Source organism: Mercenaria mercenaria, chromosome 2 (assembly GCF_021730395.1).
Source record: "Mercenaria mercenaria strain notata chromosome 2, MADL_Memer_1, whole genome shotgun sequence".
NCBI lineage: Eukaryota > Metazoa > Mollusca > Bivalvia > Venerida > Veneridae > Mercenaria > Mercenaria mercenaria.
Genome location: NC_069362.1, coordinates 65602062 through 65726434, shown reverse-complemented (window position 1 = coordinate 65726434; position 124373 = coordinate 65602062). Strand labels below are relative to the sequence as shown.

The 124373-nt window shown below is 37.1% G+C and overlaps 3 protein-coding genes across 5 annotated transcripts; all 3 read right to left on the bottom strand.

The window, feature by feature from the left end:
* Positions 1-63105: 63105 nt before the first annotated feature.
* LOC128555190 (uncharacterized) lies at positions 63106-104930 on the bottom strand. 3 transcript variants are annotated; one of them, XM_053536793.1, is made up of 11 exons: positions 104837-104930; positions 94495-94589; positions 93271-93323; positions 91867-91997; positions 90512-91326; positions 85486-85630; positions 83427-83544; positions 78878-78979; positions 76661-76765; positions 72217-72382; positions 63106-66229 (listed from the first exon to the last, which is right to left on the bottom strand). In XM_053536793.1, exons 2-11 carry the CDS (start codon positions 94587-94589, stop codon positions 66109-66111), a joined length of 1851 nt encoding a protein of 616 aa, XP_053392768.1. In that variant the 5' UTR covers positions 104837-104930; the 3' UTR covers positions 63106-66108. The 3 variants fall into 3 exon arrangements, with proteins under 3 accessions (XP_053392768.1, XP_053392769.1, XP_053392770.1); XM_053536794.1 differs by having other exon boundaries at positions 91867-91994; XM_053536795.1 differs by having other exon boundaries at positions 91867-91991.
* Positions 104931-115939: 11009 nt separating this feature from the next.
* On the bottom strand, positions 115940-117235 carry LOC128549498 (uncharacterized). Its single transcript, XM_053526223.1, has one exon. The coding sequence runs from the start codon at positions 117233-117235 to the stop codon at positions 115940-115942; it is 1296 nt and encodes a 431-aa protein (XP_053382198.1).
* Positions 117236-117522: 287 nt separating this feature from the next.
* LOC128549495 (uncharacterized) lies at positions 117523-118254 on the bottom strand. Its single transcript, XM_053526217.1, has one exon. The coding sequence runs from the start codon at positions 118252-118254 to the stop codon at positions 117523-117525; it is 732 nt and encodes a 243-aa protein (XP_053382192.1).
* Between the last annotated feature and the right edge of the window lie 6119 nt (positions 118255-124373).

Genomic DNA, 124373 nt, shown 5'->3' with positions numbered 1-124373 from the left:
AATCTATATGGTAGTCATACTGAAAGAGTAAAATGTGCCACAAAGACAGCAATGTGTTAATTAATAAAACCTGTTCTAAAACTTCAATATAATTACAAAAATGTTAGCAAGTAAAATAACTCAATATTGCAGACAGGGAAATTTTCATGCAAGCTTATTCACATTGTCAAGGTGTTTGTGTTTCAAGACTATATGAAAATTAATATTTACAAACTCTACATTGACCCTTATCATGCTGGACACGACTGATTCTGCCTTTGCAGCCAGTGTAGATCATGGCCAGCCTGCACATCCATGCAGATTGCACGGATGTGCAGGCTGATAATGATCTACACTGTTCGCCATTCAGTCAGTATTTTTTGGTAAGCACCCCTTTTAACAGTTAATGGCACTGTCCGAATTGAAAGTTGGAAAAGTTCATTATAGAAACACTATTTGTGAATATCAGCAGATATTAACCATGGCAAACATTACCCAGTCTATAGCAGTATCATAAAACTGGCTTAGAATTTGGGAAATCTTACCTGACTGACCTTGACGTTTGAGGTACTTGACCCTAAACTAGAAGATGTCTGCCCCCTCACTAAGGTATATTCTTACATGAAGTTTAATAATTACAGTGGCAATAGTTAAGGAGATATACTGACATTGAGAAACTTGTCATAACACTTTGACCTGCAAGATTAGAATATATTTGACCCCACTGACCTTGACCTTTGACATACCCAAACCTAAACCACGAACCAACACAAACCCTTATGTAAAGTCTGTTGATGACACATGGGCAGTAGAATAACAAGAAGACATAGTGAAACTGAGACGCTTGTCATAATGCTTTGACCTGACAGCAAAGCATACTTTGTTACAATACCTCTCCTTATACTGTCAATAGTGGAGCTAAAATAGGTAAACTGAAATTGTCAACAAAATTGTTTTGTTTTTTTTTCATTATGAAAAGTAAGTATTTCAAAATAGTTTGGCAAAACATCAAGCACACTATGATACATTTCTATTGACATAATTACATGGTAGCATGTATCTGCATATGAATTATATACAAATACAAATTGTTTATTAAAACTAAACTGATACATAGAACAGTGTTTTCCAGGGCATATACTGAGCAAACAGCATTAGCATATCATTAACATTATATGATTAACGAGCACATACAAAAATAAAAAAAGCCAAAAATAATGAACAATTACTGTCAATACTAGTAATGATATACTACATAAATAAATACTCAAGTATCTAAATCATAGGAACATATTTTTTCTGTCTTTACTTTGTCACGAGGATTGCAAATGTTGATAATTATCTCTTGATTTTTGGACTGTATGTCAATGATTATGAAATTTAACTAATCAAATAACTCTTCTCTGTAATTAACTCTCCTGCAATCAAGTAAAAAATGCATTTATAAATTTTTAAAGATTGTTTTTTTTTTAAAGTTGCAAAATTTTTCGTGAAAAATATTACCTGATCATTGAGAAAAATGTCAAAACAGTGCCGTTAACTGCACAATGATAACCTGATAACTTCTTTGCTAAATTTTTGAATTTTTCCTGAAAACCTACGGTTTAGTTTAGGAACAGTTTCACAAAAATAAAATTAAGAAATTAAGAACTTTTCTCGTAATATTTAAATCTTCCTGAAAACTAAGAAAAAAAACCCCAAATTTCCCCCCCCCAAAAAATTCATTTTTCATGAAAAGAAAGGAATGGTTTCGTAAATATAATTTGTTATCATATGCAGTACTTGGTACTACCTGATAGTGAGACTATAACATTTTTTCTATTTGGTTTAGAATCACACAGACACAGTTGAGTTTCTAAACTGTTTCCAGCTGTAGATGGTGGAGGAAAATACCAGGAACCCATCCATGCCATTATGTTTTAGGCACAAGTGGCCATCTGGGTAGAATCACCAATCTTCCATAATTAAGGCTTACTCAGATCCTTAAGCACAGTTTTAAATCACAAAAGTTAATGCAAGCAAAATAAAACATTATCACAGTAATATAAATAAACACAAATAAAAAGAAGCATATAAAACATAAAACTATCACTTGTTTTCAACTTAACAGTAAAATGAAGGAGAATGACTAATTTAAAACATACTAACAATTAAGTGCAAACATCTCAAAATTTTAGATATTGAAAGTCACAAAATATATGGAGCAATAGTCACTGGACAATATTCTAGTTACAGGTTTACAAAATAATCACATAAATGAGGTCAATGCTTTCTAAAAATTTCCTAGCTTTAACCCCATTAGTATATACCTTCTATGTAACTATGATAAGGTCCGGATTAAGAAATGAAGGTTCTCAATCATAATGAAAAATAGCATTTTTGATAAATCAAAGGCACATAACTCCAGATTTAATACACAAATCTGGCCTATTATAAATCACCAGTTCACCCAGACACATCTGTTTCAATTGAACTACATGCCATTGCCTGAAAAGCCACCAAGGAGGATATACAAGCTGCCATAGAAGCAACATAGAAAGAAAAAGCCCCAACTCTTAAAACAATGAAGGCAAATCTTACAACAAACTGTGTAACATTTCGTAAAAATATTTTTTGAGTTCCTCAAGATTTCACTAACCAGGATATTTTGAGACGACTACAACCAACCCCATCTGCTATGAATGTTCATGGTGCCTAAAATTCCACAAAACTATAAACTACTTGAAACAACATGCCACAAGGTTGCTGCATACTCAACAGGGAAACAATATAATAATCTGTCACTATGTGAATATCCTGCTCTCTGGTAACTGTTTTGGCAGTGACTCGACAGTAATATGATGTTTGAAGGTAACTGTTTTGGCAGTAACACGACAGTAATATGATGTTTGAAGGTAACTGTTTTGGCAGTAACCAGACAGTAATATGATGTTTGAAGGTAACTGTTTTGGCAGTAACACGACTGTAGTATGATGTTTGAAGTTAACTGTTTTGGCAGTAACTCTACTGTAATATGAGGTTTGAAGGTAACTGTTTTGGCAGTAACACGACTGTAATATGATGTTTGAAGTTAACTGTTTTGGCAGTAACTCGAGTGTTATATGAGGTCTGAAGGCAACTGTTTTGGCAGTAACACGACTGTATTATGATGTTTGAAGTTAACTGTTTTGGCAGTAACTCGACAATAATATGAGGTTTGAAGGTAACTGTTTTGGCAGTGACTCGACAGTAATATGAGGTTTGAAGGTAACTGTTTTGGCAGTAACTCTACTGTAATATGATGTTTGAAGTTAACTGTTTTGGCAGTAACTTGACTGTTATATGAGGTCTGAAGGCAACTGTTTTGGCAGTGACTCGACAGTAATATGAGGTTTGAAGGTAACTGTTTTGGCAGTAACACGACTGTAATATGAGGTTTGAAGGCAACTGTTTTGGCAGTTACTCGACAGTAATATGAGGTTTGAAGGTAACTGTTTTGGCATATTTGAAGGCAACTGTTTTGGCAGTGACACGACTGTAATATGAGGTTTGAAGGCAACTGTTTTGGCAGTGACTTGACTGTAATATGAGGTTTGAAGGCAACTGTTTTGGCAGTAACTCGACTGTAATATGAGGTTTGAAGGCAACTGTTTTGGCAGTGACTCGACAGTAATATGAGAACAATTAGAACAACAATAGGTGATATGATATGATAATAACAATATTATAATTATTATTACTATTATCAAAACGTTTTGTCTGAGTATTTTTTAAGGAAAGGAAATATGGGCTTTCACAGAGCAGAGCTCATTTTTTAAACTTCTACTACTGAACTGTTGCTGTGCATACAGATCATGCCACACAAAAGTAAAGACATCAAATGCCAGTACAACAAAAAAGATCTTGATAAAGCCGTCAGTTTGGTCAAATCAAAACAACTAAGTATAAGGCAGGCTGCAAAGGATTTTTCTATTCCCAAAATCAACAACAGCCGACAGATTTCAGGGAAAGAACCTGAAGGCAGCACTCCCGGAAAACAGCCTGTCCTTCCACTAGAAGCAGAAAATGAAATAGCAGAAAAAATCAAATCTGCAGCACAGCAAGGCTTTGGTATCACACGAGCCCATCTTTGCATGAAAGTATCACGTCTGGCTGAGACTAGCTATGAAAATTAAAGATGACGTTCAAAAACGGTGTTCCGGATAAAGCTGGGTAGAAGGCTTCAAGAAACGCTATCCAGACTTATCACTCAGATCCCCAGTCCCCTTAAACTGATGTTAAATCCACTAATAACAAAAATTATTTCTTCGAGTTAGCGATGGTTCTGAATAATCTTGGTCTACATCTGCTCCCCAGACCAATGTTATACCAACACATAAACCAGCTAGAGTTCTGGCCCAAACCGGTCATAAAATGTCCCTGGTTGTGTAGGGAACTGTTGAGATGGTGTGACAGAACTCACATGCATTAATGCTGTGGGTAGAGACATTCATCCTCATGTTAATGTAAAGGTCCAAACTGAGAAAGCTGTACGAGTGTACAACGAAAAAGATGGTCCTTTGGGGACAAAATACACATCAGAAAAAGACCTGGATGGAAGATATCCTTGGAGTCATGTGGTTCAATAAACGTTCTGTTAAACATTGTGGTCCTGACAGCCCCAACTTACACTTCTTGATAGCCACATGAGACTAGATCTGATAGATTTAGCCAGAAACCACAACAGTTGTGACAAATAGCGACTCTAATAATCTAGTTGAATCACTTAATCATTGTTTCTATTATTCGGTAAATATTTCTTTATTTTTATTCTCAAATTATATGACAAAAATGTTATTAACATTGTTATATTATCCCAAAAAATCTGAATAACAAGAGCTAACCATAAGACTGCCAATGCTTGACTATTTGAATTATTAATTGTCCCAGAAGCAAGAAAGTATTATCCTAAATGTTACAATATCTATAGAGTTTAAATCCAGTATCTGCATTAGGTGTGGAGATAGTAATTTGCATGTAAAACTTTAACCAGAAGTTTTAAGTTCAAAAGGGGACATAAGTTGACCAAAATGCATGTCAGAGTTATGGGACTTGATGCAATCAACTAGTTTTATAACTCCGAAGGCACATGTGAAGTTTCAATTTACAGTAATATCTGCATTAAATTTTGTTCTGCAGATAGTTACTTGCATGCAAAACTTTAACAAGAATTTTCTAAGTCCAAAAGGGGGCATAATTTGCCCAAAATACATGTCAGAGTTATGGGACTTGACCCAGTGAGGTTGGTAATTGATCTAGAAAAATAGAAAATAAGTTTCAAATCTATATGCCCTTATGTAATAGCTGTATGTACTTGCACGCTAAACTTTAACCAGGATTAAAACCAAGTCCAAAAGGGGGCATATTTTGCCCAAAATACATGTCAGAGTTATGGGACTTGACCTAGTGAGGTTGGTAATTATCTAGAAAAATAGAAAATAAGTTTCAAATCTGTGAGATTGGTAACTGATCTAGAAAAATAGAAAGTAAGTTTCAAACCAGGACTTTCTAAGTCCAAAAGGGGGCATAATTTGCCCAAATACATGTCAGAGCTATGAGACTTGACCCAGTGAGGTTGGTAATTGACCTATGAAAAGAAAAGATAAGCGTCAAAGCTATATGCCTTTACATACACAGCCGCAGTGCTGTTCTATATACAATGATGCTGTTCTATATACAATGATCCGTCCCAAAGTTACGAAAAAGCTATGGAGAGTTCAACAACATAGTTTATGAAAAAGTTTTTTTTTTATTTGTCTGTGTTATGTGGTACTGTTCACAAGTACTTTGCTGTAAATAATGTAACATAAAAAAGGTCATTGTCATCAAATGACATTACAGCATTTAAGGTAGCCACAACGTATTTTTAAGCAATTCAATGAAACTTTCACAATAATTGCTTTCCATGAAAAAAAACCCAATAAATTATTTAAAAAAAAACAAGAGCTGTCCGTAAGACAGTGTGCTCCACAATTCGGGGATTTGACAGTAAAATGAATATATGTCTAAATAAGAGACCTCTACTATAAAAGGAAGATATACCAAGGGGCATAACTCCATCAAATACACAAATTTGAGTTATTAGAATTGTTACAACACATGCAGATGATGTTGATAAAGATATATTTTGAGTTTCAAGTCATTATCTTATATAGTACCAAAGTTATATCCAGAAAACAAAGTTTCTAAAAACTTTAAGTATAAAAGGGGCATAATTCGGTCAAAAATACATATCAGAGTTATGGGGATTGTTACCACACATGCAGATGATGATGATAAAGATACATTTTAAGTTTCAAGTCTTTATCATATATTGCATTAAAGTTGTATCCAGAAAGCAAAGATTGCAAAAAAAGTTTAAGTACAAAAGGGGCCTAATTCTGTCAATAACACAATTAGAGTTATGGGGTATGTAGCCACACATGCAGATGATTATAAACAAATACTTTTAATTTCAAGTTATTATCTTTTAAAGTACCAAAGATATGTCTATAAACGAAGCTTTCGAAAAAATTTAACATGAAAATAATTCTAAGTATAACTCCTTGGTGACCTTGACCTTGGGTATAATGAGCCCAGCCCCTAAACATACTTTGTTTGTATGCTGGACAATGTTTATGTGAATTTACAGTATGATATAAGCAAAAGTAACAAAGATATGACAGAAAAACAAAGGTTGCCAAAAAACTTTAACCTTAAAAATAACCTAAGTATAAGACCATGGTGACCTTGACCTTGGGTATAATGGACCCAGTCCCTACACATACTTTGTTTGCATGCTGGACAATGTTTATGTAAAGTTACAGTAAGATATAAGCAATAGTAACAAAGATATGACAGAAAAACAAAGGTTGCCTAAAAACTTTAACCTTAAAATAACCTAAGTATAACAGCTTGGTGACCTTGACCTTGGGTATAATGGGCTCAGCCCCTACACATACTTTGTTTGTATACTGGACAATGTTTATGTGAAGTTACAGTAAGATATAAGCAATAGTAACAAAGATATGACAGAAAAACAAAGGTTGCCGAAAAACTTTAACCAAGAAGGGTCAATCCCGCCCGCTTAGCTCAGTAGGTAAGAGCGTTGGTCTACGGACCTCTGGGTCGCGAGTTCGATCCTCGGGCGAGGCGTATGTTCTCCGTGACTATTTGATAAACGACATTGTGTCTGAAATCATTAGTCCTCCACCTCTGATAATTCATGTGGGGAAGTTGGCAGTTACTTGCGGAGAACAGGTTTGTACTGGTACAGAATCCAGGAACACTGGTTAGGTTAACTGCCCGCCGTTACATGACTGAAATACTGTTGAAAAACGGCGTTAAACCCAAAACAAACAAACAAACCAAGAAGGGTCACGCTGACGCCGACGCGAGTAGTATAGCCCCCCTATTCTCCGAATAGTGGAGCTAAAAAAGCATATGGAAATTACTTTATTTGATGATTATCGTTACAGGTCAGCTACCTTAAACAAGCCATAAAGCATTTTTATCATTAATTAACAAGTTTAAAGACTGTAAAGATGATTGCCAGCCCGATTAACATCAAGGTGGTAGAGATAAAACAAGAGGACCATGATGGTCCTGAATCGCTCACCTCTTCCCACATGACCCAGTTTTGAGTACGACGTCGTTTTTTCTATTATTTGACATAGTGACCTAGTTTTTGAGCTCATGTGACCCAGTTTTGAACTTGACCTAGATATTATCAAGATAAAAATTCTGACCAATTTTCATGAAGATCCATTGAAAAATATGGTCTCTAGAGAGGTCACAAGGTTTTTCTATTATTTGACCTATTGACCTAGTTTTCGAAGGTACGTGACCCTGTTTTAAACTTTACCTAGATATCATCAAGGTGAACATTCTCACTAATTTTCATGAATATCTCATGAAAAATATGGCCTCTAGAGGTCACAAGATTTTTCTATTTTTATACCTACTGGCCTAGTTTTTGACCGCATGTGACTCAGTTTCAAAATCAACCTAGATATCATCAAGGTGAACATTCAAATCAATTTTCATGAAGATCCATAAAAAAATATGACCTCTAGAGAGGTCAAAAGATTTTAATAATTTTAGATCTACTGACCTAGTTTTTGACAGCAGTTGACCCAGTGTCAAACTTGACCTAGATATCATCAAGATGAACATTCAGACCAACTTTCATACAGATCCCATGAAAAGTATGGCCTCTAGAGAGGTCACAAGGTTTTTTTATGATTTGCTCTACTGACCTAGTTTTTTAAGGCACGTGACCCAGTTTCAAACCTGACCTAGATATCATCAAGGTGAACATTCTGACTAATTTTTGTGGAGATCCATTCACAAGTATGGCCTCTGGAGAGGTCACAAGGTTTTTCTATTTTTAGACCTACTGACCTAGTTTTTGACCGCAGATGACCCTGTTTCAAACTTGACCTAGATATCATCAAGATGAACATTCAGACCAACTTTCATACAGATCCCATGAAAAATATGGCCTTTAGAGCGGTCACAAGGTTTTTCTATTATTTGACCTACTGACCTAGTTTTTGAAGGCACGTGACCCACTTTCAAACTTGACCTAGATATCATCAAGATGAACATTCAGACCAACTTTCATACAGATCCCATGAAAAATATGGCCTCTAGAGAGGTCACAAGGTTTTTCTATTATTTGACCTACTGACCTAGATTTTGAAGGCATGTAACCCAGTTTCAAATATGACCTAGATATCATCAAGGTGAACGTTCTGACCAATTTTCATGAAGATCTTGTGAAATATATGGCCTCTAGAGAGGTCACAAGGTTTTTCTATTTTTAGACCTACTGACCTAGTTTTTGACCGCAAGTGATCCAGTTTCGAACTTGACCTAGATATCATCAAGTTGAACATTCAGACCAATTTTCATACAGATCCCATGAAAAATATGGCCTTTAGAGAGGTCACAAGGTTTTTCTATTATTTGACCTACTGACCTAGATTTTGATGGCACGTGACCCAGTTTCGAACTTGGCCTAGATATCATCAAGGTGAACGTTCTGACCAACTATCATGAAATTCTTGTGAAATATATGGCCTCTAGAGAGGTCACAAGGTTTTTCTATTTTTAGACTTACTGACCTAGTTTTTGAAGGCACGTGGCCATGTTTCGAACTTGACCTAGATATCATCAAGATGAACATTCTGACCAACTTTCATTAAGATCCCATGAAAAATGTGATCTCTAGAGTGGTCACAAGCAAAAGTTTATGGACGGACGCACGGACGGACGACGGACACCGCGCGATCACAAAAGCTGACCTTGTCACTTTGTGACAGGTGAGCTAAAAAGTTGGAGTTCGAACTGATGACCGCTAAGATGAATAGGTAAAAAAAATTATAATGTTCATGTGCTGTATCTGACTTCAACACACACTGCATTCTCATTATCAGTCCAGTCTGTCAGCTCTCAACAAACTACAAGCAAATTTTCATATATCTAATTCACCAAGAGAAATGCCATCTATGAGGTAATCTTGAGGATGTATTTTACCAATTGTGTTTGTTGCAGTTGTGCTTTATGCTATTTTAAACTGAATATCTTTGAGTGACTTTTTACACTTACACTTTCTATTTTTTTCTCCTAACTTGAGGAGATTGCTTTAAGGTGCTACAGTACAAAAACATACCTGTAGCAAAGAAATTGAGAGACCATTCTGTTGTTTAAGATGTAAATTTATTCAACAAGCCAAGATGGCAACCTGCTTAATTTGTGGAGAGAAGACATTTTTTAAATGTAAAGGCTGTGAGTCTATAATGGACTATGAACTGTCCGGAAAATTGCGAAGAAGCATTTACATCCATTTGTGACAAATGCTAATGAAATGAAACTGGTCAATTACGATGAGTTGACCATAGTTATATTGTATGAAGCTTTTTTATGTTACTGAATGAGGAGTGGGAAAGGGGCATGACATCATCAGGAAAAGCATGTGAAGAGAGGATAAAAAATTGTGTGGAGAGGTTGCATACAACTGTAGAGAGAATTCAAATGTGGATTGGGAACAAGAGGGGGAAGGGGGTGAGCAGTGTGCCCAAAAAGACCAAATCATATACGAGTGGACCAAATGCGTTCAGCTTATTTTTAAGCAAGATGAAATGCCCAAAAAACACATGCTATGTTCATTTCACCTTCAAATCATACATATAATAATATAACCCATTCCGAAAATTTAAGTATTGATCTCCATGACAAAACTATTATACAGTTTTCAAGCACTGAAAAGCTTTTAGGCGTTCATGTTGACCATACACTAAATTGGAAAACCCAAGTACAAATGACTCTTAATAAATGCAACTCCTTGCTCTACTTACTTATGAGAATCAAACAGTTTTTAAATCTGCATTCAAGAAAAATGGGGTGTCTCTATGTTAAGTACAAGGACATAACAAAAACGAGAGTACAGTTCGATATGAATTACTCTACATGGATATATATGCTCCGACAATATATGAGTAAATACCATCTGAAAATAGAACTTCAGTGGTGCGAACATAGTTTGCAACCAAATTCCTATTGCGCGTGTAACATCAGGACGGAACCCGAAGGACCCGAAAATATTTAGGTAGATATACTATATATATAGCTTTGTTGTGTGATCACCATATTTGCAGAAACTGGTAGACAACTGTTGATGTAATTCTGCGAGAGACACTTATTGAGAAGCACGATATCACTTTGTTGATGGAATAAAATATAATAAAATAAAATTAGGAGAAATTAATGCATAAAGCTACCTACATGCTGGGTCTACTTCAGCTTACTTAAGTTGGCAAGAAGAATGAAACAAACTTTCTAGTACTTTTAAATAAGTTGGCACGTAATCTTATTCAGTGTCTGGAAAGAATGAAAGAAACTTTTTTTAAGCACTCAATCTGACATTTGTCATTTAGCATGTAGCATTTGGTATGTTGTTGATTATAGTGCCTAAGCAATGAATGACAGATGATGTAAATGAGTAACCTTGTTATGCTATTTTGGTCCCCGTTAGAAACAAACAGCAATCTGTGTGAAAAAGGCGTATACTTGAAACTCTGCTTTTGAAAAAGCAAATCAAAGCCTACAAACAAGTGCGTGAAAAGAGTGTAAAATAACCACTTGAAACTCCGCCTTTGAAAATCAAAGCTTTGAGGCACAGGCTACACTGTAATCAAAGGAATTTTCCAAGTGATGTCCAGACAAAAATTGCTCTTATTGATAAGTTTGAGTGACCTAAGGAACAGTTATTCATAATGTTAAGATGTTATTATCTGATTAATGCATTTTGTATTCATTTGTATCTCTTTTTTTGTGTTATCATCTCAGGACATAAACACTGACAATGCTGTCTTCGTCAAGAGGGGCAAGTTTCCGGCTGTTGACCAGTGTTTAGTGACAAGAAGGAGCCTTCTAACACCCTTTGGGTGCGTGTCTAATAAACCAACCAGATTAAGAGGCAGAGCCAGAAAACTGATACATGTACCAGTGAAAGTAATTCACAACTCTGCAAAGGGAGATGTTATCAAAATTTTGTAAAAGCTTTTAGAACAAGAGCACCGCCTTGCGGGTGCTGACGCTCATCTGATTTTTTTGTATAATAGAAATATTGTCCTTCCCATGATTTTCTAAGTCTAAAAAGGGCCATCATTCTTGCAAAAAGCAGGATAGAGTTATGTTTCTTGATGTACAGCGCTTATGATGGTGTAAAAATGTTGGAAGTTTTAAAGCAATAGCTTTGATAGTTTATGAGAAAAGCTGACTTAAGGCCATACCAAATTGATTTGTCGTTCGTCAGAACTACCGCATCAATGATTTCATTCCCGAGAAAAAGAAAAAAAAATTCACCCGCCCGCACGTACATAAAAATCGCCGAATTTTTTTTTTGTTTTCTGATTACGCGGTCCAGAATGATAACGGTAAACAGGTTTTATCGCTGTTTTAATGCGTCAAAGTGATATTGATCGGAATCCATGCGTTCGTAATAGTAACATGTAGCTGATGACACAAACTCAACAAGAGGACCAATCCTGAATTGCTCACCTTTTCCCACATGACCCAGTTTTGAGTATGACGTCGTTTTTTCTATTATTTGACACAGTGACCTAGTTTTTGAGCTCATGTGACCCAGTTTTGAACTTGACCTAGATATTATCAAGATAAAAATTCTGACCAATTTTCATGAAGATCCATTGAAAAATATGGTCTCTAGAGAGGTCACAAGGTTTTTCTATTATTTGACCTTTTGACCTAGTTTTCGAAGGTACGTGACCCTGTTTTGAACTTTACCTAGATATCATCAAGGTGAAAATTCTCACTAGTTTTCATGAAGATCTCATGAAAAATATGGCCTCTAGAGAGGTCACAAGGTTTTTCTATTTTTAGACCTACTGGCCTAGTTTTTGACCGCACGTGACCCAGTTTCGAAACTGACCTAGGTATCATCAAGGTGAACATTCAGATCAATTTTCATGAAGATCCATAAAAAAATATGGCCTCTAGACAGATAAAAAGATTTTAATAATTTTAGACCTTCTGACCTAGTTTTTGATCGCAGTTGACCCAGTTTCAAACTTAACCTAGATATCATCAAGATGAACATTCAGACCAACTTCCATACAGATCCCATGAAAAGTATGGCCTCTAGAGAGGTCACCAGGTTTTTTGTATTATTTGACCTACTGACCTAGTTTTTTATGGCACGTGACCCAGTTTCAAACTTGACCTAGATATCATCAAGATGAACATTCTGATTAATTTTTATGGAGATCCATTCACAAGTATGGCCTCTACAGAGGTCACAAGGTTTTTCTATTTTTAGACCTACTGACCTAGTTTTTGATTGCACATGACCCTGTTTCGAACTTGACCTAGATATCATCAAGATGAACATTCAGACCAATTTTCATACAGATCCCATGAAAAATATGGCCTTTAGAGAGGTCACAAGGTTTTTCCATTATTTGACCTACTGACCTAGTTTTTGACAGCACCTGACCCAGTTTCGAACTTGACCTAGATATCATCAAGATGAACGTTCTGACCAACTTTCATACAGATCCCATGAAAAATATGGCCTCTAGAGAGGTCACATGGTTTTTCTATTATTTGATCTACTGACCTAGTTTTTGAAGGCACGTGACCCACCTTCGAACTTGACCTAGATATCATCAAGATGAACATTCTGACCAATTTTCATGAAGATCTCATGAAATATATGGCCTCTGGAGAGGTCACAAGGTTTTTCTATTTTTAGACCTACTGACCTAGTTCTTGACCGCACGTGACCCAGTTTCGAACCTGACCTAGATATCATCAAGGTGAACATTCAGACCAACTTTCATACAGATCCCATGAAAAATATGGCCTTTAGAGAGGTCACAAGGTTTTTCTATTATTTGACCTACTGACCTAGTTTTTGACGGCACGTTACCCAGTTTCGAACTTGACCTAGATATCATCAAGGTGAACGTTCTGACCAATTTTCATGAAGATCTGTGAAAAATGGCCTCTAGAGAGGTCACAAGGTTTTTCTATTTTTAGACCTACTGACCTAGTTTTTGAAGGCACGTGACCCAGTTTCGAACTGACTAGATATCATCAAGGTGAAATTCTGACCATTTTTCATGAAGATCTGTGAAATGATATGGCCTCATGTGAGGTCACAAGGTTTTTCTATGTTTTAGACCTACTGACCTAGGTTTGACGGCACTGACCCAGTTTCAAATTGACCTAGATATCATCAAGAGAACATTCGACCAACTTTCATAAAGATCCCATGAAAATATGTGACCTCTAGAGGGTCACAAGCAAAGTTTACGGAATACCAGACGCACACGACCTGGCGATCACAAAAGCTCACTTGTCACTTTATGACAGGTGACTAAAAGTCAGGATTAGATGTACGGCTCAGATATTCTATCAAAATGCAGTATTCATTTTTAAAAAATGTTTAGCTTTTCAAATAAGTTGTGTAGATATAAAAAATAATTTCTGTCGTATTGTAACTCCAATTTTCCCTGTTTGTATATTAATTGGCCATAAATTGATTGAAAGAAAGAATCTGAAAAAAACAGACCTTCCCAACTCAAAATTTCTTGGTCAATCAAAGCACAACAAATAACACTTTTAAAGAGTGGCCATATTGGGGTCATTTTTTGTCTGTCTGTTATCATTTTTGACTGAAATGAACCTCTACCACAAAAACTTAAGCTAATCTTATCTGTTAAGAAATTATTCCAATGGATTAGAGCAATGTTGAAGCATTTGTGTGCCCAACTCCGTTTGGTCTCATTGGTCAAGTGATTTATTACTTTCCCCTCACCTCTACCGTTTGGAGTTTCACTAGTTTTTGACGGCACATGACCCAGTTTCGAACTTGACCTAGATATCATCAAGATGAACATTCTGACCAACTTTCATAAAGATCCCATGAAAAATGTGACCTCTAGAGTGGTCACAAGCAAAAGTTTACGGACTGACGCACGCACGCACGACGGACGCTGCGCGATCACAAAAGCTCACCTTGTCACTTTATGACAGGTGAGCTAAAAAGTCAGGAATTATGGTGTTGTTCATCATTTGTTTTAAATCTGGAGTGTCTGTGCTAGTGCCACACATGGCCTTCGATGTGCCGGTAGGTGATGAAGTAGGCACGTTCTACGATTGTTCAAATTATACAGTGAAAAGAACAAAGCCGGACTTGTAAGACGTGCAGGGCCACGGGGATTCAAATTGAAAATATTTGGATTAAACAAAGAAATATTGTTCAGATAAACTTTTCAAACCATTTGTTATCAGTTGTTTAGTTTAATATTTTAGATCTAGAGCCAAAGCCAGTGCTTTCTTGAAAAAAAAGTTTGTTCACAGATCCTGACTGATCCATCACTTTAATTGTCTCAGGCCCAAATCGTTTTGAACGTAACTTCTTTAGTACGGCAGTCAGATATTCTATCAAAATGCATGTATTCATTTTTAAAAAATGTTTAGCTTTTCAAATAAGTTGTGTAGATATAAAAAATAATTTCTGTCGTATTGTAACTCCAATTTTCCCTGTTTGTATATTAATTGGCCATAAATTGATTGAAAGAAAGAATCTGAAAAAAACAGACCTTCCCAACTCAAAATTTCTTGGTCAATCAAAGCACAACAAATAACACTTTTAAAGAGTGGCCATATTGGGGTCATTTTTTGTCTGTCTGTTATCATTTTTGACTGAAATGAACCTCTACCACAAAAACTTAAGCTAATCTTATCTGTTAAGAAATTATTCCAATGGATTAGAGCAATGTTGAAGCATTTGTGTGCCCAACTCCGTTTGGTCTCATTGGTCAAGTGATTTATTACTTTCCCCTCACCTCTACCGTTTGGAGTTTCACTAGGCACAAGTTGTGATGTGTCGAGCACTATGACCTGTTTCAGAATGACTATGTTCATCAAGATGAACATTGTGCCACTGTTTTGTCTTAAAGATCCTCATACACATTGACCTCGTAAATGGGCACGCCATTCAGAATGTATAACAATCCACATGAAATGCGATCACAAAACTCACCTCGTAATTTAATACAAAATAAAAAGCAAGTGATTCATGTGTGTTTTAGCAATTTATTTGCTAAACCTTTCATGTAGTCTGTTAAAACATACAGAAAGCTATCGTACTGTCCTTAGTCCACTGTAATGTTAGTCGGTTATTCTTAAAGAATTGTTAACTTCATTTAGTCAAATGCAAAAAAAAAAAAAAAAAAAATACCGCTCGCTCATGTAAACTCCCGCCTCTGAAAATTCAAAATTGAAAAAAAAAAAAAAAAAATTCGTCGCCGTCCCATTTTTAAATTCAGAAATTAATATTTTCGATAATGCTAAACTAATACTCAACCAGGAAACTGATTTTTAAGTCCAAGGTGGCAATAATTATTGCAAATAGCTATTACGATCTTAAGCCGAAAGGCCAGTGCTTGAGTGAACGTTGCAAAAAAATAAGTTTGAATAAAAAGTCTGACTGAATCCATCAATTTAATTGTCTCAGGCACAAATCGTTTTTTAACGTAAAGGCATACTTATAGCAGGATGGAATTAATGTTAGCTATTCATAGGTATTATATGTCGTTTGAACAATTTTGCAGTTGTATAATTGCTATTGATTGAGAAAATGCTGAAAATAAAGACGAACTATTTTCATAAATCAAGGGCAATTCGTTGAAATAGAAATGACCTAAAAAAACTTGCTAACTTATCTGTAAGAATGTATCCAATGGTTAGCAATGTTGAACTTTGCCAAACTTGGCATGAATAATTCTTCCCTCGACTATAGTTTGATTGAATACTAGTGCACATATTTTGTATTCTAAAAAGTCTAACTCGAGAAATGCTAAAACAACAAATACACTTGACGCGCGCATCATCCAATACTTTCATTTGTAGTGTCTAAGTCAGAATAGTTCAACATGTATAATCTGAGCTTGCTTGCACAGGACGTGTGAGGAGCACGTTACGTGACGAGCATTTCAATCCGATTTTATCAGGCCGGATTAAATGCAGTGATACTTCATGTTTCTTGCTGTAATTAGACAAGCCTAGATGCTGAAAAAAAGTTTTTCAAGAATTGACTTCATCACTGTTAAGAGAAATTTGCCTAACATGAAATTAACAATGATGATCATTTTGTTTAGCTCAAATAGTTGTGTGTCATAAAATCAATCTGTCGATGTTATGTTTTATTTATGGCCTCAGTTAGATCTGAAAAACAGCTCTTTCTGCAAGTTTCCACTAAGCACTTAAAGTGCTAGGCATTTTCGTTTTCATTGACGAATGAACCCTCCACAACTAAGCTAATCTTACGTTAGAATATTCCAAGGAAGAGCTTGATGTTTTGTGCCCAACCCGTTGGCCATGGTCAAGTGTTTTTACTTCCCTCCCTCTACTAGTCACTAGGCCAAAGTTGCGTGTTGACCATCACGGTTCAGATGTTTTCACTGTGCTTTTGCTCCCGTTAAATGGGCACGCCTTCAGATTAATGTATAACAATCAAAATTAAAAATAAGACACTCATCCCTCAGTAATTATAAATACAAAATAAAAACAAAGTGATTCAGTGAGTTTTAGCAAGAATTTATTTGCAAAACCTTTCATGTAGTCTTTAAAACATACAGAAAAGCTATCTACTGTCTTAGTCACACTGTAAATGTTTAAGTTCTGTGTTATTCTTAAAGAAATGTTAACTTCATGTATAGTCATAACTGCAAAAAAAAAAAAAAAAAAAAAATACCCGCTCGCTCCATGTAAAAGCTACCCGCCTCTGAAAAAATCAAAATTGAGAAAAAAAAAAAAAAAAAATTTCGCTCGCCCGCTCCCATTTTTTTGAAAATTTTCCAAGAACTATTAATCAATTTGGTATGGCCTAAACATAATACTCAACCAAGGAAACTGATTTTTTAAGTCCAAAAGGGGCAATAATTATTGCAACAAGCAAATTCGATGAATTGGAATCCCCCGCCGAAAGGGTCAGAGTTGAGGAACGGCAAAAAAATATAATGTTCATGGAAAAGAATGAAAGAAGTTTAATGAAATTCTTCCAATTGGTTGGTTTGTTATGTACAGATCTGTGGATTTTTAAACAATTAAAGGGCAATAACTATATGGAAAATTGACCAATCGAAAAAAACCTTGAAGGGCATCGTCACAGTATCTTGGTTCATGTCTGTTTCAAGTTTGATGAAATTCTACCTGCTAGTTACTGAGAAATGGCTGCAGACGGACATTTTTCATTAAATCAAGGGCAATAACTCTGACGGAAATTGACCTATCAAAAAAAAAACTTGACGGGCATCAGCACAGTATCTTGGTTCATGTCTACTTCAAATTTGATGAAATTCTACCTGTTAGTTACTGAGAAATAGCTGCAGACGGACATTTTTTATTAAATCAAGGGCAATAACTCTGAGGGAAATTGACCAATAAAAAAAAAAACTTGACGGGCATCATCGCAGTATGTTGGTTCATGTTTATTTCAAGTTTCATGAAATTCTACCAAGTAGTTACTGAGAAATGGCTGCGGACGGACGGACGGACGGACGGACGGACAACGCCATTTCAATACCCCCCTCCCGATTTCATCGGCGGGGGATAAAAAGCAGGATGGACTTCGTTTCTTGCTGTACAGGGTCAGCTTATGATGGTGAACAAGAGTTGCAAGTTTCAAAGCAATAGCTTTGATAGTTTAAGAGAAAAAGTTGACCTAAACATAAAACTTAACCAAGAAATCTGATATTTTCTAAGTCCAAAAGGGGCCATAAATCTTGCAAAAAGCAGGATGGAGTTATGTTTCTAGCTGTATAGGGTCAGCTTATGATGGTGAACAAGTGTTGCAAGTTTTAAAGCAATAGCTCTGATAGTTTAGGAGAAAAGCTGACCTAAACATAAAGCTTAACCAAGAAAACTGATTTTCTAAGTCCAAAAGGGGCAATGTTTCTTGCAAAAAGCAGGATGAAGTTATGTTTCTTGCTGTACAGGGTCAGCTTATGATGGTGAATAAGTGTTCCAAGTTTCAAAGCAATAGCTTTGATAGTTTAGGAGAAAAGCTGACCTAAACATAAAATTAACCAGGCAATGCCGACGCCGACACCTATCAAGTGATGACAATAACTCATCATTTTTCTCCTCAAAAAATCAGATGAGCTAAAAACAGTATCATGAGGATATTTGTAGTGTTTACATATACTTGTGACGTAGGTGCTATATCATGTTACACTGCCTGCCTGCTGTTTAGCCTCTTTGATACTTTTTAGTAGTTGCCTAGCTCTCATAGTAATAAAAGCGTAAAAACAATATAGTGTTGTTACTGATCACTTGTGTGAAGTTTCATTACATTGTGTCAAGGGGATGAGGAGAGATGGTGTCCAATAAATGCTGGACCTACTTTATTAAATTATAGAATTGATTGATTAGCGTCTTGTCAGTGAAGCTTTGACGCATGATTCAAAATTTGAGTTTTTTCCCTAATTGTGGAGAAAGCATATAAAAACTGCATACTAACGGCTCTTCCTCAATCCTTTTTTTATTTCTAGGTTCATGGAAGGGTCAAACAACCTAATATCCAGAATTCAGCTCTGTGATTTGCCACATTTAGTCCACTGTTCATATTCTGAAGTTTACAAAACTACAAGAACTTCTGCTTAATGTTTCTGAAGTGAACAAAAGATTTTACAACTTGATAAATGAAACTTCTTAACATTTATCATGCTAGACATGACGGGTTCTGCCTCTGTGACCAGCGCAGATCATGATCTGCCTGCAAATTCGTGCAATCTAATCATGACCTGCACTGTTCGACATTAAGCCAGTATCTTTTTGGTATGAACCCCTTTTAACAGTTAATGGTACCGTCCAAACTGAATATTTATTTATTTATTTGGGTTTTACGGCGCACCAACACAGTATAGGTTATATGGCACCGAACAGGACTACAAAAAGATGGACAAGTTCATTTTGGAAATTTAGCAGGGTAAGGGTTAATAATGGAAGAATTTTGAATTTGAGTTCCCTTTGGAGCTTCATAAGGAAAATCTCGAAAACATGTTGAAGCATTCCATAGGAATACAAATATTTCATATTCCCTGCACAACTTTACATGTCTCATCAAACGAACTAGACTATTTATTTACAACACAGTTGAGTAGGGCAAACCTGTATTCCCTAGACATTACTGGTTGTAGATTATCTACACTGTTTCTTAAAGTGTTTCAAAAATTTACAAGACCTGATGTTTTGCTGGGTAGTATGTCAATAACTTTGTTGACCAAGACAGTGGTGCAAAACAAGAGGAAGCTCAAGTTCAATGTTTGGATCCAAGTGTTGGCTTAAATTAGTATAAAACGGACATAATACATCGAAAAATTCTTCAAAAGTAATGCACTGTGTGTCATACCATGTGGCTAATAATGTGGAACAACTTCTTAAAGTTTGAAGCAAATCCTGTAGTAATAACTGACATAGAACAAAAGCACATCACAACTTGATCCTCAAATTCTAGTGCAAAGGGGGCATAACTCACAGCATGTTGGTGCCAGCATTATGAACCATGTGTCATATGATGCGGGTGAAAAGGTGTAACAATTGCATTAGGTTTGAATCAAATCCATTTAGCAACAACAGAGATATGGTGAAAATAGCATCAAAATTAAACTGAAATTTTGTGTAAAAAGGGGACTTAATTCACAAAATATTTATGCAAATTTATTATATTATTCATGAAATATTTGTTAAAAAAAGACTTTTAACCAAGGTGTGGACGCAGAAGGATGCTGGCACAGATGCCAGGGCGAGTTGGATAGCTCCCCATATACTTCGTATGGTTGAGCTAAAAACTCCCAATTAATGTTGTGCCTCTTCCATTGAGTTTGTAGTGAACAAAGATTTTCAAATATGTGTATAGACCTCTGAAAGTCAAAGTCTGTCAATTTTTTATACACCATAATGCACATCAAGGACTACAAACAAATCAGTTTTGAATATATTACAGTACTAATGATTGCTTTAAATATTATAGTACTACTTGCCTACACCATTTGAGGGAGAAAAAGAGAAGAGAAGAGATAAGAGATATCCTTGCTGTCAGCCATACATACTATTTGAGTGTTTCAGAATTTAGCTGGTAATGTTTGTCTGGGACGTTTTCAAAGAAAAAAACACTAGCCTGTACCCGTGTAATTATGTCCAAACCCAAAACCAAACCTGAAGATGATTTGTTATGTCTCTTCTTTTGTGCATATGAGCAAAGGTGGTGTCCCACTGTTACTCCTACACATGTCTCATTATGCAAATATTGTTTTCAGTCTTGGTTGCAACTGTCATGGTCTTAAAGTTCTAACTATTCTTACTATTATACTGGAGCAGAACATCTCTTCCGGGTTTTACACCAGTTATTTCTAATTCTATCTCACTGTCACTATTCGGGTCACTTTGAAACGTTCAATCATGCCATTAATCCATGTACATTACCACGCTCACATAATTGCTTCTGACTTTTTTTTATCAAGAACTCCTTTAACAGCTGATATTTCAAAGGAAGGTCGACGAGCTAATAATAAGTATATCTATGCTAAAATGTACTCCTTTCAGCCGTTTATATAGTGCGTAACCTTAATACATGAAAATTATAATTTCGGCCTCAAAACATCGCCCTGCTGCACGCCAAACTTCTCTTAAAAAACAAAATGAACACAGTGGACACCGCCTTGGAAAAGCCAGTTACTGGGCACAGTTATGTCTCTTCTATTGTGCATGTGAACCAAGGCGGTGTCCCACTGTGTTTACTCCTAAACATGTCTCATGTACAGTTGTCATACTTTATTATGAGCACAGTTTTATTGTAATCTTTTGCAAACTTTTCGATGTGATCTAAGTAGATTTTCCAATTCCCTCCAGCTAATCTGCATCCGATATTTTCTGGAAAGGCAATAGTTTGTAAATCATCTCGTTTTCCTAGTTTGGCTAGGCATTCCTGGAATCATTCCGACCTTTTCTGTGGTGTAGTGTAATACTGTGATATTTGTTTTCTGCGAGACTGAAAGCATTTGCCGTATTCCCACTGGACTAACAAACAAACAACGTGGAAGCCTGAATTGTCTCCGTACATAGCAACATCGCCTGGCGTTCCTCTCGTTTTAGCCGTGGCTAGATTTCTATTTCCTAACGATGTTCTTTTGGCATAGATGTCTGTCTGTTTTGGGTTTAACGCCGTTTTTCAACAGTATTTCAGTCATGTAACGGCGGGCAGTTAACCTAATCAGTGTTCCTGGATTCTGTACCAGTACAAACCTGTTCTCCGCAAGTAACTGCCAACTTCCCCACATGAATTATCAGAGGTGGAGGACTAATGATCGCCTCAAGAATATTTCTTAGCTATTTGTGATGAAAGGCCATGAGCTTTCACTGTCAAGCAGTTCACCTGATGACAAATAGCATCCACATCTCTTATACTCATAATATCACCGTGTTGATAGGAAACTGAACCCATGTTGTTTGATCTCAACGAAGGCAATACACTGTTTTTTATACTTGCGATAAGTCAATTTATACAAATATTATTTTTTGTCTTGGTTGCAGCTGTAGTGGCTGTCTTACTCTGTTTTATTATAGTGTTTAATGTCCCGCACACACTAAATCAACAAAGACATGAACCTGTGTTCTACATCACAAATGTTCACAATGCTTCAGATCATCCTGCAAAATGCATGTGCGTTGAAACTGGCACTGTTCAGACTGTGTATTAGGCTAAAATTGAAAATAACCAATTCAAAGATCAAACAAACCCTGATTGGTCTGTTGTACATCGCGCTGTAGCATCACTATGTGCCCACTTATCATTCCAAACATCGATTCTATGCGTTCACTGAATTTAAGGTCTGGAGTCTTCAGCCGTTCTAAAACTGGATGAAGTTCTAACTCTTTAATACCATTTATAACATCTTCTATTCTCAATGGCTCACTTCGAGAATACTTATGGTAGACAGTCCTGATAACATTGCTGAGATCTTCAAAATCTTCGTCATCTACTGAGGTGTCTCCGCCTTTCTTCTGAAATTCCGAGATGTAATCTGCTTACATTTGCTTCATTAATCGATACCTTGTGATGTATTGGACACGCCTGGTTCAGTTCAGCACTAAAGGAATTCGCCATTGTGTTGAATACTGCCGAGCTATCTTCCATATTGAACATTAGAATGTAATCTTTCACACGTTTATATTGTGCCTCAACTCAAAAAATAGAAAAAGATATAAATCTGGTCTTGAAACATCGCCTTGCAGCATGCCATACACTCTTTAAAATGAATACAGTGGGGCACCCGGCCATCGAACTCAGTAACAAGTTTCCTTCACTAGTCTTTTTTCATTGTTCCCACACAAACATCCTGTTCAATTCAGCTTTTTTTCAAAGCTCATTTTGGTAGATAATATACTGGTACTAGTCATATACTTGTTTTAAATGAAATGATTCATGTTTTATTTCACAGAGTTCCAAAAATGGGTGATGATGCTGCTCCTTGATATCAGAATGATTTATTAATCCGTATAAAGACAAAACTGGGGATTCTGAAGTATCTTCAGAATGGTTTGTTGATACAAAGTCACATGCAAGACAAGAGGAAGGTAACAACTGTGGTGCTTACTGTTTGCTGCTATGTTGCTTGTTGTTTTCAAGTATGAAGTTTATGTCATAAAAAACAGTTATGTGACTGATGATATTCTATTAAATTTTATGCAAGCATATGGCATCATGCTGACTGACCTATGTCAATACACCAAATCAGATTGTTTTGTTCATTATATATGAAGACTATGAAGACAATGGTTTTGCATTAGTGACACACTAATCTCCATGGTCTCGGGACACATTAAAATATACATGTGGATCTCAAGACACATAAATAGAAAATTGCTATTAAAAATACTTTTGCTTTCGAACCAGTGCTGTTCTATGTTGTCATGGAAGGTACATTTAGCGGCCATGTACCTAAGGTGGGTATTATTAGTGGTGTGATACCCACTTCCGGAAGGTGATAGAGGGCGGATTCTCCAAAATGAAGAGCAGACTTTACAGTGTCACCACAGAGAACAGTCGTATGTAATTTCATCTTAATATTTACATCTCCATGGGTAAGTCCCCGTCCTCTCCATGGTATAAGGTATATCTGACTGTGGCTTAATTCAATGATGTTACAATATATATTTCAATTTGCAGAGTTGTTTGGTTTCGATGAACAGAATCATGGATGTCAAGAAAGTATTCTTGTTATTTTGTTGAAGATCACTCATGTTTTCAGAGTAAAAAATAAGTTCAGTAGTTGTATTTCGGATGGCTATTGTTTATTAAACAAGAGCACCGCCTTGCGGGTGCTGACGCTCATCTGATTTTTTTTGTGTAATAGAAATATTGTCCTACCCATGATTTTCTAAGTCTAAAAAGGGCCATCATTCTTGCAAAAAGCAGGATAGAGTTATGTTTCTTGATGTACAGTGTCCACTTATGATGGTGAAAAACTGTTGCAAGTTTTAAAGCAATAGCTTTGATAGTTTATGAGAAAAGTTGACTTAAACATAATACTCAACCAAGAAAATGATTTTCTAAGTCCAAAAGGGCAATAATTATTGCAAAATCAGGATGGAGTTACGCTGCTTGCTGTACAGGGTCAGCTTATGATGGTGAACAAGTGTTGCAAGTTTCAAAGCAATAGCTTTGATAGTTTAAGAGAAAAAGTTGACCTAAACATAAAACTTAACCAAGAAATCTGATATTTTCTAAGTCCAAAAGGGCCATAAATCTTGCAAAAAGCAGGATGGAGTTATGTTTCTTGCTGTACAGGGTCAACTTATAATGGTGAACAAGTGTTGCAAGTTTTAAAGCAATAGCTTTGATAGTTTAGGATAAAAGCTGACCTAAACATAAAACTTAACCAAGAAAACTGATTTTCTAAGTCCAAAAGGGGCAATAAATCTTGCAAAAAGCAAGATGGAGTTATGTTTCTTGCTGTACAGGGTCAGCTTATGATGGTGAACAAGTATTCCAAGTTTCAAAGCAATAGCTTTGACAGTTTGGGAGAAAAGTTGACCTAAACATAAAACTTAACCAAGAAATCTGATATTTTCTAAGTACAAAAGGGGCCATAAATCTTGCAAAAAGCAAGATGGAGTTATGTTTCTTGCTATACAGGGTCAGCTTATGATGGTGAACAAGTATTCCAAGTTTCAAAGCAATAGCTTTGATAGTTTAGGAGAAAAGCTGACCTAAACATAAAACTTAACCAGGCAACGCCGACGCCGACGCCGACAACCGCTCAAGTGATAACAATAACTCATCATTTTTTTTCAAAAAATCAGATGAGCTAAAAATTATGAGGAATGTTTCACACAACCATGAAATATAACTTTCAGTTTGCAGAAAAGCACTTGCACTCCACATCCATGCTTGACACAAGTGAAGATCAGTTGTAAGGAATGAGAAAACAATGTTATTTGAAAGTAATGCTTCTGGTTTTAAATAGACTGGTTTTCAAAAGAGTAAAGTACTGGAAAGAACTTGAGTAGTTTTAAGCATTCATCAAGTGTAACAGTGCTGAAAAAGTTGAGGCTCATCTGGAATTTGAAATTAAGCAGTCTTATCACTAAGCATTGGGTGCCAAATGTAACAGGTGTTGAAAAATCATGGCTTGATTGGCACTCCAACACAGGGCTTCCTGCTGTCAGGGTGAAAATGGAAAATGGATGAAAAAAGATTAACAGCAGCAATTGCCATATACAACAAAGAAGAGAAGAAACTTGTATCACAGCCTATTCTACTAGAATTCTGTTAAAGAGTTAATACAATGTGAATTTGTTCTGAGTTTTGTGAAATTCTCATATAATCTCTGTACTATATTGAGTATTGTTACGTTATTGGTATTCCCCCATAACATATGTCTGTGTTGTGTGACCCCCATTTCCTATTTCTTTTGTAATACATGTATACATGATTTATCTTATGTTTTCATGAACAAAGATGGTGCTATGCCTTTAGAAGAGATACTGACATTGTTACTGGAACAACAAATGGGGTGGAAGCACAACACATGATCTTCAAGATAAATTTCTTGCACAAACCTCTGCTGATTATGCTTCAGATTTTCATCAAAGACTTCTTGCCATGGTTAGGTTTAACCTACAATAAATTCTGTTCCCTATACTCATGTTTATTTTCTCTGTTAAGCACAAACATTATTTATCAACAGGTAACAGTTAAGGGCCACATGCCACACTTTAGCATGCAAAGACACAGGTATTTTATATAGAATTTTATATAAAACAGACTCTATTTTGTCAGGTGTCACAGTGTTCATAGTCAGGAATTTCATGCTTTTTCAGTGACAATTTAAGGTTAAAAGGTAGGACTGGAGCAGGTCTTTAAGTTTGCGTAAGTATTTACATTTTAAAGCAAAATTGAATATACACATAAACATTTAATAGAGGGAATTTTTTGCTGCCTTCAATATGTAATGTTACTCCATATATAGTTCCGTCACTGCTAGTTATTTTTAGATGCGGTTTTTGGCACATTATAGAGCAATTTATTGGGAACACAATGCTATATATAATTTATATAAATCGGCAGGTTCAAAGTAAAAAATATAATCATTTGAGTGAGGTGTACTCCAATATACTGGACAATAATTATAATTAAGGTTTGTCCTGGGTATCAATAATCTCAGAAAAATAGAATCACTTGTAAAATCACAAAATTCTATCATTTTTCTACGAGGTAAAGCAATTTGTGATGAGTCTGCGTTTGTTTTGAAATATTCATTGCATTTTTAATTTTACAACACAACTAAACATCTAAACTCGAGGTTGATTCCATCTGGAATATGTGTTGAGAGCGATTAATCTAAGTTGTAAGAACTAGTTTCGCAATAGAGAATTAAGATACTAGTATCAACTTAAAATACAATAAATTTTTAAACGATGATTATCAAGCCTGACAAAATTGCAGAGACTTACTGTACTCACCTAATCATTTTTCGAGTAAAAATATACACACTCAATTTAAAACTGTTATAAACTTTTTTATTTTAGTTTTCATATGTGTTTGTGAAGATCATGATTTGTTTTATCTGTTTAAACTGAAAATTGAACTATAGTTCTAGTTGTTGAATAGTACAATCAAGGAACTGCATGTTACAATCTCAATATTTTGGACATAAAATTGTCCAGTATACCCGAGTACACCTCACTCAAATGATTATATTTTTACTTTGAATCTAGTACCGATTTTTAAAATTTATACAGCATTGTGTTCCCAATAAATTGTTCTTTAATGTGCCGAAAACTGCATCTAAAAATAACAAGCGGTTACGGAACTACATGCAGAGTAACATTACATATTGAACGCCCCTCGTAAAGTAGGAAAATTACTGTGATGGAATCAGATTTAGGGTACAAAGATTTGAAAGTAGCTTGGATAGGGATAAATGTTTGCTTTTAAGGTTTGAGGTCACTATAACAATAACTTATTCACTCATAGGAATGGTAATGTATTTTCAGGCAACTGTTTTCGTGTACCACTGAGCTTTTAAGGCAGCTGTGCATTTACACTACTGTTTTCATAGGACTTAACAGCTATGTTTTTTGTTCAGTGTACCTGACAGACTGTTGGCTAAAATGTGGCTTTGATGTGCAGAATGATGAAAAGGTAAGACTGGACTTGGCAGCTTCTAACTTTCAGGAATGTTGATATACGAGTACATTGCTCTCCAAATGTCCAGTGACAAAATTGAAAAGTGAGAAGAAAAAAGGACAATTGGAAAGAAATTTCTTTATAATTGAGGAAACACCCTGAATGGGAAGGAAGGTGGAAAACTTTGGTAAGAGGATTGAAGACTGTGACAGACCATTATAACCAAAGTCCGAAAATAACAGGAAGACCGATCTGATGAAGAAACCTTGGAATTCATTGGGGAAACAGCCAAATATGCAGCCAAAATATCTTTTAGACAGCAGTGGTAGCTCAAATGATTGAAGTGTTGAAGCCGAAGGTATTTTTAACCTTAATTAGCCTGCTGGCGGCAAAAGATTCTGTCTTTGTGACCAGTGCAGACGAAGATCAGCCTGTACATCTGTGCAAGCTGATCATGGTCTGCACTGTCTGCTATCCAGTCAGTAATTTTTCAGAAAGCACCCCTTTGGATAATAAGTGGTACTGCCCAAACTGAATGATGGACTAGACCATTTTAGAAATTTAGCAGGTTTAAGGTTAATAACATATTATTATATTACAAAGTCTCAATTGGATAATGTGTTGTCTGCATCAGCTAAATCTTAGCCAACAGGTTTGAAGGTCCAGTCCCCATAGAGAAAACAAGGTTAATTTCTATGGCATGAATGATTACAGAAAGCATGCCTCATTTCACCTAAATATGAAAGGGAATGGTGATGAAAAGTGTTCAAACGTTCAAATAATATAATATATATATATTTTTTTTTTTGGTACATGTATATCTGTAATATAAATTTAGTATGGCCATGAAACATGGATTGTCTTTGGAACCAAGTGCTAATAAAGCGGACATGCAACAAATGAAGTTTAAGGCTTGTGACCTTTGACTAACAATCTGTAAAGACAATCCCTGTATTTGAGCAAGTGGTGATTTGGAAGTAGAGTGCTTGTGTTGTGGAAAAGGTCTCTGTGAAATTAAGTTAAAGACTCTATTCCCTTAGACCAAAATCTGTCATACCTCGTCAAAGAAAACAATGACCACACATTGAATAAGTCCTATCGGTACTACTTTCAGATTCAGGGGCAAATGGGGATATTAGGTAGTCTAGGAGAATATTGTGATTTATTTGTTTTAACATTCCATAGACACATATTGTTAAGAGTCATCTTTGATCAGGCATTCTGGGAGACACTGACATTGTTTTTTTTCCATTTATTAAGTCCATAAGCACCATTTGAAAATTTCAGCACATGTCAGAGCCATATCGTTGCTGTTTACTTGCTATACAGGAACTACAACTCCTTCCGGCTTACCGACCAGCAAATGCTTAATGCGAAACTGTCAATGCATGTATGTGCCCCTAACTCCGGAGCCCCCGGTACTTATGCCACTAGCCTCAACAGAACTACATGAGCTTCATGAATCCAGATTCATATAGATGCATATTCCGCACCATCAGGCAGAGAAGGTAACGCAATGGTTTAACTCTGCATGCAACAAAAGTGGTTCTGTATTGTTGTTAAGTAAACATGAGAAAAGGTCGTGCTCCTCAGAAAGAACATAGAAGTACCATGTATCACTGACTGGGGGAAAAACTGGGCTGTTACAATGGGATAAGATAGGCTAAATTTACTTTCATACACAGTCGACCAAATCGTTTTTATATAGTCCATCCTGAACTAAAGGTCACCTCCAATCAGTGGTCACCTCCATTCAAGGATCATTTTGTGACTCCCCTGCCCCATTTTCCTCTATTTCATCACTTTATTCAGTGACCACCTCCCATCTACGGTCAGCAGCCATCGGAAGTGCCTCCCAACCGCCGTATTTGACCCCTTTCAGTATCCATGTTACTTCCAAAAATCAATTTTTTAAGTGAGAATCACCGAAGATACCTGTGTTTTGAGAAACACGTGATTGCTAAGTTTCGCGTGACTTCCCCACAAGAACAACAAAATGACATGAGTGCAGTGGTTTGCGAGTGAAGTGCCTTCATGCAAAAAGTTAACATTACCCTTACAGAAGCAAGCCTCTGTGGCGTACATGCTGCGTATTTGCTGTGTATATGCCGCGAACACAGTAGTACGCCAGAGGAGTACATTTTACATACACCGCACGCCGCGTACTATTTCGACGAGTACACAGCATGTACGCAGGAGGTCACTAGTAGGTCACTTGATGCAGTTACGCCATTTTCTTCAGATGTTTACCAAATTACATGCTACAAAAATTGATTTATTTCATTGAAAAGTGGATGAAGAAAAGCATACTAATTTATTTGATAACTTCAATCTACATTATTTTGGTAAGGGTAAATACTTATTGATGCATGTCACTTATCTTTTTTCTGTTTTTTTTCTGTCCAAATGATCAGCATTTGCATAAGAAAGTTGGTGGGGTAAGGAATTTACATTATCACAGCAGTTTCGCCACAAGAGTACACAGCATGTATGCAGCAGGAGTACACAGCATGTACGCCGCAGGACTCGGGCCAGGAGTACACAGAATGTACGCCGCAGGAGTACACAGCATGTACGCCGCAGGAGTACACAGCATGTACGCCGCAAGGATAGTACACTGCAGGCTCATTTGCATGTAAAAAGTGTATGTGCCGCGTACATGCTGCGTACTATTTCCCGCATACTAAACTCCTCCAGCGTACATCCTGTGCACTATGTAGTCCACAGCATGTACGCAGCAAGTAGTACGCGGTAGAGCTCATTTGCATGTCAAAAGTGTACTACAAACGTACTATCGGTGTATGTGCGGTGTATATCCTGCGTACTATTTAAAGCCCTTGATTTCAGTACACATCATGTACGCATCATATACGCTGTATGTACACAGCAAAAGTACGCAGCAGGCCTTTTTCTTCTGTAAGGGTAGTGTGACAAAGTAACGGACATTGGTGTGACGAACGGACGGACAGTTGAAAACTAATATGCCTCCCTTCGGGAGTATAAAAATAACGAAAAACACTTAAAATGGTATCAGAAACCAAACAAATAATGAGAAGCTCAAAAACACTGCTAAGAGACAGCACCAACAACCACCAAAGAAGCCCGTTCCCCCAATGAAACTCGGCGTGAATGACTATGTGGCAGTCGTATACCAACATGACTTCATGTCCCAATGTAGTAAGAAAGGATACTTCCTATGGCCAAGTCACCGAGTAGTTGAGAAGCAATTTGTATTATGCTAAGACTTTGAACCAGATTGCATTGGCTCTGGTCGACAATGGTTTGTAAGAGAACACAAATCAGTCAGTGCAGCCTATGCAAAACACCATTTGATGTTTTTCTAACTAGAAATGTGTCACAGACACGGATGCCCCCGCAACATGAGAAATGTCACATGCATTGTACTGCTCACAAATTAAAAGAAGGACCCGTCTATGCATGTCAAAAGTATGAGCCTAACAAATATACCATTCATCCAAAAATTTACAAATTCAACCAAGGTCTGTGATCTTGACCTTTGAGCAGCATGATATGTCATTAATTCATGCTGATCATTTGTGCCAAATTATTTCAAAATCTGACTATGCATGTCAAAGTTATGGACCATACAGGAAGACCTTATTACCAGTATATATGTAGTGAAAATTGGCTTAAGAGTTCAACCAAGGACTGTGACTTTAACCTAGTTAAACGGTTGTTGCGCATGACACATCATCTATCCATGCTTATCATTGTCAAATTATTCTGAAATTGGACCATGCTTGTCAAAGTTATGGCCCGGACACGAACACCACCCTTTCCAGTTCATACATGGACAATTAAACACGGACAGTGGTAACACTTTATGCACCCCCACCCCCCCACCCCATTTTATGACTGGGGCATAATTAAAAACACGAGCACTGCAATGTGGAGCAATATACATATAATATATATTTAAGCATTCAAGACCAGGGCATCATGCAGAATTGATTACACTTAAAGCATTCAGGGAAAATAAAAATCTGTGAATTATTCACATACTGAAAAAATATTTAGATGGCACAAAATGTCTGAGAATGGGAGACAAGTACAGTAAAATCTCATAAAACAGTATCACGTATTATCTAGATGGATAAAATTTGTACTAATAAAAGCAGGTACAGGTTGTTAATTTGCAAAGCGAGTGGGCAGCTGCCAAGTAAAAAGCAAAATTACATGGTGTCCCTCTTGAAACTATTATTAGAACAGCAAGGTGGACAAATGCAAGAACATTTGCTCAATATTATGACAAGCCTATAGTTAACAACTTGTCCTTCCAAGCGGAAATATTATATTTTTGAAAGATTTAGAAGTACATATCCTTTCCGCAGCCTTAACGTACTAAAACGTATTAGCGTCTGATGGCCCTTTCACGCTTCCGTAGAAACAACATTTAATACACGAAACTTATTTTGAAAATATTTCTGAAATGTCTAGGTCTGCAGCTCTCAAATACGGTTATATCTTACATCTGAGGCATATACTGACACTCTCAGACAACATCAAAAATGACATTTTGAGCGATTTGATGAAGTTCCAAAATTATCAATGTACTCTTGGTCCGTTACGGACCCCTGTGGGATTTCTGTTTATCCAGAGCTCAAATACTTCTTCATAGATTAAAAGCTGACATGCTGTACTGAAGCCCAGGTAATTTCAATTCATAATAAAGTGCTGAAAATAGTCCACGCGCATACATTTAGACGGGGTGACCCCTGCGCGTGACCCCTGACTATCTACTAATCAAAATGCAGCTTTTGTTTTCAAGTTTAGCATTTCTACTTTCATTTTATTTACTTCCGGAAATAGCTGAAGGTCGAGTGACGTCATTTTCTGTGTTGTCAAAAACATACATATACCTGGCGAGGTTGCATGAATATGTGCTGGCCGTCCTAAGGTTATAGTATAAGATTTGTGGTGATCCCACCAACAATTCAGATCAAAGTTGGTTAGTGCATTCATCCAGTCTGCAGAAAATGCTCCACGGCCAAAGGAATGTCTTGGTAGGAAACCATCTAAGCCAAAGGACAGACTAAAAGGATCCCACCTACCTATGTACATCCCTGCTAAAGAAGGGGCCAAAAGGAAACATCCTCAGACTGTGCAGTGTGCAATCCTGGGGTAAAAAATCGCAATGGATTCAAAAGGAAGCAAGCATTTTTTATGTGTGTAAAATGCAAAGAGCGGGCTCAGAGCGAAACTAGTCTATCTGCTTCTTACACTAGTTTCGCTCTGAGACCTCGAAAGTTCCTTTATGCATTCCTGACTGCTTTAGGATCTATCACACACGTTAACACTATACGAGAATTTTACAAGGGAATAATGGATCAACTGCTAGCTCTAGTAGTGACAAAGAGTCGGATGTGTGGTGATTATATTTAGAAATAAACAGCTTGGTTACCATGATAACCACAAATAAATATCAGTTTTAATTGTGTATAGATATCAACAAAAGAAAACAAGCACAATTTTGCAAACAGATTAATTTTATTGTATGAAATAAATCATTGTTTCAATGATAGAACTCAAATAAGAACTATAATAGTCACAGAATTAGACATGTATTTGAACAAACAGGTATTGCCGTAAAATCTTATAACCATCTAATGCTCCTATTTGTTAAGAACTACCATATATTGTATAAGTCCTTATGTTACAAATGTTATTGAACTCATAATGAAAGTATATGACATTTGAAAGCATTCCTATTGTGAAATATGTATATTTTACCTGATACCTGTAATTAACACATGTTTTAGAGCGAAGCTGCACATGTATATGAATTCCCCAAGCATTTCAGTTATGTTAGATAACAACAGGCAGTCCTTTAAAATTCAGACTTGTGTAACAATGTTTTCAACAAAGAACAAGAGGGTCATGATGACCCTGAATCACTCACCTGAGTAATATGAGCTACATGCATGTTTCAAATGTCAAACTGATGATAAAATATTAAGAAAGTCAGTAGGTCACATTCATGGTCAATGAAATTCAGTTTTACGCTTGGTGTGCAAAACTGTTTATGTCATCAAAATTTCAAGACTGTATCTTAAAAAACAAGAAAGTAGGTCAGTAGGTCAAGGTCACAGTCAAGTGACAACATATTACTTGGGGTTATCAGGTAATTATAATTAAACAGTCTTGGAAATAGGATCAGATGATTGTTAGTATTTTTTCCTCTATAACTCACATAATAAATAAGTGACCCTAGGACGGGACCTCTTTTAACCCCAGGAGCATAATTTGAACAATTTTGGTAGAGGACTACTAGACAATGCACCATACCAAATATCAAAAGCCTAGGTTGTATGGTTTCAGACAAGAAGATTTTTAAAGTTTTTCCTATACAAGTCTATGTAAAACTTGGGACCTCCAGGGCAGGGCCTCTTTTCACCCCAGGGGTACAATTTGAATAATTTTGGTTCAGGACCATAAGACAATGCTACAAACCAAATATCAAAGGTCTAAGTGTTGTGGTTTCAGACAAGAAGATTTTTAAACTTTTTTTCCTATTTAAGTCTATGTTAAACTTGGGACCCCCAGGGCGGGGCCATATTTGACCCTAGGGGGATAATTTGAACAATCTTGGTAGAGGACCACTAGATGATGCAAGTTTTTGTCCCCGAATGACCCAATATCGTTACAACACACAGCAAGGGTTGTCTTCCTTGATCAGTCAATATCAGCAATTGAAGAAAGTGTTGTAAATTTAGCAGCTAGTCTTATTAAAGTTGATTTATTAATTGATTCTACTGATGTGAAACTTTGGCCTCTGCTACTAGAGATGTCATTCACCAGTTACCCCATAAATTGTTTGGGACTGGAGTGTGTATCATTTTGTATCATTTTATCAGGGTATGTTGTCATCATGTACCATCGTAAACAGTGGCTTGAAGAAAACAGACGACTCCTGAGAGATAAGGTAGCTGGGAATTCACCAAGTGTGCAGAATTATTGGCTAAATTATGACCTGTTAACTCATATTGATGGAGTATTATTTAAAAAGTACATTGTCAGTGCAAAGAATCATCGGCTTTTGTTGATAGTGCCTAGAGTACTTTATAAGGAACTTTTGATATCCTGTCATGATTCAATTACTGGAGCACATTTAGGAATTTCAAAGACATATTCAAAATTACATCTCAAATATCACTGGTATAAAATGAAGGAATACGTCCAGTTGCATATCAAAAGTTGTGAAAAGTGTGCATTCCGAAAAAGGCCGAAAAACATACCGAGGGCACCATTAACAGAGTACACAGTTGGCCATCCTATGGATCGTATACAAACTGACATAATGGGGCCACTTAATGAGACAGAATCCGGAAATCAGTACAGAATAGTGCATCATGACAGACTGAAACCGTTTCATGGAAATAAAATGACCCATTGGCAATCAAACATGGTTAAGTCTGAGGAAAATAATCATAGAGCAAAAATGAAAGGGTACCAGCAAACTTCCAAATCCTGGCTGGACAGTACCAGTCAACAAGTGAGGAGAAGTTCAAGGAACAGGACCCAATACAGACCATATCAACATGGTACACAATAGTTATAAATATTAAAAGTGTTTATTTTTTGGATTAAGTTCATATTCCTTCTGGATTTAAAGTGTTAACTAATATTCATCCTGGATTATAAGTGTGTACTTATTTATTTCATTATTCTTTGTATGGATTTAATGAGTGGCTGCATTGGTAATAATAATCCCATTCAGCACAAGTGTATTCAAATGGATTAATTAGTGGCTGCATTGGTAATAATAATACCATTCAGCCTTGGTGTATTCAAATGGATTTATTTGTGGGTTTCATTTTCAGATATTAAAATTTGTGCCATTTAAAATCATTTGTTGTACAATTAGATATTCTTGGCACACAGGACTTAAAACTTTGGTAGAGACGACTAAAATTACGACTCAAATTAATTTAAATAAATTAAAGGCACCAGGACTTACATTAGTAAATGGTAAAGACGACTACCATATCAATGAAATTAATCAAAATTGTGCCTATTTCTATCATCATACTGTGTTAATATTAAAATAAATAAAGGCACCAGGACTTAGTGTGAGTGAAATAAACATTGTGTGAATGTACTTACATATATATATTCACCTTATTAGATGAACTGAATTCAACACTGGATTTTATTTTACATGTGTTTTACTAGGACAGTTGGTGATTTTGTTTACACTTTTAATGTTTCATACACATTGATAATACTCATTTTACATGTATACTACCTTGAGAAGTATTTAGTCACATAATTCTTCCGAACTGTAATCCTGAGTTTTATTAAAACATAGAGTATAGCATGTTTGATACTATTCATAACACTTAATCATTTATATTGAGAAGCAATTTCAATGATACAGTAGTTTAGGTATTCATATTCTTATGTATCTTCTTCATAGTATTTGAGAGCAAGAGTCTGGCTCAGTAGTCACTTATATTTTAATGTTTAAACTTAATTGGGGACAATTAAGAAGCTAAGGGTGGGGGAGTGTTGTAAATTTAGCAGCTAGTCTTATTAAAGTTGATTTATTAATTGATTCTACTGATGTGAAACTTTGGCCTCTGCTACTAGAGATGTCATTCACCAGTTACCCCCATAAATTGTTTGGGACTGGAGTGTGTATCATTTTGTATCATTTTATCAGGGTATGTTGTCATCATGTACCATCGTAAACATGTCTGGTTTGTTAGAGTTAGAGGTGGCTCCATATTTGGGATGGTACCATCAGTCAACGGTTATCCTCATAAATATTAGGGGTAATCTTTGTCTTTCTTCACTATGATACACTCCAAATATGGGAGGGTACCTGCTTTTGTATATAAACCTAGGCCAGAACTAGGGAGGGGATTCTTTACTTTTGGTTCGGACTTTGAAAATGACAGATCATAGAAACAAGAAATGAAATATTTTACAGTTATAAATTTAAGTGACTTTAGACCAGAGGAATGAGAGAATTATAATTATGACAACTTTATTTCCATCTTAGACAAAATCTCATTATAAACTAACATTGAAAACTGGATTTGAAGTGTATTTTATCAATGGAGTATAAACCCCCACACCCGAATTAACGTTTTTCAACAAAATCTAGTGCATTAACATTGAGAAATTGGACAATGTATTCATTTTCTGATCCAGACCTGCATGACACAGGACTAAATTCATCTGTTGTGGATCCATTAGGCATGCAACTTTTCACCTCTTGTTTAAGAACACAACCGCCAGTGGCACCACCAACAACTGTTCCATCAACCGCAACCAGCAAAGTACCTGGTCCAACTTACCTTTTACCAAATTATTCAGTTAATTTTTCGAATAAGATAGTTTCCAAATCTCTGGATATGCACGAGAATTTGTTGAAATTCATTTGTGTTAGTCAGTCTCAGATTTCCAGTACTGGTAGTGCTAGTGGTGTTCGACAATCGCGCAGGCAGCCTCTTACATGCTACAACTGTGGTAGTCGTAATCATCTTAAAAGATCGTGTAACTGGATGGGATCTAGTACCAAAAGTCCTTCAGTTTAGTGTCAATTGTGAGACCAATTTGGCCATGCTTCCAAATTTTGTTTGCAAAACCCCAGTAATCGTAATATAGCTCCAATGAACACGTGTCAGCTTTGTGGAAATGAAAGCCATATTGCTAAAAACTGTGAACAATTACAGCAACCACAACAGGGTCACCCAAATTAAATTGGCCTGGATCTGGGACAGTGTAGCAGTTTCCGGGCCATAAACAACCAGATATAAAATGTGCATAAAACTTTATGTATTTAAATGTGTTTATAAAACAGAATCAACTTACCGGTACTGCTTTACTGGATTCTGGCAGTAGTCAGGACTATGTCCCAGGAACTGTCGACCCCAAAGAGAAACTTACCCCAGCACAGTACGGGTATGTCATGTTTTGGGTAGGGGATAGAAAGCCAGAGACTTCCAGAAAAGGTACGGCTATGCGTCTTATAGAAGACGGAAGTAGAGCTGACATGTGGAGTCCTCAGTGGAAACCCAGTGGAATCGTTACTGATTTGGAAACCTACTTTGTTGAAAAGATAAAGCTGGCTATTAAAAAGCACAAGAATGCCCTGAAGGCCGGTTTGAAGAGAAGGACTGTTTGAAGTGTGTGCAGATAAAAAGTTATGAACATCCTCAGGGACAAATGTCTTGTGGAAGACCTGGTACATCTCATGTTGGATCTTCATTCTAACACATAAATAACCACTCAAATGTTATATTGTACCAAAATATGATTATCCCAGAAAAAACTCTGTTCTATTCTATTCTATTCAGTCACTAGGAGTGTTCTATTGTACTGAGGTATTTTGGATCTTCATCATAACATATATAAATAACCATTTGAATGTTATATTGTACCAAAGTATGATTATCCCTAGGTTCTCTGCAACCTTTAAGTGCATGCAATTACCTGCTTATGGCCCCAGTCACATACTGTACTCCATGAAATTTTCGTGGATTTCGTAGCTAGGCTAAAAAACTAAAATTTCATGCAATGAAAATTTCATTTCTAACATTTGTCATTCTTGGATAAATAAACTGTATAATGTTTCTGTCAAAACCCATAGTTTTCAGTGTATGTGGACTTGGTCAAGTCCTGATTTCCCAATTTTGAAAGTGTCTTTTTTTTTGTTTCAGGCATTTGCAGTATCTGTCTCTTTTTTTTCTTCTTTTTTAAATATATTAGGAGAGGGGCAAGCAATTTACCCCATCCATTATTTGAAATATATTGACTGAGTTGTGTGAGAATTGTTATTAATTTTGGAAGTGAGTGGGCTTTATAAGGGGTAACGATTCAATTCAATTCAATACTTTATTTCAGACTCATCCATTGTGTTACAAACATACAGAGGTCCATAGCATATAACAAAAAGACTATTGTAAACTAATAAAAAACTACATACAAAACAAGAGCTGTCCGTAAGACAGCATGCTCAACTTTTCTCAGTGCTATACTCTGAATTAGAGCTTTGCCAGTAAAAAAAAATTCTAAGTTAAAAAGGGACATAACTCTGTCAAAATTCAAATCAGAGTTATGGGAATTGTGTCTCCTGATGTAGACTTTGATAGTAAATAACTATTTTGAGTTTCAAGTCAAAAGCTTTAATAGTAACAGAGATATTTGACTTTTAACAAAAAATTCTAAGTTAAAAAGGGGCATAAGTCTGTCAAAATAGTGTAGACTTTGATAGTAAATAACTATTTTAAGTTTCAAGTCAATAGCTTTGATAGTAACAGAGATATCTGGCTTTATCAAAAACTTTAACCAACGGCGACGCCAACGCCGGGGCGAGTACAATAGCTCTACTTTTTCTTCGAAAAGTCAAGCTAAGAATGACTGAGTTATTTAATTTATGGCAAATATCTTTAACTGACTAGTACAATTCTAGGCATGACTTAGGATTCAGAATGTATGTACAACAGCTTGCACAAAGATGACACTTCTTTCTGTTGTGTAAGCATTGTTCCTTATTCTAACAACAAATCTATTTTCCCCTCTGCAAATAAATCAAGACCTTCATTTACAAAGCGGATGGTCAAAAGTACGAGCTGGCCAGCAAATATTTGAAAATATTTTTACAAACCCACTTTACGACCTGTACTGTACTCCATGAAAATCTGGCTGCCTGATATTTTGGTAGTTTGACCACAAAGAGCAATTTGGCTGCATGAAATTTTCGTTTTGGTTTGATCACAAAGAGAAATGTTTTGGTTTGAACACAAAGAGCAATTTGGTTGCATGAAATTTTCGGGGTTTTTTTGGCGAGGTATATCAAAATCCCCTTGATCAAAATCCCCTTCACTTAAAAAAGACAAGATGATACAAAATCCCCTTCATACCTTTTCAAGGGGTATCATAATCCCCTCTGTGAAAATAGCAGGGGTATCATAACCCCTTCAGGAAAATGTAAGGGCTATCATAATCACCTTCATGAAAGTTCCTAAATAGTGGAAAACACTTTTTTTGGCAAAAAACACTTTAAATAGCAAAAAAAGCTAGTTTATCATCATGTTTTTTTTTGTCTTAAATATCGTAAATAATGTCTATAGACTCATATGTACGATACTTGATCATGATATATCGAAAAATGATGAAGATATTACATGTTAACACCAAAAGCACGAACTTTGTAATTTAAAGTGTCAATACATTTGAGAAACCCATAATATTGTCACCGCTTCAGATATTTCTCCACATATATTTTATATGTCTCAATATCCACATATATTTTATATGTCTCCGATTTCTCTCAAAATTGTAAAGTATATATGACAATGTAGCAAAATATCAGAAGTTAAAGGAAAAATCCAAAATTTTGCAAGTCTTAGGTAACAGTAAAATGCCTCAAAGATATTTCATACATTTGAAAATGACTGTTGTAAAAGGGTATGTTTGACACTATTGTTCCTGGGCATGTGATCATGATTTACAATAACTGCAATGGTCAATTTGCAAATTAATTCTTCATAAATATTTATTCAAGCATGTCCAATTTCCGGGCTGATTTTTTTTCTTGTCAGACTAGCTTTCACTTACTATCAAGATAGATCTACATCGCTACTTTGCTACTTCGCTATTTTGGCTATTTCAAGGGCTTTAACTCTGTAATTAGCACTAAGTTTCTCAAGAAGAATGCCAAGTGTGCAAGATCACATCATGATAAAGAATCGAGCAAGGTTTCATGAATTTACATAAAATATTTTTTGAGCTGGGCACATAATTAAGTAAAAATGTTTTTTACAATTTCGGGGGGGGGGGGGGGCATAACTTTAACAAGATCGCTCACCTGACCCATTGACCTAAAGATCATTAAGATTAACATTCTGACCAAGTTTCATTAAGATAGGGTCATAAATGTGGCCTCTAAAGTGTTAACTAGCTATTCCTTTGATTTGACCCCATGACCTAGTTTTTGACCCGACATGACCCAGATTCGAACCTGACCTAAAGATGGGCACATAATTAAGTAAAAATGTTTTTTACAATTTCGGGGGGTGGGGGTGGGATAACTTTAACAAGAGGGCCATGAAGGCCCTGTATCGCTCACCTGACCTATTGACCTAAAGATCATCAAGTTTAACATTCTGACTAAGTTTCATGAAGATACAGTCATAAATGTGGCCTCTAGAGTGTTAACAAGGTTTTCCTTTGATATGACCTAGTGACCTAGTTTTTGACCCCACCTGACCCAGATTTAAACTTGACCTAAAGATCATCAAGATTAACATTCTGACCAAGTTTCATTAAGATAGGGTCATAAATGTGGCCTCTAAAGTGTTAACTAGCTATTCCTTTGGTTTGACCCCGTGACCTAGTTTTTGACCCGACATGACCCAGACTCGAACTTGACCTAAAGATCATCAAGTTTAACATTCTGACTAAGTTTCATGAAGATACAGTCATAAATGTGGCCTCTAGAGTGTTAACAAGGTTTTCCTTTAATATGACCTTGTGACCTAGTTTTTGGCCCCACCTGACCCAGATTTAAACCTGACCTAAAGATCACCAAGCTTAACATTCTTACCAAGTTTCATTAAGATATGGTCATAAATGTGGCCTCTAAAGTGTTAACTAGCTTTTCCTTTGATTTGACCTGGTGACCTAGTTTTTGATCCGACATGACCCAGATTCGAACTTATCCTAAAGATCATCAAGTTTAACATTCTGACTAAGTTTCATGAAGATACAGTTATAAATATGGCCTCTAGAGTGTTAACAAGCTTTTCCTTTGATTTGACCTAGTGACCTAGTTTTTGACCCCACCTGACCCAGATTTAAACTTGACTTAAAGATCATCAAGATTAACATTCTCACCAAGTTTCATTAAAATAAGGTCATAAATGTGGCCTCTACAGTGTAAACTAGCATTTCCTTTGATTCAACCTGGTGACCTAGTTTTTGATCCTACATGACCAAGATTCAAAATGGAACTTAAGATCATCAATATTAACATTCTGACCAAGTTTCATGAAGATACAGTCATAAATGCGGCCTGTACAGTGTTAACAAGCTTTTCCTTTGATTTGACCTGGTGACCTAGTTTTTAACCCAAGATGACCCAATATCGAAATCGTCCAAGACTTTATTGAGGATAACAATCTGATCAAGTTTCATTAAGATTGGGCCAAATTTGTGACCTCTAGAGTGTTAACAAGCTTTTCCTTTGATTTGACCTGGTGACCTAGTTTTTGACCCCAGATGACCCAATATCAAACTCGTCCAAGATTTTATTGAGGGTAACATTCTGACCAAGTTTCATTAAGATTGAGCCAAAATTGTGACCTCTAGAGTGTTAACAAGCTTTTCCTTTGATTTGACCTGGTGACCTAGATTTTGATCCCAGATGACCCAATATCGAACTCGTCCAAGATTTTATTGAGGGTAACATTCTGACCAAGTTTCATTAAGATTGGGCCAAAAATGTGACCTCTAGAGTGTTAACAGTCAAAATGTTGACGACTGACGGACGGACGGACGACGACGGACGACAGACACAGGGCGAACACTAAAGCTCACCTTTGAGCACTTCGTGCTCAGGTGAGCTAAAAATAGGAGGTAGAGCCAACCAAGAAAATAAGAGATATGCAAGTTTATTTCATGATAAAGACTTATGCAAGTTTTCAACCATTTATATTAAATGCTTTTTGAGCTCAAGGTGAAAATGTGCATTTTTGACTATTTCAGTGGCTATAACTCTGAAAATAGGGGGCAGACAAAAATCAAAAATATGAGGTGCACAAGTTTATATCATGATTAAGACCTATGCAAGGTTTCATGAATCTATATCAAATACTTTTTAAGCTAGCCCTGTCACAAGGTGAAAATGTGCATTTTTGACTATTTCAGGGACAATAACTCTAAAAATAGGGGGCGGAGCCAGACGAAAAATAGGAGGTGCGCAAGTTCATATCATGATAAAGACTCATGCAAGGTTTTATCAATTTATATCAAATACTTTTTGAGCTAGGCACGTCACGAACTTTGGACTGACGCACGCACCGATGCATGCATGAACGGACGGATGGACAGTGCGATTTTAATATGCCCACCTTCGGGGGCATAAAAATATCAAAAATTGACCTACTGCATAAATTTTATGCATACATTTTAATTTTTACAGACAGATATTAAGCCAGATGCAGTGCTGTACACTATAGATCTGGGACTTACTATTGCAGACGTCAATGGGTTTTATCCAGATATCAAATCTCTGAAAATGAAGTGTCTTGAACGCAAAGCACCTCAACCAAGTACTTCAAAAGGAATAAATACAAAAACAACAATGAACGCCTTCAATATTCTGTTGTCTGGAGCTGAAGTTCATCTCACCAAGAAGGCCCGGTATTACAATGATTTTAACATTAAAATCAGGATAAACAAGAAATTTGAATTACCATTATTAAAGACCTATTAAATATAGACAAAAAAAACAAAAACAAGAGCTGTCACTAATGGTGACAAATGCCCCCGCAGCGCCTTGACCTTTGACCTGGTGACCCAAAAGTCAAGAGGGGTTGTGTACTCAATAAGTACTATCAGCATGTGAAGTTTGAAGGTCCTGGGTGGAGTGGTTCGCGAGTAAAGTGCCTTCATGCAAAAAATTAACATTGGCCCCTGTGACCTTGACCTTTGACCCAAAGTCAGTAGGGTCGTGTACTCAATGAGTACTATCAGCATGTGAAGTTTGAAGGTCCTGGGTGCAGTGGTTCACGAGTAAAGTGCCTTCATGCAAAAAGTTAATGTTGGCCTCTGTGACCTTGGCCTTTGACCTGGTGATTCCAATGTCAGTAGGGATCGTGTACTCAATGAGTACTATCAGCAGGTGAAGTTTGAAGGTCCTGGGTGCAGTGGTTCGCAAGTAAAGTGCCTTCATGCAAAAAGTTAACGTTGTGACTAACGAACGAACGAACGAACGAACGAACGAACGAACGGACGGACAGTTGAAAACTAATATGCCTCCCTTTGGGGGCATAAAAATAAAATGGTCAACTTGTAAATATCTTGAGATATACATGAAAGCGTTGTGTTTGATGTCTGCTTAAGTCCAGAAAAATATGGCGATAGTTTTTTCATATAAAACTGGCTGAATATAATCTTGTACATTCATTGAATGAGTGTAAAAAATAAAAAGTAGTGTGTAAACTCTGCAACACCAAATTTAGGAAGAAATTGAGTCTAAAACGGCAAGTTGACAGCAACTAAGTGTCCCAAAACTGTCCACTCTGCAACACCTGACTATACATGTCCATTATGCAGTACAAAATTTGCTAGCTAATTCAACTTTGGATAGATATACTACAGACAAAGGTCCTGCAGAAAAGTTGTTGAAGAAAAAACTGAATTAAATTTAATAGGTGTAATAGAAAATTTTCCAAAATTTAATCATAAAAGGCACATGAAAATGAAAATCTTAGATATGTGATGACTGTGGGAAAACTTTCATGGAGAAGGGCTGTCTTACAAAACATCAGAGAAATGATCTATGCTATGGAGGGTGTCACTTGCAGCCAGGAAATAGGCCAGTGGAAGTGGTTTTTTGCATAGGAAACCGGTATGTCTAGTGTGCAACAGAAACCTTGCCAATATAGCATCCTTAATGAGACATAAGAAATGGAATGTTTGCCAAACAAATTTTGAAAAAATGTTTCAATGTAATAAATGCATGAAAACATTTTCCTTTGCTGTATACCTAAAGCAAAATTACAACAATGATATGCTGTACTTCTTCGCAAACCAGAGGGAACAATTAAAGAGAAATATCTAACGAGAGATGAGTTGTCTTCGCATATTACATGAGGGCCATGATGGCCCTATATCGCTCAACTCTGTACCATTGCTCTTAATGATAAGATCAAGTTCTGACATCTACTGGTTGAGGCCAAACTCCACACAAAGTTCGAACATAAGTGATTTTGATACGAAAGGTCAAAGTGACCTTGACCTTCACCCTCATGTTCATCTACTGCTCAGGATCAACCTCCCTTATTACGTTTGAAGGTCCTAGGCCCAAGCGTTGTCGAGTTATTAGGTTACTTGTTACCAATGGTCACGGGGACCTTGACCATCACCTTTGCCCTCAGGGTCATCTACTGGTCAAGACCAATCTTCCTTCTAAGCTTGAGGGTCCAAGGCCCAAGCCGACGCCGATCAAATGATGACAATAACTCATTTTGTTTCCAAAACTAGAATATGTCTGTAGGACACAGGGTGTGCACCCCCCCCCCCCCCCCCACCCCATTGGTACATTTGTCACAAATAAAGGGAAATAATTCAAATGTTTGCAGTGTAAATGGGGTTTAGCCTCAACAAACATTTTATGAAAAGGATTCATTATTCTGGGCCATATATTTTTGAGCTATGAGCATCACAAACAAAAAATCCACTATTTTGGCTATTTCAAGGGCCATAACTCTGTAATAAGCGCAAAGATTCTCAAGAAGAATGCCAAGTGTGAAAGGTCACATCATGATAACGACTCAAGCAAGGTTTCATGAATTTACATTAAATACTTTTTGAGCTAGGCACTTAATTAGGTGAAAATGAGCATTTTTTTTACTATTTAAGGGGCCATAACTTCAAAAATAGGGGGTGGAGCAAGCCAAAAAATAAGAGGTGTGCAAGTTTTTATCATGATAAAGACTTATACAAGTTTTCAACCATTTATATTAAATACTTTTTGAGCTAGGTGCTTCAAAAGGTGAAAATGTGCATTTTTGACTACTTTAGGAGGCAATTAACTCTGAAAATAGCCAGACAAAAAATAGGTGTGCAGGTTCATATCATGACAAAGACTCATACAAGGTTTGATCAATTTATATGAAATACTTTTTGAGCTAGGCACGTCACAAGGTGAAAATGTGCACTTTTGACTAATTCAGGGGCCACAACTCTAAAAATAGGGAGCAGACCAAAATGAAAAATAGGAGGTGCTTAAGTTCATATCATGATTAAGACTCATGCAAGGTTTCATGAATCTATATCAAATACTTTTTGAGCGAGGCGTGTCAAAAGGTGAAAATGTGCATTTTTGACTATTTCATGGGCCATAACTCTAAAAATAGAGGGTGGAGCCAGACGAAAAATAGGAGGTGCGCAAGTTCATATCATGACAAAGACTCATGCAAGGTTTCATCAATTTATATCAAATACTTTTTGAGCTAGGTGCGTCATGAACTTTGGACGGAGTGACAGATGCACAGACAAGACCAAATCTATATGCCCCCACCACTCATGGGGGGCACAAAAATCAGATGAGCTAAAAATGACTGTTTATTGGTAGTGCATAGTTCTGGCACCACCAATTGGGTGTAAAGTATCTGCAGCTACATGTACTACATGTATGCTACCACATGAGGAACCAAGGACTGGCAGGATGACGATATTTCAAAACTGAGAAATGTCTTGGGTGTTGCTTGCCACTAATTGTCTAAAAATCCACAAAAAGACCAATTCAAGGAAAATGCCTCAGATTCTGTTGATATTTTTTTCTCGCCCAAATTTAAAGATTTTGTTTGGACAAGACAACGTCTAAGATGAAGATGAATTAAATTATAATTTACATATTATGATTTTGATAATCAAGAGGATTTTGGAAGTAATCCAAATCACGGTGCCTATTTCTAACGCACCCGAAAAGTGAACAAAGATTTCGAAAACCGTTTATTTGAGAACTCTTGTGAACAACTGACACCAACCCTAGGTCAGAGAAATAAAACAATATTTGCTGTAAAAACAAGAGATCACAGAGTGATCTTGGCGCCCACCAATGTGCCATTTTTGTGTGTTCCAAATTTCAAGACTTATTGACTAGCTCAAGGTCAAATTTCATTTCCGTACACAACACTGTGCATGTGGTCTTAATTCGAAAGCTGTAGCTTGAGAAATGTAAAAGTAGGTCACTAGATCAATTTCAAGGAAAAAGTTCTTTGGACACAAAACTTTGCATGTGCATCAAGTTTGAAGACTGTAGTTTGAGAAATTTGAAAGTAGGTCACTAGGTCAATCTTAAGGTCAAAGTTTATTTCGGTACACAAAACTATACAAGTGGTCCAAATTTGAAGGCTGTAGCTTGAGAAATGTGAAAGTAGCTCACTAGGTCAAAATCAAGGTCAAATTTCACTTCAGAGCACAAATCTATGCATGTGGTTCAAATTTGAAACCTGTACCTTCAAAAATGTGAAAGTAGGTCACTATGTCAATGTAAAGGTCAAAGTTTGTTTCGGTACATAAAACAATGCATGTGCTCCAAATCTGAAGGCTGTAGCTTGAGAAATGTGAAAGTAGGTCACTAGGTCAAAATCAAGGTCAAATTTTATTTCGGAAAACAAAACTATGCATGTGGTCCAAATTTGAAGCCTGTACCTTCAAAAATGTGAAAGAAGGTCACTAGGTCAATGTAAAGGTCAAAGTTTGTTTCGGTACATAAAACAATGCATGTGCTCCAAATCTGAAGGCTGTAGCTAGAGAAATGTGAAAGTAGGTCACTGGGTCAAAATCAAGGTCAAATTTCATTTCGGAACACAAAATTATGCATGTGGCCCAAATTTGAAGCCTGTACCTTCAAAAATGTGGAAGTAGGTCACTAGGTCAATGTCAAGGTCAAAGTTTATTTCAGTGCACAAAACTATGCATGTGGTCCAAATTGTTGTAGGTTATTGACAAGAAGTTTTTAAAAGCTTTTTCCCTATATAAGTCTATATGAACCATGTGACCCCCAGGGCGGTGCCATATTTGACCCTAGGGGGATAATTTTAACAAACTTGGTAGAGAACCACTAGACGATGCTACATTACAAATATCAAAGCCCTAGGCTTTGTGGTTTGGGCAAGAAGATTTTCAAAGTTTTTCCCTATATAAGTCTATGTAAACCATGTGACCCCCGAGGCGGGGCCATATTTGACCCTAGGGGGATAATTTGAACAATCTTAGTAGAAGACCATTAGATGATGTCACATACAAAATATCAAAGCCCTAGGCCCTGTGGTTTTGGACAAGAGGTTTTTCAAAGTTTTTCCCTATATAAGTCTATATAAACCATGTGACCCCCGGGGCGGGGCCATATTAGACCCCAGGGAAATAATTTGAATCATCTTGGTAGAGGACCACTAGATGATGCTTCATACCAAATATTAAAGCCCTAGGCTCTGTGGTTTTGGGCAAGAAGATTTTCAAAGTTTTTCCCTATATAAATCTATGTAAATTATAGAAATAAACAAACGGCCATAACTTACTAAACAAGAGCTGTCGGAGGACATCAACACTCGACTATTCAACAGCCTTGTCAATTGAATGAATACAAAAGTCGAAAAAGGGGCATAATTTTGTAAAAATGGAAAAAAGGGTTATGGAACCTTCACAGTGCTTATCAGCTAATAAAGTGAACAAGTGCGTGAAGTTTCAATCCTTTCCCATAAGTGGATACTGAAATACAAGCTTACATACAAAAACTTAACCAAAAACTGCTAAGTCGAAAAAGGGGCATAATTAAAAAAAAAGCAAAGTAGAGTTATGGGACCTACACAGTGCATGTCAGATAATGACAGTGAACAAGTGTGTGAAGTTTCAATCCATTCCCATTAGTGGGTACTGAGATACCAGCTTACATACAAAACCTTAACCAAGAATTTCTAAGTCGAAAAAGGGGCATAATTTTATAAAAAAAAAGCAAAATAGAGTTATAGAACCTGTGCAATGTAGGTCAGTTTATCACAGTGAACAAGTGTGTGAAGTTTCAATCCATTCCACAAGTGGTTACTGAGATACCAGCTTACATACAAAACCTTAACCTAGAATTTCTAAGTTGAAAAAGGGGCATAATTTTGTAAAAAAGCAAAATAGAGTTATGGAACCTGTGCAATGTAGGTTAGTTTATCACAGTGAATAAGTCTGTGAAGTTTCAATTCATTCCCACAAGTGGTTACTGAGATACCAGCTTACATACAAAACCTTAACCAAGAATGTCTTAAATCGAAAAAGGGTCATAATTTTGTAAAAAAGCGACACAGAGTTATGGAATCTGTGCAATATAGGTCAGTTTATCACAGTGAATAAGTGTGTGAAGTTTAAATCCATTCCCACAAGTGGTTACTGAGATACCAGCTTAAATACAAAACCTTAACCAAATCGGGACGCGGACGCCGATGCGGACGCATGGGTGAGTCCAATAGCTCTACTATTCTTTGAATAGTCGAGCTAAAAACTGTTGAACCAGTCTGATTTTCAGGGGGACACAACTAGGGTACCAATACATCATTCTGACAAAGTTTGGTCAAAATCCTCCTGGTAGTTTCTGAGGAGATGCGATAACGAGAAATTGTTAACGGAAGGACGGACGGACGAACGGACGTTCCTACATATGGATACTTATGTGGCTACTCTTTTGTTTTCTCTATTGTTCTTTTAGCCACGTAAGAGAAAAATAGCCACATAAAAGCCTTACGGAATGAATGACATCAAAGAAAAAGTACAGTTACCTATTGTTCCTATAGTCACCTAAGTATGCAAATGTGAGCTCGGAATGACGGACGGAAGGACGACGGACCACGGAGGCAGAGTGATCTGAATAGCCCACCATCTGATGATGGTGGGCTAAAAAGAAAGTACATATTAACTGATAAAGTTATGAAGCAAAAAGATCTGTGCAACCCTGTAATTTCTAGTGAAGAAACTCTTTTAAGAATTACATGCAGAGGTAGAGTCATTTTGATGAACTTCCTCTTTTATAGACTTGATAAAATTTTGTCCACAAAGTCTTGTTTTTTTTCTTTTTAGGCGTTACACTTATTTATGTGAACACTTCAAACTTTAGTTTTAATAATTTCCTATTCTTTTCATCAGAGACCTTCTTTTGCTGGTTACTTTATATTCCTCCTGGTAGTCACTTTTTTCAGCACAGTTTTATGTAACTGCACCTGCAGATTAGAAGCTTTAAACTTCGAATACCGGAGAACATACAGAAACCATCAACGTTCCAATTTGTTACATCACCGTGTGTCGCGATAGGCGATATAGTTTGATTTCTTACCCTTATTGGAGCTATAGGAGCAGGTAGCTCCCATGGGAGTAAATCATACAATATCTATCTTATATAATTTCATTACTTTCATGCTTTTCATGTTTGTGTTAAAGAAATCATGCAATTCTGCTGCCAAAAAGCATAGTATTTAAATTTCATTATTTGTCATTTTATTCAGTTGCTTATTTGGATTAACATAGTTAATGTTATATGAGAGAAGGGAAAACTAAAAATTAAAAGGATAAAACTGTTTTGGTTCATAATGAAGCGGCTACCATGGAAGAACCTTGCTGTTGCAGTGTTTTGGACAAGAATGGTGACCAACCTTCCTGTGAACACTTCAAACTTCAGTTTTTAATAATATAATATTCCTTTCAGATACCTTCTTTTGCTGGTTACTTTATATTCCTCCTGGGAGTCACCTTTTTCAGCAGTTTTATGTAACTGCACCTGCAGATTAGAAGCTTTAAACTTCGAATACTGGAGAACATACAGAAACCATCAACGTTCCAATTTGTTACATCACCGTGTGTCACGATAGGCGATATAGTTTGATTTTTAACCCTTATTGGTGCTAAAGGAGCAGGTAGCTCCCATGGGAGTAAATCATACAATATCTATCTTATATAATTTCATTACTTTCATGCTTTTGTTAAAAAATCATGCAATTTTGCCACCAAAAAGCATAGTATTTAAATTTCATTATTTGTTATTTTATTCAGTTGCTTATTTGGATTAACATAGTTAATGTTATATGAGAGAAGTGGAAACCAAAAATTAAAAGGATAAAACTGTTCTGGTTCATAATGAAGCGGCTACCATGGAATAACCTTGCTGTTGCAGTGTTTTGGACAAGAATGGTGACCAACCTTCCTGTGAACACTTCAAACTTTAGTTTTTAATAATATAATATTCCTTTCAGATACCTTCTTTTGCTGGTTGCTTTACATTCCTCCTGGCAGTCACCTTTTTCAGCACAGTTTTATGTAACTGCACCTGCAGATTTGAAGCTTTAAACTTCGAATACCGGAGAACATACAGAAACCATCAACGTTCCAATTTGTTACATCATCGTGTGTCGCGATAGGCGATATAGTTTGATTTCTTACCCTTATTGGAGCTATAGGAGCAGGTAGCTCCCATGGGAGTAAATCATACAATATCTATCTTATATAATTTCATTACTTTCGTGCTTTTCATGTTTTTGTTAAAGAAATCATGCAATTTTGCCGCCAAAAAGCATAGTATTTAAATTTCATTATTTGTTATTTTATTCAGTTGCTTATTTGGATTAACATAGTTAATGTTATATGAGAGAAGCGAAAACCAAAAATTAAAAGGATAAAACTGTTTTGGTTCATAATGAAGCTCTACCATGGAAGAACCTTGCTGTTGCAGTGTTTTGGACAAGAACGGCGACCAACCTTCCTGTGAACACTTCAAACTTTAGTTTTTTATAATATAATATTCCTTTCAGATACCTTCTTTTGCTGGTTGCTTTACATTCCTCCTGGCAGTCACTTTTTTCAGCACAGTTTTATGTAACTGCACCTGCATATTACAAGCTTTAAACTTCGAATACTGAAGAACATACAGAAACCATCAACGTTCCAATTTGTTACATCACCGTGTGTCACGATAGGCGATATAGTTTGATTTCTTACCCTTATTGGAGCTATAGGAGCAAGTAGCTCTCATGGGAGTAAATCATACAATATCTATCTTATATCATTTCATTACTGTCATGCTTTTCATGTTTTTGTTAAAGAAATCATGCAATTTTGCCACCAAAAAACATAGTATTTAAATTTTATTATTTGTTATTTTATTCAGTTGCTTATTTGGATTAACATAGTTAATGTTATATGAGAGAAGTGGAAACCAAAAATGAAAAGGATAAAACTGTTTTGGTTCATAATGAAGCGGCTACCATGGAAGAACCTTGCTGTTGCAGTGTTTTGGACAAGAATGGTGACCAACCTTCCTGTGAACACTTCAAACTTCAGTTTTTAATAATATAATATTCCTTTCAGATACCTTCTTTTGCTGGTTACTTTATATTCCTCCTGGGAGTCACCTTTTTCAGCACAGTTTTATGTAACTGCACCTGCAGATTAGAAGCTTTAAACTTCGAATACTGGAGAACATACAGAAACCATCAACGTTCCAATTTGTTACATCACCGTGTGTCACGATAGGCGATATAGTTTGATTTTTAACCCTTATTGGAGCTAAAGGAGCAGGTAGCTCCCATGGGAGTAAATCATACAATATCTATCTTATATAATTTCATTACTTTCATGCTTTTCATGCTTTTGTTAAAGAAATCATGCAATTTTGCCAACAAAAAGCATAGTATTTAAATTTCATTATTTGTTATTTTATTCAGTTGCTTATTTGGATTAACATAGTTAATGTTACATGAGAGAAGCGGAAACCAAAAATTAAAAGGATAAAACTGTTTTGGTTCATAATAAAGCGGCTACCATGGAAGAACCTTAATATTGCAGTGTTTTGGACAAGAACGGTTACCAACCTTCCTGTGAACACTTCAAACTTTAGTTTTTAATAATATAATATTCCTTTCAGATGCCTTCTTTTGCTGGTTACTTTATATTCCTCCTGGCAGTCACATGTATCAGCAAAGTTTTATGTAACTGCACCTGCAGATTAGAAGCTTAAAACTTCGAATACTTGAGAACATACAGAAACCATCAATGTTTCAATTAGGCAATATATTTTTATTTTTAACCCTTATTGGAGCTATAGGAGCAGGTAGCTCCCATGGGAATAAATCATACAATATCTATCTTATATAATTTCATTACTTTTGTGCTTTTCATGCTTTTGTTAAAGAAATAATGAAATTTTGCCGCCAGAAAGCATAGTATTTAAATTTCATTATTTATTTTATTCAGTTGCTTATTTGGATTAACACACTTATTGTTATATGAGAGAAGCAGAAACCAAAAATTACAAGGATAAAACTGTTTTGGTTCATAATGAAGCGGCTACCATGGAAGAACCTTGCTGTTGCAGTGTTTTGGACAAGAACGGTGACCAACCTTCCAGTGATCACTTCAAACTTTAGTTTTTAATAATATAATATTCCTTTTAGATTCCTTCTTTTGCTGGTTACTTTATATTCCTCCTAACAGTCACCTTTTTCAGCACAGTGTCAGTATTATGTAACTGCACCTGCAGTTTAGAAGCTTTAAACTTTGGATACTCAAGAACATACAGAAACCATCAACGTTCCAATTTGTTACATCACCGTGTGTCGCGATAGGCAATATAGTTTGATTTTTTACCCTTATTGGAGCTATAGGAGCAGGTAGCTCCCATGGGAGTAAATCATACAATATCTATCTTTTATAATTTCATTACTGTCATGCTTTTCATGCTTTTGTTAAAGAAATCATGCAATTTTGCCGCCAAAAAGCCTAGTATTTAAATTTCATTATTTGTTATTTTATTCAGTTGCTTATTTGGATTAACACAGTTAATGTTATATGAGAGAAGTGGAAACCAAAAATTAAAAGGATAAAACTGTTTTGGTTCATAATGAAGCGGCTACCGTGGAAGAACCTTGCTGTTGCAGTGTTTTGGACAAGAATGGTTACCAACCTTCCTATAAACTTTCAGAATTCTAGGCCAAAGTGTTCTTGAGTTATCATCCAGAAACCGTTTAACTGTTCTGGGTCACTGCCACTTTGACCTTTGACCTCAAAATCAATAACAGTCATCTACTGGTCATGATCAACATCCCTATTAAGTTTCGTGATCCTAGGTCCAAACATTCTCAAGATATAGTCTGGAAACCGTTTAACTGTTCCGCGTCACTGTGACCTTGACGTATGACCTATTGACCTCAAAATCAAAAGGGGTCATATGATGGTCATGGCCAACCTCCCTATCACCTTTGATGATCCTAGGCCCAAGCATTCTTGAGTTATTATCCGGAAACCATTTAACTGGACCTTGACCTCAATAGGGGTCATCTGCTAAAAATGGTTGAGGATTATTCAAAGAAGTTGCTTCAAAGACCAGACAGACCTATACTAAAACAAACTCGTAGTGTAGTTAAAGAAGAAATAAAAGAAAAACTGTTGCAGTCTTATTCAGAAACTTTCGGAAATACAGCAGATGGTCAAAATATCAAAACTGACACAGTGGATGAGTGTTATAAGATGATACAAACATTACACGACTGGATTAAAGGCAATAAAAAAATATAGTGTACTATACTGCTTTACAATGTCAAGCAATACACTCCTTAAAATGGTTGAGAAGAGGAGACACTGGCATTTTCTTGGTTCAGCAAGGAATTCCTTATTCTATATCTTACTGTAATTCGCTTGTCCGACTGTGTAAACTTATTGAAGAACATCCTAATCTTCAAAATTTTTTTTTTTTGAAAATTGGTTAAAAAACCCTCATTTTCAATATATTTATATACCCCTATCCCCATTTCTATCTTTATTCCCTAACCCATGACACTTGAACCTTATCACTGCCACGGGTAAAAGACATCTGAGCTAGTTAAGCCTTTGAAATGTTACAAACTTGTTAATTACCACAATGTTTTACTGTATGTATGAGCCTTAGGAATATATACATGTATATATGTACAGTAATGATCATATTAGGAACTTAGGAATGCCAAAGGAATCGGACCACTTCGTCCTTAACGATATCCAACCCTAGCATCAACACAAAACAAGACAGACATTTGGGGAGAGAAGCCTTGTAGTTCAATTCTCGGCTTTGATGCCAACGCCTTGTATTTGGAAGCTACGGGAAAACCCATGCCTGCAGGTCAATTTGTGCAAAGAATGGCAGAAAACAACTTCCATCTGAAGTGCGAAACAAGTACATGTACGCCTATTATTGGATGGACTGGCTGATCCACACTCAAGGTGAGAACATCCAGCATAAATTAAATTCTGGCAAAGACGTGCGGATCAGAAAGTATCCCACTGACAGCTACTGTCCACCCACAAACTACAGAAAGAAGCCAACCATTTATCAGACTCACAAGTGTTATTATTATTTTCATTTTCATGACGTAACAAAAGGGATCAAGGGCAATGAATGGTTATGTGAAAAACACCTAATAATTGGAGGTACCATACATGCTGTACCACAGAAAAGTGGTCTCAGTTTTTCCAAAATAAGCTGTTTATAGTAACATAAAGGGAAGTAATTCAAATTTTTTTCATTGTAAGTGAACAAACAAGAGGGCCTAGGTCGCTCTCCTGGGAAACACACCATAACAGTGTAAACATGTTTGACCTAGTGAATTCATGGAAACAAAATTAATATTCTGGCCAATTTTCATTAGGACTCGACTAAAAGTGTGGTCTCTTGAGTTTAAACTAGTATTTTCTTTGATATGACCTTGTGACCTAGTTTTAGACCCAAGATGACCCATATTCAAACTCGACCTAGATCTCATCAAGGCAATCATTCTGACCAAATTTCATGAAGATCAATTGAAAAATACAGCCTCTAACACATACACAAGGTTTTTCTTTGATTTGACCATGACCTAGTTTTTTACCCTAGATGAACCACATTCGAACTTGCCCCAGATTTTATCAAGGCAATCATCTGATCAAATTTTATGAAGATCATTTGATAAATACAGCTTCTATCACATACACGTTTTTTCTTTGACATCGAGCGATCACATTAATTCACCTGAGCATTACTCACCTGCTAAAAAGGGATCTGCTAAATAAAAACAAGAGCACTGTAATGCAGAGCAATATACACAAAGTCATATAAGTGTGACCCTGACCTTGAAGCAAGTCATCCGAAACATGCGCTCTGCACGTTGTCTCGATGTGGTGAACATAAATTTTGAGCAACTGACCTCAAAATCTATAGGGGTCATTTGCTGGTCATGACAAACCTCCCTATCAACTTTCATGATCTTTGGCCCAAGCGTTCTTGAGTTATCATCTGGAAACTGTTCTACTGTTTTGGGTCAGTGTGACCCTGACCTCTGACATACTGATCTCAAAATCAATAGGGGTCATCTGCTGGTGATGACCAACGTCCCAATCACCTTTCATGATCCTAGGCCTAAGCGGTCTTGAGGTATCATCCAGAAACGGATTGGTCTACATATAGACTGACCAACATCTGCAAAACAATACACCCCTCCTTCTTTGAAGGGGGGAGGGGGGGACATAAAAAGAGAGAATAACTGAAATGCACCAGAGACAGTGTCTCTAAAGCTTAACAAGCTTGTCTCTTTATCATAGAAATATTGTCCAACCCATGATTTTCTAAGTCCAAAAGGGGCCATAATTCTTGCAAAAAGCAATGTAGAGTTACGGTACTTCACTTGTTGTGCAGAGTCAGCTTTTAATGGTGAATAACTGCAATAGCTTTGACCGTTCAGGAGAAAAGCTGACCTAAACACAAAACTTAACCAAGAAATCTGATATTTTCTAAATCAAAAAGGGGCCGTAATTCTTGCAAAAAGCAGGATGGAGTTATGTTTCTTGCTGTATAGAGTCAGCTTATGATGGTGAACAAGTATTACAAGTTTCAAAGCAATAGCTTTGATTACACGTGTATTTAGGAGGAAAGTTGACCTAAACATAAAAATTAACAAAGAAATCTGATTTTAAGTCCAAAAGGGGTCATAATTCTTGCAAAAAAGCAGGATGGAGTTATGTTTCTTGCTATACAGTGTCAGCGATTGATTGGGAACAAGTGTTGCAAGTTTCAAAGCAATAGCTTTGATAGTTTAGGAGAAAAGCTGACCTAAACATAAAACTTAACCAGGCAATGCCAATGCCGATCAAGTGATGACAATAACTCATTTTTTTATCAATAAATCAGATGAGCTAAACAGATAGCTGTTACATTGATATGTTACGCTGATAATTATGGCATGCTGATTTGCTATGCTAATTAGTTATGCTGATTTGTTACGCTAATAAGTTATGCTGCCGGCTTCATCAGGTTTGGGGCTTCCATTTAAAGTTTGTTTGCATTATAAAATGGCCAAAAACTTATACTTACAACGGTTCCAAATCACAAATTTTTGATATTTCACCAGTATCATGATTAACCAATGTGTGGATGAATAGTGTCAAAAATAATCTGTTTCATATTATATTTTGCAAGTTTTAATAATAACAACAACAACTAAATTAAAATGGCAGAGCCAGTGTCTGACAGGTATTTTCAATGGCAAATTAATTACAAGCGGGTCATGATGACCCTGGATCGCTCACCAGAGTAATATGAGCTACATGTTTCTAATGTCAAACTGATGATTTTTAGAATTTTTTTAAGAAGATTTTCTGATGTACAATCAAGTAACCCCTGGGGCGGGGCCAAGTTTACCCCGGGGTCATGAATGGAACAAAGTTTGTAGAAGTCTACTAGGCAATGCAACATATCAAATATCTAAGATCTAGGCCATCTGGTTTATTTTTAGCAAATTTATGAAGATTTCCCTATATACAATCAAGTAACCCCTGGGGCTGGGTAAATTTGACCCTGGGGGGGGGGGGGGGGGGGGGGGGGTCCAGATTTGAATTTTTTTTTGTAGAAGTCTACTAGGCAATGCTACACATCAAATATCTAAGATCTAGGCCTTCTGGTTTATTTTTAGAAATTTTTGAAGATTTTCCTATGTAAAATCAAGTGACCCCATGGGGCGGGGTTAATTTGACCCCGGGGATCATGATTTGAATTTTTTTTGTAGAAGTCTACTAGGCAATGCTACATGTCAAATATCTAAGATCTAGGCCTTTTGGTTTATTTTTAGAAAATTTTTGAAGATTTTCCTATGTAAAATCAAGTGACCCTTGGGACGGGGTCAATTTTGACCCCGGGGGTCATGACTTGAACAGATTTTGTAGAGGTCCACTAGGCAATGCTACACGTGAAATACCTAAGCTGTAGGCCTTCTGGTTTATTTTTAGAAAATTTTTGAAGATTTTCCTATGTAAAATCAAGTGACCCCTGGGCCGGGGTCAATTGAACAGATTTTGTAGAGGTCCATTAGGCAATGCTACATGTCAAATATCTAAGCTGTAGGCCTTCTGGTTTAGTTTTAGAAAAAATTGAAGATTTTTCTATGTACAATCAAGTAACCCCATTGGGCGGGGTCAATTTGATCCCGGTGGTCATGATTTGAACAAATTTTGTAGAAGTCTACTAGGCAATGCTACACGTTAAATATCTAAGATCTAGGCCTTCTGGTTTATTTTTAGAAAAATTTTGAGGATTTTCCTATGTAAAATCAAGTGACCTCTGGGACGGGGTCAATTTTGACCCTGGGGGTCATGATTTGAAAATTTTTTTGTAGAGGTCCACTAGGCAATGCTACACATGAAATATCTAAGCTCTAGGCCTTCTGTTTATTTTTAGAAAATTTTTGAAGATTTTCCTATGTAAAATCAAGTGACCCCTGGGGCGGGGTCAATTTTGACCCCGGGGTCATGATTTGAACAATTTTAGTAGAGGTCCTCTAGGCAATGCTACATGTCAAATATCTAAGCTCTAGGGCTTCTGGTTTTTGAGAAGAAGATTTTTTAAGATTTTCCTATGTAAAATCAAGTGACCCCTAGGGCGGGGTCAATTTTGACCCCGGGGTCATGATTTGAACAAACTTGGTAGAGGTCCACTAGGCAATGCTTCACACTAAATATCTAAGCTCTAGGGCTTCTGGTTTTTGAGAAGAAGATTTTTAAAATTTTTCCTTTCGGTTGCCATGGCAACCAGAGTTCTGCATGGAATTCAATTCTTTGATCAATTTTTAAAGAAGACCATCCAAGGAACATCCCTGTGAAGTTTCATCAAAATTGGCCTGTTGGTTTAGGAGGAGATGTTGTTTAAAGGAAAGTGTGGACGGACGGACGCCAGACGGTGAGCGATCACAATAGCTCACCCTGAGCACTTTGTGCTCTGGTGAGCTAAAAAGGCAGGATCAGTGTTTTAGGGGAAAACTGGCTTCAAATAATTATTATGCACTTTTAGCTCATCTGATTTTTAAAAAAAAAAAATATGAGTTATTGTCATCACTTGATCGGCATTGGCGTTGCCTGGTTAAGTTTTATGTTTAGGTAAACTTATCTCCTAAACTATCAAAGCTATTGCTTTGAAACTTGCAACACTTGTTCAACATCATAAGCTGACCCCGTACAGCAAGAAACATAACTCCATCCTGCTTTTTGCAAGAATTATGGCCCCTTTTGGACTTAGAAAATCAGATTTCTTGGTTAAGTTTTGCGTTTAGGTCAACTTTTATCCTTAACACTTATTGTTTTAAAACTCAGAGCTTTTATTCACCATTAAAAGCTGACTCCGCACAACAAGTACCATAACTCTGCATTGCTTTTTGCAGGAATTATGGCCCTTTTTGGACTTAGAAAATCATGGGTAGGACAATTTTTCTATTAAACACAGACAAAAAAATCAGATGAGCGTCTGCACCTGCAAGGCGGTGCTCTTGTTGGATAATGGATTAATTAAATTTAAACTGCAACACACATCTCTAGAAACTTTAATTCTAAGTTTAAGGTTCTTGTAAAGCCTTTTTATGTCAGAATATCATAAACATTCATATATGAATATTTAGCACATATTTTGGCGGCAAAGTAAGACTGGTTGGACTCTTTCCTCATTATTTCTTCAACCATCGAACTAGCAACATATAAATTCAGAAATGGCTTTGAATATGACTTACGAGGAATACGTTCCTATAGACCAGAACAGCAACAGTGGTGACAATATGGGCTGGCTACAACAGAGCGACTTATACAGTATGCCTACAATTCCAACAGTTCCGATAACAGCAGAAAACAACAGCAGATTTTTATCTCTATATGATTTTGAAAGAAGTTCATCTCTTTGTTGTCACACCTGAATGGTCAATCATTGTAACGGACACGTTCATATGTATAAAATAGAATCGTCCGTGTGTAGGTGGGGCTTCATTATTCGATATCTGTTTTCTGATTGGTCAATGATATTTTGGCGCGAAAACTGGCATATAAAAGCACAAAACAGAAGGAGAGCGGCCAAAAAAGCACTGATCACTGATCGAATAATATGAACAGATATATTTGAGACAACCTTCAAGATGTGTGATGTGGACAAGATAATAGTTGAGGAGCAGAAGTTTAAAGATGAAGCAATAAGATACTACCAAGGTAAGACAGACATTTTGCTCTTCAACTGAAATGTACTCGAGACACATTTGCAATGTTATTCGGGTTGAATTGTTGAATTTAACGTGTTGATATGTTTACATATCTTTATTTGCCATACTTATGCTTATGATTGTATTTCTCTTTTCAAAAGGAAGATACTCAAACGCTGATACTGATACCACCAAGTACCTTGGGTTCATTGTGGAATGCATAAGAAAAGAAAATCCATCTATACTGAGTCAAGTGGAGGAAGTATACGATGAACTTAAACAACAGGCTACTCGAATAAAGAGACAAAGGAAACGCAGTCAATATGCAGGAATTAAAAGACTATTGAGGTCTAGTGACTTCAGACAACTAAGGTCAAGAAATGTGAAAATGTGAAATGTGGACAAGTATTGTCGAACTACTTGCGATAGGAAATCTAGTTAGATGTACAAAGTTTATACATTTGTGATTTCTTTTATTATCTTAATAAATACATTCAAGGTGCAATCATCTTATGTTTTACATACAAGGTATAGATGAACAAATGGTATAAGTGGAAGGTCCGTTTGCCACAAAACATACCACTTGTCCTCTGATCACTGATCGAAAATACAATCGAAAATATCTGTTAAAGACAATTTTCAACACGTGTGAAGAGAGAATGTTTGTCGAGGAGGACAGCCTAAAGAATGAAGCAATAAGATGCTACAAAGGTAAGATAGACACTTTGCTCTTCTACTGAAATGTAATTCACACACGTTTGCAATGTTATTCGGGTTGAATTGTTGAATCATGTTTGATATGTTTGCATTACATATCTTTATTTGCCGTACATTTACTTGCAGATTGGAAGCTTTAAACTTAGAATACTCGAGAACATACAGAAACCATCAACGTTCAAATCTGTTAAATCCGCGCATGTCACGATAGGCGATATAGTTTGATTTTTTAACTCTTATTGGAGCTATCGGAGCAGGTAGCTCCCATGGGAGTAAATCATACAATATCTGTCTTATATAATTCCATTACTTTCACGCTTTTCTTGCCTTTGTTAAAGAAATCATGCAATTTTGCTGCCAAAAAGCATAGTATTTAAATTTCATTATTTATTATTTTATTCAGTTGCTTATCTTGATTAACATAGTTAATGTTATAACGTTTGTAGACTCAGGTGAGTGATAGAGGACTGTCATGAACCTCTTTTGTTTTCTTTGTAACATGTAATGTGTTATTCACATTTTTACAGGGAAAATGGAGAAGTGTTCTCCAGCATATAACAAATTAACATGAGTGGATACTTCCCCATGGTGGAGGCTTGAACCATTGCCTACATGAACCTCTTACTGAAGAAACACAGGATAAACCCTGGCTTCATCCAGGGAAGCACAGCCAAGTTCTGAAAGAACTTACAGAATCTGATATTGTGTTAGATCAGCGGCTGCTAAAAAATGTTGAGAACTTGCTATATCTCAGATATTTACCAAAAATAAAAAATCTTTATTAAGACATTTTTCTGAAGTACAGACCTGTTTGTAAATTATGCACATTCAGTTGTATAGTTATTACTTCTTTGCAGAATCAAGTGCTATGACCAACATGTGTCTGTCAACAATTATCTTGTAAGCACCACAGAGATAAAAATTATAAAATTACATTTTATCAGAATGAAACTTGGGTCAGAATGTTGGCCTAAACAATCATAGACAAGTTCAATCTAGGTCATCTAAGGTTCCAATATGAGGTCAATGGGCAAAAACAGAGAATTGTTCTTGAGACTCTAGAGACCACATTTACAACTTGATCTACCTCAATCATCAGAATGATAATGGCTTTATGCAACTTAGGTCATATGTATAACTTGGTTAAATCTAACTACTATTACATTATTCATACCACTTTCAGAAGCACTGCAGTGTTAGAGGAGTTTCACCAACACATCCTAATGTAATGTGCAAAGCGGTTTGCATATACCCCGCCTGTTTACAGGGTCAGAAACCTTTTGGCAGCACCAGACCTCAACAAATCGTCAGCTCAGCGCAATAAGTGTATAACTGCCTTGACTTAAAGAAGGACTTATTCACTTTTTGCGCTAAGGGGACGAAATGCAGACAGAGGTGTGATGAAAAATAAAGATGGATCCACAAGGTACCTTTTTAGCAATATATATTTCAAAGTCAAGGAAGCTAGTGTTTCAGAATTTTGCTTTTTCTGTAGCATTCAGAACAATATCATCAGCTTTGTGTGAGTTAATTTTCAAATAGATGATATATCATGAAATGACCAGTTTAGAACTCTTTTTCATCATGACAAGTAATTCATCGAATTGTTCCATGATAAAAAGAGCAGAAACTGTTATTACAACTGATCAAGGTATTTCTTGATTTGAGATTTATTTGTTGTTTCAATACCATGTTGAAACCCAAAATCTTTGCCCCTAAAATTTCTGGTGTGAGAGAAAAATTCTGCATCCTACTTGTCTGGAAAATTTACAAGATCGTGTATGAAATTGGCTTGCTGTATTCTCTTCAAGTAGCCTTCATTGAAAACCTCTCGGTAATAATATGCTGAACTTAATCATTCTGTCCACGGGGTCCAGAGCAGTTCCAATGTTTACTGAATCAAGTGGAAGAAGGCTATAAAACCATTGCTTCTGGTATACATTGTGACATGCAAAGATATCGTTCTCCTGCTTTCAATGGAATTTTCTTTGATGCTCTATTGAGATAGTTTCCTGACTTCGGCAGTAGAATATTCTATTTATGTCTCATCCCGAATCAGAAAAGCAAATTTTGCACAGCTGTTGGTCCTGCCTTGTGTACTTTCAAAAATGCAACACGAGTTGTTACGTTTGTACGATGGCATATTTTTTTTTCTAATTAAATGGAATGTTTGTCAAGAGTGAATGTTGTATCTAGATGTTTATCATTCAAATTCTGTTTATATTATAATTAGATAATCATTTTTATCTACTTTTTGTGTGTTCAACTGTTTTATTAAGATTACAGAAGGCCACATTGAAACTTAAGATGTTTAATATGTTCTGACACTGTTATATATCTTTATGTGTTACCTTCTTTAAATAAAGTTATTATTATTATCTTTATTATGTACGTCCTTCCTATGATGTGTCAAGTCTCATTTCCATTTGAAACATTTCGAGCAGTCATGACATTTGAAAGGTCTCTCAGAAGTTTGTGTCACAAAGAGGTCCTGTACATGTTCTTTGCAGGAAAATTTGCATCCACAGTTTGGAAAGGGGCATGTCTTGTTTGTTATTTGCCATTCCAAAAAGCTCTTTGTAGCTCCAAATATCCTCTCAATTTTTTTTCTTTACCTAGCTTGTCTCAAACTAGTTTCTCTGCTTTATCTGTAGAAACTAGCATATGCTTATCTACACTGGTTGAACTCTCTGCTTTTCCAGCTTTATCAGACAAACCCTTACAAGCATGTAAGGGCTAGGACAAGTTATTCAAGATTGATTTGTTAAAACTGTGAATTTTGTCGTATTTTTTCCTTAGTGGAAAAGGACGTCAGGGATGAATCATCTGAGTACAGATAGAAATCTCGAGGCCCTCCAAGAGTTGGAAGAGAGAATGCAAAGGTTGTGGTCTGAAACAGAAAAAGACTTGGAAGATAGGCTAAGAAATAAAGAACACCCGAGAACTACATGAGGTGGCTTGCAAGTGCAAGTGTGAGGACCTGTTTCAGTTAATAGTGAAAGCTTGGGAAAAGGTATTTCAAGCAGACAGCAAAGAGACCAATCAAAGTGGCATGCAGGAGAAAGAAACAGAAAAAGAACGAATCTGCTGATACCTCATAAATAGTATTGTACATGTTATGACTGACTGAAGAGAAATGAACTACTCTTTAATTCTATCTTTCTCTGGTTTCGGAAACTGTTATACCTGGTTGTGTTTTGTGTGTTAGGGAATTCATATTTTGGACACTTTTAACGAGTTTCTACATCATTTCACACAATTATTTGGTGTTATAAAACAATGACACTTCATTCTGAATTTCCGTCAATGCTAAAATTAGACTATGGAAACTCAAAGTGGTGAATTGTACGGACAAAGTCTATCTACACGACTGATGAAACCACCCATCCCCATAAAAATGACCCCTGGGGACTCCATGAAACTAGAATTTAAAAGCATCTACTAATTTTACTATTATTATCCTTTTTTTGCAAGGTAATTCTGGGAATACAAAAAATATGTTTTTCTTAACATTTTAGATAAGCCCAACTACAGTAGAGTAACAACCAGGAATTAACCAACTTAGATGAGATCCTTTGTGAAATTTACTTCAAATCTATCACAATGACTTCAAATTTCCCATAGACTGTAACACTGGTTACAGTAAGTGTAATACTTTCACATTGTATGAGACAGATGTACTCTATATTTCTTTTCTACCTTTTTCTATTGTTTTTAACAAGTATGTTAACATTGTTCTAACAGTGACAATTTATAGAAGTATCTGTAACTTTCTTGAAATTCTCTTATCACAACTTGTGGCCATTACAGACAGTAGGACATAGTAGAAAGAGATGAATTACTAGGGTTGAGTTGGGTTTTTTTATCAACTGTTTATATTGGAGACAAACTTTCTGTTTAGACTAGACTGTATTCCAGAAAAAGCAACCCTATCTAAAACAGGTAAGCCTTTAATGTGGCCCACCCAGCAATGACAAAATCACAAAGAATTATACTATGATAAAACTATCCCACAAAGAAACACAGAAACATAATTATATCAATTAATCTTTTGTAATGAAGAATGTTTTACAAAACACTTAAAAGTTAAGAAGGCTTTAATAAGTTGCTTTTGTCCAGTGACTATCAATATGCAGGCAGCTAAAATGCTTAATCCAAGTACTTGGTTTGAAATACAGTATACCTCAGAATGAATGAATGAATGAATGAAATTGCAGTATAATGGCACTGTCCCCTATACAGAATGAAGAGATTAATAATAAATATACATGTTAACTTATGTATTTTTCTTCATTCAATGATGACAGGGGACAATTCCATAATTATGCCAATTACCTACAAAATCTTACTCTTATACCTTACCTAGGATATAAACTTACATATCACAGAATAGGAACAAACAATATGACAATTACTAACAGCATTTATCATGCAAACTTGTAACATATCTTCTTAATCTATTTCAAATTTACATGAGAAGTGTTCAACTTATTTTTGAACAAAACACTAGAATAAATATATGTTCAATGACCATTATTTCATTATAGAAAATGTTTCATTTGTGATCCATAATTGTGATATAGTATTCTGAGATACTACAAACGAGGCAGCAACGGTGAATTAATGGCTAATTAATCAAGGTTTTTCCATTTGTTCTTGATAACACTTTTTAAGTCATTCTAAGGTCTTTACAGAGCACTTCTGCAGTCATCTCTCTCATTGATTCCCCATACAGTGTGGCTGTGTCCAAATACTTTAGACTCCTTTCCTTAAGTGTTATAACACTGACTTTCCTAATTTTATGGTAGTGCAATGTCCATTCTGTACCTTCTCTATATACAATTTAGAGTTCCTCTAGTTCCTTAATCAATTCTACTAATATCTGTCCTTCCTCTATAGGATCAAGGTGATCGAAGTTATAAAATCCTGCAGCCAAAGAATCACACTTAACCACCTTCTGTTTATTACCCTCACTGTCAACATCTATGTGACACAACCACATAGGACCATAAGTAAAACATAGCTTTATTGGAAGTAATAAAATTTTGTAAATACCATTGCACGATTTCTTATACAGTCTTCTTCATTTCTTTATTTGTAGTGTAGAGCTTATAAGCCTTGCAGTTCTGAGTGTCATCCACCTTGGCTGGCATCTGTCTTGATATCAGCAAGTTGATTTCTGGGATCACACAGAGGATGAACTTAATAAACACAGGTGCTGCTGCAGTAGCTTTCTTTCATTCCAATACTTCTCTTTAATGCACAATGGCCCCATTTCATGATAAGTACCCAGTCAAAAAACTGTTACACCTGTGGATGTTCAGTATTTTTTTTGATATACCGATGGTAACTCTTCGAAAGTCCAAGCACTATACCCTCTAATTTATCACGGATTTTCACACCTACAATTTTTTATTTTTTGTAACAGTATATGTGTATCAACAAGACATGAAAGCAGTGATATGAATATTTTTCCAAATTCTAGTGCATCACTCTCAGAGATTCATATTTTATACTGTTCAGTTGTAAGTTGAACACCTCTCGCATTTTTTTAATGGATATTTGACAGTGCTAAAGCATCATAGGAAAACAGCTTAACCAAAAAGTTTGAAAAAATTCATCTTCCTAGAATACTTCAAAATGTCTGAACAATATCTTAACTAAACATTGTGAAACCATTATCATTCTAGAGTGACTAAATCTGTGGGCTTTGTAGGAAATAAATCCCAAAGAACAAGTAAAATTACAGTATTTTCTTATATCTAGTTCATGTTGAATTTTGTCTTGAAAACAACAAAATCCTGTTCCTTCAAAAGTTAATGATTCCACACTAATTGAACAATTAACACTGCCAAAACAAAACTGCTGATTGTTAGTACAAAACATATATTAAATCTATAATTTTTCCTGAGATTCACTACTAGCTATGAACTATACCCCATACTGTCAATCTTCTTCATTGTGTAATGCTGAATCATCCTGTATTGTATCCATGACAACCACTGGCATGTGATTACGGTTGACTGACATCAATGAGTAACCAGCTCTCAATACCTGAGCAAACTCACTGAAACACATATATTCAAAATAATATGGTTAAAATTTAGAAAAACTCAGCAAGTTATGTCTGAAATTGTAGAGTATATCAGAAGTACAAAAATTTGTACAGTTATTTCTCTTACATTTAATTACAAACAGCAATCTGTCAAAAACTGCACATGGCACATTAAAAGAAAAAAATATATAATCAACAAAAACTTACTTATTTTTCAGTTTTAGAGCTCAGACATTATTGCAAATACATAACAAGAGCACTGCTGCGGGTGCCATCGTTCGTTTGCAAAAGCTTGACAATATGTAAGAAAAGAGTTACAGTATAGACTGTCTATAAGTAAGAGACTAATTCTAATAAAATGCAAGTTACAGTTATGGTTCTTAATCTACATAGTCTCCTAATAATGATTAACAAAATGTGCAAAGTTTCAAAGCTGTAGCTTATAGTTTTTGAGAAAAGGTGACCTAAACAGAAATTTTAATCAAGAAACTAAAATTTTCTAATTATAAAAATGCCATAATTCTAACAAAATGTATATCAGAGTTATGGCTCTCGGCCTACATAGTCATCTAATGATGTTAAAATAGTGTGCAAAGTTTCAAAGCTGTAGCTCATAGTTTTTGAGAAAATGTGGAACTAAACAAAAAATTTAACCAAGAAAATCAATTTTTTTAAGTACAACAAGAGCTGTCAGTGGACAGCAAGCTCGACTATTCTCAGTGCTTGATAGTATAATATAAGCAATGAGTAAAACTTTAACATTACAATAAGCATATTCTCAGTCGAAAAGGGGCCATAATTCAGTCAAAATGCTTGATAGAGTTGCCTCCTCCTTTTTACAGACTGGGGTCATGATGGTAAACAAGTATGCAAAATATGAAAGCAATATCTCAATGGACTTTGAAAATATTTAGGGTGGTACGTAAACTTTAACATTTATTCTAAGTCAAAAAGGGGCCATAATTCAGTCAAAATACTTGATAGAGTTGCCTCCTCCTTTTTTCAGACTGGGATGAAGATGGTAAACAGGTATGCAAAATATGAAAGCAATATCTCAATGGAATTTGAAGTCGAAAAGGGGCCATAATTCAGTCAAAATACTTGATAGAGTTGCCTCCTCATTTTTACGGTCTGGGGTCACGATGGTAAACAAGTATGCAAAATATGAAAGCAATATCTCAATGGACTTTGAAAATATTTGGGGTGGTACGCAAACTTTAACATTTATTCTAAGTCGAAAAGGGGCCATAACTCAGTCAAAATGCTTGATAGAGTTGCCTCCTCCTTTTTACAGACTGGGGTCATGATGTTAAACAAGTATGCAAAATATGAAAGCAATATCTCAATGGACTTTGAAAATATTTAGGGTGGTACGCAAACTTTAACATTTGTGTGACGCTCACGCTCACGCTAATGCTCACGCAGAGTAGGATAGCTCCCCTATTCTTCGAATAGTCGAGCTAAAAAGGGCCATGATTCTGACAAAATGAATAGCAGAGTTATGGTTCTTGGCTAACATCTTTAACCAGGATTTTGTAAGTCGAAAAGGGGACAAAATTTGGCCAAAATGCATGTCAGAGTTATGGCTTTTGATGCTATCACCTAGTTTTATCCCCTGAAGACACATGTGAAGTTTCAATTTAATATCAACATTAGTTTTGGAGATAGTAACTTGCATGTAAAACTTTAACCAGGTAACTTGCATGTAAAACCTTAACCAGGATTTTCTAAGTCCAAAAGGGAACATAATTTGGCCAAAATACATGTCAGGGTTATGGAACTTGACCCAATGCGGTCAGTAATGGACCTAGAAAAATAAATCTAAGTTTCAAGCTATATGCCTTTAAATGATAGCCATATGTACTTGCATACAAAACTTTAACCGAGGTGTGACGCTGACGCCAAGGTGAGTAGAACAACTAGACTATTCTTTGAATAGTCCAGCTAATAAAACAAAGGTAAGGCAAATAAATGATATTATCTCATAAAACCCTTGAATTGTAAAGGGGAAAAAAATGGTCATTTAAAGGTCCATTACTAAGGGAAAGTCAGTTGGCAATTTTTTTCATAGCCAGTGCATAGACTTCTGCAAGACACTAAATAATGAAGATTGGCAGGTCAAAATTTACAGAAGGTCTTTGGAACTCAAAGAAATGTATGTGTATTATGTTGAAATTTCAATGAATCGACAGAATGACCCCCCAGGTCTTTTTAACTTTCTTCATACTTCATAGAACAAGAGGACCATGATGGTCCTGAATTGCTCACCTCTTCCCACATGACCCAGTTTTGAGTATGACGTCGTTTTTTCTATTATTTGACATAGTGACCTAGTTTTTCAGCTCATGTGACCCAGTTTTGAACTTGACCTAGATATAATCAAGATAAAAATTCTGACCAATTTTCATGAAGATCCATTGAAAAATATGGTTTCTAGAGAGGTCACAAGGTTTTTCTATTATCTGACCTATTGACCTAGTTTTCGAAGGTACGTGACCCTGTTTTGAATTTTATCTAGATATCATCAAGGTGAACATTCTCACTAATTTTCATGAAGATCTCATGAAAAATATGGCCTCTAGAGAGGTCACAAAGTTTTTCTATTTTTATACCTACTGGCCTAGTTTTTGACCGCACGTGACCCAGTTTTGAAACTGACCTAGATATCATCAAGGCGAATATTCAGATCAATTTTCATGAAGATCCATTGAAAAAAATGGCCTCTAGAGAGGTCAAAAGATTTTTCTAATTTTAGACCTATTGACCTAGTTTTTGATCGCAGTTGACTCAGTTTCAAACTTGACCTATATATCATCAAAATAAACATTCAGACTAACTTTCATACAGATCCCATGAAAAATATGGCCTCTAGAGAGGTCACAACGTTTTTTCATTATTTGACCTACTGACCTACTTTTTGATGGCACGTGACCCACTTTCAAACTTGACCTAGATATCATCAAGATGAACATTCTGACCAATTTTTATGGAGTTCCATTCACAAGTATGGCCTCTAGAGAGGTCACAAGGTTTTTCTATTATTTGACCTAATGACCTAGTTTTTGACCGCACGTGACCCAGTTTCAAATTTGACTTAGATATCATCAAGGTGAACATTCTGACCAATTTTCATGAAGATCCATTGAAAAATATGTCCTCTAGGGAGGTCACAAGGATTTTCTATTTTTAGACCTAATGACCTAGTTTTGGACCGCAGTTGACCCAGTTTCGAACTTGACCTAGATATCATCAAGATGAACATTCTGACCAATTTTCATGCAGATTCCATTAAAAATATGGCCTCTACAGAGGTCAGAAGGTTTTTCTATTATTTGACCTACTGACCTAGTTTTTGACAGCATGTGACCCAGTTTCAAACTTGACCTAGATATCATCAAGATGAACATTCAGACCAACTTTCATACAGATCCCATGAAAAATATGGCCTTTAGAGAGGTCACAAGGTTTTTCTATTATTTGACCTACTGACCTAGTTTTTGAAGCCACATGACCCAGTTTCGAACTTGACCTAGATATCATCAAGGTGAACGTTCTGACCAATTTTCATGAAGATCTTGTGAAATATACGGCCTCTAGAGAGGTCACAAGGTTTTTCTATTTTTAGACCTACTGACCTAGTTTTTGAAGGCACGTGACCCAGTTTCGAACTTGACCTAGATATCATCAAGGTGAACATTCTGACCAATTTTCATGAAGATCTTGTGAAATATACGGCCTCTAGAGAGGTCACAAGGTTTTTCTATTTTTAGACCTACTGACCTAGTTTTTAACGGCACGTGACCCAGTTTCGAACTTGACCTAGATATCATCAAGGTGAACATTCTGACCAAATTTCATAAAGATCCCATGAAAAATGTGACCTCTAGAGTTGTCACAAGCAAAAGTTTACGGACGGACGGACTGACGGATGACGGACACCGCGGGATCACAAAAGCTCACCTTGTCACTTTGTGACAGGTGAGCTAAAAATAATTGTACATATACTGCAATTTATTTCGAATTTCTACATACCAACTTTCATTTTCCAATAAAATGAAATAGTTTCTGTGCTTTTTAAAGGAAATTAAAATGTTCACTTTCCTTAGTATTGGACCTTTAAATTTCATCAGGTCTCCTTGCCTAAAAAATTATCATGGCCTAAAATAAAATAGAGCTTGTCTCTCTGTCGCAACCAACCAAAATGAAAAAAGAGAAGGCCCTGAAAGCCCAGTATTGCTCATCAGACTTAGTTCTTACCCCAGATAACCTAGTAACTAATCTGGCCTAGATTTCACATACAAACATTTTCACCATACTTTATGTAAATCAGGTAGATCATTAACCATATTCTTCAATGCTTTGACCCAGTGACACAGTTTTTGACCTCAATTTTTTTTTTCCTGACAGAACCTTACATGCACCATGCACAACTACTGTTGTTACTGATCACTTGTGTGAAGTTTCATTAAACTGTCTAAAGGATGAGGAGAGTTGGTGCGCACAAGATTTTGTCTACCAATAAATGGACAGATGGATGAATGGACAGACAATTTAAAACAAGAGCACCGCCTTGCGGGTGCTGACGCTCATCTGATTTTTTTTGTATAATAGAAATATTGTCCTATCCATGATTTTCTAAGTCTAAAAAGGGCCATCACTCTTGCAAAAAGCAGGATAGAGTTATGTTTCTTGATGTACAGTGTCCACTTATGATGGTGAAAAACTGTTGCAAGTTTTAAAGCAATAGCTTTGATAGTTTATGAGAAAAGTTGACTTAAACATAATATTCAACCAAGAAAATGATTTTTCTAAGTCCAAAAAGGGCAATAATTATTGCAAAAAGCAGGATGGAGTTATGTTGCTTGCTGTACAGGGTCAGCTTATGATGGTGAACAAGAGTTGCAAGTTTTAAAGCAATAGCTTCGATAGTTTAAGAGAAAAAGTTGACCTAAACATAAAACTTAACCAAGAAATCTGATATTTTCTAAGTCCAAAGGGGCCATAAATCTTGCAAAAAGCAGGATGGAGTTATGTTTCTTGCTGTACAGGGTCAGCTTATGATGGTGAACAAGTGTTGCAAGTTTTAAAGGAATAGCTTTGATAGTTTAGGATAAAAGCTGACCTAAACATAAAACTTAACCAAGAAAACTGATTTTCTAAGTCCAAAAGGGGCAATAATCTTTGCAAAAAGTAAGATGGAGTTATGTTTCTTGATGTACAGGGTCTGCTTATGATGGTGAATAAGTATTCCAAGTTTCAAAGCAATAGCTTTGATAGTTTAGGAGAAAAGTTGACCTAAACATAAAACTTAACCAAGAAATCTGATATTTTCTAAGTCCAAAAGGGGCCATAAATCTTGCAAAAAGCAGGATGGAGTTATGTTTCTTGCTGTACAGGGTCAGCTTATGATGGTGAACAAGTGTTGCAAGTTTTAAAGGAATAGCTTTGATAGTTTAGGATAAAAGCTGACCTAAACATAAAACTTAACCAAGAAAACTGATTTTCTAAGTCCAAAAGGGGCAATAATTCTTGCAAAAAGTAAGATGGAGTTATGTTTCTTGATGTACAGGGTCTGCTTATGATGGTGAACAAGTATTCCAAGTTTCAAAGCAATAGCTTTGATAGTTTAGGAGAAAAGTTGACCTAAACATAAAACTTAACCAAGAAATCTGATATTTTTCTAAGTAAAAAAGGGGGCCATAAATCTTGCAAAAAGCAAGATGGAGTTATGTTTCTTGCTATAACAGGGTCAGGTTATGATGGTGAACAAGTATTCCAAGTTTCAAAGCAATAGCTTTGATAGTTTAGGAGAAAAGCTGACCTAAACATAAAACTTAACCAGGCAACGCCGACGCAGACGCCGACGCCGACGCCGACAACCGCTCAAGTGATGACAATAACTCATCATTTTTTTTCAAAAAATCAGATGAGCTAACTAGTATACCCCACCCCTTACTACTTTGTTGTTTGTGGGGTACAAATATGCTACAAGCATATACCTTGTGTCAGGATCCAAAGTCTGTAGTAATGGTAACAGTAACCTAGCAACTGTATCCATGACATCAATCTGTAACTGTAGTAACTGAACTTGATATACTGTATCCATGTACCTCTGTAGCTGCTCGTAACTCGCATACCTATACACTGGCGCACGAGAATGACCTCCTGAAATATTGTTACCTGTATAAGCTTGTACTTTTACAGCAAAAGGATAAAATACTCCTTATCTTGCGGAGAATTTAACACTTAGCCATAAATAAAAGTCTGACACTCAACCATCATACAGAAGTCTGTCACTTAACTATCAGATAGAAGTTCAACACTCAAACTGCATTAGTCAAATAATTAAGAGGGCTGAACCTGAGAAATATCACTTCTTTTACTGCGCATTTACTAACTGTTGAATTATTATAGAAATTTGACTAAGATGTCAGCTAATTCAATTACGATTACATGGATATGTATTATTTTCTGAGTTCTTTTGTCTTAAATACATAAAACTTCAAAGATAACCCCTGACCACATTCAGCTCAAGCAAAACTAAGTGTTTCTTTCATAAACAACAAGAGGGCCATAATGGCCCTATATTGCTCGCCTGTTATCATTGAACTTAAGGACAAGAAGGTCAAACAACAAAGGGAAGAAATCTAACCAAAAAGAAAAAAAAATTCTTACAAGGTACAGAGATGTCAAAATACACTTAAAAATTGGAGGTACCATCCATGTTGTACTACAGAAAAGTGGTCTCAGTTTTTCCCTTCAGCCAATAATAAAAAAGTTACTAAATAAGCTACTTATAGTAACATAAAAGGGAAGATGATAGGGAATGGTCACAGGTTACATCTGTATTAGTATCAATTCATTCTTGTAAGCGGTATAAATGCTAGACGAAGCGGTCCCATTTGGTTAACCAAGAGATGGCCTATATAAAGCAACCTAAGTCCAAAATGAGGTCAAGGTCAAACTGAGGTCAGGTGATGTCTGAAGATGAGGAATGTTCACAGGTTACATCTGCATTAGTATCAAGTCATTCTAGTAAGGGGTATTGATGCTAGACGAAACGGTCCCATTTGGTTAACCTCGTACGGACGGACAAATGGACGTTCTAACGAAATGGTATTTATGTGACACCCCCATTGTTCTCTCTATTGTTCTAACAGTCACATAAAAAAAAAAGGTCACATATACAGAACGGAATGAATGACATCAAAGAGAAAGTACCGTTATGCAGTCACTTAACCATCATTTCGCGGGCACGGACGGACAGGAAGATCACTATATGCCTCCGTAGATGCCAGGGACATAAAAATAATTGTAAGTGAACAAAAGAAGGATCTACCAAATAAAAACAAGAGCACTGCAATGCAACACAAATGCAGAGCAATATACACACAAAACAAAGTCATATGACCTCTGACCCCTAAGTGTAACTTTGACCTTGAAGTGAGCCATCCGAAACACACGCTCTGCACGTCATGAACATTTGTGTCAGGTTTCTTTGAAATCCTTCAAGGGGTTCAAGTGTTACAAAGCAGAAGGGAAATTGCTAACCAACAGACAGACAGATGGACACCGAGGCAATAACATAACACATCCCTTCCGGCGTATAAAAAGGAATCGAGATCTTATGGTGATACAAGTTGTGTGCAAGTTTGGTTAAAATCAAATCATATATGAAGCTGCACATACACAAGGTTTTTCTTTGATTTGACCTATTGACCTCGTTTTTGACCCCAGATGACCCATTTTCGAACTCGGCCTAGATTTCATCAAGGAAATCATTCTGACAAAAATTCATGAAGATCAATTGAAAAATAGAGCCTCTATTGCATACACAAGGTTTTTCCTTGATTTGACCTAGTGACCTAGTTTTTTACCCCAGATGACCCATTTTCAAACTCAGCCTAGATTTCACCAAGGTTATCATTCTGACTAAATTCCATGAAGATCAGTTGAAAAATACAGCCTCTATCGCATACACAAGCTAAATGTTGACAGACGACAGACAGACGACAGAGATCGAGTGATCAGAAAAACTCACCTGAGCAGCTCAGGTGAGCTAAAAATAGGGGGCGGAGCCAGACGAAAAATAGGAGGTGCACAAGTTCATATCATGATAAAGACTCATGCAAGGTTGCATCAATTTATATCAAATACTTTTGAGCTAGGGGCGTCACGAACTACGGACGGACGGATGGACAAGACCAAATCTATATGCCTCCACAACTTATGGGGGGGGGGGGGGGGGGGGGGGCACAAAGAAACCACTATCGTGCAGACAAGAAATTGTTGACGGACACATGGACTTCCGCACGCACAGACGACGGACTAAGGGTGATCACAAAAGCTCACCTTGTCACTATATGACAGATGAGCTAAAAAACCAAACAAACACCATCACAAGTTGATAGCAAAACAGCACACCTACTGGTATTCTTATGACTTTTGGGGCGTAAAATATCAAAGAGCATAGCATTTTATGACGACAAATCCCAACTGCCTGTGGCGGGATTCGAACTTGCTTGGGTACTAGTCCAATGCTCTGACCACTGAGCAAAAGAGTCGACTCCCTAATACAGTGTCAGAGATTGACTTTAAACATGTAGGCTATGCATAAGCTAACGTAACAATATAAGATTATAATGATGTGTAGCAGCACCTTTTAACAGTTAACCGTGAAAACTATAGCGGCATGCTCTTATATTAAAGTTTGGTATGTAGTGCTATGGCTTAAATTGCTTACTAACAAACATATCAATTTCTTACACCAATCACATATTAAGTGAGGTGCGGCAATCTTCAGTATCATGCTTTCTCTGCAAGTCATTATCTCAGTAAGTAAGCAACAATTTTATGTGATATTTTCAAAAAGTATTGCAAACAGAACAAGAGCACCACCTTGCAAATGCAGATGCTCATCTGATGTTTTGTCTCTGTATAACAGAAATATTGTCATACCCATGATTTTCTATGTCCAAAAGGGGCCATAATTCTTGCAAAAAAGCAATGAAGAGTTATGACACTTGCTGTGCGGAGTCAGCTTTTAATGGCAAATAACTGCTCCAAGTTTTAAAGCAATAGCTTTGACTGTAAAGGAGAAAAGTTGACCTAAACGCAAAACAACCATGAAATCTGATATTTTCTAATATGAAAAGGGGCCATAATTCTTGCAAAAAGCAGGATGGAGTTCTTTTTCTTGCTGTACAGAGTCAGCTTATGATGGTGAACAAGTGTTGCATGTTTTAAAGCCATAGCTTTGATAGTTCAGGAAAAAGGCTGACCCAAACACAAAACTTAACCAAGAAATCTGATTTTCTAAGTCCAAAAGGGGCCATAATTCTTGCAAAAAGCAAAATGGAGTTATGTTTCTTGCTGTACTGAGTCTGTTTTTGATGGTGAACAAGTGTTGCAAGTTTTAAAGCAATAGCTTTGATAGTTCAGGAGAAAAATTGACCAAAACATAAAACTTAACCAAGAAATCTGATATTTTCTAAGTCAAAAAAGGGCCATAATTCTTGCAAAAAAGCAATGAAGAGTTATGACACTTGCTGTGCGGAGTCAGCTTTTAATGGCAAATAACTGCTCCAAGTTTTAAAGCAATAGCTTTGACTGTAAAGGAGAAAAGTTGACCTAAACGCAAAACAACCATGAAATCTGATATTTTCTAATATGAAAAGGGGCCATAATTCTTGCAAAAAGCAGGATGGAGTTCTTTTTCTTGCTGTACAGAGTCAGCTTATGATGGTGAACAAGTGTTGCATGTTTTAAAGCCATAGCTTTGATAGTTCAGGAAAAAGGCTGACCCAAACACAAAACTTAACCAAGAAATCTGATTTTCTAAGTCCAAAAGGGGCCATAATTCTTGCAAAAAGCAAAATGGAGTTATGTTTCTTGCTGTACTGAGTCTGCTTTTGATGGTGAACAAGTGTTGCAAGTTTTAAAGCAATAGCTTTGATAGTTCAGGAGAAAGATTGACCAAAACATAAAACTTAACCAAGAAATCTGATATTTTCTAAGTCCAAAAAGGGCCATAATTCTTGCAAAAGGCAGGATGGAGTTATATTTCTTGCAGTACAGAGTCAGCTATTGATGGTGAGCAAGTGCTGCAAGTTTTAAAGCAATAGCTTTGATAGTTTAGGAGAAAAGCTGACCTAAACATAAAACTTAACCAGGCAACGCCGACTCTGGCGCGGATCAAGTAATGACAATAACTCATCATTTTTTTTTTCAAAAATTCAGATGAGCTGAAAATGTACTTTGGTATGGATTGTTGTTGTTTTCTTTCCACTCTACACATTTCATGGCTCATGTGACAGTTTTTTGATCAGCTCTTGTAGTGTGGTACATTTTGTTTTAAAGAGGACAAACACAGAGAAGGAATTTGCATCACTTTGCATCCAAAGATTAATTCCAATAAAATATTCCAAACATAATGAAATGTACCTTTTTCTGTATATTTTCCATACCAGACTGACAAACTGCTGGGCTCTGCTAGAGGCAGCTTTATTGATGGACCATCACGATGTATAACCGCAGCCCCTAACTTTCCTGAAAGGACACTCACATGAAAAACACTGTGAATTCATGGTTTATATTCATAAGGGACTAATTTTCATGGATTTCATTATTGTGTCAATCCACAAAACTAAATCCCACAAAACAAAAGTGTTCTCATTCTTCTACATTGTATTTTGATAACTGAAAATCCAAAGAAATAGGTCTTCTGGGCAAAACAAGAGCTGTCTCCATAGGATGACATATGCCCCCGATGGCACTTTGAATGAGTAGTTATGGCCGATGTTAGAGTTTAGGACCTTTGACCTACGGAGCTGGGTCTTGCGCGCGACACGTCGTCTAACTGTGCCACACATTCATGCGTAGTTATTTTAAAATCCATGCATGAATGACAAAGATATGGACCGGACACGCCCATCAATGCACTATCATGAAAAATGACCTTTAACGTCTAAGTGTGACCTTGACCTTTGAGCTACGGACCTGGGTCTTGCGCGCGACATGTCGTCTTACTGTGGTACACATTCATGCCAAGTTATTTGAAAATCCATCAATCAATGACAAAGATATGGACCGGACACGCCCATCAATGCACTATCCTTTAATGTCTAAGTGTGACCTTGACCTTTGAGCTACGGACCTGGGTCTTGCGCGCGACACGTCGTCTTACTGTGGTACACATTCATGCCAAGTTATTTGAAAATCCATCCATCGATGACAAAGATATGGACCGGACACAAAAATTGCGGACAGACTGACAGACTGACAGACAGACGACAGACGGACAGACGGTTCAAAAACTATATGCCTCCCTTCGGGGGCATAAAAAAACAACATTAAATGATTTCACAGGATACTGTAAAATCTGGTAAATAAGCGTATAAGCTTATAATAATTTTAGTGACACTTTTATGCGCCTATTTTTGATATGCGCTTATACTTAAGCCAAAACTATGCGCTTATTTTTGATATGCGCTTATAGACAAGCCATGAGCGCCTATTTTTGATATATCAGGAATATCGAGTGCTTACCTTGGTTGAAAAAAACAACAAAATAAAACATTGTCAAGGACGTGCACAGTGAACTACTTCCTATAGGCCCACGGTATTTACCCATAATGAAAGCATAATGAACTTCATAATTTGCAAAATATGGTCAATCTCTCAGACCATTCAATAACTGTTTAACGCTAAGATTGTAGCATTTTATCCATACTCTTTTCAAACATTTACAAAAGAATGACAAACTGTTATGACAATGCAAACAACTTTTCTGGTATTCAAACTTTAACTTTAATTTACTTAAAAACGTTTTCTGTTCGAAAAGCATGATTATTGTAAACAGTTATCGTTTATCTGACAATAGACGTTATAATTTTTTAACACCTATCGGCTATTCAACAGGTAAGAAAATTTGTCACCTGTAATTATGATAAACAATTATCACGGTATAATACCGTTAATTACGTCTTTTTTCTGCATCTGTTGTTTGTTTACCAGTAATCGGATATGCGCCTACTTACAACACAAAATTATGGTAAGGGCATGACATGTGCTTATTATTCCATACGGAATAACGGTAAGGCCGTATGCGCTTACTTTTGGTATGTGCTTATACTCGAATATGCGCTTATTTACCAGATTCTACAGTATATGCAAAAACAATAAAAATCTTCAGTCTTACAAAAGGCATGTTGCTATGCTATAATGAATGTGTATGCAAAGTGATTTTACTATCAATCCCTGCAACACAAACTTACTGACCAGACATGAAAATTGACTAAAAATCTTTGATCTATAAATATTACCTTGCTCTTTAAGCTAGAGGTCTCAGTCCCCATAGGACACCTCATCTTGTTATTGTAAATGCTTGTGCTAAGTTATTTAAATATCAATCTATGTAAAGGTCTTTTCAGCTTAAAAGACTAAATCTTTGACCTCCAAGTGTGACCTTGACCTTTTAGCAAGACTGTATCTTACAAGCAACATATCATTTTGACATAGCAGTCATTTATGCAATGTCATTCACGCAGGTCAAAGTTCTCAACTGAAAACGATTTCTAAAAGCAGACACACATATAAACTTTGTGATCATCATGTAGGTGACATTAAACAAGCTGCTATGTACAAAGTAAAGCCACTTACTGAAGTCAGTTGTATGCAAGTTCTGTTCCATCTTTTGGAAGGACAGTAAGATATACTCGACCATTTTCTTGGAATAATAAATGTCTGCCAGATCAGAATCAGCTGAAATAAAAGATTATCATATGTATAAATCAATATAAAATCAATTACAATATATATAAAGGTAAAGTATGAAGTACAAGATAATTATAACTATTCATTTACGAATGTAGATCTTGTGCTCTTTACTTCTTTTGTTTGTAATCTATCAATGTATCAAGCTACGATGAATTCCCTTCATTGGTGTAATATCTGTCATTCTAAAATGAAAAATATGAAAAATTAAGCTTAAAATGGGAAGTAGTTTTATAAATTATTAACATCAAGGCAGACTGTTTTTAATGCTTTTCAATCACTCTTGTTGCCCGACATTACATTCCCCACAGTGGGTTGAAATTATTGAAATGAATACCGGTACTTCCAGATGTGAGTGATACCAATATAGCCAAATAAACTAGTTTAATGCGAATGTACGGAAAATGCATAAAGGAAAAAGGGCTCAATATAAAACACATCCCATGATGTTTTTCTTAGGCCAAAACAGTCTGTGTAGTTTTCAGTTTCAGGTACGTTACAACCTTGACTTTAGACCTAGTAACAATACTGCTAGCTGCTGGCTAGGGACTACCAAATCTGGACGACCACCAAACCGGACAGTTCTGTAAATGCTTTATTTCGGTCTTTAACCTTGCTCATCTATTTACGATCAAATGAATGCTTGATTTTCAACAACACATCGAAGTTACAAAGGTTAAGTTTAAGTATTTTATAATAAATGCTACATTTCATTTTGTCTGCACTTATGAAGCATGTTTACATGTCGGGAGAAGTCAGTAGTTGCTCGATGTGCATGCGCAATATTTCCGTGAAGTCCCGCCATTAAATCTAAAGGCCCCATGCAAATTTGAGTTAAGCAGACAAGATGTTTAGTAAACACTTAAACCAGGGAAATACAGCTTTGATAATTTAGTGCATGATTTTAATACACCCTAAAACACATTTTCATATCAAAATATTTCCTCTGAAAAGTGAAATTTTAGAAGATTCAGTCGGTAGAGATACGATTAAATCATCGATTCAAGAGAGGTAATTCGTACAATTCTATGACCCAGACACAGTATGACTATTTTCCCTAGGTTGAAAATAAAGTTCAACTCAATATTGAACGTAAAATGAAAATCAACAAAGCAGTCTGAAAGACAGCTAAATCCCCAGCCACTGCTATGGATAGTGAAAGGGTAAACCTTTGATTTTAGCTGTGACCTTGACCTTGAACTGACATGGCTGACTCATGAATTCTGCACAACGTCTTGATGAGGTGATCATTTGACCAAAGTTTCATGAAAATCCTTCAAGGGGTTTAGGAGATACAGAGCTGAAACCTTTGACCTTCAGTTGTGACCTTGACCTTGAGTTGACATGGCTGACTCATGAGTTCTTGATGAGGTGATCATTTGACCCAAGTTTGATGAAAATCCTTCAAGGGGTTAAGGAGATACAGAGTGGACACCAAATGGAAGGCTCAAACCTTCGACCCTTAGTTGTGACCTTGACCTTGAGCTGGCATGGTTGACTCATAATTTCTGCACATCGTTCTGATGAGGTAATCATTTGACCCAAGTTTTATAAAATTCCTTCAAGGGGTTTAGGAGAGCGAACACGAAATGGAAGGCTCAAACCTTTGACCTTCAGTTGTGACCTTGACCTTGAGCCAACATGGCTGACTCATAAGTTCTGCACATCGCCTTGATGAGGTGATCATTTGACCCAAGTTTGATGAAAATCCTTCAAGGGTTTAGGAGATATAGAGCGGACACAAAATAGAAGGCTCAAACCTTTGACCCTAAGTTGTGACCTTGACCTTGAGCCGGGATGACTGACTCATGGGTTCTGCACATCGTCTTGATGAGGTGATCATTTGACCCAAGTTTTATAAAATTCCTTCAAGGGGTTTAAGAGATATAGAGCGGACACAAAATGGAAGGCTCAAACTTTTGACCTTGAGTTGTGACCTTCACCTTGAGCCGGCATGGCTGACTCATGGGTTCTGCACATCGTCTTGATGAGATGATCATTTGACCCAAGTTTTATAAAATTCCTTCAAGGTGTTTAGGAGATATACAGCGGACAAGAATTGGAAGGCTCAAACCTTTGACCTTCAGTTGTGACCTTGACCTTGAGCCGACATGGCTGACTCATAAGTTCTGCACATCGCCTTGGTGAGGTGATCGTTTGACCCAAGTTTTATAAAATTCGTTCAAGGGGTTTAAGAGATATAGAGCGGACACAAAATGGAAGGCTCAAACTTTTGACCTTGAGTTGTGACCTTGACCTTGAGCCGACATAGCTGACTCATGGGTTCTGCACATCGTCTTGATGAGATGATCATTTGACCCAAGTTTTATAAAATTCCTTCAAGGGGTTTAGGAGATATAGAGCGGACAAGAAATGGAAAGCTCAAACCTTTGACCTTCAGTTGTGACCTTGACCTTGAGCCGACATGGCTGACTCATAAGTTCTGCACATCGCCTTGATGAGGTGATCGTTTGACCCAAGTTTGATGAAAATCCTTCAAGGGGTTTAGGAGATATAGAGCGGACACAAAATGGAAGGCTCAAACGTTTGACCCTATGTTGGGACCTTGACCTTGAGCCAGGATGACTGACTCATGGGTTCTGCACATCGTCTTGATGAGGTGATTATTTGACCCAAGTTTTATAAAATTCCTTCAAGGGGTTTAAGAGATATAGAGCAGACACAAAATGGAAGGCTCAAACCTTTGACCTTAAGTTGTGACCTTGACCTTGAGCTGGCATGGCTGACTCATGGGTTCTGCACATCATCTTGATGAGGTGATCATTTGACCCCAGTTTTATAAAATTCCTTCAAGTGGTTTAGGAGATATAGAGCGGACACAAAATGGCAGGCTCAAACCTTTGACCTTGAGTTGTGACCTTGACCTTGAACCGACAAGTCTGACTCCTGGGTTCTGCACATCGTCTTGATGAGGTGATCATTTGACCCAAGTTTCATGAAAATCCTTCAAGGGGTTTAGGAGATATGGAGCGGACACGATTTTGTTACAGACGGAAGGATGGACGGACGGAAGGACGGACGCAGACCATTCCTATAATCCCTCCGCCACGGCGGGGGATTAATAAAGTGTCAATGTCCATATATGGTCCTGAAACATGTTACTGTTAGACCTTAAAACAACGTGATTCGGTGACCCTTAGTTCAGGTCTCGAAAAAGTACTTGACCTAAATTTAGAAGTAAACAAATAGCTCTTTAGTTGGGAGAAGAACCTAGCTTTGTTCACATGAAATTTCAAGCATTAGATGCATCTATTTCCCCCGAGTTATCTTGAAAAATATTACAAAAGTGTCCGGTTGTAGGACGCTAGCCAGTAGGGATCATCTTCTGGCCATATAAATCAAACTATGAGTATGAAGTATGAAGGTGCTTGGCTGAATTTCATTGTTAATCCATAACCCAAAACTTTAACCTACTGACCATGAAACAACAAGGGTCTTCAAATGACCACAGGCTATTGTCCTAAGAAGTATGAGAACTATTAGCCCAAGCATTCACCACTTTTACTCACTTCACTGTTGTGCTTTTTACCATAGACATTCAAATCTAAAATAGGAAGCATCTGCTGACCACTGGCAGTAATCCTATGAAGTTTTCCATTGCAGCCAAAGCATTCTCAAGTATCTGATCATTTTGTTTGTTTGTTTGTTTGTTTTTGGTTTAATCGCCGTTTTTCAACAGTATTTCATATAATGGCGGACAGTTACCTGGATTCTGTACCAGTACAAACCTGTTCGCCGCAAGTTACTGCCAACTTCCCCACATGAATTATCAGAGGTGGAGGACGAATGATGTCAGACACAATGTCTTTTATCAAATCGTCACGGAGAACATACACCCCGCCCGGGGATTGAACTCGCAACCCCGTGATCCATAGACCAACGCTCTCCCTACTGAGCTAAGAGGGCGGGCTTGTATCTGATCAGAAACTGTTTTCAGTTTCAAGGCCAGTGACTGACTTTTAATCTATTCCCAAACAATAAGGGCCATTGTCTCACCACAATCATCCTATGCAGTCTAACCACTAGAGGTTCTAGTAGGAACTGTCTTCTGGCGACTTTTAAGCTACTGACATTCAAGACAAAAGGGTCCTTTTCTAACCATTGGTAATCATTCTATAAAGTTTGGCTACTGTTGGCTATAGCATTCTCCAGTTATTGATCGGAAACTGGTATCTACCAACAGACTAACCAACATGAGGAAAATCAATGCACCAACTCTTCTTCAAAGAGGGACATAAATATACTTGTTAATGTTGATATAAAAGATATCTCTATTTAGCTAAAGACAATTTTCAGATTTCCTATTCATGCAAATACCAATAAATATGGAAGTGGCTGCCAATGTAAATTGTTAAAATATTAGATACATAACATAAAAGAAATGGTAGGAAAATAACAAAACAATTCTATATACCTGATAAATGTTCCATATGTAAACTGTCCAACATGTGTAAGAGACTGGTATATGTTTGTGTAATATGCTGGGCTTGTTTAGCTTGAAGCTGTGTAAGTTGAGCATCCTCATCACCAGACTGTGTATACATGTATAAATGTTGAGAAACTTGATAAATGATAAACATATAATCTAATTTACTGGCTTTCTGTAACAGATTTTTGGTACATGTTTTTTTTTATAAATAATAAAATCATCATGTTATAAAACATGTATGACCAAAGTCAAAGACAGATAAATTACATGAATGATTTTGTTTTGTTCTAATAAATCAAGATGGATTTTAACAATTTATAGAGTTTCATCGACGACCTGGCCTATAGTACGGGAGGAGTTGGACCCACAAGATTTTGGAATGCACATATAGACAGATGTACAGCAGCAATGCTATATGCCCCCGTATGTGGGAGCGTAAAAAGTGGCACAATTTTGTTCAAATTTAAGACTGAGTTATGGAACCTGAAGAATGCAGGTCAGCTCATCATATTTATATTAAAAAAAAAAAAAAAGAAGCAAAATATTGTTACGGAATCTGCATACTGCAAGTCAGTTTATCACAGTAAATGAGCATACATGTGAAGCATCAATCATTTCCCGGGTGGTTACTGAGATAGCTTACATACAAAACTTAACCAAATTAGGATGCCAAAGCTGATGCCAATAAATGGGAGAGTGCAACAGATTTATCTATTCTTTCAATAATCAAGTTAAAAATGGCGTAAAAAATGGTAGTCGCACAATGGCTGATTCAAATAGTACTCAGTTTTTTAATCTTTGGGCTTATTCCTCATTTTCATAACTGATCTATGCTTGATATTTAGGAAGCATTTTCATAATGATAGTGTAGCATTACAGAATTTGTCATGTAAACTTAGGTCATAAACAAAATTACTATTTCAGATCTAAATTTTAGCTAATTTTGCAGGTTTTTTTTAATGAAAATATTTCTCCTGCATAAAATGTGACCCACCTCCGTATTTTTCCATTAATTCTTATTCAACACTTACAATATTCTTTCAGAAAATGCAAATCTTGTGTGCAAACTGAAGATATATGGGGATTGTTACCACACATGCAGAATGATGATGATGATGATGATGATAAAGATACATATTAGGTTTCAAGTCATTATCTTATATTGTACTAAAGTTATTTCCAGAAAGTGAAGATTGCCAAAAAAAAGCTTTATAACAAATGTTGCCGAAAAATATTAACCTTAAGAATAAACTAAGTATAACACCTTGGTGACCTTGACCTTTGGTATAATGGCCAAGCCCCTGCACATATATTGTTTGTATGCTGGACAATGTTTATGTGAACTTACAGTAAGATATAAGCAATAGTAACAAAGATATGACAGAAAAACTTAAACCTTAAAAATAACCTAAGTGTAACACCTTGGTGACCTTGACCTTGGATATAATGGGGGCCTCCATGGCCGAGTAGTTAAGGTCACTGGCTTCAAATCCCTTGCCCCTCATCGATGTGGGTTTGAGCCTCACTTGGGGCGTTGAGCCATCCAGCTGGCTTACGGAAGGTTGGTGGTTCTACCCAGGTGCCCGCTTGTGATGAAATAATGCACGGAAGGGCACATGGGGTCTTCCTCAACCACAGAAGCCGGAAAGTCACCATATGACTTATAATTGTGTCTGTCACTCGGTGCGATGTTAAACCCAACAAAATAAAAAAATTGGGTATAATGGACATACTTTGTTTGCATGTTGAACAATGTTAATGTGAAGTTACAGTAATAGTAAGCATTAGTAACAAAGAAAAACAAAGGTTGCTGAAAAAGCTCACGCCCATGCTGGGGCAAGTAGGATAGCACCCCTATTCTCTGAATAGTAGAGCTAAATATTGTTAGTGTAAGTTAAGTTTAAATTCTGAGAGTTAAAATTCATTGTACTCACAAAACTTTGCAAGTGCCAAAAGGAAACAAGTCCTGTATGCAACTTGTAACAAATCTAAAATGTTTACCCCATAAACGATGTGTATTAGTACCAATGACAATATGACCTACAGTGTTCTGAAGATGTTCTGGAAATTCCGCGGATGCCCGAGGAGAGTTGACTTTCTGCGTGACATTCTGAGTGTACAGTTTCTGGCGTAATTTTCTATTCTGGTACAGCAACTTCTTTAACTTGTTGGGAACACTGAGGGTAGAGCTTCAAAAGAGAAAACAACAGCAGTAGATATGCAGTCAATACAAAATTCAGAAGTTCATTTACTGCAAGTTGTTATGTCATTTACTTGTCAGGATAAACCAAGTTAGGGTTCGAGACCCAATACGAATAACACTCTCAAAGGTTAATACATTTTAATCTACATGATACAAGCACAACGACAATACTGGATACTTGACAATGAAACATGCCTATTATATAACACAGTAACAATAACTCAATGTCCTAATAGTGTTGCTGATACAGCATTGTTGTGTCCCTTAGTATGTATATAATTCAGTTACACAACACCCCTTTTCCAAAGTCTGAAAGTTACTGTTGATCTTTAACTCGAGGTTTGTCTGTAACATCATGGTGGTGTTATGCACTAAAACATAATTGAAATGTTATATCGTACATTCTGTTGTTATTGCTAACCTAAGCTAAATTAAATCAATTTACACATAATTGTAAACTGCCTAGAATAATTACAAGTTTAAACGATCTGGCGGTTTGGAAATTCTCCCAGACCTTGTAACAACACTGTTTGAACTTGCAGCATTTTGATTAGGAGACAGTTGCGAGTCTGCTTGTTCGTTAGACACTGGTGACTGGCATGGGATATCAATTTCCTTGTCAAAGCTTACTGTTTTGTTCAGTTTAACTAAATGCCTACGATTTCTTGAAATAGTACTTTTAGGAGTTTCTACAACAAATGATCTCGGTCGTGAATCTTCTTTTATTATTTTACCCTCAATATTCATGTCTTTCACAAATACCCCATCCCCTTGCTTCAGTGGAGGAAGGTACTGAGTGCATCTAGACCTGTCGTAATTTTCTTTTGAGTAACTACGGTAATTCTTTTCTTTCTGCTGTATCTCTCTAAAATTTACCAGTTTCGGATCAACCTTTTGTGGCGCTTGAAGGAGTGTAGTTTAAATCTGACGCCCGAATAACAATTGACTTGGCGAAAGCCCATTTGCAACGGAGTAGCCCGATATGTCAACAAAGTGAGATATGGATCATCACACGCGTTCAGCAGACGTTTGAAGTCTGTACGGCACGTTCAGCTTCTGAATTACCCATAGGGTACCTCGGACTTGAAGTTATGTGCTCGATACCGTAATCAGCACAAAACTTGCTGAAAGTATCCGAAGCATATTGCGGACCTCCGTCTGTGACTATAGTGTCGCATAGTCCATGACGTGACAAGACTGATTTGAGACGCGCAACAACAGTTGCAGACGACAGTGAATTGAGTTTAGCTATTTCAATGTAGCGAGAATAATAATCTATCACCAGCAAATATGTGCAACCGTGCCAGTGAAACAAATCTGAACCCAACTTAGACCAACACCTGTCCGGAAAAGGTGTAGCAATCAATGGCTCTCTTTTTTCGTTTTGCATTTTAGCGCAAGTATCACACCCTTTAACAAGATTTTCAACGTCTTTGCTTATTCCCAGCCACCAAACAGATTCTTTTGCCCTTGATCTACATTTATTGATCCCTTGGTGGGCTTCATGTAACCTAGCCAAAATATCTGTTTTCAACTCAGATGGAATAATAAGCCTGTCATTTCTCATCAACAACCCATTGTTTACAGTAATTTCACCTTGAAATTTCCAATATAATTTTGAAATTTCACATGACTATGATTTAGGCCACCCATTTTGAGTAAATTCAATTAATTTTTGACAGACATAGTCTGACATTTGCTTTGACCTTATTTCCTGCAGCCTTTTGTCTGTGGCTGTCAAACTTTTAAGTACTAAATCAACATACATTTCAGTTTCAGTGCAGTTTTGCCTATCTTTAAATGTCAAACTGTCACACGTTGGATGTCTACTAAGTAGGTCAGGTATGATTAACTCTTTACCAGGCATATGTGAAATTGTGTACGAAAATTGCATGAGTCTCAGTCTGAAACGTTGTATTCGTACTGGTAATTCACTCAAGTCCTTTTGTCCCAAAAGTGGTACTAATGGTTTGTGGTCAGTAACTATAGTGAAGGATTTCCCTATTAAGAAGTCCTTATGCTTTTCACATCCATATGTGACCCCTAGAGCTTCTTTCTCTATGGTTGAATACCTTTGTTCTGTTGGAGTTAAAGCCCTTGAAGCATATGAAACTGGCTTGGATTTCCCGTTCTTATTTCTGGAGCAGTACACAACCAATTGCGTAATTGGATCTGTCCGTCATAACAGTAGTCTCTCTGTTTGGGTCATACAGTGCAAGAACAGGAGTTTCTGTCAAAATACACTTTATCTTATCAAATGCTTCCTGTTGGTCACTACCCCAGTAAAATTGATTTTAACTACTCAGCAAATCTTTAACTGGCTTTAGATACTCAGCTAGAAGTGGGGAAAACTTTCCTAGCTGTGTGACCATGCCATGAAACTTCGAACACTGTGCACATCCTTAGGAGGTGCCAAGTCCCTAATAGCCTTGACTTTGTCAGGGTTTACAGCTATGCCATCTTGGCCAACCATATGTCCAACAAACTTTACCTGAGTTTTCTTGAATACACACTTGTCTTGGTTAAGAGTCAAGTTTGCTTGTTCTAGCCTAGTTAAGACAGTGTCTAGTCTCGAGTCATGCTCTTCACTTGTCCGTCCATAAACTAGAACATCGTCAGTCTGGCATAAAACACCGTCTATGCCTTCAAGGATTTGCGACATTCGCTTCTGAAAATATTCAGAACTGCTGCTAAGCCCCATAGGCAGTCGTTTAAATACGAACCTACCAAACGGCGTTACGAATGTTGTGAGTAACTGACTCTCTGGTGCAAGATTTATTTGCCAAAACCCGCTATTGGCGTCTAGCTTGCTGAAATACTTTGCACCCGCCATCCGCCCCAAACTTTGATTTATAATGGGTAAGGGATAATTTTCATGGCGTACGTTTTTATTCAACTGGGTAAGATCAACGCATATTCGAACGTTAGAATTGCTTTTTGGCACACAGACTATGCCTGCACACCAGTCAGTGCTTTGATCGACCTTGAAAATGACACCTGACTTTTCCATTCTTTCAAGTTCAGCTTTCACTTTTGGAAGCAATGAAATAGGTACGCGCCGCGGTACCGCTAGAGCAATACGGTATTCTCCATCTAGCTGTCCTAGCTCCCTAAACAATCTAGGATGGGTGTGCTTAACAGAATCTACCGAAGTAACTTCATCAATGTTAAGCTTGACCAAATTCAAACCGATAATTGCAGGTATATCCAACAGACTACAATCAATGCCACGCACGACATATATTTCTTCTACTGAGTACTTGTTTTGGCTTGATAACGTTTCGGTAAAAGAACCTAAGACATTCAATTTCTTATTTCCAGGATCAAATAGGTTTTTGTTTGTTTTCTTTAATTTTGGACTCCCTAGAGATAAGTATACAGTTTCAGGTATCACCGTAACATCAGCCCCAGTGTCTATCTTAAAACAGACTAACAAATGTCTCATCTTTTGTTTGACTCTCCATTGACCATCTCCTGTTTCTATTGTTCCCAGATAATAACTTTCTTCTGCGAGTTCATTTAGTGTTTTAGTTCTGCAGCACACAGAGAAATGATCCATCTTTCCACATTTGAGACAGTTTTTCCCTTTTGCGGGGCATTTTCATTGAATATGCGTCTGAACAGTATTGAATATGCGTCTGGTTACACCTAGTACATTGTTTTTGTCCTTTAGGCATTGGTGTCCTATGTTGTTTCTTTTTTGTTGGATTTTGCTTCGGCACCCAATATTCTCCCATAGGCTGTTTTGGTCTGGCTCCGCGGCTGACCTCGTCCACTGACCCTCGCTCTTTATCGTGCTGAGCTTTGACCTGTCATTTTAAGATTTCACTTTGTCTAGCCATTTGAACTGCCTTTTCAAGTGTGAGTTCTGATTCTAATTGCATTTTCTCAAATAAATTTGTATCTAATATTCCAATCACAATTTTGTCCCTTATTTGCTCATTTTTGGTGTCTCCTGGAAATGCACAATTTTCAGACAATTCGTAAAGTGTTCGTATGAATGACTCAATGGTCTCTCCTTGATTTTGTCGTCTTGAATGAAATTTCGCACGTTCATGTATAACATTTTTCTTTGGATTGAAATGTTTATCAAATTCGTCTGAGATTTTGTCAAATTTCTTGCTATCATCAGCTGATAGATTGAAGGATTTCAACAAATTGTCTGCATTTTGACCCATTGTATAAATTAATGTAGCCACCTGGATCTCTCCATCCTTATGCAGTTTTGATGCAGTAAGATAGAACGAAAATCTTTGTTTCCACTCATTCCATTTGCTCGGGTTCGTAAAATCAAAATTTTCTGGAGGTGATAATTTCGCCATTATTCCAACAATTTAATGTTGCACTCTGTTATAAACAATTTAATGTTAATCCATATTAATTTACAATCTAATGTAAGTCTACTTTGCGTCAGTTTTTATCTTCTGACACCATGTTATGTCATTTACTTGTCAGGATAAACCAAGTTAGGGTTCGAGACCCAATAGGAATAACACTCTCAAAGGTTAATACAATTTAATCTACATGATACAAGCGCAACGACAATACTGAATACTTGACAATGAAACATGCCTATTATATAACACAGTAACAATAACTCAATGTCCTAACAGTGTTGCTGATACAGCATTGTTGTGCCCCTTAGTATGTATATAATCCAGTTACACAACACAAGTAACCTGGCTACTTTTTATCTGGAAATCCCTACCCCGCAACCTTTAATGAAAGCTCTGGGAACCTATTCATTAACATTTTTAGGTCTGTAATTTAATGGCTAGGGACTATGTAAACTACACCTTCTATGCACATAACAGTATATACATACAGCAATATTAAATACCACTGTCTTTATAAGAATCTAACTCACCCATCTTTGTTCAGGTTGAAGAGTTTATACAAGTGTTTTTCCTTCACTTCCTGACAATCTCTACCTGTAGTTTTACCTGGATTATCCGCAAGACAATCCCCTTGTACAGAATCAACATCATTGTTACACTTGTCATTAACACTCTCTGAACTGTACATATCACTTACACTCTCTATATTGTTGGCAGCACTTTTGTTCCCGCAATCTTTGCCAGCTCTGATTTTACTGTTGTCATTTATCTCCTGATCAACTTCTGACAGATCTGCCTCATTTGTTTTTCCATCATCAGTTTTAAGAGATCTAAATCTACTGACAATTGTCCCTTCTTGTACAGTTCTCTTCCCCTCCTTAACCTTACTGCCAGCACTACTTGCACCTCGGGATTTAGCTAAAGTTTTAGCAGTTGCTGCCCTGTATGTAGTCTGTAATTTTGCAGATGCTAGATGTGGATTAGTTTGGAATGGAGCACTAGCATGAACTGGAACTACTTTTCTTGAACCAGAACTACTTTGTGGTCTATGAGATGTTCTTGTTCTTTCACTTTTTTCAACTGATTTAGAACTAGATGTAATTAATCCCTTGCCTTGTGGCTTCAAAGTCCTCACAGATTTATTCTTAACATCTGTATTCGTATGTAGGACTTTCTCAGACAGCTGCTTGTTACTTCTATCAACCCTTGTATTTTCAACTATGTTACTTTGTGGCCCTTTCTTATCATTGCTATCCACAGACTTCTCATTTTTGTGAATATTACTGTCATTTTTTGTCTTATGTTGTCCTATTTCTGCTTTCCTCGACTTCTTAGGCTCTTCAAGCTGGTTTGAAAAAAAAATCATTCATAAGAGATAAAAGGTAAGGACAGACTTCTCGGAAGCACAGAGCACCACAAACACAGCCAACACATGGCAAAGTAGGCCCACAACAAAAAGAAGCAGTAACTGAAAAATATTAAAGACAATCTGCTTCAAAAATCCAACAAATACATTTTAATTTTATGCAAAATATACAGAAAATTGAATGTACATGTATGCATCCCTAGGGTATCTAAAGATTTGGTCATTTTCGAGGAAATTTAACGACTTGCATCAAATTCAAAGGCTTTTTAAGGTCTGTGTGAATTTACAAGAGTAACAATAGGAACTTCTTTTATTTTTCAGAGACAGTTTAAAATAAGTCTTTATACTAATCAATGTTATTTTTTTGTCATTTAAATTTTGAAAATAAAATTCTGAAAACTATTATTACATGACCTATTTAGGCCAATAAAAACCAACTTTGTTGACTTGATTGAAATATTTAAGAGTAAAGTCATATAACATTACCGTATGATTTAAGATTAAACCATTTTCTGTTACCTTTTTCTGTATATCTCTGGCTTTCTGTGCTTTACTGAGTAACTGGTCCATCAATAATAGTCCTTCCTTCTCCTCTGCTGTCAAACTATTGGCATCACCAACCTGGCATTGTTCACTAGCTTTACCTGCTTCTGAATGAAAATAAATGTATTCCAGTATAATTCCAGTAATTCCAGTGGTTTAGGAAAAAAAGACAATTTTTCAAACTTCAAAATATGTTTTGCTAACAATTTTTTGCCATTACAGTAAAAGGAAACTACTCTCCACACTAAAAACTGTTTTTGCTAAAACACTAAGATTGTCTGTTTTCTCACTTTGTAGTTCTTGCCACAAGCATTTTTGAATACAAGTATGAACTAAATAAGAGTCATTGATGTGGACTGAAGGTGTGTAAGGAAATAATATCAGGCTCTTGGGTCACTGTTTTGTGGCAACTTGGCAGAGCCTCCTTACCCTAAAGTTACCCTCGAGCCAGATATTTCCATCCATACCTTCAACCGAACAAAGGACAGTCATATCATTTCTAATCTGAATTGAGAACTTCATGTCAACACGAATGTATGTTTCTCTCATATACAAATATACTTTCAAGATCCGTCAGAGGTAAATTTCTGATCAAAAGAGGCGCAAAATGCTTTTTAAACCCTGATGCTTAAAATTCTATCAGTGACTCTCACTCATGGATGTAAGTCCGATCACAAAATGTTTACATGTCTACATGTTTTTCAATTTACTTTCTCTTGTTCTGGATTGACCGAAAAATCACCAAGATTTTTAGGCTCTACACGGGTGTTTTAGGTTCTACATAGGGGTGCATTATAAATAGGTATTTACCTTATTTCATGTTTGGCTACTCAGAGTGACCTTGTCCTTGGAGTTACTGACCAGGGTTATGAGCGCTCTGCATATTGCTTTCAATGCTATTTTATGAAAACTGATTACTTTTAATACACCTGCTTGCCCATCTGCCTGCCTATAAAGATCACCAACCACTTAACCAGGTTTTCAAATGTGAAACTAGCGCTGCTTTTGAGAAAAGCGCATGCCTCCCACAACTGCCTAATCATCTAGATTGGCATTTCTTCTCCATTATGTATGAGTCAACCATGCACCAAAATCTGTATCACATGCATCTGTGTTTTGGGTATTCAAGGGCCATAATTTTATAGTGCCTGGGCTGATTTGGCTAGTTACTTAACTTGCCAGAGGACTTACTGGCAAACATATTTTGTTCAAGTTTGGTGAAGATAGGATGAGAACTGTTCAGCTTAGAGCGCGGACAAGATTTGTGACAGACAGACAGACAGACAGACACATACACAAACAGAGGAGTAAATAAATATGTTTCCCACCATAGTGGTGTGGGAGACATAATTACTACCCGTAAGATAAAACAATTTTTACCCGATGCTGACTGCTGCTCCGGCCTAACTTCCTCTGATTCTGCTTTAGATGGCCTTTTAAAAAATAAAACAAACAAGGAAATGTTATATAAAAGTAACTATGGGACATTTTCAAAATTCAGAAATGATACAGAGATACTGTTCTTCCTTAAAACAGAAAAAAAATAGTAAATGCTGAAATAAACTTTTAAGTCTCTCTAGTACTACTAGATCACCAATATTACAAGCGATGTTTCTAACACACTAGTAGCCTCCAATGATGGCTTGTCAGATTTAACTTGTCATGGCAGGGCTTTTTCCATCTGTCTCAAGGGCGAATATCACCCCCACTTACCCCTCCCCCAATTCCCAATGCCAATTAGGGCTCTATTCTTCCAAATTCGAATTCCTAATCCAAAGAAAAAATTCCAAATGAAAGAAATGAATTTTTTATTATCCAAAGAAAATACTTGCATAGAAAGTTCTGTTTGCTGATGAAATCTCACAAATTATTAGAAAACCAACATGTTCCTATTTTTAGTAATACGGCTGTCTTTATCTCAGCAAAAAAATAATATATGATTCTACCAGAGTAATTATTGTATGTTTTGTAAGTAAAACCCTTTCAGAACACATAGATCTATACATTTACACTTAAATAAAGTCCCAAAAAACATGTTGACAGAGAGTTCTTACACCATAAAATCGAATGGCACATATTTTACCCAAACACACAACCACCCAACTTTCTAGACAATTCATTTGTAGTTGTGGTGAAAAGTTATGTGTGATCAAAAGTTTGAACAAAACAAATAAGGAGATATTTCTACTTCTGAAAAAAAAAAACACCTTTTTTTACAAATCGCAACCAACAAAACCCTTTCTAGGTGTCCATTATAAACTGGTAAACTGTACCATTTAAAACATGAGACATTTTCTTTTTTATTGTAACATATTTATGAAAAACACTACTTTTATCATGACTAGTTTCTCCCCTATTTAAGTAGTTCAGTGGTTACGGCGCAATTTTCTCCTCCTAACATGCCCTGCCACCATTCCCACAAAGCTTAAAAAAAAACACTGCAGCATACAAAAATCCCAATTTGACCAGAGACCTTTTTCCCAAAAATCCTAGAAAAAGCAATGACAGGTTAATGTTGTCAAAACAAAAACATAACATTGAGGTAACAATATTTCCAAATCACTATAATACTCAAATCAACAGTCTTAAACTTATGAACCTTACCATGCTTTAAACAACTGCTTCAAACACTTTATAGTTTTCTCTTGCTTCAGTTTTTGCTCTTGGATTCTCCTGCACTGTTCAGATAACCAATCCATCTTAAATAAACAAAACATAATAAGCAATATAAGAATTACAGGATTAATGAAGGGTCATTCTGGACCCAATTTAGCCCCAAAAGTGAAAATAGAGAGACTGACGCGAGAGAGAGAGAATAGCCAACAGAAATTTTCACCCCACTCCCCACTTCACATCTTGGCTTTCTCTCAGCGTCTCATTAAAAATCATCAGCGATCAAAACAAGAGGACTATGGAGGCTCTAATTCACTCACCTGGTCTTTGTTTTTGACCTTGCCTCTGACCAAGTTTGGTGAAAATTAAAAGTTTTCATACTTTTAGCTCCGGCAAACCGAAACGCAGACAAGCAGAACACTTCACCAGCTTAAGAAAGGTCTATCCAAGGATCTTCTGCCCAAAATTCATGACTATTAATCACTGTATGTGGAACAACTTAATTCAGTTCAAGTCAATTTCATTAAGTAATAACAAAAGTATATACTGAAAGAGCACCAAAATTTATCTAAAATTCTAAGTAACAAGAGCTGTCCATAAGACAGCCAGCAGGGATGACTAGATATTTTTTAGCAATCTCCAACAATTTCGCCATTTGGCAAATGTTGGAGCCAAAGATATTTATTTATTTTGTTGGGTTTAACATCGCACCGACACAATTATAGGTCATATGGCGACTTTCCAGCTTTGATGGTGAAGGAAGACCCCAGGTACCCCTCCGTGCATTATTTTATCACGAGCGGGCACCTGGGTAGAACCACCGACCTTCCCTAAGCCAGCTGGATGGCTTCCTCACATGAAGAATTAAACGCCCCGCATGAGGGTCGAATCCACATCGATGAGGGGCAAGTGATCATGTTTCGATTCTCTTGCTTTAATAATGCCAGATTCTTACATCAACTTGTTCAGATTTATACATTTAATTGATTTATTTATTAATCTTTTCGAAATACCAAACTTGGCAATATTTTTACAATATTTTTTTACGATAATTCAGACGTCCGCGGAATCGGACCCCGGGCAATTCATTTATAGTAATTGACCGTGTTTGAAATAAATTTTGATGTAATTTATAATAAAATCAAGGAATAACAAATGATTGATGCAAAAGTTCATGTTGAAGGAGGTTTAAGTCTGCAGTCGATAAAATTATCAACTTCTTACACGCCAATTGAGAATTTTCAAAATGACGGCGGCATACAATATTGATCAACTACAGTGGGATATTAACGTTATGATTGGTTGAAGTCTGACAGGCCAGTGGGCGGAGTTAACCATGGATTTATCGATAATTTACATTTATTGTGTGTGCATCAAATTTTTACAACTTTAAGTAAACAGATTACAACATTCTGAAAAACTCGGCGATACACATTTCGCCTACAGGGGATAATTAGGCAAAGTAGCCAACTTTGGATGATCATTGGTGTCACTGAAAAAGCAAAATGTCTCGGCCTGATCTTTGCTTTGCTGTTGCCAGAAAATTTTGCCAATTGATCCAAAATAGCGCAAGATGTTGTAAATCAGCACATCTGGTGCCATTGGCGACCGACAACCAGAAGTTTTAAGTTAATGTAACTGTGGGCAGTTAACCTAACCAGTGTTCCTGGATTCTGTACCAGTACAAACCTGTTCTCCGCAAGTAACTGCCAACTTCTCCGCACGAATCAGAGGTGGAGGACGAATGATTTCAGACATAATGTTGTTTATCAAACTGTCACGGAGAACATACGCCCCGTCCGAGGATCGAACTCACGACCCCGTGATCCATAGACCAACGCTCTACCTACAAAGCTAAGCGGACGGGCTGCATTTGTACTGCAGACAGTAACTTGCACGCAATACTTTAACCTGAATTTTCAGTCCAAAAGCGGACACAATTTCCCCAAAATACATGTCAAAGTTATGGGACTTGACCCAGTGAGGTTGGTAATTAATCTAGAACAAGAGGGTCATGATGACCCTGGATCACTCACCTGCATAATATGAGCTACATGTTTCAAATGTCAAACTGATGATAAAATATAAAGGAAGTCAATAAGTCACATTCATGGTCAATGAAATTCAGTTTTACGTTTTGTGTGCAAAACTGTGTATGTCATCAAAATTTCAAGGCTGTATCTTAAAAAACAAGAAAGTAGGTCAGTAGGTCAAGGGACATCATATCACTTGGGGTCATCAGGTAATTATAGTTAAACAGTCTTGGAAATAGGATCAGATGAATTTTTAAGTATTTTTCCTATATAACTCAGATAATAACTAAGTGACCCCAGGGCGGGGCCTCTTTTAACCCCAGGGGCATAATTTGATCAATTTTAGTAGAGGACTACTAGACAATGCATCATACCAAATATTACTATTTAGTCTCTATATACAAAAGTTCTATTATTCTGGGTCAATGTGACCTTGACCTTTGACCTCAAAATCAACAGGGGTCATCTGCTGGTCATGATTAACCTCCCTATCGGCACTACCCCAGCCACCGCATTCTCAATATTACACATTTTGTAAAACATGATAGAGTAAAGAAATAAGCATGTCATTCATTAAATATGAGTTACCGGTCAGCGCGAGTTACCATACAATGAAGACAGTTATTCAGTGTTATGAGTGATTGTTACTTTGTTAAAATTTTGATGTTTTTCCGAGAAAATACTTGCAAGGATAAAATTGCCGAGGTACGTAACTAGTCTAAAAGCCAACGCACGTGACTTCGGTACCGTATACATAGTCTGTTTCACTGATCTGTTTTATCGAATACAGAGTCAGTTACAAACCGATTAAAAACGTACAGATTTCTGTACGAATACCATAATCCACTGCGCGAATGCTAATCTAACAAGAGCTGTCGGAGGACAGCAACGCTCGACTATTCAACAGCCTTGTCAATTGAATGAATACAAAAGTTGAAAAAGGGGTATAATTTTGTAAAATGCAAAGCAGAGGTATTGAACCTCTGTACTGCATGTCATATCATGACAGTGAACAAGTGTGTGAAGTTTCAATCCTTTCCAATTTGTGGATACTGAGATACCAGCTTACATACAAAAACTTAACAAAAAACTGCTAAGTCAAAGGGGCATAATTTTGTAAAAGTGCCAAGTAGAGTTATGGGACCTTCACAGTGCATGTTAGATCATGACAGTGAACAAGTGTGTGAAGTTTCAATCCATTCCAATTAGTGGATACTGAGATATCAGATTACATACAAAAATTTAACCAAAAACTGCTAAGTCGAAAAAGGGGCATAATTTTGAAAAAAAAGAGAGTAGAGTTATGGGACTTGCTTAGTGCATGTCAGATCATGATAGTGAACAAGTATGTGAAGTTTCAATCCATTCCCATTAGTAAGTACTGAGATACCAGCTTACATACAAAACCTTAACCAAAAATTTCTAAGTCGAAAAAGGGGCATAATTTTGTAAAAAAGCAAAACAGAGTTATGGAACCTGTGCAATGTAGATCAGTTCATCACAGTGAATAAGTGTGTGAAGTTTCAATCCATTCCCACTAGTGGTTACTGAGTTACCAGCTTACATACAAAACCTTAACCAAAAATTTCTAAGTCGAAAAAGGGGCATAATTTTGTAAAAAAGCAAAATAGAGTTATGGAACCTGTGCAATGTAAGTCAGTTTGTCACAGTGAATAAGTGTGTGAAGTTTCAATCCATTCCCACAAGTGGTTACTGAGATACCAGCTTACATACAAAACCTTAACCAAAATCGGGACGCGGACGCAGACGCCGACGCCGACGCATGGGCGAGTGCAATAGCTCACTATTCTATGAATAGTCGAGCTAAAAATAGCTAGGCTTTCCCAAAGAGAAATGTGTAGCTCAGGTTAAACCTTGGTATTGAATGCATATAGTACATGTACATTGTCTTATCAATCCTGAAAGGATTGTTCAATCACCTAACATAACAAGTTAAACCTACAACTATGAAGGTTTAAACAATACACAACTGATAAGCGCTTCCAGTCAGCTATATTGTCCATGTTGTAGTCATTCTCTTTCTACGCAGGTACCTAGTATTGATAATAGAACTGTAATTAGGTATAACTAATTGAAATCTTCTGTAAAACTTCATAAATTAATGACTTTCCGTATCCAGTGGGTCAAATTACTAATGTATCTCCATCATTTATTTTTTCTAACACATTCAACTTTTTGGGTTTAAGGATACTGAATGACGTGTTACTTTCTTTACTTTTATTTTTTTTACAGAAATATCTTATGTTTCTGTAAATTCCATCTAGCAGCCGACAAAAAAGAGAGATCTAAAATAAAAGGGAGCTATGTGTGACGTTTACATCAATATATACACTCAGCCAATCAGCGATTGCTATCTTTCACTAATTTTATACCTGGCGCGTCATAGTTCTTGGCTTGTAACAGTCGTTAATATGTAGTATCTAACGCGTGGAAGAGTCTACCGTATACACGGCAGATACTTTGTGATGTTTCCTCATTCTTTGACGGAATTCTGTAAAATACAATGCGTCAAAGTGAATTACACGACATATATTCTCTGCTAAACAGCCTCAGTATTTTAAGAATACTCTGCTGCAGACCGAATGTGTTCGTTATGTGAACGCTGAGATCGAATTTCCCGCATGTATCAAAAGATCACGCGGGTTGGCCACGGATATTTCATTTCACTTACGTTGTACTTCAGTAAGCAACTACATTTTATAAAGTTATATGTTCTCTTCTGATGTCAACAAAATTTCTTTATGAAACGTTTTTTAAATGACCGATTTGATAAACAGCGCCACCCCGGTTTTCTTTATCATTCGTGTTTGCCAGTCCATTTTTTTCTTTTTCTTTTTTGTACGGTCGGGTTACAAAGACGATTTTCTGCACTTGTTTGAACTGGAGCCCCAAAAAATGAATCATGTAATTTTTTCTATTCAAGTAATTATAGAAATTATTTTTATCGGTTTTCCGTGTGATGTCTCATTAAATCAAAGACCTATAATGTACAATTGTACATGTAGCTCGTTGATTAAATGCAGTGACCATTTGTTTTTTACCCGTGATCAAACATAGCCTTTTGAAATAAGCCATCTGTCGGATTCTAAATAAATGAAGTGGATCCCCGTCGAAATGATTTGGATCCAGTCAGAAACAATTGGAAACCAGTCAAAAATGTTTAATACACTGCAGTCGGCTGTCTGCAAACATTAAAGGATGTGCCGCGCGAGCACTGATTGCGTCACGTGCTAATTACGGACCGATGATCAAAGTGACAATCAGACCGATTGACACGTTTATTGATTATCTGAAGGTGCGACCAACAATTTCCTGCTTGACAGGTGGTCGTGTATTGAGATATCAGAACGAAATTTATACTTTTCTCCATTTTTACGGGACCATTTTTTTTTGTTTTTTCACTTCACGAATTGGTCTGAAAAGTCAAAAATCGGTCCAAAACCGACAAACCAGCAAATTTCCGAAGCCCTGTTTAACTGTTATTGGTAACTATGACCTTGCCCTTTGACCTTCTGATCTCAAAATCAATAGAGGTCATCTGCTGCTCATGACTGAATTCCCTATTAAGTTTCATGATCCTAGACCCAAGCATTCTTGAGTTATCATCCGGAAACCCTTTAACTGTTCCAGGTCATTGTGACCTTGACCTTTGACCTGCTGATCTCAAAATCAATAGGGGTCATTTGCTGGTCATGACTATCCTCCCTATTAACTTTCATGATTCTAGGCCCAAGCGTTCTTGAGGTATCATCCAGAAACCGTTTAACTGTTCCAGGTCACTGTGACCTTGACCTTTGACCTGCTGATCTCAAAATCAATAGGGGTCATCTGCTGGTCATGAATAACCTCCCTATTAACTTTTATGATTCTAGGTCCAAGCATTCTTGAGTTATCATCCTGAAACGGATCGGTCTACATACCGACCGACAGACCGACCGACCTACCGACCGACATCTGCAAAACAAATATCCCTCCTTTGCCGAAGTGGGGCATAAAAATAGGGTAGGTAGGTGGGCTTTTTTTCCAGTTGCAAGTGGTTACAAACATAATATGTGCACATTGAAAACATGTCACCAATATATGCAATTCTCAGTGGCATACTCTTATTACATACACCATACTGCACCAGATGGTCTAGTGGGCAAGACATAATCCCTTCTTCGGGCTGAAACCAAGGTTCGAATCCTTGTTCTGGCAAAAATGTTTAGCCAGAATTCTGCCATTTATTTCATTTGCTTTCGTAGCAGTAGACGGGACAAAAATGGAACACTCTTGCGACTCGGCGAAGTTTTGAATTATGCCCCCGGGTGTAATTCGATATTGACACATTTGTGACGATGGTGTATTGTCTTCATGTATTGTTAAATATTGGATGACTTTTCATATTCTTTTTTCTCTGAATCCATGTTGCAGATCATACAAGATGTCATTCTTGTTATAGTAAAAAAACATTTGTTACAAGTAAAAATCGGGTTAATCATCACCAGGGTACCAGCAGTAGCCTGAGCAGGCCAAAATGGCAGGAAAAAAAGGTCACTGAAAACGCTAGAAAAACACCAACTTTGGAATTAAAGTTTACTATCAACAGTGGAAAAGAACATATAGCGATATACGTGTGTGAAAACTACTAAGAACTAACAATCAAACCATCAGCATCATTGCTTTTGGAAATAAATTCATTTTTTTTTTAGATTGACAGGATATCCTCAAGATTAGCATATGCACACCTTCAGCAAGTGTGAATGTTAACAAATGACAGATTATATTATACTGTAACCGTTTTGGGTAAGATGGCTGTTGTTGTTGTTGTTGTTGTACCGCCAGGGATCAAGCAAGTGCTTGTATGGCCGGTAGGACACACCAATCAAGGCCAAATAGATATATGACCTTACACGAACCGATCCCGTGAGGCAGAATGACTCTATCTCTCGAGTTCAACCTGTGTTCGGTATGTGGACCTTACCCTGCTGAACTGAATAGGTATATGACCTTACACTAGCCGATCCCGGGAGGCAGAATGATTCTATCTCTCGAGTTCAACCAGTGTTCGGTATGTAGACCTTATCCTACTGGGATTCGAACTTTGTCTGACCCTGGCAATAAGATTTGCTGTGATATGTCAGGGCGGTTATTGTCCCCTAGGTTCGACTTTGGGTATTTAGATAAGTGATTATCAGCCGACTATAAATAATAAGACCATCTATCAAAACGTTCAGGAATCCACTGTCGGAACCTTACCTAGTGGCACAGATCGGAATTTGGCCGTCTGTTTGCCTCTTTGTAAATGCAAATGAGCATGAATATAGAAAAACCTTATAATTTGACTATAAATTATGACCAGCTACAGCGATTTTTTTCCTTCTTTAATAGGGTCCGTAAAACGGACCCTTTCCCAAATGAACATAATGACCATTTTTCCCAATTTCAGACCGAATTATTCCCAAAAATGACCTACAAACGTTTTTGAAACGGCTGCTGTCCCGGCATCGTGAAATTCGCCGATTATAGAAAATATGTTCCGAATTTTAATCGAGTGTTTGCTAATTTTGACCAAAGGGCAAATACCCGATTAAAATTCAGAACATGTTCTCTGTCATCACAAGCGCGAATTTAATCAATCGCACCATGTATTGTTTTCGGTAATCGGTTTCCACGATCTTTTTCTGTAGAACCAGTGACAAACTGTGCGAACAATGAGTCACAACAGCAAATATAATGTTCAAAGGCTAACAAAATCCAAGCTTGCTGGCTGCAAAAGCCTTGTGGAGTTCAGATTCTCATGGGCATCTTCACAGCCTGTTCTGACTGAGGAAACGTCTGTTGAATCGTCGACACCGGTGTCGTTTTCATGTCAGAGTCAGGAGAACTCTTGTGTAACTCCGGTTGAATTTGTGCCAGAGTGTGTGCCTTTAGAACAACCATTGTTATCTCATAGTCAGGCCACTGTATCATGTTGTGATGATCAGAACACTAGCTCTAGTGTAACTCCATTAGATCCAGGAAAGGGGTTATTGTAATTTTGTATGTTACACAAAATTCCCAATTAGGATGAAAACGACGCTGTTTTTCCCAAATCGTCCGGACGCGGACGCTTTCCCAAAATGGCAAAAAAAATCGCTGAGCTAAAATAGAGTAAGGTGAAAGTTTCACAAATGCAATGCGCTGGACAGAATAGTGCTGCCAGAACTGTGAAATGCCCTTAAATGCAGTGTGAGACTTATATTACAGCTCCAGAACGGAATATGGCTGTCTGGGACCGTGAGTTGATACCGTACATAGGACGAGAGTTAAACTTTTCTCCTAGATCAGAGCAGAACAAGGAGCTGCGTTCAATAAACGCTTGATGCCCCCAGTGGCATCCTTGTCGATAGATTTTGCTCCCAAGTCCAAAACGAGGTCAAGGTCAAACTGAGGTCAGGTGATGTTTGAAGATGAGGAATGGTCACAGTTTACATCTGTATTAGTATCAATTCATTCTTGTAAGGGGTACTGATGCTAGACGAAACGATCCCATTTGGTTAACCAAGAGATGGCCCATAAAGCAACCAAAGTCCAAAATGAGGTCAAGGTCAAACTGAGGTCAGGTGATGTCTGAAAATGAGGAATGGTCACAGGTTACATCTACATTAGTATCAAATCATTCTAGTAATGGGTATTGATGCTAGACGAAACGGTCCCATTTGGTTAACCTCGTACGGACAGACAGATGAACGAACGAATGGGACAATCACTATATGCCTCCTGCATCAGTAGATGCTGGGGGCATGAAAAGAGCTTATAAATAAGTCGAAAAACAACAATCTAAATGGTTTGGCAAATGTTTACACAAAGTTCACAGTTTGTATCTAATAAAACAAGAACTGGTACAACACGAAATGCCCCCCTTGATGCATTCAGTAATTACACAAGGAACAGAAATTATTTAATCACTCTACACAAAAGTTCTACTTTTCTGGGTCAATGTGACCTTGACCTTTGACCATAAAATCAATAGGGATCATCCGCTGGTCATGATTAACCTCCCTATCAACTTTCACGATCCTACGCTCAAGCATTCTCAAGTTATCATCCAGAAACAGTTTAACTGTTCTGGGTCAATGTGACCTTGACCTCTGGTCTCAAAATCAATAGGGATCATTTGCTGGTCATGATCAACCTCCCTATCAACTTTCATGATCCTAGGCCCAAACGTTCTTGAGTTATCCTCTGGAAATCATTTAACTGTTCCGGGTCACTGTGATCTTGACCTTTGACCTACTGAACTCAGAATCAATAGGGGTCATCTGCTGATCATGATCGACTTCGCTATTAAGTTTTGTGATCCTAGGCCCAAGCGTTCTCAAGTTATCGTCAAGATACGGTTTAACTGTTTCGGGTCACTTTGACCTTGACCTTTGACCTCAAAATCATTAGGGTCATCTGCTGGTCATGATAAACCTCCCTATCAACTTTCATGATCCTAGGCCCAAGTGTTCTTGAGATATCATCCTGAAATAATTTAACTGTTCCGGGTCACTGTGACCTTGATCTTTGACCTACTGACCTCAAAATCAATAGAAGTCATCTGCTGCTCATGACTAACATCCCTATCAACTTTTATGATCCTAGGCCCAAGCATTCTTGAGTTAAAATCCAGAAACGGTTTAACTGTTCTGGGTTACTGTGACCTTGACCGTTGACCTACTGAACTCAAAATCGATAGGGGTCATCTGCTGGTTATGATCAACCTCCCTCTCAACTTTCATGATCCTAGGCCCAAGTGTTTTTGAGTTGTCATCCAGAAACTGTTTAACTGTTCCTGGTCACTGTGACCTTGACCTTTGAGTTACTGATCTTAAAATCAATAGGGGTCATCTGCTGGTAATGACCAACCTCCCTTTCAAATTTCATGATCCTAGGCCAAAGTGTTCTTGAGAAATCATCCAGAAACGGACTGGTCTACATGCCGACCTACCGACAGACTGACCAACATCTGCAAAACAATATACCCGTCCTTCTTCGAAGGGCATAACCACTTACAAAAAGACATGAAATTACAAAGTGTGAAACATTTTATAGTCTAATAAATAAAAAAAAAAATAGCATTTTACTGTTCTGGATAAAAACAAGGGAAGTAATTCAAGTATCATTGATACTTGATACAAGAGTTATCATATGATGCATAAAAGTCAAAACCGCTACAATAAATAAACATAAGACAAATATATGTAATAAGTTTTGTTGGCAAATACATAGAAATAAAGATCTCGTACAATAATAGTGGAGTAACTAGCAATTACCTTTTTTACAACAAATAATCTTTACTTCATGCCGGCTGAGCATTTTCTTGCAAATACCCAAATAGGGCATATGTCACTTTACGCGGAAAGTCGGCTCAGGTATTCGGAACTAGACTGGTCCCCTGCGAACATCGAAAAAAAAGTACTATTTCAAGTCTATGAAACTCATTCTTTCCAAAGACAGTTACTCCATGTAGAAATAGAGACCAGAACTCCATTTTATGGAGTTAAGCTACAGCTTCTTAGGCCCTTTAGTTTTTACTTTCTCAATATTGGCACATTATTGTTTTGGGTTTGTAAATTATTTTTTATTCTTTTCGCTCTATTGGTAATATTCTATCATTTCTGTCGGCAGAACAATTCCTGCAATTATTATTGATTGGAACCATATGGATGACAACTTAGAGCACGTATCATCAACAGGGAACTTCAGATATGCTACACTCCCTAAGCCTCCGTCGACTGGATTTAAGACATATAGATTCTAGGTTATCACTCTTTTATAAGATTCATCATGATCTGGTTGCTATCCCAGTCGTTGATTACCTGACTCCAATGACCCGTTGTATCCGCTATGGCTATTCCCTAAGTTATAGGTTAATTACTGCAACCACTGACTTTTACAAGTTTTCTTATTTTCCGAGAACAGTGTACCATTGGAACCAACTTTCCCCCAGTGTCGCCCGCAAGATATATATAAACTCGAACAAGTTCAGAGGAGGGCGGCAAGATATGTATTGCATAGACACGGAAATCGATCTAGTGTGACCGAAATGTTAGACCATCTTGATTGGCAATCACTACAAGACCGCAGACGGGAGTCAAGACTTAAGATGATGTACAAAATTGTAAATGATATTGTAACCATCGATAAATGTAATCGTTTGATTCCACCAACTCCACAAACAAGAGGAATGCAAGAACATTCATATCAAATCCCACACTGTAACAATGATTATCGCAAAGAATCTTACTTCCCAAGGACGATCAGGGAATGGAATGGGTTATCACCGGATATAGTGTCAGTAGGGACCCTGGAAACATTCAAGTTCCAGGTGTCCAAGTACTTTGCCTAAACTCTGTAAGTTATTCTTGTTTTTAACTTTCCTCTGTATATAGTATATCTTTTAACTCTGAACTTTTTCTGCACATACTCCCCAAACGTCAGTATAATCAATATGTTGATTGTGGACGCGAAACGGCAGAAGAAGAAGAAGCAGAAGAAACCTCCCTACCCTAGAGCAGTTCAGTGCTGCAGTTTGCAGCCTAGAACATGTCTCGCCCTAGTTATCCTGCAAACCCAAGTTTTAACCTTTTTATATCTTTCTTCTTTCTTCTTTAGTAATGGCAAACAGTCCTCCTGGACTATAATGGCCATGCGTGGGGGTTAGTAAAGTAAAAGAATTGTCAAGCCTCCAGAGCTACTCAATCCACCCTGTTGGACATTGACAATGTGATAAAAAATATGTGCATTAAAGAAAAAAAAACCTACTTTAGCCCTAATAGCCTATACATTGCATAATCACTATGTACATGATGAAGAAATAGAGTGTTAGTACTGTTAAAAGATAAAAGCATGTGTACTGTCTAGGGGATATGGGGCAAACTAGTCAATCCTGACTTAAACGCAGAGTTTGAGTCAGCATTGACCAAGTATATCGGCAGTAAATTCCATTCAACTATTGTCCTTGAAGAAAAAGAGTATTTGAGATAATCTGTTGAAGTGTGCTGAATGTGGTAAGCCAGATGGTGGTGGTGTCTGGATGGTCTTGTAATTGGGGTCATGTATTGCAGCGGTGAGATAGCAACAAGTCCATAGTGGATTTTGTAAAAGAGACTGAGGCGTGCAATCTGTCTTCTGCGCTCTAATGATTCCCACTGAAGTTGGTTTAGTGTTTGCATTACTGTACCCGGTGTTTTGGAGTAGTTATTAGTTACAAAACGGGCAGCTCTTCTCTGAACATTTTCAAGTTTTTGTTTATCACTTACATGATATGGATCCCAAACTGATGAGCAGTACTCCAAAGAAGGTCTTACTATCGATTTGTATGCTGCCTCTTTTGTTTCTGGTTTAGATGAATGTAAATTACGTTTTATGAAACCAAGACTTTGACTAGCTTTGTTTGTTATTTTATTGATATGTGGTGTCCAGGAAAGATTAGATGAAAGATCAACACCAAGGTAAGTAGCTTGTTGGACAGCGGACAAAGGCTGGTTGTGCAGAATGTAAGCAGTCTTGACTGGTTTAGTTTTGGGAGCAGTTACGTGCATGATGTGACATTTGTCCACATTGAAGGACATCCTCCATTTCTTCTCCCACTCCTCCAGCTTGTTCAAGTCTTCCTGAAGGGCCTGTGGGTCCCTAACGGAGCGTATTACACGATAGATGATGCAATCATCGGCAAAGAGCCTAACACTTGAACAGACACTGGAGGGTAAGTCATTTATATAGAGAAGAAACAGAAGAGGTCCTAAAACTGAACCTTGGGGTACACCAGACGCAACTGAGGCTTCTGATGATATAGCGCCATCAACAACAACTTTCTGCGTTCTGTTTAGTAGGAGTGCTCTTATCCAGTCATGAGTGTTACCAGTTATACCATAATGTTTCAGTTTGTGGAGGAGTCTTCTGTGGTCAACAACATCAAAGGCTTTGCTAAAATCCATAATGGCGACATCAACCTGGCCTTCCTTTACAGATGTGACCAGATCATGAACAAAACCCACAAGTTGGGTCTCACATGATCTGCGTGCACGAAAGCCATGTTGATTGTCCAGCAGTATGTTATTTGCATCAAGATGATCCAGGGTGCTACTGACCACAATATGTTCTAATATTTTGCAGGCAATACTGGTCAAGGACACTGGTCGATAATTGCTAGGTTTAAATTTTTCACCTTTCTTAAAGACAGGAGTGACATTTGCCTGATTCCAATCAGATGGTACAGTTCCAGATTTTAAGGACTCATTGAAGATATGGGAAAAAATTGGTGTTAATTCATCAGCACATTCTTTAAGGACTCGGGGTTTTATGCAATCTGGCCCAGCTGCTTTATGGGGATTTAGCCCTTTGAGCAATTTTGAGACTCCCTTGTCCGAAACTGATATATTTCTCATGTCAGGAAAGGGACTGATACCAAGGTCTGGAAGCTCAGATGCATCTGGCTTAATAAAAACTGATGAAAACTGACGATTAAGTATGTTTGCTTTATCACAAGAGTCAGACTTTAAAATGCCATTTTCTCTAAGAGGAGCTACTCCACATGAATCATTTTTTAAACTTTTAATAAAACACCAAAACTTTTTAGTGATATCGCCAAAGTTATTTTTAGTTTCTTCCACTCTAAATTTTTATCACTATATTCCTTCTCTTTTCTGACGCGCAAAACGTCTAGGTTCCCGCAAGGGGTTTGACGTCAACGGCAGATAGAGATAGACAGATAGGATAGCCCTTCTGAAACATTTATAAACACTCTTCTTTCGACTGCTGTTATTTGTTGCTAACTGTTATTTGTTGCTAAGTCGGCCAATAGCTATCCATAAATGTCATTATGTTTGAAACCCGACTATAAATAAAAATTTGTATCTTGTATCTGTTACCAGACTTACGTCGTATTCATTCAGATTCAGGGTCATCCCGGGTATTCCGAATCACTGTTACTGTTATTCATTCGTACTTTTCGATGCTAGATCAGTCACATGGAACAGATATGCTTATTTTCAGAAACATCCCTTTCACAGATAATTTTATCAGTATATTGTATTTTATGCAGAGTATGATTTTTTTTCTAGTTTTGGCGGGAACATTTTGCTATATAAACTGATTTTTTTTCCAAATAGTTTTGCCAAATCTACAGACGCTCAATGTAACGTTTGCCTATTGTCGCCAGACTGATATGATCATTTCTCCCTTTCTCCCTTTCTCCCTTTCCCCTTTTTTCTTTGTTTCATCTCATTAAATCTATAATTCAGATTTTGAGTGTATTTTAGATATTTATCAATGATAAAGTGGAGTAAAACATTATAAGGATAATAAAGTATCTGTGTACTCGGAACGGGTTTTTCTTTTAGTGGCCAAAAAGATAGAATTTCAGTTTAATACATTAATGAACATGGGTTAATTCAAATCAGGTATTGTGACCACTTTTCGTCCGTCTGTCCGTCCTGCGAAATTATGATCAAGTTGGTACGTTGGTCAATCCTTTTACACACAAAGAAGTCTTTAACTAATTAGACCACATGGACGCTGCAACATCATATTGGTATGAGTTCAACATTGAAGTGTTAAATGCACATCTGCTTAGCTCAATAGGAATGAATTGCAGTGTCGCGGGTTCCATCCTCTGACGAAGCATATGATCTCTGTAACGATTTAATAACAAAAAATCTTGTAAGAACGAATGGCTTAGATAGTTGAGAAAATAGAGTCCAGACAAGGCAATTGTTTCCGACTAGATAGTGTTCGGTGCTTGAAAATGTTATGTATGTATACATGCAATATCCTGAAAATACAATCTTCTGTAACCTATTTGCTCAAGCTTTATACAGATTTTTGTTTCTAAATAAACACTACCCTTTACACACTAATGGGATCAGCCACAACATAAGCACGGAAATTTGCTGCAAACTTTCCTCCGCGATACCCATTTGGAAGATGCCTCAGTCACTATTGTCTCCCTCTAGTAAATATCAAATCATATCAACAAGAGTCAACAACAATTGTTTTATTATAGTTCCTTTAAGGCCAAATATAGGAATAAATATTTGACAGACAAATTTCTTTTAATTTTAAATTTAAAAACTTAGCATATTTAATTTATATAGATTGATATTTAAGTATCAGGAAACAGTCATAAGTAGATCTATTTGCTATTTCGTATCGGAAGCCTCCCTTTCATTTATAATCCTTTGATAAAGAGGCAAATATCATTTTTGTTACTGTCATGTTTTCTGGTATTCATTTTGATAACAACAGTTCAGCGAGTGCTATCAGGAAACACTAAACTTTATTACAGTGAACATCGAACGAAATAAGATGGCAAACATTAAAAACGTGTAAACAGAAAGTTGCTCTTTTTCGTTTAACTAATATGTAGCAAAAACAATGTGCTATTTTAGACGTAAAATTTCACAGGGAATAACCAAACGTGATGCCTGGTTGAAAGTGAACCATCCACTTGACTGAAACAGGTAGCGTTGGCCAGTCGATGGAGTCTTATTTTCCAATTGTATTTAGTATTTACTATTTTCCTCCGTGTTTGGATTTCCCTGCTTCTTCTATTACACTAAATTACATTTGGGGATGCAAAATAACACGAAACAATATAACTGCGGAGAACAGGTAAGTTCTGATACAGAATCAATGAAAACCGGTTAGGTTAACTTAGTAACGTAACTGAAATACTATTGAAATTACTGTTGAAATGCGGCGCAAAAGCGAAACAAACAAATTGAAACAAACTGTCATTCAATGTACAAGATAATGAGCATGTAAAATGGTCCAGACAATAAGGATAAATATCTAGTTCCAAAAACGCAGCCTCCCCAAACGTTAACCGACCATGCAGACATGCACACGACAACAAACACACTCTCACACAAAACAAACACACCAAGACAAAACGAACAAATAAAAGAACACAGTGGGTATTTATTTATTTATTTGGGTTTTACGGCGCACCAACACAGTATAGGTTATATGGCGTCAAACAGGACTACAAATTTTGGTTTCACATCTCATTTACATAGAAATAAGAACATGAGGTATTGAATCAAAATTTGCATACCTGCTGGAATCACAGAGTTACAGCAAAACCAAATGTTAAGACCCTATTAGTCACCTCTTACGATCATGCAAGGGTAAGGCAGTGGTTCCAATTCTTTTCATACACAGATCGTCCCAGAACCACATGGAGCCGAACACAGTGGGGCACTGCCTTGTATCGGTCAGTGGCAAAACCACCACTGGGGAGCTTTACCCGGTTTATGATGCACCTAAAAAAAGTGGAAAACCACAGGTTGCCCAATATTACATAAACGAAACTGTTGCAGGCTCGGTTTGATTGAGCTGTTCATGAACGGTAGTCACAGGACAGCGTAACTGGAGAATAACATACGCAGTTGCAACAGATGGCATGTTATGTAAAACACAAAACGGTCTTTTGGCGGCCGTAAAAAGTCTCCCCGTACATTCAATCAGGGCTGTTATATTTCGATCTTCTCAGATCGTTCAGCACGACTTTTATGTCGTGTTATTGGCACTGTTTAGGTTCTCAGCATAAACATTTCAGCCTGGGTGGTTCCAATATATCCCGCTTTCATAGCTTTGAGTATTGTATAATCACCCCTTGGATATGGTGCCTGCTTTTTATGCCCCCGAAGGGAGGCATATTAGTTTTCAACTGTCCGTCCGTAATTCGTTCGTTAGTTAGTTAGTTAGTTCGTCACAACGTTAACTTTTTGCATGAAGGCACTTTACTCGCAAACCACTGTACCCAGGACCTTCAAACTTCACATGCTGATAGAACTTATTGAGTACTCCATCCCTACTGACTTTGGGGTCTCCAGGTCAAAGGTCAAGGTCACAGGGGCCAACGTTAACTTTTGCATGAAGGCAATTTTCTCGCGAACCACTGCACCCAGGACCTTCAAACTTCACGTGCTGATAGTACTTATTGAGTACACTATCCTTACTGACTTTGGGGTCACCAGGTCAAAGGTCAAGGTCACAGGGGCCAACGTTAACTTTTTGCATGAAGGCACTTTACTCGCGAACCACTGCACCCAGGACCTTCAAACTTCACATTCTGATAGTACTTATTGAGTACACTAGTCCTACTGACTTTGGGGTCACCAGATCAAAGGTCAAGGTCACAAGGGCCAACGTTATCTTTTTGCATGAAGGCACTTTACTCGCGAATCACTGCACCCAGGACCTTCAAACTTCACATGCTGATAGTACTTATTGCGTACACCACTCCTGCTGACATTGGGCTCACCCGGTCAAAGGTCAAGGTCACAGGGACCAACGTTAACTTTTTTGCATGAAGGCACTTTACTCGCGAATCACTTCATCCAGGACCTTCAAACTTTACATGCTGATAGTATTTTATGAGTACACCAACCCTACTGACTTTGGGGTCACCAGGACAAAGGTCAAGGTCACAAGGGCCAACGTTATCTTTTTGCATGAAGGCATTTTGCATGCGAACCACTTCACCCAGGACCTTCAAACTTCACATGCTGATAGTACTTATTGGGTACACCACCCCTACTGACTTTGGGGTCACCAGGTCAAAGGTCAAGGTGCTGCGGGGGCATTTGTCACCATTTGTGACAGCTCTTGTTAATTTTGTTTTTTGACAGTTCCTGTGATATGCAGGCTCCATAACCTCAGATCCCTTTTATTTAGTTCTGCCCATTGTTTTCTCGTTTAGGGTAAACCCATTATTTTAACTGGGGACCATACACCGCTTTTCATGGAATTACACACTAGTGTAGCATTGAAGGTTCCATGTGCACCGCCGTATGAACATATCTGCGGATGTCTCTCAAATTGTTTTTTGTTCTTTTAGTATGTGTAATGTTGAGTTCTGCTAAACCCGAGTCTAGAGGGCGTGGACGGTAGCATGCATTTCCACTACCGTCCATGAACAGGCTCAATCAAACCGGGCCTGCAACATTTTCGTTTTTGTTGTATTGAGCAACCTGTGGAGTTTCCACTTTTTCTATTGTATATCTATATAAAGGCAATCCTTAAGAACCTAAAACCTATGTACTCAATGCCTTTGCAGAAGATAATAGGTAAGAAGACATAGCAATAAGGGAAATTCCTTAATTTAAGGGCCCGACGAAACAGGCCAGAAGACAGAAATCAAAAAGCAATTCTTAAGAACCTAAAACGCATGTACTCCATGCCCTTACAGAAGACAGAGCAACAAGGGAAACACCCTTAATTTAAGGGCATGACGAAACAGACCAGAAGACAAAAACCAAAATAGCTCTATCCCGGAGGAATTTAAATTGCCATGATCCAAAATCTTACGGAGTTTGTAAACCACATGTCCATAAGAAGCGGGTTTTGAGATACTTTCTCATTCTGTAAAACCCAGGAACACGTCATATTGAATACTTTTAGTGTTGAAGTGTGAGGATAGATGGGAAGCAATGACATGTTCAGGGTTTTACAGAGTGAGAGAGATTGACCAACAGTTAGCTGGGCCAGTCACTGGTGTCGCCGTTCTTATATACGCGGCATACATAGTCATGAATGATGTCACCAGGAATCAGGGACAATCCGGAACATGGGACAACCCGGACCATATTAGGGACAACACGGACCACATTCGGGACAAACAGGACCGCGTTTTAGGACAGCCCGGACCATGTTTTTAAAAGGTTCTAGATCACTATTTACTTCAAAATATATGCTACCTTGATGATTTACAATTACTAGTAGAGTCCTAAATAATCTCATTGTCAGTAAATTTCAGTTACCGACAAACGTTTTAACGGCCGGGACAATATCACGGACGACCTAGACCATCATTCAATATTTTATGTTCAATGACGTTTTAGTCTATGAAATTTTAGAATCCTCTTATTTTAATTATTGTTATTACTTTTTCAAATAGTGTGTTTATTAAAGTGACATTATGCGTATCTTACAGCACGTAGTGTGTTTTTGGTGAATGTTTTATAAAAAGCTAGTTTTCGGTTGCTGTGCATTTAAATGTGTTTAATTAACAATAATGCCGCATAAGTATTTGAAAGTGATGCTTTAAAAATGAAGAAATCGGACTTATAAGAATAGTTCATTTCTTCAGTCTTGTACGCAACGATCTCCCTTACCTATAAGTAGAGATTTCTGAGGTTGAAGGGAAGCAACTCCTGCAAGCAGTTTGACTTTTCTTAAAAAGACTGCCCCAGTCAAAATAAGAAAAGTCATATTTAAAAAGTTATTATTTCGTAATGGTAACAGGAAGAGTTTGGTATACTGGGTTAAAAACTATAATTTCTTCCACCCTTTTTACACACATATCTATTTGTGCTGTATTTTTACTTGAAAAATGCGTATAATTCCACTTTGATTAAAAGTATTAAATTGCGAAAATGCAATTATGTTGGCCTTTTCATGTGTTTAGAGGTGTGACAAACGTGTCTTTAATTATAATTGAATTCAATAACCGATGTTGTATATTCGCGATATTGAGAAGGTGATAATTAAATCACCTTTGTTTTGTTGCATTTTAGCGATATTATCAAGGTGATAATTCAATCAGTGATCTTTTTATTTTCATTTATGTGCCTTATTGTGATTTTAAGATGGTTAATCAGACATTCGTCAAGTTATGGATTTCTTCGAAACTGAAACAAATAATCAAATACACTTATTTATGTTCACTGAGTCTTTAATGTCCGTTTTACACTCGGGCTGATTTCTAATATTTTCTTATCCTACCAAGATATTTATGCATAAAAATATATTTGACAAATATACATTTCAGTATCGGTCGTCTTTGTGTCATAATTTGAGAGTAAGTCGGGTGGTTGTGTAAGAGTGGTTTCTCTTGATTCTTTGGTTGATTTCTTCTGATTCGAAATGTTTTGTCTCCTGGTCACTAACTTTATTTTCAAAGAATGGCCAATTTGTTTCAGGTTTCGACAACCACTCTGGGCCATTCCATCATGATTCTTGATCAAGTAATTTTGACAACTTTGATCCTCTTGAAGCGATGTCAGCTGGATTTTCTGTAGTTGGTACATAAGAAACCAGAATGTCCGAGTGTTGTTTTAGCGAGTTTATCCTGTTTTTACAAACACTGATAACGGCTTTCTTGTTTGTAGCCAATGAATCACACACTGTGAATCCGTCCACAAATACGAACTACGTATAGGCTGACACAATTGTTCCTTGACGAAGTTTAAACATCGGAATCCTGTAAAGACTGCTAGAAGTTCGAGTCTTGGAATGGTCATCGTTTTCACCGGTGCTAATCGTGTTTTTGCAAACATAATGTTCGAAACAATTCCTTCATCATACGTTTGATGCAAGTAAACCACGCATGCATATGATTTTTGTGAGGCATCACAAAAACACACGAGTCGATTAGTAGGGTTTCATGACCCCCTGCCAACATGTCTGGGAATACAACACTTGCCGATATTTTCAAAATCAGACTCAATTGCTCTCCAATTTTCTTGATCTTGATCACACAGAGGATCATCCCATTTCAGCTTTTTACTCCACAATGTTTGTAAAAACACCTTTTCACGAAGCAACACTGGACACAAAAATCCAAGGGGATCGAACACAGATGCTAATCGTTTCAACACGAAACGTTTAGTTATTTCAACGTTATCACTTTGTGGCGTCACTTGGAAAGACAGTGTGTCTCCTTTTATCCGCCACACATGACCTAATACTTCCATTGTCTCATCATTCGCTTTGTTGTTGCATTCAAAAGCTGTATTCACCTCGTCATTATTGGAATTCCACTCTCTAAGGTTCATTGAACACTCATTGAACATCCTTTTAGAAATTCTGTATGCATTTACGGCTTCTGTTACACTATTATTATATTATCAACATAAATATCATTCTTAATCTGTTTTGCAACGTCACACTTGTACTTATCAAGATGATATTCGGTAGTCGCCCCAAGTAAAAACGGACTTGAGACAACACCAAACGCTACAAGAGTGAAACGGTACTCCTGGAAATTGCTATTGTCAGTTGAAGGATTATCTCTCTTAACCACACAAATCTTGTTACGTCGCGCTGATTTATATGTAAGCCAATTTGCAAAAATGCCTTCTCAATGTCAGCCACTAAGGCGACATGATGCATTCTAAATCGCATAAGCATTCCACTTAAATCATGCAACATGACTGGACCACGATATAGACAATCGTTCAAGCTATTGTTTTCTTTCTTTGTTTTAGCAGAAGCGTCATAAACTACGCGTAATTTGGTTGTTGACTTTTTAGGAGTCACTACTGCGTGATGTGGCAGATAATGCACTATTCCATCTGAACATTTGGGGTCAACCTTCTCTATCACGCCTTTCTGAAGCTGATCACTTATCACATCATCATACTTTTTCAGAAGATCGGGTTTGTTTTTTTTAAACGGTTTACTGTTGATTTCAATCGCCCGTTGGCCAACTCTTTATTTATAGGAAGCTCGGGTTCATCTTCTTTCCACGGCCATGAAACAAAATATCTGTCATCCTTAAACTCAATAGTTACTCTGAACTTTTCCATAGCAATAACATCGTCCTCTTTGGTTTGTTTATCTACAATTTCAATTGACTCCATATTCCAAAAGTCTTCCATAGCTATCTTTGTTCGGCAAGATGTATCTATAGTAATGAACCCCAGGATACTTGCTTCGTCATTACTACATTCTGGGTCATTAATCCTTCCACTAATTATCCATCCAAGCTTGGAGGCCAAAAGATAAAGACCCTTTTGTACTTCGATTTTTTCACTGTGTATAAAATCAAGGTAATAATCGTTGCCGATCAAGACATCTATTGTGTTCTTTTCATTTTGGGTTGGCAAGGTATCAGCTAATTGTACACTATTTACAATATCTTGTACTTTTTCTGATTCAAGGTCTTTTATTGGTCTTCGTTGAAGTTCTCCACTGATCAAAGGCACAACATCTGTTGTAATTTGCATTTCTGTTCCATTTTTCAACTTTACATTTAATTTTGTATATTTTGTAGTAATTCTGCGTGTGTCTTTGTTTCCAAAAGTAGCTACATGGATATCATGTTCACCGTCAGTTTTCAAATTCATTTTCTTCGCTAACGACTCTGATATATAACTTCGATGAGACCCAGAATCAAATAAAATCCTGACCTGCATTGTATCTAATGTCTCAGGATTTTTAACCTCGGTAAGTACTGTCTGCATCAATACTATTTCATTTACTGACATGAGACCTTTTTCGGGTTCCGTTTCTTCTTGTTGAGTAGTGATTTCATTTACAGTATTTGTCATAGTTGGTCGAACACTAAACCTTGTTGGACAAAGACTACAATGATGGACGTTAGCCTTTCCGCAATAAACACAAACCTTATTTGTTTTGCAGTCAGTAAACGAATGTCCGCTTTTCAACCACTTAAAGCAGCAGTTTTGTATGCGAGATTTTCGTTCATGTATGGTTTTGTACAGAGGGCATTCGTCACTCCAATGATTTTCTTGATAAAATCGACACTTTTTTGCAATTTCACATTTTTTCTGTGTGATTCTCTGTTTATCACTTGTCGACACGAGTGCAGATGCAGATGATTGTGACGAATAACTAGGTCCAGAAAACCTTTTCCTATTGATCTCATTTCTAGGTTGATAAGCACTAAATCCATACTTTTCGGATTTCACTCTTTTCATTCTTTGTTTCCTTAGCTGCTCGTTCTCGAGCCACTACATACTTACGACGTTGTTCACTAAGACTGAACACAGTCCACTTTTTGTTCACGCCTTTCTGAATTTCAAGTTGTACTAACACGTCTTCTGGAAGCTTAGACCTAATAATTGATATGAATATATCTTGGTTCACATTCTGATGCAACACTTCCATGCTTCTCAAATGTTTTTCCTCTTTATCCAAAAACGGTCTTAAACTGTTGACCTTGTTTGTCACTGACGGTAAATTGATCAACTGTTTGTAATGAACATCAATAATTTCTTGGGGGATTTCCAAACCTTTTCTCTAAAATATCAACTGCTACTTTATAGTTTCCATTCGAAAGTGTAAGTCCTGCTTCGGCAATACGAGCTTCGCCAATAAGTTTTGTTTTCAAGTAGTTAAATTTCTCTACATCTGACAGCGTCTTGTTGTTGTGTACTGAACACTGAAATGAGTCCCAGAATTCGACCCATTTTGTTTTATCGCCGTTAAATGTGATCATTTCAATTTTCGGTAATTTAACTGAGGAGGAATTTTCCTTTTCCCTTTTGCTTTTGCCCTCTTGCAATTGTGTTGCTAGTAATTCTTGCATATTCTTCTGTAGCTCGATTAACTGCTTTGTTGTATTGTCTGATTCACCAAAATTTTCCGTTTTTATTAACCCTTCATCTTTTTTAAACAAAAGCTTTTCTCTGTAGTACTTTAGTTCTAACTGATAATCCAAAGCATCCGAACACAATATGGTGTCGTCATTTCCTATAGTCTCAAGTAATTCGGTATCAGTATCACCGATAGCTTTAGCCAATGATGCACTCTGCACTTCAAGTTTATCACTAAAAGACACTAACCTGTTAAGACACTTTGACACTTTCCTTTCTGACAGTTCAACATCTTCAGGATCAATTTGTAATAAATCTCTAGTTACAATTATTTCTGTTTCCAGAATGTTACGATACCTTGTGCGGACACCTCTCAGATATGGAATAGGATTTTCCGCCATAGTTATTATTCCTTTATCCAGATCAAACTTTGCTTATTGACACTTTATCTTTTATCATTTGTCCTCCACTTTTAACACTTTACCACGCTAAACTTTATCCGAAGTCCACAGCTAGGATAAAACACCTTTTGTTTTGTTTTAGACCCTCAACACTAGTGGGTATCCGGTTCGCGGGACCATTCAATGTGGTGACTTTACCACAATGATACAATATTCCATTTCACCTTTGTAAAACAAAAACAACGACCTTTTGATTTCTTCAAGTGAAATTTAATTTGAACACGTAACGAAGAATACCAATTTTTAACTTTTTATTTTCTCAATCGTAATAATATTGATAATCATAATCCTTTAACACTTTATAAATCTATAAATCATAACATGTCCTGTTGATGTTCTTTGTTTCTTTTACATAATTTATTCCTCTCAACAGCAAAAAAAATAAACTCCTTTTATAAGGAATTTTAGCGCCAAAAAGACATGAAAAACATAATCATATCATGGCAAACGGTTCAAACCATACACCGATACCGGTCATTATTCTATAGAAAAAGTGACCCCCGGTCATAGTATTATGACCTCCAGATCATAGTACTATGACTCCCCCACGTGAAGTAAGCTGAACCTCACGAAGAATATTGACTCCCATAAAAAAACGACTCCCGGTCATTTGGTCAAATTTAGTGATAACTCATGTATCTAAGGCCTAATTGCTGCATTTTATGCCCCCACTCGGGGGAGGGGGGCATATAGATTTGCCCTTGTCCGTCCGTCCTTCCGTTTGACCATTAGCCCCAGATACCATCACTCGACACAGAAATCAGAGCATTCCGCAATGGGAAAAGGGATTCTATTTCTAGACGCTGTATCTTGGTGTATACATTTGTTTTCAGGAAAATAACGTTCACAAAACACACCAGTGTCAATAATCCCTGCAAACTTCGGTATGAAGTAATTCTTCAGAAGAAAACTGCATAAGAAACTGCTAGCATAGAACTTAGTATTAATAGAAGTTGCAATACTTAGCAGTGGCAGTAAAGTACGGTAGCGACAACAATAGAAAGTAGTTGTAGTAGTAGTAGTAGTAGTAGTAGTAGTAGTAATAGTGGCAGTGGTAGTGGCAGTTGCAGTAGCAGCAGCAGCAGCAGCAGCAGCAACAACAGCAGCAGCAGAGGAATAAGTGACAGCAACAACAGCAGCAGGAGAAGAAGAGGTAGATGTACAAGACGTATTAGTGGAAGCAGGTATAGTAGTATCAGTAGTAGCAGTTGTAGTAGTAGTAGTAGTAGTAGTAGTAGTAGTAGTAGAAGAAGAAGAAGTACATGTAGTAATAGCAATAGAAGTAGCGGCACCAGTAGTAGTAGTACAATCAAAATGTTAACTATTGGCAATGGAGGGTATTAGAGTTGTAGATCTAGTAAAATTGTCCGTTAGGTTTGGTGGGTATCACTTTTTAATAGATATTATCGTCGAAAGTCTTTTTAGGAGCCGGTGTTTTGCACGGAAAGAGTAACTTTTTTTAAATAGAATAAGGTCCGGGAATCGATATTGTATGAGAGTTCGAATGTAGTAATTTCGGCAGTGAGTATTTTACATGGAAGGAGTCACTTTTTCTATAGAACAATAACCGGGGTCGTTATTCTATGAGATTCGAAGGGAGTCATCTTTAGGGAGTCAGTATTTTACTTGGAGGGGTCAGTTTTTCTATAGAATAATGACCGGGGGTCGTTATTCTATAGAGTTTTCAAATGGAGTCAGTTTTTTATAAGGAGAGTCAATATTTTACAGGAAAGGAGTCACATTTTCTATACAATAATGACCGGGGGTCGTTATTCTATGGGGGTCGAAATACTTCATTACACCGGCACCGAGACGGCGCCATCAAAACACGTGAACATTATATTGGCGGGAAAAATACATGCCGTCGGGAATTTAAAGTATACATCTTTAGCGATGCAATTATACTATAACAATTTGTGCATGTATAAGTGTTTTATAAGAGGAAAAATAATATTTCAATAACCATCGCGAATACTTCGCGACAGTATCATCATGGGCACTGAAACATGGCTAAATACCACCATTCAAAGCTCTGAGGTATTCCCTCCAAACTATGATGTCATCAGAAAAGACAGAAGTGACGGATATGGCGGCGTCCGGTTGGCCATCAAGAGCGATTTCATCTATGAGAAAATCGATACATATGACAATACAGAGTCGGTCTTCGTCAAGATCACCTTAAATAGGAACAAATCCCTGATAATCGGATCCATCTACAGGCCACCAAGTAGCGACCAACAATACGCAGAGGACCTGTGCTCCCAGATTGAACATGTTAGAAAGAGATTTAAGAAAGCTGTTATGTGGATTAGCGGCGACCTCAACCTTCCTGACATTACATGGGATTCCAACACGGTTGAAGGAAACCAGATATCTAGCCAGCTCAAGAACATGATTGTTGAGCTTGCAGATACTTGCAATTTCCAGCAGATGGTCTCACAGCCAACCAGAAAGGATAAAGGCACAGGTAAAGGTAAATTTTATTTTCCGTCGCTTTGTGAAACAATTAACATAAACTCTGTAGAGCTTTTTAAGAACCTATTTTAAGAACAGTTAAAATAAACAAGAGGGTCATGATGTCCCTGGATCGCTCGCCCGAGTAATATGAGCTACATGTTTCAAATGTCAAAATGATGATAAAATATTAAGGAAGTCAGTAGGTCACATTTATGGTCAATGAAATTCAGTTTTACGATTTGTGTGCAAAGCTGTGTATGTCATCAAAATTTCAAGGCCGTATCTTCAAAAACAAGAAAGTAGGTCAGTAGGTCAAGGTCACAGTCAAGTAGCATCATATTACTTGGGGTCATCAGGTAATTATAATTCAACAGTCTTGGAAATAGGATCAGATGATTTTTTAATTATTTTTCCTATATAACTCATATAATAACTAAGTGACCCCAGGGCGGGACCTCTTTTAACCCCAGGGGCACAATTTGAACAATTTTGGTAGAGGACTACTAGACAATGCATCATACCAAATATCAAAAGCATAGGTCGTATGGTTTCAGACAAGAAGATTTTTAAAACTTTTTCCTATATAAATCTATATAAAACTTGGGACCCCAGGGCAGGGCCTCTTCTCACCCAAGGGGTACAATTTGAACAATTTTGGTTGAGGACCATAAGACAATGCTACAAACCAAATATCAAAGGTCTAAGTGTTGTGGTTTCAGACAAGAAGATTTTTAAACTTTTTTTCCTATATAAGTCTATGTAAAAATTGGGACCACCGGGGCGGTGCCACATTTGACCCTAGGGGGATAATTTGAACAATCTTGGTAGAGGACCACTAGATGATGCTACATACCAAATATCAAAGCCCTAAGCCATGTGGTTTTGTACAAGAAGATTTTCAAAGTTTTCCCTACATAACTCTATATAAACCATGTGACCCCCGGGGCGGGGCCATATTTGACCCTAGGGGGATAATTTGAACAATCTTGGTAGAGGACCACTAGATGATGCTACATACCAAATATCAAAGCCCTAGGCCATGTGGTTTTGTACAAGAAGATTTTCAAATTTTTCCCTATATAAGTCTATATAAACCATGTGACCCCCAGGGCGGGCCATATTTGACCCTAGGGGGATAATTTGAATAATTTTGTAGAAGACCACTAGATGATGCTACACACCAGATATCAAAGCCCTAGGCACTGTGGTTTTGGACGAGAAGATTTTTAAAGTTTTTCCTTTCGGTTGCCATGGCAACCAGAGTTCTGCATGGAATTCAATTCTTTGAACAATTTTGAAAGGGAGCCATACAAGGAGCATTCTGGGAAGTTTGGGTGTAATTCTGCCCAGTGGTTTTAAAGAAGAAGATTTGTTTAGAAATTGTTGACGGACGACGCACTACGCACGATGCACGACGGACGACGGACATCAAGCGGTCACAATAGCTCACCTTGTCACTTCGTGACAGGTGAGCTAAAAATGTGGAAACTCCGCAGGTCGCTCAACACAACAAAAACGAAAATGTTGCAGGCTTGGTTTGATTGAGCCTGTTCATGGACGGTAGTAGAATTGCATGCTACCGTCCACGCCCTCTAGCCCCGGGTTGAGCAGAACTCAACATTTACATACGCTAAAAGTACAAAAAACAATTTAGAGACATCCGCAGATGTGTTCATACGGCGGTGCACATGGAACCTTCAATGCTACACTAGTGTGTAATTCCATGAAAAGCGATGTATGCTCCCCAGTTAAAATAATGAGTTTGCCCTAAACGAGAATACAATGGGCAGAACTAAACAAACTGGACTTTAGAAAGGGGATCTGAGGTTATGGAGCCTGCAAAATTATAAAGCAGATACCATATCAATTATACCTTACCACCAGCAGTTTGCTGGTACCTATTTACAGATGGGTCGACTGGGGCCATCGTGATAAAGTGCATTGCTCAAGGACACACCGCAAAAGGAGTAGCCAGGATTCGAACCAGGGGCCTTTACCTCCGTAGGAAAGCATCTTAGCTCTCTCGACCAATGCGTCCACACAACATCTTGGACCTCTTCCTGACCAACAGACCTACTTTGATTACACGCTGCACCACTCTACCAGGCCTTGGCGACCATGACATTTATTGAGTCCACTGCTTCGACGAAGAGCCAGTGAAACGCATCAACCACTTATGGAAGAAGGCAGATATCCATTCGATGAAGACCAAGTGCTTCAGTTTTCAGGAGCATTTCTTCCAAAGTACACCAAAAACAGCGATGTGAACACTATGTGAGAAGACATCAAGCAAAACCTCCTCAACATACCTGTGTCCCATCTAAGATGACCAGCTCTAGATTTAGTCTGCCTTGGGTCAACAGAGAGGTAAAACAACTGAGTCGCAGGAAAAACAGATCATTCGCTAAAGCCGGAAAATCAAAGAAGTTAAAAGACATAAAGCGCTATGAACAACTTAAGAAGCTCTCCAAAAACTCCTTAATTTGCTTACAATGACTACATGACCAACATCATCAGTCCTGACTATACTTCAAATCCGAGGAAGCCATCCAGCTGGCTTACGGAAGGTCGGTTGTTCTACCCAGGTGCCCGCTCGTGATGAAATAATGCAGGGAGGGGCACCTGGAGTCTTCCTCCACCATTAAAGCTGAGAAATGTCATCATATGACCTATCATGTGTCGGTGCGACATTAAATCCAACAAAAAACTTCAAATCCGAAACGTTTCTGGGGATTTATTAAAAGTAAAAAAGTTGACAACCACGGTGTTGCACCCATAAAGGCGTGGACCAGCATCACATATTCAGACAGCGCAACCAAGGCCAACATCTTCAAAGAGTCATTCCTCTCTGTCTTCAGTAAAGATGAAGATGCGGCAACCATCCCTGACATGGAACAAAGCCCTCACCCACCAGTGAACTACATAACCGTCACTTAGGAAGATGTCCGCAAACTCTTGGCAGCTCTGGAACCACACAAGGCTTCAGGTCCAGACCAACTTCCGGCAAGGCTGTTGAAGGAACTCGCATCGGAGCTCGCTCCAATCTACACTATGTTCTTCCAGGCTTCGCTGAACCATGGCATCATACCAACTGATTCGAAATCTGCCATCGTAGTTCCGATCTTCAAGAAGGGTGAAGCCAGAAAATTACAGACCCGTCTCCCTTACCTCCATCACATTTGACACATAATTAACTGCTCAATGATGAAAGATTTGGACCACCACTCAATCCTTACAAATGCACAAAATGGCTTCCGGAAAAGGAGATCCTGTGAGACCCAGCTACTACTCATCATCCAGGATCTAGCTAGCACCATAGACAACATGGGTCAGACCGATGTCATCGTACTGGACTTCTCCAAGGCATTTGATAAAGTGCCCCATCAGCGCTTTTTGTCCAAACTCAGTTATTACGGTGTACGGAACAACATACACAGTTGGATCAGCAGCTTCCCGTAGTGTCGCAGCCAGGTGAATCTAGACGGCAGTACATCGTCCCAAGCACTAGTACAGTCCGGGGTCCTACAGGGTAGTGTCAGATCATGCACATAACAATTAAAAGAAAACCTATCAATCAACCCTATAACATCCACGGACATATT

Coding starts and splice junctions, on each gene's coding strand:
- LOC128555190 (XM_053536793.1), bottom strand. CDS start 94,589: ATGGATTGGTTATCTGAACAGTGCAGGAGAATCCAAGAGCAAAAACTG. Junction 85,631..90,511: donor TTCAACCTGAACAAAGATGG/GTGAGTTAGATT, acceptor TCTCTTTTGAAG/CTCTACCCTCAGTGTTCCCA. Junction 66,230..72,216: donor ACTTTGGATCCTGACACAAG/GTATATGCTTGT, acceptor TATGTGTTTCAG/TGAGTTTGCTCAGGTATTGA.
- LOC128549498 (XM_053526223.1), bottom strand. CDS start 117,235: ATGAAAAGAGTGAAATCCGAAAAGTATGGATTTAGTGCTTATCAACCT.
- LOC128549495 (XM_053526217.1), bottom strand. CDS start 118,254: ATGGCGGAAAATCCTATTCCATATCTGAGAGGTGTCCGCACAAGGTAT.